This window comes from Micromys minutus, assembly GCF_963924665.1.
Source record: "Micromys minutus genome assembly, chromosome: 22".
Lineage (NCBI taxonomy): Eukaryota > Metazoa > Chordata > Mammalia > Rodentia > Muridae > Micromys > Micromys minutus.
In genome coordinates this window covers 4,535,669-4,679,847 of record NC_137957.1, presented here as the reverse complement: position 1 = coordinate 4,679,847, position 144,179 = coordinate 4,535,669, and the positions used below count along the sequence as shown (strand labels likewise).

The 144,179-nt window shown below is 37.7% G+C and overlaps 1 protein-coding gene across 1 annotated transcript; it reads left to right on the top strand.

The window, feature by feature from the left end:
• Positions 1-49,230: 49,230 nt before the first annotated feature.
• On the top strand, positions 49,231-132,533 carry TESPA1 (thymocyte expressed, positive selection associated 1; the record flags this gene model as incomplete). Its single annotated transcript, XM_080935950.1, has 13 exons — positions 49,231-49,393; positions 50,268-50,310; positions 69,846-69,901; positions 70,798-70,851; positions 71,679-71,715; positions 72,164-72,262; positions 88,517-88,725; positions 89,699-90,453; positions 128,556-128,682; positions 129,071-129,131; positions 130,267-130,420; positions 131,081-131,228; positions 132,511-132,533. The coding sequence occupies 13 exons, from the start codon at positions 49,231-49,233 to the stop codon at positions 132,531-132,533; spliced, it is 1,929 nt and encodes a 642-aa protein (XP_080792076.1).
• Positions 132,534-144,179: the final 11,646 nt, after the last annotated feature.

Below are 144,179 nucleotides of genomic sequence, written 5' to 3'. Positions count from 1 at the left end.
TCCCTTCCCATTCCTATCCTCCTCCCCCTTCATTTGCCTTCACAAAGGTGCACTCCCTCCTGACCACCCTCTCCACCCCATTGCCTTAGCATTCCCCTACATTGGGAAAGCATGCCCTTCCTGGAACAAAAGCCTCTTCTCACATTGATGCCGGACACTGCTATCTTCAGCTACATATGCAACTGGATCAATAAGTCTCTCAAAGTGTGCACAAAAGTTGGTGTTTTACTCCTTGGGAGTTTTGAAGGGTTTGGCTGGTTGATGATGTTGTTCTTCCCATGAGGTTGCAACCCCTTTCAGCTCCTTAGGTACTTTCTTTGGCACCCTCATTGGGGTCCCCAAGTTCAGAAAGAAGGTTAGCTGTAAGCATGCTCAGCTGTATCTATATGACTCTAGCATAGTCCCTGAGGGGGCATCTCTGTCTGGTTCCTGCCAGTAAGTACATTTTGGGATCAGCTATAGTGCTTGGATTTGATGACTGTGTATGTAGTGGATCCCAAGATGAGGCAGCTTCTGGGTGATATTTTCTTCAATCCCTGTTCCTCTATTTGACCTTGCATTTCCTCCCATCAGAGTTTTGTTCTCTTTTCTAAGAAAGACTAAGGCATCCCCATTTTGGTCTTCCTTCTTTTTGAGCTTTATAATGTCTGTGGATTGTTTCTTGGGTATTGGGTATTCAGAGCTTTCTGAGGCTAATATCCACCTATCAGTGAGTGCATACCATGTGATTGGGTTACCTCATTCAGGATGATAGTCTCTAATTCCAACCATTTGCCTACAAAGTTTCATAAAGTCATTGTTTCTAATAGCTGAGTAGTACTCCATTGTGTAAATGTACCACATTTTATGTATCCATTCATCTGTTGATGGACATCTGGGTTCTTTCCAGCTTCTGGCTCTTATAAATAAGGCTGCTATAAACATGGTGAAGTTTGTGTCCTTGTTATATGTTGGAGCATCTTTGGGGTATACACCCAGGAATTAAATAGCTTCATTTTTAGGTAATACTATGTCCAATTTTCTGAGGAACCACCAGACTGATTTCCAGTGTGGTTGTACCAGCTTACAACCCCACCAACAGTGGAGCACTGTTCCTCTTTCTCTTGACAGCATCTCTGTCACATGAGTTTTTTATCTTAGCCATCTTAACTGGTATGAGGTAGAATCTCAGGGTTGTTTTGATTTGCATTTTCCTGCTGATTAGAGATGTTGAGCACTTCTTTAGGTGCTTCTCAGCCATTCGATGTTCCTCAGCTGAGAATTCTTTGTTTAGCTCTGTACCCCATTTTTAATAGGATTGTTTGATTCTCTATAGTCTAGCTTCCGGAGTTCTTTGTATATATTGGATATTAGCAATCTATCGGATGTAGAATTGGTAAAAATCCTTTCTTAAGCTGTTGGCCAGTGTTTTGTCTTCTTAACAGTGTCCTTAGCCTTACAGAAGCTTTGCAGTTTCATGAGGTCCCATTTGTTGATTCTTTTTTTTTAAACAACTTTATTTTACAAAACAAAGATAAATGTACAGATTTTAAACATTTTTTTGCTGAAAATTATACATTTTTGTCAGTACTGTTTTTTCATATTTTAAAATAATTTTTACATGAAACTATATGAATATATTTTTTAGTCAGTACTTGATTTTTTTAAAGGCTTGACAGTATGCACTGAAAACCTAATAGTTACAATGAGCGTAAAGTACATGCAAAACAAAACACAACATGGAAATAGTCAAAGTCTTCTTGTTTTCTAAATATTTTTTTGTTTTGTTTTCTTTATATCTTGGACTTCATACAGATTGTGAGTTGTTTCTGGGGGAGTGCAAGCCTCTGGGATTAGCATCCCAATATCAGTGACTGCATATTATGTCTGTTCTTTTGTGACTGGGTTATCTCACTCAGGATGATATTCTCTAGATGCAGCCATTTTCTTAAGTATTTGGTTAAGTCATTGTTTCTGGTGGCTGAGTAGTATTCCATTGTGTAAATGTACCACGATATTTGTATCCATTCATCTTCTGAAAAACATCTGGGTTCTTTCCAGCTTCTGGCTATTATAAATAAAGCTGCTATGAACATTGTGGTGCATATATCTTTGTTGTGTATTAAAGTGTCTCGGGGGTATATGCCCAGAAGTGGAATAGCTGGGTCTTCAGGTAGTACTATATCCAATTTTCTGAGGTATCGCCAGACTGATTTCCAGAGTGGTTGTATTAGTTTGCAACCCCACCAACAGTGGAAAAGTGTTCCTCTTTCTCCACAGCCTCCCCAGCATCTGCTGTCATCTGAGTTTTGGATCTTGGCCAATCTGACTGGTGTGAGGTGGAATCTCAGGGTTGTTTTGATTTGCATTTCCCTGATAGCTAAGGATGTCGAGCACTTCCTCAGATGTTTCTCGGCCATTCTGTGTTCCTCAACTGAGAACGTTTTGTTTAGCTCTGTACCCCATTTTTTATAGGGTTATTTGATTCTCTGGTGTCTAGCTTTTTGAGTTCCTTGTATACATTGGATATTAGGCCTCTATCTGATGTGGTGTTGGTAAAGATCTTTTACCATTCTGTTGGTTGCCGTTTTGTTTTCTTTTTTTTTTTTAAACGACTTTATTTTACAAAACAAGATAAATGTACAGATTTTAAACATTTTTTGCTTAAAATTATACTTTTTTGTCAGTACTGTTTTTTCAGATATTAAAAAAATTTTTCACATAAAACCATGTGAATATATTTTTTTTAGTCAGTACTTGATTTTTTTCAAGGGCCGACAGTACGCATTGAAAACCCAATAGTTACAATAACCATGAAGTACATGCAAAACAAAACGCGTAATGGAAACAGTCAAAGTCTTCTTGTTTGTAAATATATGTATATTTTTATTGTTTTCTTTATTTCTTGGACTTCATACAGTCTGTGAGTTGTTTCTGGGGGAGTGCAAGCCTCTGGGGTTAGCATCCCACTATCAGTGACTGCATATTATGTCTGTTCTTTTGTGACTGGGTTATCTCACTCAGGATGATATTCTCTAGATGCAGCCATTTTCTTAAGAATTTGGCTAAGTCATTGTTTCTGGTGGCTGAGTAGTATTCCATAGTGTATATGTACCACAATTTTTGTATCTATTCATCTTCTGAAGGACATTTGGGTTCCTTCCAGCTTCTGGCTATTATAAATAGAGCCGCTATGAACATTGTGGTGGATATATATTTGTTGTGTATTAAAGTGTCTCTGGGGTATATGCCCAGAAGTGGAAGAGCTGGGTCTTCAGGTAGTACTATATCTAATTTTCTGAGGTATCGCCAGACAGATTTCCAGAGTGGTTGTATTACTTTGCAACCCCACCAACAGTGGAGAAGTGTTCCGCTTTCTCCGCAGCCTCGCCAGCATCTGCTGTCATCTGAGTTTTGGATCTTGGCCTATCTGACTGGTGTGAGGTGGAATCTCAGGGTTGTTTTGATTTGCATTTCCCTGATGGCTAAAGATGTCAAGCACTTCCTCAGATGTTTCTCGGCCATTCGGTGTTCCTCAACTGAAAACGTTTTGTTTAGCTCTGTTCCCCATTTTTTAATAGGGTTGTTTGATTCTCTGGTGTCTAGCTTTTTGAGTTCTTTGTACACCTTGGATATTAGGCCTCTATCTGATGTGCTGTTGGTAAAGAACGTTTCCCATTCTGTTGGTTGCCGTTTTGTTTTGCATGTACTCAGCCTTTCAAAAACTTTGCAATCTCATTAAGTCCCATTTGTTAATCTTTGACCTTAGAGCTTGAGTCATTGGTGTTTTGTTCAGGAAAATTTCTCCAGTACCTATGTGTTCTAAGGTTTTCCCTACTTTCTCATCTAATAGTTTCAGTGTATCTGGTTTAATGTGGAGATCTTTGATCCACTTAAACTTGAGCATTATACAAGGAGATAAGAACGGATCTATTTTCATTCTTTTGCATGCTGCGTGCCAGTTGGACCAGCACCATTTGTTGAATAGGCTGTCCTTTTTTTATTGAATGTTTACTGCTCCTTTGTCAAAAATCAGGTGACCATATACATGAGGGCTCATTTCTGGATCTTCTATTCTATTCCACTGATCCACATGCCTATTTCTGTACCAGTACCATGCAGTTTTCAGCACAATTGCCTTGTAATACAGCTTGAGGTCAGGGATAGTGATTCCCGCAGATTTTTTTTGTTGTTGAGGATGGATTTTGCTATTCTAGGTCTTTTGTTATTCCATATGAAATTGCACATTGATCTTTCCAATTTTATGAAGAACTGGGTTGGAATTTTGATGGGGATTGCGTTGAATCTGTAGATTGCTTTTTGTAGGATCGCCATTTTTAAGATGTTGATTTTTCCAATCCATGAGCATGGGAGATATTTCATTTTCTGAGATCCTCCTCAATTTCTTTCTTTAGAGGTTTGAAGTTATTGTCATACAGGTCCTTCACTTGCTTAGTTAGAGTCACACCAAGGTATTTCATAGTTTTTGTAACAATTGTGATGGGTACGTTTTCCCTAATTTCTTTCTCCACATGTTTTTCCTTTGAGTACAGGAAGGCTACTGATTTGTTTGAGTTAATTTTGTATTCAGCCACTTTGCTGAACTTGTTTATCAGCTGTAGGAGTTCTCTGGTGGAATTTTTGGGGTCACTCAAGGACACTATCATGTCATCGGCAAAGAGTGATGTTTTTATCTCTTCCTTTCCGATTTGTATCCCCTTGGTTTCCTTTTGCTGTCTAATTGCTCCAGCCAGGACTTCCAGTACTATGTTGAATAGGTAGGGGGAGAGTAGGCAGCCTTGTCGAGTCCCTGATTTTAGTGGGATTGCTTCAAGTTTCTTGCCATTAAGTTTGATGTTGGCTGTTGGTTTGCTGAATATTGCTTTTATTATGTTTAAGTATGGGCCTTGGATTCCTGTTCTTTCCAGGACTTTGAACATGAAGGGGTGTTGGATTTTGTCGAATGGTTTCTCAGCGACCAGTGAGATGACCATGTGATTTTGGTCTTTGAGTTCGTTTATATAGTGGATTACGTTGATGGATTTCCTTATGTTAAACCATCCCTGCATCCCAGGGATGAAGCCTACTTGGTCATGATGAATGACCGTTTTGATGGGTTCTTGGATTCGGTTTGCGAGGATTTTGTTGAGTATTTTTGCATCAATGTTCATAAGTGAGATTGGTCTGAAGTTCTCTTTCCTTGTAGGGTCTTTGTGTGGTTTAGGTACGAGGGTTATTGTAGCCTCAAAAAATGAGTTGGGTAATATTCCATCTGATTCTATCTTTTGGAATAGTTTGTTGAGTATTGGTGTTATATCCTCAATAAAAGTCTGATAAAATTCTGCACTGAACCCGTCTGGACCTGGGCTTTTTTTGGTTGGGAGGCTTTTGTTGAATTCTTCTATTTCTTTAGGTGTTATAGGGTTATTTAGATGGTTTACTTGGTCGTGGTTTAACTTCGGGACCTTGTATCTGTCTAGGAATTCGTCCATTTTCTCCAGATTTTCCAATTTTGTGGAGTATAAGTTTTTGTAGTAGGATCTGATGATTTCTTGAATTTCCTCAGTTTCAGTTGTTATTTCCCCACTTTCCTTTCTGATTTTGTTAATTTGGATACTCTCTCTTCGCCCTCTAGTTAGTCTGGCTAGGGGTTTATCAATCTTGTTGATTTTCTCAAAGAACCAACTCTTGGTTTTGTTGATTTTTTCAATGGTTCTTTTTGTTTCTATTTGGTCTATTTCTGCCCTAATTTCGATTATTTCTTGCCGTCTACTCTTTTTGGGTATATCTGCTTCCTTTTTTTCTAGGATTTTAGCTGTGCTGTCAGGTTGCTGATGTAAGCTCTCTCTAGTTTCTTTGTGGAAGCACTTAGGGCTATGAGTTTTCCTCTCAATACTGCATTCATTGCATCCCATAGGTTTGGGTATGTTGTGTGTTCGTTTTCGTTGAATTCTAGAAAATCCTTAATTTCTTTCTTTATTTCTTCTTTGACCCTGCTATCCTTTAACAGAGCATTGTTTAGTTTCCATGTGTATGTGGGCTTTTTGTTGTCTTTGTTGTTGTTAAAGACCACCCGTAGACCATGGTGATCTGAGAGGATGCATGGGAGTATTTCAATCTTCTTATATCGATGGAGGTTCGTTCTGTGTCCAATTATGTGGTCAATTTTCGAGAAGGTGCCATGGGGTAGTGAGAAGAAGGTGTATTCTTTTACTTTGGGATAGTATGTTCTGTATATATCTATTAATTCTAGTTGGTTCAAAGTCTCTGCTAGTTTTGCAGTGTCCTTGTTCAGTTTCTGTTTCCATGATCTGTCCATTAGTGAGAGTGGGGTATTAAAGTCTCCAACTATTATTGTGTGGGGTGAAATGTATTTTTTGAGCTTTAGTAGGGTTTCTCTTGTGAATGTGGGTAATTTTTTATTTGGAGCATATATGTTAAGGATTGAGAGTTCCTCCAGACAGATTTTCCTGGAAATGAGTAAAAAGTGTCCTTCCTTATCTTTTTTGATAACTTTTGGTTGGAAATTTACTTTATTCGATATTAGAATAGCCACTCCAGCTTGCTTCTTGGAGATGTTTGCTTGGAAGTTTTTTTCCCACCCTTTTACTCTGAGATAGTGTCTGTCTTTGTCTCTGAGATGAGTTTCCTGTATGCAGCAAAAGGCTGGATTTTGTTTATGTATCGAGTCTGATAGTCTATGTCTCTTTACTGGGGAGTTGAGACCATTTATGTTAATAGATATCAAGGAATAGTTGTTTCTGTTTCCTGCTATTATTGCTTTTTTGTGTTGAGTTGTGTCTGTGTTTTTTTTCTTCTTTTAGTTTTCTTGTTTAGAAGTTTTCTTGTTCTTACTAGGCTGTATTTTCCCTCATTGTATTGGGTTTTCCACCTATAATTCGTTTTAGTGCTGGGTTTGTGGTCAGATATTGTGTGAATTTTGATTTGTCTTGAAATATCTTCGTCTCTCCATCAATGGTGATTGATAGTTTTGCTGGGTATAGCAGCTTGGGCTGGCACTTGTGCTCTCTTAAGGAGTGCATGATGTCTGTCCAGACTCTTCTAGCTTTCATAGTCTCTGTTGAGAAATCGGGTGTGAGTCTGATTGGTCTGCCTTTATATGTTACCTGACCTTTTTCTCTTACTGCTTTTAGTATTCTTTCTTTACTTTGGGCGCTTGATGTTTTTACTATTATGTGTCGGGAGGTATTTATTTTCTGGTCCAACCTATTTGGAGTTCTGAAGGCTTCTTTTATGCTGTGGTCATCTCATTCTTGAGGGTAGGGAAGTTTTCTTCTATGATTTTGTTGAAGATATTTACTGTGCCCCTTAGTTGATACTTTTCTCTCTCTTCTATTCCTATTATCCTTAGTTTCGGTCTTCTCATTGTGTCTTGGATTTCCTGGACATTTTGGGTTAGGAGCTTTTTGTTTATTGCATCTTCTCTGGCTGTTTTGTCTATGTTTGCAATGTTGTCTTCTGCCCCCGAGATTCTCTCTTCAATCTCTTGTAATCTGTTGGAAATGCTTGCTTCTGTGACTCCTGATTTCTTTTTTTGGTGTTCTGACTCTAGGGTTATCTCTTTTAGTGTTTTCTTTATTGTGTCAATCTCTGTTTTAATTTTCCTCTTCCATTCCTTTATTTCTTTGGTTCTGTTTTCCTCTAGTTCTTTCAGTTCTTTGAGTGTTTTTCTTGTTTCTTCTTTAAAAGCTTCTGAATCTTTTTGCTTTTCCTCCCTTTCTTGTTTAATTAACTCTATCAGCGTCTTGAGGCATGATTTCAGGTCTGTGTCTTCTTTTTCTGGAGTGTTTGGAGTTCCAATGTTTGCTGTTATGGGAGAGCTGGGCTCTGGTGTTGCTAGATTGTCTTGGTTCCCTTGGGATATACTCTTTCTCTTTCCTCTTGCCATTTTGTTGTCAGTGATATGTTCTTACCTTTCCCTTGTATCTGGTCTCTGTCCCTGGTTCTCCACTGGTTGAGGTGTCAGATGGGTCGAGCCCTGTTTTATGCCTCAGAGTGTTGGGTGTGAGCAGAAGTTCCAACGTTCTGTTTCTGTTTGCTGGATCAGGCACTGCAGGGCAGGGCAAGGCAGGGGGTGTACTTTCCTGGTGTACTCCACAGAGATCTTTCTGCTCCCCTACAGCCCAGGTCTCCCACCCACCAGTTGCTCAGCCTCTACAAGCCTCCGTTCTGGGTGGCAGATGGGCCAGGCTCTGCTCTGCGTTCGGAAGTCGCCTCCGGGTGGAAACAGAAGTTCTAATTTTCTGTTCCCAATTGCTGGATCGGGCAGGGCGGGGCAGGGCAAGTTACAGTGTGCACTTTCCGTGTGCACTCCGCAGAGATCTCTCTGCTCCCCTGCAGTCTTGGTCTCCCACTCACCAGTTGCTCAGCCTCTATCGCCGTTTTGTTTTCTTGACAATGTCCTTAGTCTTACAGAAACTTTGCAATCTCATTCAGTCCCATTTGTTTTTTTGTTTGTTTGTTTGTTTTTTTGTTTTTTGTTTTTTTTTTTTTTTTGCAAAGAAAGGAATTATTTCTTCTTTATTTTCTTAATAACAGCAATAGCTTTATTTATTATAATATTAAAGTAAAGTCTGTATTTTTGGCACTAGGAATTTAATAATTTTTCTTCTAGTCTTTCTTATCATATTATATCTATTTGGTTCCATAGATCCTTTTATAGAATAATCTTTGATTCCCTTTAACATTCAATCTCCTAAGACTCTTTGGCTGCCTTTTCATACAAGGACATAGGAACAAAATCATGGCTTGCCCTCTGGAAAGCAACAGTCACTACATTTTTGCAGATATTCTTGTAGAGGTGCAGTTCAAGGGATAGGATATGAACATCTCACCCCAGATGACCATTCTGGATGCAAGAGAGGAGGCTGGTAGCAGCTAGGAATGAGAGTGACCATGGTTAAAGATCCATTCATCACAGGATCCAATATAGATCCTTTACATCCAATATAACTACTCCTCCTGTTCAATGGACAGCCCTAGCTATAAAGTCCCTACACTGAAGCAAGAACAGTGACAGGGCCTCCCATAGCTCCCCATCATTTTCCCAGTCCTGATGCAAACTGTCAATTAGAGATTGTTCCTATCAAACCATTTCCACTGGCAACATAATCAGCATACCAATCTTATCAGATGACCATAGGAGCATAACTGGAGGGTTACCTAAGGGTCAAATGTCTTTTTTTTTTTAAACAACTTTATTTTACAAAACAAAGATAGATGTACAGATTTTAAACATTTTTTGCTTAAAATTATACTTTTTGTCAGTACTTTTTTTCAGATTTTAACATAATTTTTATATAAAACTATATGAATATATTTTTAGTCAGTACTTGATTTTTTTCAAGGTTTGATTGTATGCCTTGAAAACTTAATAGTTACAATGAGCTAAAGTTCATGTAAAACAAAATGTAACATGGAAATAGTTAAAGTTTTCTTGTTTTGTAAATATTTTTTGTTTTGTTTTGTTTTCTTTATTTCTTGGACTTCATACAGTCTGTGAGTTGTTTCTGGGGGAGTGCAAGCCTCTAGGGTTAGCATCCCAATATCAGAGACCGCATATTATGTCTGTTCTTTTGTGACTGGGTTATCTCACTCAGGATGATATTCTTTAGATGCAGCCATTTTCTTAAGAATTTGGTTAAGTCATTGTTCCTGGTGGCTGAGTAGTATTCCATTGTGTAAATGTACCACAATTTTTGTATCCATTCATCTTCTGAAGGACATCTGGGTTCCTTCCAGCTTCTGGCTATTATAAATAGAGCTGCTATGAACATTGTGGTGCATATATCTTTGTTGTGTATTAAAGTGTCTCTGGGGTATATGCCCAGAAGTGGAAGAGCTGGGTCTTCAGGTAGTACTATATCCAATTTTCTGAGGTATCACCAGACAGATTTCCAGAGTGGTTGTATTAGCTTGCCGGCCAAGATTTTAGTACTATGTTGAATAGGAAGGGGGAGAGTGGGCAGCCTTGTTGAGTCCCTTATTTTAGTGCAATTGCTTCAAATTTCCACCGTTAAGTTTGATGTTGCCATTGGTTTGCTGTATATTGCTTTTATTATGTTTAGGTATGGACCTTGGATTTTTTTTTTCTAAAACTTTTAACATAAAAGGGTGTTGAATTTTGTCAAATGCTTTCTCAGCATCTAGTGAGATGACCATGTGATTTTGTTCTTTGAGTTTGTTTATATGGTGGATTACATTGATGGATTTCCTTATATTAAACCATCCCTGCATCCCAGGAATGAAGCCTACTTGGTCATGGTGAATGATCCTTTTGATGTGTTCTTAGATTCGGTTTGCAAGGATTTTGTTGAGTATTTTTGCATCAATGTCCATAAGTAAGATTTGTCTGAAGTTCTCTTTTCCTGTAGGGTCTTTGTGTGGTTTAGGCACGAGGGTTATTGTAGCCTCAAGAAATGAGTTAGATAGTATTCCATCTGATTCTATCTTGTGGAATAGTTTGAAGAGTATTGGTGTTATGTCCGCAATAAATGTCTGATAAAATTCTGCACTGAACCATTTTGGACCTGTGCTTTTTTTGGATGAGAGGCTTTTGATGACTTCTTCTATTTCTTGAGGTGTTATGGGATTATTTAGATGGTTTTTTAGTCCTGGTTTAACTTTAGGATCTTGCATCTGTCTAGGAATTCATCCATTTCCTCCAGATTTTCCAACTTTGTGGAATATAGGCTTTTGTAATAGGATCTGATGATTTCTTCAATTTCCTCAGTTTCAGTTTTTATGTCTCCACTTTCCTTTCTGATTTTGTTAATTTGTATACTCTCTCTTTGCCCTCTAGTTAGTCTGGGTAAGGGTTTATCAATCTTGTTGATTTTCTCAAAGAAGCAACTCTTGGTTTTGCTGATTCTTTCTATGGTCCTTTTTTTTTTTATTTGGTTTATTTCTGCCCTAATTTTATTTCTTGCCGTCTACTCCTCTTGGGTGTATCTGCTTTCTTTTGTTCAAGAGCTTTCAACTGTGCTGTCAGGTTGCTAGTGTATGCTTTCTCCAGTTTCTTTTTGGAAGTGCTCAGGGCTATGTGTTTTCCTGTCAGTACTGCTTTCATTGCATCCCATAGGTTTGGGTATGTTGTGTTTTCATTTTCATTGAATTTTAGAAAATCCTTAATTTCTTTCTTTATTTCTTCTTTGACCTTGCTATCGTTTAATAGAGTGTTGTTTAGTTTCCATGTGTATGTGGGCTTTTTGTTGTCTTTGTTGTTGTTAAAGCCAGCCTCAGACCATAGTGATCTGAGTGGATGAATGGGAGTATTTCAATCTTCTTCTATCAATTGAGGCTCATTCTGTGTCCAATTAAGTGGTCAATTTTTGAGAAGGTGACATAAGGTACAGATAAGAAAGTCTATTCTTTTACTTTAGGATGATATGTTCTGTAGATATCTATTCATTCCAGTTGGTTCATAGTCTTTGCTAGTTTTACAGTGTCCTTGTTCAGTTTCTGTTTCCATGATCTGTCCATTGGTGAGAGTGGGGTATTAAAGTCTCCCACTATTATTGTGTAGGGTGAAATGTATTTTTTGAGCTTTATTAGGGTTTTTTTTATGAATGTGGGTGCTTTTGTATTTGGAGCATATATGTTAAGGATTGAGAGTTCCTCCTGACAGATTTCCCTGGTAATGAGTAAAAAGTGTCCTTCCTTATCTTTTTCGATAACTATTGGTTGGAAATTTACTTTATTCGATATTAGAATAGCCACTCCAGCTTGCTTCTTGGGGCTGTTTGCTTGGAAGTTTTTTTTCCCACCCTTTAACTCTGAGATAGTGTCTGTCTTTGTCTCTGAGATGAGTTTCCTGTATGCAGCAAAATGCTGGATTTTATTTATGTATCCAGTCTGATAGCCTATGTCTCTTTATTGGGGAGTTGAGTGCATTTATGTTAGTAGATATCAAGGAATAGTGGTTTCTGTTTACTGCTATTATTGCTTTTGTAGGTTGAGTTGTGTCTGTGTCTCTTTCTCCTTTTGGTTTTCTTGCTTATGAGTTTTCTTGTTTTTACTAGGATGTAGTTCACCTCATTGTATTGGGTTTTCCACCTATAATTCGTTGTAGTGGTGGGTTTGTGGTCAGATATTGTGTAAATTTAGATTTGTCTTGAAATATCTTCATCTCTCCATCTATGGTGATTGATAGTTTTGCTGGGTATAGCAGTTTGGGCTGGCACTTGTGCTTTCTTAGGGTCTGCATGATGTCTGTCCAGGCTCTTCTAGCTTTCATAGTCTGTTTAGAATTCGGGTGTGATTCTGATTGATCTGCCTTTATATGTTACCGCACCCTTTTCCCTTACTGCTTTTAGTATTCTTTCTTTGCTTTGGGCACTTGGTGTTTTGACTATTATGCGTCGGGAGGAATTTTTTTTTCTGGTCCAACCTATTTGGAGTTTTGTAGGCTTCTTTTATGCTCGTTGTCATCTCATTCTTAATGGTAGGGAAGTTTTCTTCTACAATTTTGTTGAAGATATTTACTGTGCCTCTTAGTTGATATTCTTCTCCCTCTTCTATTCCTATTATCTTAGGTGTGGTCTCTCATTGTGTCCTGGATCTCTTGGACATTTTTTGTTAGGAGCTTTTTTGTTTTTGCATCTTCTCTGGTTTTTTGTCTATGTTTACATGTTGTCTTCAGCCCCGGAGATTTTCTCTTCCATCTCTTGTAGTCTATTGGAAATGCTTGCTTCTGTGACTCCTGATTTCTTTTTTAGGTGTTCTTCCTCTAGGGTTATCTCTTTTAGTGTTTTCTTTATTGTGTCAATTTTTGTTTTAAATTCATTCTTCCATTCCTTTATCTCTTTGTTTCTGTTTTCCTCTAGTTCTTTGAGTTCTTTGAGTGTTTTTCTTGTTTCCTCTTTAAAAGCTTCTGATTCTTTTTGCTTTTTTTCTCGTTTTTTGTTTAAGGATCTCTATCATTGTCTTGAGGTATGATTTTAGGTCTGCGTCTTCTTTTTCTGGAGTGTTTGGCATTCCAATGTTTGCTGTGATGAGAGAGCTGGGTACTGGTTTTCAGGTTGTCTTGGTTTTCTTAGGATATCCTTTTTAGCTTTCCTCTTGCCATCTTGTTGTCAGTGATATGTTCTTGCCTTTCCCTTGTATTGGTCTGTGTCCCTGGATCTCCACTGGTCCCGGTGGCGGATGGTCCGAGCCCTGTTCTGCGCCCCAAAGCCTCCAGGTGGGAATAGAGGTCCCAATGCTAGATTCCTGGTCCATGGGTTAGGCAAGGCAGGGGTGCCTTTTCCATGCACACTCAGCAGAGATCTTTCTGTCCCCTGGCTGCTTGGATCTCCTTCTCACCAGTCCTTAACCTTTGGGAACGGGTGCTCCAAAATAATTAACTCTAAATTACACTTCCTTGTAATAGTCATTATGAAGTTACCTTATACATTTTCATTGTAATGAAGCAAAAATAACCTAGTACTCCAAGGTTATAGTGCTCAAAGGAGACATGGGATGATACATCCCACCGATGGCAACTATGAGCTCTGCCTAATGCCAGAACATAACCATTAGGCATATTCACTATTTTCCATAGAATCTGTTTCAACTGAAACAAATATATTGATCCACATGTGCATGCCCACTTGTTCTTCCAGCTCATAAAAAAGAGTTGCTTGCTATTCCATGTGTCCATAATGACTGCAGTAGCTCCAGGCTCATTTTTCACATGGTCTCTGGAAGAACTAGTGTTACATTTAAAAAATGTTTATTATAAAGTACACTGTCCTTACCTTAAATATCCAAAAACATTATTTGCACATATGTACTAGATACATTGGAGTTTTAAAAAATGCACTTCCTCTTTTCTTTGTATTATGATTTGGTTTGCATAGAAATCCAACTGTAGATATGACAGATCAGTAAAATTATACTTTTGTAAATGATCTAGTTTTATGGGTAAAAATTTATATTACCTGTAAATATAATATTAGTTATTAATAATATCTTTACTAATAGATGAATATAAAACTTACAAAGCTAGTATCTGTTTTTATTATTCTGTTTTCTTTATTGAAGGTGAATTTTAGAAACAATACTTTGTTGGTGTATCTATATTTGAAGGAAGGGAGATATAAAAGAATTGTTTTAGTGGAGAGTGAAAGCGTCACAACATGAAACCAGCAGTATGTATCCTTATGGCTGTTTCCTCTTGCTTAACAATTAATGAAAACTGGCTGGGAATGGTGTGACTCCCCTGTAATACTATCAATAGGAGACTGAAGTCAGACCATTGTGAACTTAAAGGTAGCAACTTAGAGAGAGTTTCTCTTACATATTAAAGAAGAAAAATGCCTTACACATGGACCTGATTTTGTCAACTTTTAATGAACTTTAATAAAAAATAAATATCCATTTACAATAAAAATGATGGACTGTAAATGTCTGAATAAAGGCAAAAATATTATTTGTGTGAATCTAATGTCTTGGTGAATTTCACTGAAAAAATAAAAATGTAAGTGATAGACATTTTGAAATGTAAGCACTATATAGCAAGTGCTGTGGTTATTGAATTTTGGTATTTCTAGTCAGGCTTTCACTTTTTGGGGGGGAGGGAATTTAACTTCATTCAGTATAGCCCTTTTAGAGTGAACAACAACTTACTAGGATTTTTGTATTCTGGTATCTCCAGAACTAAAAGGAGGGTAGTTTTGACTAAATTTTTTGGGTTTAGTGAAAGGACTGTTACACATGTCATTGCATGGCAGAGAAGAGGGAAATGATGAGTGACATCAAAGTACTCAGACATTGTAAATTTTAATCATCTACTGGGATATCACCATAAAAAAGACACACAAAATATGTTCCAAGTGTTTTTATTCTACAAAAAAAATCTTTTAAAATATATTATTCTGATAGCTAAATTGCTACAAAAAGTATTTTAAGAGAGTAACATTGACAATTATATTGCTTTGGTAAATTTGAAAATATTTCTAGTATATTATGTTTAATCACATTGCTGGGATGCTTTTGGAAGAAAAATAACTAAGACATTTTCTTCAGTTTTGTGAGCTAACAGAAGAGAGTCAATAAGTGGGAGCTTTAACTTATATTAATAAGTAATTCAATGTATTTAAATAATAAGTAAATGCCAGTAAATTAAGGATTTATATGATTTATTAAATTAAAGTGATTAATCAGTAAAAAACCTTAGAGCATCTATACTAATTATTTTCTTCATTGTCTAAAATCTATCATATAATTTGCTATGGAGAATGAGGATATTAAGTAAGACATTGTAAAAAGTTATAAAAGTAACAGAAATGTGTTAAAGATTCTAGTCCACTTAAACCAAACATATATCATCTTTGAATAATATCTGTGTACATGCAATGTCCAAACCATTTCTGAGCTCTGATGGGCCCATCAGACAGATGGAGGGGTCAGACATGAGTTTGAAGTTGAAGAGCTAAGGCTCATCTGGGAGGTTGCCCAGACCTGGGGCACAACCAGGACAGCTGCCCAGAGAAGAAGCTGCTGCTCAGAGCCCTGCTCTGCCTAGCAGCTGGGCCCCTCTGCCCAGGCCCAGATGCATGACATCTGTTCCATTTGAAGCTGGGCTCCTGTGATATTAAAACAAAAAACAAAAAGCAAAAAACAAAACAAAACAAAACAAAACAAAAAACCCACTACTTTGTGTAGGAATCTTTTTTTTTTTTTTTTTGATTTGTTTCCTACATGTATTGAAGGACCAGATTAGGAGGAGAGCCAGATGTGAGGCTCCTGACTATAATCTTAGCACTTGGGAAGAAAATCAAAAAGGTTGCCAAGCACTACATAGTGACCAGGCCAGCCTGGGCTTTAGTGGGAAACACTGTGGGTAGAAAGGAGGAAACAGTGTCAGCTCATCAGGGGTTTCTTACAAAGAGAAATATGTCTGTCTAGGTAATGTCTTTTGCCTCTGCATTCTGGGAGTGAAAGATCTTGAGAAGTGAAACTCTCACTCTTCTAGCCTATGCCTTCTCTTTTATTCCAATGCAAAAACATTTTAATAGGTTGCTGAATGTACAGTTATTAGAATCACCTAAACATTACTTATAAAAATTGCTATATCTCATTAGATGATTCTAGAAACACAGTGAATAGTCTTGCACTCCAAGAATATCCCAGCAATAGTATAAATTACAAACACTGAAAAAAAAACTAGCGATATTTACACCAAGTAAAATAATATATTCATTCATCAAGTAAGGGGGGGCTGGGACTGCTGCCTGGATGTCACTTCGAACACAACTTTAGTACAGTTTCCCATCTTCCACCACAGATCCTACAGCCAAGTGTTTGTGTATGCCTTTTTCCTGTTTATAGGGAACAAGAAATCCTACCCTCAACAATTAAACTTTAAATCTTTTAAGTAGACACCAGCTATGCCTTCTCTTGAATCACTCTTCTTGGTGCAGGGATTTTCTCTTTCTAGAAAAATTGAAGTCCAGCAGAACTGAAGAACAGTCAGTTAGAAGATGTTCTTTAGAATTGAGAAGCCAGAAATGAACCCACACATCTATGGTCACTTGATCTTTGATAAAGAAGATAAAAACATTTTTTGGAAAAAGGACAGCCTCTTCAACAAATGGTGTTGGTTCAACTGTCAGTCAGCATGCAGAAGGATGCAAATCGATCCTTTCCTATCTCCTTGTACAAAGCTCAAGTCCAAGTGAATCACCACATAAAACCAGGTACACTGAAACTATTAGAAGAGAAAGTGAGGAAGAGCTTAGAACACATAGACACAGGGGGGAAATTCCTAAACAGAACATCAATGGCTTATGCTCTAAGATCAAGAATCAACAAATGGCCTGGCTGGAGCAATTAGACAGCAAAAGGAAATCAAGGGGATACAAATCAGAAAGGAAGAGATAAAAACATCACTCTTTTCCTATGACATGATAGTGCACTTGAGTGACCCCAAAAATTCCACCAGAGAACTCCTACAGCTGATAAACAAGTTGAGCAAAGTGGCTGGATACAAAATTAACTCAAACAAATCAGTAGCCTTCCTATACTCAAAGGACAAACATGTGGAGAAAAAAATTAGGGAAAAGATACCCTTCACAATAGTCACAAAAACTATGAAATACCTTAGTGTGACTCTAACTAAGCAAGTGAAGGACCTGTGTGACAAGAACTTCAAACCTCTAAAGAAGAAAATGGAGGAAGATCTCAGAAAATGGAAAGATCTCCCATGCTCATGGATTGGAAAGATCAACATCTTAAAAATGGCCATCCTACCAACAGCAATATATAGATTCAATGCAATCCCCATCAAAATTCCAACCCAGTTCTTCAAGGAATTGGAAAGATCAATGTGCAATTTTATATGAAATAACAAAAGACCTAGAATAACAAAATCCATCCTCAACAACAAAAAAACATCTGCGGGAATCACTATCCCTGACCTCAAGCTATATTATAAGGCAATTGTGCTGAAAACTGCATGGTACTGGTACAGAAATAGGCATGTGGATCAATGGAATAGAATAGAAGATCCAGAAATGAGCCCTCACATATATGGTCCCCTGATTTTTGACAAAGGAGCTGTAAACATTCAATGGAAAAAAGACAGCCTATTCAACAAATGGTGCTGGTCCAACTGGCACTCGGCATGAAAAAAAATGAAAATAGACCCTTTCTTATCTCCTTGTACAAAGCTCAAGTGTAAATGGATCTAAGATCTCCACATCAAACCAGATACACTGAAACTATTAGATGAAAAATTAGGGACAACCTTAGAACACATAGGCACAGGAGAAATTTTTCTGAACAAAACACCAATGGCTCAAGCTCTAAGGTCAATGATTAACAAATGGGACTTAATGAGATTGCAAAGTTTCTGTAAGGCTAAGGACATTGTCAAGAAAACAAAATGGCAGCCAACAGAATGGGAAAATATATTTACCAACTCCACATCAGATAGAGGCCTAATATCCAAGGTATACAAAGAACTGAAAAAGCTAGACACCAGAGAATCAAACAACCCTATTTAAAAATGGGGTACAGAGCTAAACAAAACGTTCTCAATTGAGGAATATTGAATGGCTGAGAAACATCTAAGGAAGTGTTCAACTTCCTTAACCATCATGGCAATGCAAATCAAAACAACCCTGAGATTCCACCTTACACCAGTCAGATTGGCCAAGCTCCAAAACTCAGATGACAGCAGATGCTGGGGAAGTTGTGGAGAAAGATGAACACTTCTCCACTGTTGGTGTGATTGTAAACTGATACAACCACTCTGGAAATCAGTCTGGCGATTCCTCAGAAAATTTGACATAGTATTACCTGACGATCCAGCTATTCCACTTCTGGTCATATACCCCAGAGACACTCCAATATACAACAGTGATCCATGTACCACAATGTTCATAGCAACTCTATTTATAATAGCCAGAAGCTGGAAAGAACCCAGATGTCCTTCAGAAGATGAATGGATACAAAAATTGTGGTACATTTACACAATGGAGTACTACTCAGTTATCAGAAACAATGACTTAACCAAATTCTTAAGAAAATTTTTGACAGATTCAGACACATAATTAATTGGACCTGGTACTAAAAGTTAAGTTGATCTTGGTATAAGGAGAAAAGAAGGTTTGTTTTCTTTTTTTTTAATAAAATAATATGTATTCTTTATTTTTTTAACGACTTTATTTTGCAAAACAAAGATAAATGTACAATTATGCGTCTGAATCTGTCAAAGCATTTTTTTCCAGCACACATACATATATTAACTCAACCTTCTCAACAGTACTTCTCATCTCTAACTGTACAAATGAAATGGCATCTTAACTAGCAATTCTGTATCAATTTTCTTCTGTTTTCCTTATTAAAACAATGTTTTATTTATTCATTGAGGATTTTATATGATCTACTTCAACATGTTCTTTATTTAAAATAAAAGACACTCCAAATTTAAAAAAAAAAAAAGAAAATTTTTGCATCTAGAGAATATCATCCTGAGTGAGATAACCCAGTCACAAAAGAACAGACATAATATGCAGTCACTGATAGTGGGATGATAACCCCAGAGGCTCGGACTGCCCCAGAAACAACTCACAGACTGTGTGAAGTTCAAAAAAAAAGAAAAAGAAAACAAAACAAAACAAACAAACAATAAAAAAGTCATGCTCAGTCCTTACACACCAAGAAAACATTGACTAATTCCAGGTTACATCCTGTTTTACATGTACTTATTGCTCGTTGTAACTAGTAAGACCTTAATGCAGAGTATCAAACCTTTAAAAAAAGGGAAAAAAAGAGTTAATTATTAATGTCTGAGGAAATTCTGTGCAAACACAATTAAATAGTTCATTTCATATTTTATATGAATTATTTTAAATCAACATAATTGCTATAGTAACAGCCTATTACAAATAATCAACTACTTCGAACAACTCATCTTAGAATATAATTCTCAAATTATAAATAAGTGAATAAAAAGAGGTGGCTATTTGAAATATTTAAAGTTTTCAAAACTAAAATTTTTATACTTGCTCAGTAATTAGACATAAATAAATCAGCTTTCAGCCAAGACCAGACGTTTTCACTTAAAGGTCATTCACATTCACATTTAAAGCCTTCATTTAAAAGCTGCTGAACTTTACCAGAGAGAAGTAATTGAGGGTATTATATCCATAGTTTCTGACCAAGGACATTAAAAAAGACATTCTGTATCTTATTTAAATGTACAAGATAAAAATGGGATGACAGTAAATTTGGCTTTTTAGATAGAATAAGGAAATATATGACATTAACAAGACATCTACTTCTAGATACATAACATTCATAAAATTAAATATAAAATATTGTGCTGTGCCATCTAAAGACATCTCTTAAATATGACATAGAAACAGATAAATAAGTACAAGGAGTGTTTCATTTGCTATATGTAGTGACCTAAATGCGTAGAAGCCTCTTTTTGGAAACAACTATTCTCTGATCATCATGTTCCAAGGACTCTTAGCTTTAAAGATAATCTTATAACTTTAGATATACAAAGATAAAAAAGAAGGGGTGGTCATAAAAAAGGGGGTAAAAGAAAAGAGAAGCAATAAGAACATGAAGAATAATAGTGTGGTCATTTGGTTATAGTGTTGTAACACCATAATAGAAACCAGACCTTTGGATGCTACTGAAATCTATCATTTATAAGCAGTATTAAGTGATATTAAAGTATTTTTAACTTTTTAAATTGGAGCATGAGACTGAGTTCTTAAGATATTTACCCTTTAATTCATTTATTTATTAAATTAGTGTGTCCATTGTCTTTGCTTGAGTTTATGTGTACCAGATACACACAGAACCTTGTGCAGGCAAGAGAGAATATTGGCTTCATGGGACAGGAGAGTCAGAAACCTGTTTCCAGGCTCTTCGAAAGAAGCATTTACTGTGAAATACTGAGCCATTTCTCCAGCCCCAATATTGATTTCTAAAAGTCTTTAATATTCTATGGTTAAAAAATCTAAAAAATTAAATATATTTATATATAAACAAAAGATAAAATATACATGCATTTATCATCTACACATTACACAATTATGTATGCATTCATTTGTATCTTAATATTCATATGAGTTTGCATTTTAAAGTATTATATTTTACAAGTCATGTATGCATGTGCAAAACTGTAAGCCAGGCCTGGTGATTCATGCCTGTAATTTCATCATTTGGGAAGCTTCAGCAAAGAATTGCCAAGAGTTTCGGGCAAGTTTGGATTATAGTATAAGATTCTGTTTTTAACACAATGTAGATAATTGTTTTCATATTTTATGTTAAATGAATGAATATTTATGTGCTGTATGAAAAAAGAATGCTATAGATTTTAAAGCCAAGAGAGTCTTAGTGAATTATTTCTCTTTGTTAGAAGAGAGCACAGATATTCAATAAAATCAAACAACAAACACATATATTGAAATCAGATGGACTTAATCCAGCTGTATGTCTTTGCCAAATTCTATAAAGAAAGTCACCTTGGAACAACAAATTGGCCATAAGATGTGACATCAAACCCTTGAAGCATATACACAGGCGATACTTTATTACCTCAGCCTCAAAGTTTTTGTTTACAATTAAAGAAAAACTAAACAAAAAGTATTTTTAAAATGCTGAAAACTAAAATGGCATCAACTTCTTAAATACCAAGTGGCTATGTTTTCAAGTACCATGATCAGTGAAGTTTGTGGTATTGAATACAGTCTGAGGATAAAGGCATGCAGTTGGGAGATGAGCATTGAGTATTTGAGACAGCAGAGGCCTAACTGAGCCAGAAGATAAGCACCGAGAAACACTATAGAAACCAGTCTTCATCTTTATGTGTCAGCAATTACTTGTAGAAAGAGAAAACATTTAAAAAAAAAAAAGGTCAAGTAGCAATTTTCTTCTTTATTAACCAATAATATTTATTAACCAATAATCTCTAAATATTTTTTTGGAAAAAGGTTTTTTAAAAAATGGGACATAGCTGAATACATGAAAGCATTTACTTTAGAAATATTAAGAAAAGCTGTGGTTATTGAGCATTTTCCTTGAGGTGGGCATAGCTGAACATTCTAGATGGCTTCATCCCCTTTTGAAACCACTCACTCCTTCAGGATTATCATCCCCATTTTGCTGATGTAAGCTCTCTCTAGTTTCTTTGTGGAAGCACTTAGGGCTATGAGTTTTCCTCTCAATACTGCATTCATTGCATCCCATAGGTTTGGGTATGTTGTGTGTTCGTTTTCGTTGAATTCTAGAAAATCCTTAATTTCTTTCTTTATTTCTTCTTTGACCCTGCTATCCTTTAACAGAGCATTGTTTAGTTTCCATGTGTATGTGGCTTTTTGTTGTCTTTGTTGTTGTTAAAGACCAGCCGTAGACCATGGTGATCTGATAGGATGCATGGGAGTATTTCAATCTTCTTATATCGATTGAGGCTCGCTCTGTGTCCAATTATGTGGTCAATTTTCAAGAAGGTGCAATGGGGTGGTGAGAAGAAGGTGTATTCTTTTACTTTAGGATAATATGTTCTGAATATATCTATTAATTCTAGTTGGTTCAAAGTCTCTGCTAATTTTGCAGTGTCCTTGTTCAGTTTCTGTTTCCATGATCTGTCCATTGGTGAGAGTGGGGTATTAAAGTCTCCCACTATTATTGTGTGGGGTGAAATGTATTTTTTAAGCTTTAGTAGGATTTCTTTTATGAACGTGGGTGCTTTTTTATTTGGAGCATATATGTTAAGGATTGAGAGTTTCTCCTGACAGATTTCCCCGGCGATTAGTAAAAAGTGTCCTTCCTTATCTTTTTTGATAACTTTTGGTTGGAAATTTACTTTATTCGATATTAGAATAGCCACTCCAGCTTGCTTCTTGGGGCTGTTTGCTTGGAAGTTTTTTTTTCCCACCCTTTAACTCTGAGATAGTGTCTGTCTTTGTCTCTGAGATGAGTTTCCTGTATGCAGCAAAAGGCTGGATTTTGGTTATGTATCCAGTCTGATAGCCTATGTCTCTTTATTGGGGGAGTTGAGTCCATTTATGTTAATAGATATCAAGGAATAGTTGTTTCTGCCATTATTGCTTTTGTGGGTTGAGGTGTGTCTGTGTCTTTTTTTTCTTTTAGTTTTCTTGTTTAGGAGTTTTCTTGTTTTTACTAGGCTGTATTTTTCCTCATTGTATTGGGTTTTCTTAATTATACAGTTTGTGGTAGTTAATATAGAGAAATAATACTGTTCAAAATGTGGAGAATAATGAACTGTGGGTGCTCAGCTATAAATGAGACATCTGTATCAACTTCCAACCTAAAACTTAAGGAACTGACTGCTGTTCCAGAGGTCCTGAGTTCAAATTCCAGCAACCACATGGTGGCTCACAACCATCTGTAATGAGATCTGATGGCCTCTTCTGGTGTGTCTGAAGACAGCTACAGTGTATATAATAAATAAGTCTTTTTTTTTAAGAAGAAGAAAATCATATTCCTATAACTTAATTTTCTGAGCAAAAACTTTATTTGAGCTTTTCCCCACCATGTTACAGCTGTATTTAAATGTATGTGGCTATTCAAGGAAGTTGTCTTATTAGGATTTGAAATGCCTTGAAAGGCATACATCATAGGTTTTTCAGGTTAGATCCATGGCTCCTGGAGCACAATGTGCCTTTCAGTTCCTGAGAGGCTGATGCACTTCCCTCAGGCAGTGAAAAATCCAGGTTTCTTTGTTTCCCTTGGAAGTTTAAGAATCAAGAAAGCTTGACACAACAATTGGCTGTAGACATTAATCTTTTGTACCCTGTATAGCTTGCAAATATTATTGTATCCTGGCAATTATCACTGTACTGATCTTAGCAATTGCCATCATATTTTGTTTCTGTTAGGGATATTAAAAGTCTGGTTGCACGAGAACCCAATGAAGGAGCTAGAGAAAGGACTGAAGGAGCTGAAAGGGTTGGCAACCCCATGGAAAAAACATTTTCAACCAATCAAACCCTCCAGAACTCCCAGGGACTAAAACACCCACTAATGAACACACAAGGAGAGACCCATGGCTCCAGTTGCATATGTAGCAAAGGATAGCGTTGTCTGGTATCAATGGGAGAAGATGTCTTTGGTCCAGTGAAGGCTCATTTTCCCAGTGTAGGGGAATACCAAGGTGCTGAGGTGGGAGAAGGTGTTTGGGAGAGGGTGGTTGGGAAAGGGAGCACCTTCATGGAAGCAAGGGAGGGGGGTTAGAAGTTGGGGGAAAGAGGGTAACATTTGAAATGTAAATACAAAGAATATCCAATAAAAATGAAAAATGAGGGTCTGGTTACTCTCAATAAAATTGTCAAGGCCTTAGTTGTGCTGTGGTAACTCCAACCTAGTATGATATAACTTTTTGAGGCCATATCAGGTGACCTTGAGCTAAAAGTAAGCTTGAGTGCCTATACAAGGGTAATATTTAATTTCAATTGTCAATTTATTGAGACTTGGAGTTATCTAGGAAATGGGCATGCCTATAAGTGATTATCTTGATAAGTTACTGAGCTTGGAAGACTTGCTCACTGTATGTAGCACCTTTCCTTGGGCTGAGAACCTGGACTGTACAAAAAGAAGAAAATGAGATGAGCATAAATATTTATGACTTCTCCTTACTGCAGATGCAATGTCACCAGCTATATCAACCTTTTTCTGTGACTTTTCCATAAGCCAAAAATCAATCTTCCTTTCTTAAATTGCTTTTATCAAGGTATTTTATCAGAGTGGCTAGAGAGGTAACTAAGGTAGTATATGATTCAAAAAGGAAAGAATAAAATCAGAAGATGTAGGAGATATATAGACTGAATAGGGAACTATCAAAGACAAAACAGAAAGCTCATAGGAGATGCTGAAGCTGTGGTAGAGGCATTTTCAGTGGTGCTAAACACTACCCAAAATGAAAGTGAAAGAAGGACAGCTCCAGAATATAGTCAACTTTAAAAGCTAACTCTTTTTTTTTTTTTAAGTAGTCAGCATGATTTTATTGAAATGTCTTAGTAAACAACCCTGGATCTCAAAATTATCTAGTCTCTAAAACCAGGGCAAGCACTGCAAGGAATATATTCCTGAATTAGTCGACACTGTATCTAACAAAGGAAAGTTAGCATATGAACATCTATCACTTGACTAATAAAATTTAGGTGGAGGCTAAACAACTTTGGTATATTCACATTTTCCTGGCTCCCCTTTTTGGCTAGATATGCCTAACATACTCTCCTTTCATAGAGTTGGACAAAGCTGACCTATTTGGTGATTCCTGTTATGTTTCTTTACCACAAGCACCAAGGAACAAGAAAGTTCTGAATTAAGCCCCCTCATGAGGCAGCCTTCATCATTTTAGCCAAACTGAAACCATAAGTACTTAAGCCATGTTTCTACCATGTAAGGCTCAGTCCAGTCTAATTAGTCCACAAATGTATTTAGAGGTACTTTAAAATACTATCCCAGGCCAACTAAAGACAGAAACCATCAGTTCTCAAATTCAAAGGACAGCCAGGAAGATTTTTCAGGCAGGGTTTTAAATCTGAAGATTATTATTTTTAGATTCACTGTACACATTCAGTGTTAAATATCTTAGACAAAATGATTAACAACTGGCTTTTCATTCCAATGTACACACACGCGCACACACACACACACACACACACACACACACACACACACAGAGAGAGAGAGAGAGAGAGAGAGAGAGAGAGAGAGAGAAAGAGAGAGAGAGAGCTATCTCCATGTGGGTGTGCACAAGGATATGTTTGGAAAGGTCATAAAACCCAAGAAATATATTCATAACACGTTTATCAAAAGTAACAGTTGCATAGTATCAAACAGGTTTTGAGAGAGGTCTAGCCAAGGCTATATGCACTGCACCATAGAGCTGAGCATCCCAGGTGATGGAGACCACTTTCTTCAGTTACAAATAAGGTATTGTCAAAATGCCTGTTTCTGTAATAACATAAATTATACTTTGTAACTTTGATTTGATTTCTGCTTTTCTGACATCTGATTTTAAGAGTACTGGTTGAGTATGCTACTCAGATGGATAGGAGTTTTCTACCATCAGAATTTAGGGCTGGGAATTTATCTATAATACTCAGCAAGGTGAGGGGAACTTTATTTTAGCATTCTTAGCTTTAGGTACACAGGCAAATCCTCTCCTTTGTGAGAAGGAAAATGATAGGTTGTCCACCTTTAATGATGTTATAGAGAACTGCAGGTCCATGGTAATGATGTGATCAGCCCCAGAAACTGATACCATATTGGCCACAAGTTTATCAGAAATTGGAGCATCACTCTTGTCCTTTTTATCTTGCCAGGCATAGGGCAAGCAGGATATCACAGCTGTTACCCTGGATGAGGATGCAGTCTTGCACGTGTTGATCATGATAAGTAGTTCCATCAGGTTGTTGTTAATTTTCCCGCAGCCGCTCTGATAATATAAACATCCTCCTCTCTCACTCTTTCACTAATCTCGACGCTGGTCTCCTGGTTGCTAAACTTCTTGGTGACCACCTTGCCCAGCTCCAGGCCCAGGCAATCGGTCACAAGCTACAACAGGTCCTGGTGAGAACTGCCGCTAAAGAGCACAATGATGGGCATGGTGACACACCAGGACTGAGGAGAAAGCGAACACAATGCAGACTGCTGCTACAGTGGCTGCTGCTGTTGCTGCTGCTGCGGTGGCTGTGACTTAAAAGTCTTACTCTTAAAAATGAATTGGAAAAGTAATTGTTTCCTAGAATAAGGAGTAATTGTTTCCTAGAGTAAGGGAACCTGAAGTGAGTTTAAGCATCACAAGCAAAGTGCTAGGAAAATCAACACAGGATCGGTGTAATGGCTCAGTGAGTAAAAGTGCCTTCTAAGAAACCTGATGATCTGAGTTCAAACCCAAGATCTACATAGTTGAAGGAGAAGATTGACTCCTTCAAACTGTCCTCTAACCTCCACATGCATGCTGTGACAGGGGCATGCACACATAAAACACACATGTGTGTACACACACGCACACACACATACACACACACACACACACACACAGAGAGAGAGAGAGAGAGAGAGAGAGAGAGAGAGAATGCACACAGAGAAATGCAAATAAACTTAATAAAAAGTTTTAAAGAAATTAATGCATAAAATTTGCTTTCACTGATAGTATTTAAGAAGATGCTTCTGGGGAATTTACCTGAATATAAAAGAGTTATGAAAAGCCCAGGTAGGGAGAAATCCCCATCTCTGGGATAAATGTGAGCAGATCTTGTATAGAGACAAATCTACATTCTAAATCATTTTCTACATTTTCTATGTACATTTGACTACAGGAGTGGATTCTAACTACTTCTAATTATATTGGAGGAAGACTTTCCCAGATCCCCGATGTTTAGTGGGCAATACCCCTAGGTATAGAAAACTAAACTCACAGCAAACAGCCATTTCAGAGGATGAGCTCTGCCTGTAAGCTTATGGGTAACAGATGCTTTATTCTTCAGTCTCCTAAGCTAGAACAGAGGATGTGGCTAGCTAGGAGGTGGAGGCAGTGCAGATGCATGTATAGATATCTGTGTATTGTCTCACATCCGCTTCCTCTTTTGAGCTGACATTTGAATGAAAACAGAGAGAAAGTCAGTCTGTGAAATGAAACTAGCTCACTGTCTTCATCTCTAGCACCACTCCTGAGAAAGGTTCAGCCCTGTTTTGAGAACTTTCTTACCCTGGTAAGTGTAGTTTTTACTTTGGTTTTAGGGTATAGCTGATATATAATTATAGATAGTTATAGAGAAAGGAATATGGGTAAGGAAAAAAAATCTGGCTTCCAAGTAAAGAGATTTTTCAGGAGAGAAATGTTCATTCCTGACCCTGATTCTACAGCCTCGTCATTGGAACTACTGAGCAGAGATGCCTCTTTCCATCCTCCTGGCTACCAGATGTTATTGTTCTAGGGTCGTGAATTATAGCCTTTTTGGTGAACTGAATTGCTATTCACAAAATTCCTTCTTTCTCATGAGAGTTCTTTTTAGCATCTTGCTGAACTCATATGTGTGATCATTTAATTCTATTTTCAATTATGAAAAGTTGTGAATGAGAGAAGTTTCCTGGTTTGATGACAGTTCCTATTTAGTGCTCTTATCTCCAAATTTGGGAATATCCAAATCTGGCCTGACTTTTCTCTCAGTTTTTCTTTAGAATCTTCAGCAAAAATGTGGAGATAAAGTGTTGTGAAGTATGTAAAAGTTACTATATAAAAAATTTACACAATTTGATAATGACAGGCCAGATTTAATAGAGGTCCATGGTCCATATTTTATGAAGACTAGAGTTTTGCCCCATATCTCATCTAAATATAGTGACCTCTCAGTGACCTACATAATATTAGGGCTGGAATCTCCAATACCCTTTGTTTCAGGGCAGCCACCCATCTGTATCCTGGGGAGGATGCATGGAAACATCATCCACACTTGAATTTTCCTACAACCCCATGAACTACCAACTATCAATGGGTAGAAGAAGCAATGTAGGAACTTAGGGCAGAGCCTCAACAAAATAAAAGTATACGTAGAAGTGGTTTAGTAAAATAATAAGCATTTAGAAACAATGCCCAAGGAAATATTTGTGACCTTGTACATCATGAATATCCTTAATTGGAGGTTTTATGCAATTCTTGAAAAATTAGATGTTGGAAGCTTGCAAACTGGGTTCCCAAGCTTCTGAGATTGAGCAAGCATTCAGCTTGAGTGGTAAGAGCCATGGATCTGCAGTCTCCTATATCATGAATTTTGGTAAAGAGATCTCAAAAAGCCAAGTTTATTGGTTGTCTTCTACAGAGAATGTTATCATAGATAACAAGATAAAGCTATAGTAGGAGGGATAAAAAAGAGACAACAAACACAGGCACTTAGGCCATTTAGAGGCCATTTATAACCAGAATAATAATGTTCTCTTAACTCCTTGGATCCTCTGAAAGTTAAGATATTTTCTAGGATGAAGCATTATGTAGTGATTTGGAGAAACAACACTGTCCTTTTAAGTTCAAGGCCTGAGATTCAGATTCTAATAGAAAGTTTAGTCTTGGCTCATGTTTTTCATCTTGACCCATGTCATGACTCAAGCTTCACTCTGAATGGCAGCAAGGGAAAAAATGCAATCATTTCTTTTTACATGTAGATGAACAGCTTGATGTTTTCCACTTGGAGGTCAAGGAAAGTGATTAACCCAAAAGCCACAGTCCTATGCTCAGCCCATACCCAGGCCAAGTAAGAATGGCCAAAACACAGATTTGGGCCAAAAAGAGAATTCTGTCAAACAAGTTGAGGGATAAGAAGAGAGTATGTATCTACTGTAAAATAAAAGGGGGAATGAGAATAGGAATGAAATAATTCTATGACCATGAAAACAAGACATTGAATTAATAATAGCAATATACAGGTATCACTCAGTGGTCAAGAAATTTCTTCACTTATCCTAAACAAGGCTGGATAAGGCCATGTGTGTGGGGTTTTCTTATTCCTGATACCTTTTAGACTGCGCAAAATTTTTTAAATGGCATTTCTCATACATAAACACAGTTTGACTTGATCCAAATATGTGACTTTAATGTCCCCCATGGCCATTTATAAACCTTCCAAAAAACTCAGTTATATCTGAATGTTCAAAGGGATTGACAGGAAAAGAACTTAGATGGTTTGTTTTCACTATTCAGTTAAACTTGTTTATGGGAAAATGGCATTAAAAAGGAAAGGCAAAGGAGTTACTGCTGAGGGCCAACTTCAATACAATTGGGTAAATGGAGAAGGGCTGAATGTAGAGTCAGTGATTGGGGACTGGTGCCGATAGCAACAGGTTCTGATAGCAACCAACAGGGGCTGCTGCTGATGGCAGCCATCAATTAGAAAAAAAGAGGGGGTGGGATCATGCACATGCATACACACACACACACACACACACACACACACACACTGAATGGTGAACCAAGACAAGCTCCAGCAACTTAACACACACATATACATACATACATACATACATACACACATTCACACTTCACACACTGGGTGGATGGAGAACTTCAACATATATATATATATATATATATATATATATATATTATATACATACATATTTAGTAGATGGAGCAAACTCTAACAAGTTGATTCCAACATCTTTATTTTTCTCTTAGCCTTTTTATACCATTTAAGTCAAAAATTTTTATGTAAGAAAAAGATTACATCATAACCACAAATAACATATTCTCTAAAAAAAATCACCACAAAAACATATTCTTTAAAATAGATTAAAATAATTACACAAAAGGAAATTACAACAGGATTATCAATTATGTATTTTTGAAACTCATACCTAACTAAATATTTTCAATCTAACTTTCTACAAGTTTATCATAATCCCAAAGTAATAATTTTGTCATGATTAAGAAGATTTAAGCAAGAATGTCTATAATAACAAGTTTTTTCCTATGCTTAGCTGACAACTTCTATTTACCAAGAAACAGATCATCATCTGTCTTACATCTTTTTTTAAAGTCCTGTTCAGATAAAATGGCTAATCATCTTATACTCAGAATTATTTACTCTTTAGTCATAACCTTGTCTTTTCCTAGTGTAGAGCAAAACATATGGCCACATCCCTAGATAACAAGATGCAGGAACTCAGACCTAGCATACAATGAATGTTTTCTTTGAAAATTTGTCCTAAGCCCAATTTTCTCTTCCAAGTACAATTATGTGCTTATTATGCATAAAAGCTCACTGTACTTCTTTTTTTAACGGTGGTAGCCTTCACCATTCTACAAGGAAGGGAACATGTCCTGCTCCTAATTCTAACTTTATTATATGATTCTGGAAAAACAATTTAAATCATCTTCTTAACCTTTCTATTAAGTACTCAAACCTCCTAATACTATTTAAATTACATCAGAAATTTAGTACAATCATTAATTCATCTAAACAATATTGTTCGATGAAAATTTATCTTCAGGTTGATCTGCAGAAAAATTGCCCAATAGAATGGGTTAACACCCAGGAAGTAATACCAGGCTACAGGGAGTAAGAGTCTCCCCACATCTAAACACACCAAGTCAAATATACAAGAACTATAGCAATAACAAACATGAGAAGACACATCAGTAGCAGGAATTAATCCTGCAATGAAACATCTGTGGTTGTGCCTATCCAAGGTATACCCATAGCAACTTTGCAAAATGGTGGGCTATCTGCAGGAAGCTCACTTGCCCATTGCAGCTCCTCTTGCATAGAGTCCACCATGTTACATTCCATAGTTTCTACTACTTACTAAATAACACTAGCTTTATATTTATTTATTTTTTATTTACTAAGTAACACCATTTTTCTACCACCTGAAACAAAGACAGAAGTGCTGTAAGACATGGAAAGATGGCTCATTGTTTAAGAGCACTGACTGCTCTTTCAGAGGTCTTAAGTTCAAATCCCAGCAACCACATGGTGGCTCACAACAATCTGTAATGAGATCTGATGCCCTCTTCTGGTGTGTCTGAATACCATGTTCTTATATATAAAAAATAAATAAATCTTAAAAAAAAAAAAAAAAAGATCTTACATGGTGTAACTTCTATTATTTACTAAATATGTCTTTTTTCCCTTTCACTGAAGCAGAGACTGAAGTGTTTTTGTACATCGTAGATGTCTAGAGTGCTCCAATATCATAAGAATAAGTTTTGATCTAATGATCTTCCTAGTGCCACACTGATAATTAGAAACCAAGAAAAAAGTTACCATTGACCTAAAAGGAGTGTAACTGCCTGTTGTAGATTTTTGATACATAAGTTTGAAGAGGGTCAACCTGGCTTGAAGTTAAATTTTCCCTGACCACAAAGAAATGCTGTCTGCTCTGGGGTTTCCCCAGACTTCTGAATTAGTAAGCGTATGCCTGGGCTATGGATGTATAAGTTCTGTTGGGCCACATCATGGAAACTCTATTTCCTTTTTCTGTTTTCTTACACTTGATCTCACTCTCAGTCCCAATTCACAGGTACTGTTTGGGGCATAAGTAACATACACAGGAGAGAGGTGCCTGTCTGGTCTGTTGGTGGAAGAAGATCCAGAGCACAGAAGAGTCGTCTAGAACCTGAGAGTGGTAGGAAAACGCTGTGTGGTAAAAGGGAGAAAGAACACATCTAAGATACAAACTTGTGAGTCCTATTTTCTATTCTTCCTTTCCTCCCTTCATCCTCCTTCCTTTTTCCTTTCCTCGTCTTTCCTTTCCCCCTTCTTATCGCTGTCTAGTTTTCTTTACTCTAAAATGAGTGTCTAGGATTAGATTTCTCTCTGGTACCTCTGGACATTATATAAGGATAGGTACTTTTGAAGTAGAGAATGATTTAATGGGTAAAACTGGATGAGGATCTGAATTTAGATCCCCTATACTCATGTAAAAGCTAGAGGTGGTAGTACAACCTGTTATTAATGCTGAAGTAGTAGAGATAAAAGAATCCCAAGAACTTGCTGTCCAGCCAACCTAGAAAATCAGTGTATCTCAAATTTAGTGAGAGACTATTTCAGACAAATAGAGGAAGATGCCAAATATAGACATTTAGCCTCTATGGGTGCACATATGGTTATATGCACATGTAAATATAACACACACACAAATAAATAGCAAATAATAAAGTAATATTTTTTTCTCATACTTAATCTCTGCTTAATGTAAGCACCTCTCTTTAACAACCTGATATGGTGCACTCTAGAGTGTTCTAATGATCATTCCCTTGTCTCCATTCTTGTTCTTTAAAATTATTGTATTTTTTGAGACTGGCTTATGTTGAGAGAAAATTAATAACAATCTTGCATATTATTTATTATATGACATGTAATTTTAATCTTCAATAACGCAAAATGTATAGCAAGTATCAGTTAATATATTGAAAACACTTAGATACAGAGCGGTTGAAGAGTTTTGCCAAAACTCACACGTGTAAGTGGACAGACTGTGATTTTATTTTATTTTTATTTTTTTAACAACTTTATTTTTTAAAAAGATAAATGAACAAATTTTAAGCATTTTTGCATAAAACTATACAAATACATTTTTAGCAGTGCTTGGCTTTTTTTTTCCAAAGGTTGGAAAGTGTGCATTAAGGTCTTACTAGTTACAATGAGGATAAAGTACACATAAAACAGGATGTAATGCAGAATTAGTCAAAGTTTTCTTGGTGTGTAAGGATTGAGCATAATGGTTTTTCCTTTTCTTATCTTTTCTTTTCTTTTTTTTTTTTTCTTTCTTGAACTTCACACAGTCTGTGGGTTGTTTCTGGGATGTTCAGAGCTTTCTGGGGTTAGTATCCCATTATCAGTGAATGCATATTATGTCTGTTTTTTTGTGACTGGGTTATCTCACTCAGGATGATATTCTCTAGATGCATCCATTTTCTTAAGAATTTCATAAAGTCATTGTTTCTGATAGCTGAGTAGTACTCCATTGTGTAAATGTACCACAATTTTTGTATCCATTCATCTACTGAAGGACATTTGGGTTCTTTCCAACTTCTGCCTTTTAGAAATAGAGCTGCTATGAACATTGTGGTACATGGGTCTTTGTTGTTTATTGGAGTGTCTCTGAGATATAAGCCCAGATGGGGAATAGCTGGACCTTCAGGTAGTACTATGTCCAATTTTCTGAGGAATCGCCAGACTGATTTCCAGAGTGTTTGTATCATTTTTCAACCCCACCAACAGTGGAGAAGTGTTCCTCTTTCTCCACAACCTTGCCAGCATCTGCTGTCATCTGAGTTTTGGATCTTGGCCAATCTGACTGGTGTGAGGTGGAATCTTAGGGTTGTTTTTATTTGCATTTCCCTGGTGGCTAAGGATGTCCAGCACTTCCTTAGATGTTCCTCAGCCATTCCATATTCCTCAATAGAGAAATTTTTGTTTAGCTCTGTACCCCATTTTTAAATAGTGTTGTTTGAGTCTCTGGGGTCTAGCTTATTTAGTTCTTTGTATACCTTGGATATTAGGCCTCTATCTGATGCGGGGTTGGTAAAGACCTTTTCCCACTCTGTTGGCTGCTGTTTTGTTTTCTTGACAATGTCCTCAGCCTTTCAGAAACTTTGCAATCTCATTAAGTCCCATTTGTCAATCTTTGATCTTAGATCACGAACCACTGATGTTCTGTTTAGAAAATTTTTTCCTGTGCCTATGTGTTCTAAGGTTTTCACTACTTTCTCATCTAATAGTTTCAGTGTACCTGGTTTAATGTGGAGATCTTTGATCCACTTACACTTGAGCTTTGTACAAAGAAATAAGAAAGGGTCTATTTTCATTCTTCTGCATGCCGAGTGCCAGTTGGACCAACACCATTTGTTGAATAGGCTGTCCTTTTTCAATTGAATGTTTACAGATCCTTTGTCAAAAATCAGGTGACCATATATGTGAGGGCTGATTTCTGGATTTTCTATTCTGTTCCATTGATCCATGTGCCTATTTCTGTACCAGTACCATGCAGTTTTTAGCACAATTGCCTTGTAATATAGCTTGAGGTCAGGGATGGTGATTCCCCCAGATGTTTTCATGTTGTTGAGGATGGATTTCACCATTCTAGGTCTTTTGTTATTCCAGATTAAGTTGCACATTGCTCTTTCCAACTCAGTGAAGAACTGAGTTGGAATTTTGATGGGGATTGCATTGAATCTGTAGATTGCTTTTGGTAAGATGGCATTTTTTAAAATGTTGATTCTTCCAATCCATGAGCATGGGAGATTTTTCCATTTTCTGAGATCTTTTTCGATTTTCTTCTTTAGAGGTTTGAAGTTCTTTTCATACAGGTCCTTCACTTGTTCAGTTAGAGTCCACCAAGGTATTTCATAGTTTTTGTGACTATTGTGAAGGGTATCTTTTCCCTTATTTCTTTCTCCACAAGTTTGTCCTTTGAATATAGGAAGGCTACTGATTTGTTTGAGTTAATTTTATATCCATCCACTTTGCTGCACTTGTTTATCAGATGTAGGAGTTCTCTGGTGGAATTTGTTGGGTAGCTTAAGTACACTATCATGTCATGTGTAAATAGTGATGTTTTTACATTTTTCCTTTCCAATTTGTATCCCTTTGATTTCCCTTTGCTGTCTAATTGGTCTGGCCAGGACTTCCAGTACTATGTTGAATAGGAAGGGGGAGAGTGAGCAGCCTTGTCGAGTCCCTGATTTTAGTGGGTTTGCCTCAAGTTTCCCACGGTTAAGTTTGATGTTGGCTTTTGGTTTGCTGTATATTGCTTTTATTATGTTTAAATATGGGCCTTGGATTCCTGCTCTTTCCAAGACTTTTAACATGAAGGGGTGTTGAATTTTGTCAAATGCTTTCTCAGCACCTAGTGAGATGACCATGTCGTTTTTCTTTTCTTTGAGTTTGTTTATACGGTCGATTACATTGCTGGATTTCCGTATATTAAACCATCCCAGCATCATAGGTATAAAGCCTACTTGATCATGGTGAGTGATCGTTTAGATGTGTTCTTGGATTCGGTTTGCAAGGATTTTGTTGAGTATTTTTGCATCAATGTTCATAAGTGAGATTGCTCTGATGTTCTCTTTCCTTGTAGGGTCTTTTTGTGGTTTAGGAATGAGGGTTATTGTAGCCTCAAAAAATGAGTTAGGTAGAGTTCCATCTGATTCTATTTTGTGAAATAGTTTAGAGAGTATTGGTATTATGTCTACAATAAATGTCTAAAAAAATTCTGTACTGAACCCATCTGGACCTAGGCTTTTTTTTTCATGGGAGGCTTTTGATGACTTCTATTTCTTTAGGTGTTATTGGATTATTAAGATGGTTTACCTAGTCCTGGTGTAAATTTAGGATCTTGTATCTGTCTAGGAATTCATCCATTTCCTCTATATTTTCCAGCTTTGTTGAGTATAGGCTTTTGTAGTAGGATCTGATGATTTCTTGAATTTCCTCAGTTTCAGTCATTATATCTCCACTTTCCTTTCTGATTTTGTTAATTTGGATACTTTCTCTTTGCCCTCTAGTTAGTTTGGCTCAGGGTTTATCAATCTTGTTAATTGTCTCAAAGAATCAGCTCTTGGTTTTGTTGATTCTTTGAATGGTTCTTTTTGTTTCTATTTGGTCTATTTCTACCCTACATTTGATAATTTCTTGCTGTCTACTCCTATTGGGTGTATCTACTTCCTTTTGTTCTAGAGCTGTCAACTGTGCTGTCAGGTTGCTAGTGTATGCTCTCTGCAGTTTCTTTTTGGAAGTACTCAGAGCTATGAGTTTTCCTCTCAATAAGGCTTTCATTGCATCCCAGGTTTAGGTATGTTTTGTTTTCATTTTCATTGAATTCCAGAAAATCCTTAATTTCTTTCTTTATTTCTTCTTTTACACTGCTATTTTTTAATAGAGTATTATTTAATTTCCATGTGTATATGGGTTTTTTCTGTCTTTGTTGTTATTAAAGACCAGCCTTAAACCATGGTGATTTGAAAGGATGCATGGGAGTATTTCAATCTTCTTATATCGATTGAGGCTCATTCTGTGTCTATGTGGTCAATTTTGAAGAAGGTGCCGTGAGGTGCTGAGAATAAGGTGTATTCTTTTGTTTTAGGATGATATGTTCTGTAGATATTTGTTGATTCCAGTTGGTTCATAGTCTCTGCTAGTTTTACAGTGTCCTTGTTCAGTTTCTGTTTCTATTATCTGTCCATTGGTGAGAGTGGGGTATTAAAGTCTCCCACTATTATTGTGTGGGGTGAAATGTATTTTTTGAGCTTTATTAGGGTTTCTTTTATGAATATGTGTGCTTTTGTTTTTGGAACATATATGTTAAGGATTGAGACCCTCCTGACATATTTCCACTGTGATGGGTAGAAAGTATCTTTCCTTATCTTTTTTGATAACTTTTGGTTGGAAATTTACTTTATTTGATATTAGAGTAGCCACTCCAGCTTGCTTCTTGGGGCCATTTGCTTGGAAGGTTTTGTTTTCCAACCTTTTACTCTGAAAAAAATGTCTATCTTTGTCTGAGATGAGTTTCCTGTATGCAGCAAAATGCTTGGTTTTGTTTATGTATCCAGTCTGAAAGCCTATATCTTTTTATTGGGGAGTTGAGTCATTTATGTTAATAGATATCAAGGAATAGTGGTTGCTGTTTCCTGCTATTATTTCTTTTGTAGGTTGAATTGTGCCTGTGTGTCTTTCTTCTTTTGGTTTTATTGTTTAGGAGTTTTCTTGTTTTTACTAGGATGTAGTTCACCTCATTGTATTGGGTTTTCCACCTTTAATTCGTTGTAGTGCTGGGTTTGTGGTCAGATATCGTGTAAATTTAGTTTTGCCTTGGAATATCTTCGTGTCTCCATCTTTGGTGATTGATAGTTTTGCTGGGTATAGCAGCTTGGGCTGGCACTTGTTCTCTCTTAGGGTCTGCATGATGTCTGTCCAGGCTCTTCTAGCTTTCATAGTCTGTTTAGAAATCGGGAGTGATTCTGATTGGTCTGCCTTTATATGTTACATGACCTTTTTCCTTTAATGCTTTTAGTATTCTTTCTTTGCTTTGGGCACTTGGTGTTTTGACTATTATGTATCTGGAGGAATGTGTTTTCTGGTCCAACCTATTTGGAGTTCTGAAGGCTTCTTTTATGCTTGTGCTCATCTCATTCTTAAGGGTAGGGAAGTTTTCTTCTACGATTTTGTTGAAGATATTTACTGTGCCTCTTAGTTGATATTCTTCGTCCTCTTCTATTCCTATTATCCTTATGTTTGGTCTTCTTATTGTATCCTGGATCTCCTGGACATTTTGGGTTAGGAGCTTTTTAGTTTTTACATATTCTCTGACTATTTTTTCTATGTTTTCAATGTTGTCTTCGGCCCGCAAGATTCTCTCTTCCATCTCTTGTAGTCTGTTGGATATGCTTGCATCTGTGACTCCTGATTTCTTTTTTTAGGATTTTTATCTCTAGGGTTGTCTCTTTTAGTGTTTTCTTTATTTTATCCATTTCTGTTTTAAATTCCTTCTTCCATCCCTTCATCTCTTTGGTTTTGTTTTCTTCTAGTTCTTTGAGTGTATTTTTTTGTCTTTGTTGTTTTGTTTCTTCTTTAAAAGCTCCTAATTCTTTATGCTTTTCCTTCTGTTCTTGTTTAAGGATCTCTATCATCATCTTTGAGGTATGATTTCAGGTCTGAGTCTTCTTTTTCTGGAGTGTTTGGCATTCAGCTGTTTGCTGGGATGGGAGAGCTGGGTTCTAGTGTTGCCATGTTGTTTTGGTTTCCCTAGAGTATGTTCTTTTGCTTTCCTCTTACCATCTTGTTGTCAGTGATTGGTTCTTGCTTTTCCCTTGTACCTGGCCTGTATCCCTGGATCTCTGCTCTTCCTGGTGGCAGATGGTCTGAGTCCCTGTCCTGCACCCAAAAGCCACAGGCTGGGAACAGAGGGTCCAATGCTGGGTTCCTGGTTCCCTGGATCAAGCAGGGCAGGGGCGCACTTTCCTCGTGCTCAGCAGAGATCTCTCTTCCCCCTGGCTAGTCGGAATACCTTCTCACCAGGCCTGTGTCCCTGGATCTCCGCTCTTCCTGGTGGGAGATGGTCCGAGCACCTGTTCTGCACCCAAAAGCCACTGGCTGGGAACAGAGGGACCAATGCTGGGTTCCTGGTTCCCTGGATCAAGCAGGGCAGGTGCGCACTTTCCGTGTGCTTGGCAGAGATCTCTCTGCCCCCTGGCTAGTCGAAACACCTTCTCACCAGGCTGTGTCTCTGGATCTCCGTTATTCCTGGTGGCAGATCCAGACTGTGATTTTAAACAGGGATAGTCTGAGTCCATGTTCCAAGCTCTGCCTACATTTTTTCCCCAGAGTTTCTAAATAAAACTGTGAAAAAAAAAATGTTACTGGGAGTTTAAAAACATCCCTACAGTGAACCATATATAAGCAGAGCTATTATTTGTCAGTTTCATAGTGATAGGTTCATTTGTTATATTTAAATACTAAGATAGGTGGAGAGAAACTGGGAGGAGTGGAGGGAGGGAAAACTGTAATCAAGATATATGAAAAAGGTCTATTTTCAATACATACAAAAAAAAGAGGAGAAGGAAGAAAAGAAGGCAAAAGGGGAACAAAGAAAAGACAGCAGCAGCCCATTTGGCACATTGTTAATATATCCTATTCCAGAGAAATGCATCAAGCACAATTTCCAGTTTTAAATAAAAATTAAACCTTTCCCTTCAGAAAAAAAGTTATATCCACAGTAAATTATAGTCGATACCATTGCTCCCTGTCCTCTGAATATAGTACAGTCTACCCCAGCTGCCCCTACTCTTTCCCCAATATTTCCCAGACTGTTCCAAAAAAAAAAATCCAGCAATTTAGTACCTAGGCCTGTGCTGAGCTTGGCCATAGGACTGTGACTATTGTTAACTTTGTTAGTTCAGTGCCATTCTACACTTGCTGCTAAATATTCTAATTCTATAATCTGAAAGGATTCAAGAATTCTCATATAATCCCAAATTGGACCTTGTTGGAAAACTGACCTGCAAGCCAGAGGGAAGGTTAGTTGGCTTCCAGATCCCCAAAATAGAGTTAAGAGAAAAATTATACTGGTACCAAAACAAAGCAGTACTTCTTTTGCTGTGATTATCACACAGCTCAGTACAAAATGTGTTAGATTTATGCTGTTTCTCTTTCATTAGATTATAAAATAGACAGCTGAATAGCATATAAATCAAAGAATTTACTAAAATAATCTTGTTATGTTTTATGAAACGCAGAGTGATGCGGCGAAGCATGATGTGGCGAGAGAGAGGTACCTCAGTGGGCCCTGCCAAGGTGTCCTTCTGAACTATAAAGCCATATGGCAGGCCTAGTAGAGAAAGAAGTTTAATGGGGGGGTTAAGGAGAAGAGACAGAAAAGTAGCCAGAGTGGATCTTCATACTTACCTGGCTCGGATATGGCAGGCAGGGACACAAGCTGTTACTAGGTTACTTCAGTGGAGTCTAAAGGAATGGCTAACAAAATTGTATTATCTGCAGATACTTGGATGACAATATTTTATTACTCCAGTATTTGTATAAGGACTGTATAACAAGAAGTCAAGCCAATGCAAACCCTCTTAATACTCAAATGCACATCCTTGAATAGACATTCTCTCTGAGCTTCAGATGCTAATGATTAGCTCTAAGGTGTTGGTCAGGATTAAGTGAGGTATTTGTGGATAAACACTAGGTGCTCTACACAAATCAATTATTACTAATCCCTGCTTCTTTGATTCACCTTGTCAGTGTATTGTGAAACTGCTACTGAATCTACTAGAACATGGACTAGTAATGTAGTAGAAATTAGACGATGTTCTCAATTCAGCAATAATGATACTTCCTCAACAGTTTCTTCACTACTATTACATGTATTGCATTTTATAATAATTTATTAGAAGATAGTCACTGTTCTTAAACAATTCTGTGATCTTAAGCCACAGATTTGACTTCATCCCTATCCTATAGACTCTTTTTTGTTCTTCTATAGAATAAAGAACATCCTTTCTTATTCTATTTGGTTGTAGTTGATTCCAGATCTGGTAAATTATAAAAAATAATTCAAGAAAAAAATTCTAGAGAAATATCCAGCCTTTGGGGAAAGTCAGACAAGAAGTAAGTAAATTCTATGTAGCACTTTTCCTAAATTATTGGGGGGGAAAGCAGAATAAAAACATATACAGGTTGCCACCTTCTCTCTCTACATTGGGCTCAGATTAGCCAATGTTATAATAAATTAGCATCAAGAAAGGTAACAGTCAAAGTTCAGAGAAATATTTTGAGTACGAAGTAAAAATTTAGAGTGGAAAAAATGATTTTCTAAAGATAGCATAATTTTCTATTTTGAACTTTAAAATTTAATAGACTTGAGTTACCCTTATGGTGTACTAACTAAAGCACAGAAAGATGGTCTCATATAGTGGCCATTCACTACAAGGTAGTTAATATACACATGGAAGATTTGAAGCCGTGGAGAAAGGCAGGTAGTTCTGTACTTCTTCTATGACATATACTAGCTGAGGGAAATTTCCCAGCACAAATATGGATCTTGCTTTTCAGAAGGTACAATATTTGCTAAATTATCTCCATTAAAAAGCATTACACCATGCTTGGGGGAGTGGTCCAATTAACACATAAATGCTATATACGTTTTGAATATGAAAGAAGCATACATGCTGGTTGCTAGAAATTGATCATAGAAATTATGTGAATATGAATGGTAATTCACATTTTTTAGCTTTTACTTAGTAGTAGTACTTTCATTATTTTTTGTGTACATGTGTATGGTGTGGGGGGGGGCAGTCAGAGGCAACTTTCAAGAGTCAGTTTTCTCCTTCCACCTTAGATTCCAGGGATTGAACTCAGGTTGTTAGACTTGTATAGCAGGCATTATGATCATGTTACATCATATTGTGGAAATAAAGTTTTGTCTGATGACTACTGTTGTTATTGAAACATTTGGAGAAAATAATTCCATCCCCATTTCTCTATAAGCCTCCCTCCAAAACTTCCAAAGCTGTATCTTGCCATCTCTGTACCCATCTGTCATTTCTCTGTAACATATACTGCTAGTGTGTTTATATGATATCATTTGCCACTTCCTTCAGATTTCCAGACACAGAACTTAGTTTCTTATCACCCAGCAGTATATTTTCATCCTGTTACTATGAACCAAACCCTCTATTTATTTGTTTCCCAATATTGCTACCAATTTTTACAATATTTCCACTTAATGTTTTGTGAACAGTTCATGATGACCCAAACATGACAAAGATTAAGAAAATTTTCTTTCTATTTTAATTTCTACACCAACAGACACATTTGAGAATATTAGTTCCTTTGCATCTTCTTTCTTGAGATTATTGGGGGTGGGGGTGCAGGAGTGTGTTTTACAGGCACGCATGTGCGCATGTACATGGAAGTCAGAGATCAAGGACAGGTATACTCTATCAGTCTCCATCAGAAATCCTGACATGGGACCTTACATTTATGCTGGAATTTTCTATACTGTTTGAGCAGTGAGACCCAGGAATCATCTTAAGTCCACTCCCACTGTTGGGATTACAAGCATATGGTAAAGCTTTCAGCTTTTTCATATTAGTTCTGAGGATATAGCTCAGGTCCTTGTGCTTACATGGCATACACCTTCCAAGGCCCTACCATAGTTTCCTTTTAAAGTGAGTAAATGAATTCATTTTCATCTAAACTGCCAGAAATGACTGTTCTCTGCAAAGTATGTTAGAGCTCTTAGTTTGTGTCTTTCTGCTGCATGTAATTACTGCCACTTTTGTGGGCCTTTCTTTGAAACTTTTAAAACATTAAGCATTCTGTTTCCATATACGCTTTGCTTTAGGTAGTTGCAATAAGGAAAAGGTCTTTATAAGGATATACAGATAAGAAAAGAGCATTGTCAGGGACAGGTAAATATTGTTCTTAATTGTAGGAACTCTCAGAGCATAACCATGGTTTAGAACTATCATCTCTCTTTTTCCCAGCTTTCTTTCCCTAGCTCATAAATAAAGCTTGAGTGTGTCTGTGGTAACTTGTTAAGGCACTAGGCTCTCATGGGGTATTTGTTTAGCCAACAATATGTTTGATTCCAGTTTAGACATTAGAAACACACAGTGGACAATTCAGACAAACACATCTGACCCTGGAGCATAAGTTACAATTAGAAGAGTAAATATAACATAAGATAAATTGGTAAAAGTGTAATATGTTGACAATAATAACCAAAAAGAAAAGAAAAGTCAAGCAGGGGAAGTCTCGCAGAGACAGGGTTAACGCCAACTACGGAAGCAACAGTTGCCTTCCTGGAGGAAATGGGTTGAGAACAAATTGAGTGCTTTGTGGATATAGTGCAGCAAATATTTAGGAGAGGGAAAGAGAGAGGGAGAGAGAGAGAAAGAGAGACAGAGAGAGAGAGAGAGAGAGAGAGAGAGAGAGAGAGAGAGAGAGAGAGAGAGAGAAACCAGAGATGAAAAGAAGTGGAGAAGACATTTGCTTATTTGAATGAGAGCTTCAAAGATCTGAGGAACATAAAATAGCCATATCAAAGATAGTGCTGATCAAGTGTAAGTGGATCAAAGATCTCCACATTAAACCAGATACACTGAAACTATTAGATGAGAAAGTAAGAAAAACCTTAGAACACATAGGCACAGGAGAAAATTTTCTGAACAAAACACCAGTAGCTCAAGCTCTAAGGTCAATGATTAACAAATGGGACTTAATGAGACTGCAAAGTTTCTGTAAGGCTAAGGACATTGTCAAGAAAACAAAACAGCAGCCAACAGAATGGGAAAAGATCTTTACCAACTCCACATCAGATAGAGGCCTAATATCCAAGGTATACAAAGAACTCAAAAAGCTAGACACCAGAGAATCAAACAACCCTATTTAAAAATGGGGTACAGAGCTAAACAAAACGTTCTCAATTGAGGAATATGGAATGGCTGAGAAACATCTAAGGAAGTGCTCAACATCCTTTGTCATCAGGGAAATGCAAATCAAAACAACCCTAAGATTACACCTAACACCAGTCAGATTGGCCAAGCTTCAAAACTCAGATGACAGCAGATGCTGGCAAGATTGTGGAGAAAGAGGAACACTTCTCCACTGTTGGTGGGGTTGAAAAATGATACACTCTGAAAATCATTCTGGCGATTTCTCAGAAAATTGGACATAGTACTACATGAAGATCCAGCTATTCCCCTTCTGGGCTTATACCCCAGAGACACTCCAATAAACAACAAAGACCCATGCACCACAATGTTCATAGCAGCTCTATTTATAATAAGCAAAAGCTGGAAAGAACCCAAATGTCCTTCAGTAGATGAATGGATACAAAAATTGTGGTACATTTACACAATGGAGTACTACTCAGCTATCAGAAACAATGACTTTATGAAATTCTTAAGAAAATGGATGCATCTAGAGAATATCATCCTGAGTGAGATAACCCAGTCACAAAAGAACAGACATAATATGCAGTCACTGATAATGAGATACTAACCCCAGAAAGCTCTGAACATCCCAGAAACAACTCACAGACTGTGTGAAGTTCAAGGAAGAAAAAAAAAAGAAAGAAAAGAAAAGAAAAGGAAAAACCATTATGCTCAATCCTTACACACCAAGAAAACTTTGACTAATTCCGGGTTACATCCTGTTTTACATGTACTTTTTGCTCATTGTAACTAGTAAGGCCTTAATGCAGAGTATCAAACCTTAAAAAAAAGAAAAAGAAGCCAAGCACTGACAAAAATGTATTTGTATACATTTATGCAAAACTGTTTAAATTTTTTTCTTTTATCTTTGTTTTTTAAAATAATGTTAAAAAAAAAAGATAGTGCTGAAAATCTTTACCTGCCATCCCAGGTAGGGAAAACAAGTTATTTCCAGTCGTTTTAATACAGATAATAGGGCATCAGAGCCCAATGTGGCAGTCCTATGTTTCTTTCTACTTGTGTTTCTCTTCTCTTCTGACCTTTCCTTTTCTCTCCTTTCCACCTCTTTCCTTCTCTTCTCTATTTCCCTCCCTCATTTCCTTTCCCCATTCCCTCCCTCTCTCCTTCATTAGTCTCTCTACATCACCTCTCCCTCTTTTTGTCTCTCCCTCCCTGTTCTTCCTTTTCCCCATGTTTTTCTTCTCTTGCTGCCATCCTTTTAAGTTTTTATAACCACCAAAAATGTCCTTGTGCACCAAGGATTCCCTATGATTTGTATGAAAAAAAATTAAAGAAATGAGCAAGTCGGTTTTGGTATTTTCTTTTCCAGACTATCTAGAAATAGCCTATTAAATATTTTGGAAGGCAGGACTAGGAAAACACATTGTAATTTCAGGCTCTCCAGAGACTTTTCCTAGATTCTTTCTGGAGGCAGCCTCATCCTGAATCACCCAATGCTAGCAAGTCTCCTCTGCTGACCCTCTTAGTAGCTTTTCTTTGTCCTGAGCTTAGCTAAGTGGTAGACTAATGCCTAAAAGGCAAAGAAGGAGTGCAAAAACATCTCACCATGATTAAGCTGCTTTTCCTAGAAGACAAATCCTTGACTGAACCCAAAGGGAAGGAGCCTAGACTGGACAACAATAATTACAGATTCAGATTGCCTTTTCTCAGTATACAGCAAGACAAAACAACTGAATCAATTGTATTGCACTAGAAGAATATTTTGTGTCCAGGATGTTCATATATATATATATGCTTTAGTACCTTTGAATCTTAAATGAAGTCTCTTGAAATTCCTAAATTTTTCGCTTCTATTTTCTCTAACTTCAACAGTTTGAAATATAATTTTGAGAATAAATCTGTGCATGGCAGTTCCAGAGGATGGAAACACAAGATCTGAAAGTCTTGTTGCAAATCTACTAACTCACTGTGGATGGATGTGAGTGTGGACAACTGCACATTAGCTCCTGGCTTTCAAGCTCTATCTGGACAGCTAAATAATTCTTCCCTTTATTCTTCTCAAATTCTGTGCCTGGAAGCATTATATGTTTTGGAAAAGACTGCAAAGGTGTCAAATTAACTATCAGTTTGTGGTGTGACAATTGCATTGACAGGCTGATTAAGTCACTGTGAAAATTGACAAATTAGAAAGTGACCATGTAGAAGGTGTAGTCTGCTGCATACTTAAGGCAGTAAGTTCAGGGTCTTCTTGTTTTTATTATAGTTTTTTTTTTCCTTTCCATTTCCTGGGGAAATTTTCATGTGTTTCCTAGAAAACCAAACAAATACAGAGAAAAAGAAAGATGAGCTAGAAGCTCTAAAGGTGTGATCACATCTCTTTGTGGATATTTGGCCTTCTTAAACTTTGCCAATTCTAAACTTTTAAAAAAACTATCTCCACCAGTGTAAATTTAAATATTTTTGTTTACTTTCCTTTTATTAATTGAAGGGGAAGCAGAGAACAATGGCAATGTCCTCCTGAATCTCTCTTCACCATATTTTTTGATGTAGGGTTTCTCACTGAACCTGAAGCTAACTAAATTTATTAGGTTGTCTAACCAATGAGCAAACTCCAGAAATTGATCCTGCCAGCTCTGCCTCTACAGCTAAAATTAGAGACCTATCCCTGTACTTGGATTATATATGGGTGCTAGAGATCTGAACTCAGTATACTTGTGTGCCAAGCACTTAACTGACTGAGGCATCTCCCCAGTTCCTCAAATATTTTAGTTTTAGTGATAGATTCTGAGATGCAGAATTACAAAGAGTAAAGAAAACAATTCTTTTAAATATGGTCTCTATTGAAATGGGGCGTAGATTGTTCTGCCTGGTCCTTCTGAGTACTAGAGCTACAGGTATGTGCTAATGTTTCTAAGAGCATGTCAGCTACCACAGGAAGTAGAGATACTTTAAGTAAAAAAATTTCTTCAGTGGCCCCTGATGCCTCTGATGTTTAAAACTTTTAGACTTACTGACTTGAAAGACTTGACCTGGTGCTTAGATTTTTTTTTCAGGCAATCCCTTTTTTGGTGGCAGTAGTGTTGTGCCAGAAAACTTTGTGAACCCCAAAAGACCACCAAGGAGCCAATTGCGATGCAATCACATTAGGGTCTTTTTATTCAAACTCGAGCTTGGACCACATGCAAGAGACGGGAGGGGGAAGCCCTAAGTTTAGTTTCAGGCAAGCATCTATAGAGAAAAGGGGTAGCTATCCTGGCACACATCTGACTTGGGGGGGGGCACATTGTGGTCTTTAACATAATTGGCTGATGTTGGAAGCCAAACCATAAACTTAACTTCTTTGGTTTTCCTGAATAGTGGTTGTTAGGAAGTGAAGTGCCAGGGACAGGCTTGTAACCTAGGGGTGCAGATTTCTTGGGGAATAATGTAGAAACTGGTGCTAGACAGAGGTCTTGTTGGGGAGGGGTAACCTGGAAACTGATACTAGGTGCTGGCCTGTTAGTTAATTCAAGTTGAACCTTAGGTCAGATTCTCTAAGATGGAGTCTGAACCCAAAGATCTGGTCTCTCAGTAGTGGATGGGTTGAAGCAGTAAATGGCTAAGCATCATTTTTTTCTTGATTAAGCAGTGAACAGGCTCTTTGTACAGACAAAAGATTAGACAGGCATCTTTAGCGGAGTTGATATAAAAAGAGGGTAAAATCTGGTTGTGGGCTTTTTTTGGCTGGGGGACTTTTAATGGTAGCTTCAATTTCTTTAGAGGTTATGGGATTGTTTAGATGTTTTATCTGATCTTGATTTAACTTTGGTACCTTGTATCTGGTTAACCAATTGTCCATTTCATCCAGATTTTCCAGTTTTGTTGAATATATGCATATGTAGTAGGATTTGAAAAACTTTGAATTTTCTTAGTTTCTGTTGTTCTGTCTCCCTATTCATTTCTAATTTTGTTAAATTGGATTTTGTCCCTGTGCCCTGTAGTTAGTCTAGATAAGGGTTAATCTGTTGTGCTGATTTTCTCAAAGAACCATCTTCTGGTACTATTGATTTTTTGTATAGTTCTCTTTGCTCCTACTTGGTTGAGTTTAGCTCAAGTTTGATTAATTTCTGCTGTCTACTCCACATGGCTGTATTTGATTCTGTATTTGATTTTTGGCATAGAGCTTCAAGATGTGCTATCAATCTATTAGTGTATGCTCTCTTCAGTTTCTTTTTGGAGGCTGTCAGAGCTTTCTGATTTCTTGTTAGTACTGCTATAACTATATTCCATAATTTTAGTTACCTTGTGTCTTCATTTTAATTAGTTTTTAATAAGTATTTTATTTATTTTTATTTATTTCTTCTTTAAATCTTTATTGACTAAGTTATCATTTATTAGAGGGTTGTTCAGCTTTTGTGTGTATTTGTTGTTTTTGACATTCTGTTGTTTTTGACATTCTGCTGTTTGAATACCAGCCTTAGTCTATGGTGGTCTGAAAGGATGCATGGGATTATTTCATTCTTTTTTTATGTGTTGGGGCCTGCTATGTAATTAATTGTATGGTCAATCTTGGAGAAGGTGCCATGAAGTGCTGAGAAGAATGTACATTCTTTTGTTTTAGAATGAAATATTCTATTGATATCTGTTAAATCCATTTGACTCATAACTTCTAGTAGTTTCACTGTGTCTCTCTTTGAATTCTGTTTGCATGATCTTCCCATTGATAAGAGTGGAGTATTGAAGTCTCCTACTATTTTTTTGTGTGAGGTTCAGTGTTTTCTTTGAGCTTAATAATGTTTCCTTTATGAATGAGGGTCCCCTTGCATTTGAAGCATAGGTGTTCAGAATTGAAAGTTTATGTTAGTGAAGTTTTCCTTTGATATTTATCAAGTGTCCTTCTTTATCTTTTGTGATAACTTTTGTTTGAAAGTCAATTTTATTTGATATTAGAATGGCTACTCACACTTGTTTCTTGGAACCATTTGCATAGAAAAATTTCCCAGCCTTTTACTTTGAGGTGGTGTATATCTTTGTCACTTAGGTGTTTTTTCTGAATGAAGCAAAAATGCTGGTACCTGTTTATATATCCAGTCTGTTAGTCTATATCTTTTTATTGGGGAACAGAGGTGATTGATGTTAAGAGATATTTAGGAAATATGATTTTTGCTTTCTGCAGTTTGTGTTGTTATTATGCTATTATGTTTGTGTGGCTTGTTTCTCCTGTGGAACTGTGAGCCTGTGATCTTAGGTGTGTCAGCACTCCTGGTAGACCAACATTCTCTGGGCAGAATTGTGGATTCCCACATTTCTAATAATATTATCTTTAGGAAGAGGGATATATGAGTACTAGCTTTACTTCAGAGAACACAAGCCATCAGAAGCCAAAATTTTAAATGGCAAAATACAAAATTTGAAAAACAAAATACAAACAACTCCCTTGTACACCTGCAAATTGAAATAAATCATCTGAAATTTAATTTTCTCATTATGTTTTGTCAGCTAGAAATGAAATATTGTTTATGAGGATGAAAGTGTTTAATAAATTGTTCAAAACCACATGTACACATTTACTTTTACTCTATATGACTCATAGTTTGTAGAGTATAAGAAATATCTTAGACTCAGACATGTAGATTCTGGAAAATGGCTAATTAATTTCTGTTTATTATGTTTTCTTTCATTACACTGACTGTAGCAAATATATTTTGTATTCATATCATTTTTGTGATATTCAAATTATTATACATACTTGTTTTTGGAAGTAGAAGTAAATAGAGAACTTTTCACTGGCCATAGTTAATATTATTCTTAATAGTACTAATCAGAGGTAACCACAGTTAATAAGTAGTCCCTATTTTGATAATGACAATATTTTCAGTCTTTAATTGAGGTATCCTTCTTTTCTTTTTATTTTATTCTTTCCCACAATTATAATTTGCTAAGTAAGTATGTATTATTGAATGATGAATGATGTAACTTCTTATTGGTGACCTAGATATTTCATACTCTAATTATATTGATTTTTTTATTGTGCCCTAGTCATTTTAATCAGCCAATCTTTCAAGAGTGATGTTGCCTGATTACAATTATAGGGTTTCAGTTGGTAGGATAAGTAATCAGTGAACAAATTAAAAAAATAATTGATATCTTTCAAATATTTTTTAACATACAGAAAAATTAAAAAAATTGTTGAAGCATTTTATGACTACAATTTAAGTAACAGCTAGAATAGTAATGGGTTGTTCAATTAAAGGACTTTTTCCTCCAAAATAAAATAAAATAAAATAAAAAGAGGGTAAAAGGTTTTTTTCCCCATGTTTTAACTTTCAGGAGAACATCAGTGTGGTAGGAAGGCCTGAAAGTAGACTTGAAAAATGGAGACATCAGTGCTGAGCCCCACATCCTGGGAGAAACGAAGAGCTTGGCTACGACAGAGTCGTAACTGGCAAATCCAGGTCCTAGAAGAGGAAGCAGCAGCTGCCCTGCAGGATGCACTGGATCCAGAGCCTTGCAGCCTGGATGATGTTTTCCATGAAGGTAAGAAAATTCTGAATATTACACAGATGTTCACTGTATCTTGCACAAGTCTGCACAGGATGGATATAGCCTCTTTTTAGAGTAGAACCTCGCAAAATCTCATTATGACCCTTTTTAATGATTGTAAGGGAGAGAGGCATAGTATAATATGATACATGAATTATGTGAGGAGGCAACAGGCATATTTGGTTGGAAAACAGAAAGGGACACCTTTATATAATCCTTAGAAACTTCTATATGAGTCAAGGAACAAAACAGGATTTGTCTGTGAATTAAGTTTGTATAACAAGACTACCTATAGTTTGTGCCCAGATTCAGGCTACAACTTTGACAAGAGTGACCTTTGAGAAGTCTTTCTGAATATTTTTCTTACCCAGTGAAGCAGTTGTCCTTTTTCTAAAAGTCCATGTTATCTGATGTTCAAAGAGAAATACCAGAGTTGTAGTCTGAAATAAAAGCTTTTAGAAAAGTAAAACCATCCTTGATTATTTGTTAGAAAATAAAAGAACAGGGCCATCCCTCTTCTGACTTATTTTCTTTCTTTCTTTTCATTGTTTATTTTTGGGAAAGGAACCATCCTTTTTTTTCCCCAAAGTTTGGGGAATCATGGTAGTCTAGACATTGATAACTTTCTGACGTCTACTGGAAAGAGGAGACATGCCCAACATCTTTACATATAAGTATATTTCTTTCACACACAAGTACACACACACACACACACACACACACACACACACACACACACACAAACACACCATGGGTAAAAAGAGTCATGCTGTGGCTTATGTAAGTACAATTTGGAGGATGCCTGAGTTACATAGGGAGATGTGGTTTTCTTCAGTCCCCACAATTACCCAATTTCTGCTTTTTCTAGGGAATCCAATCAATAAGATTGAGGACTGGCTGCAGGGCTGTGGGTAAGTGCTCAAAAGCAAAGGTGTGGCTGGCAGATGGCTGTGATGATGGACATGGCCCTTACAAACTCAGAGACAAGGAAGGGTGAAGACTGGTTTGGTGTGCAGGCATGATGAAGAGATTTGGGACTTGGGTCAGTTGGTAGTCTAAGCTGTTTGACAAATACAACTAGAGGCTGAGATGAAGTTCAGTAGAAAGGTTGAGAATCCAGGAAAGATCTGGGATAGAGCTAAGAGTAGATGGAACTCTATATCTACTTAGAATCACAGGAGTGAGTACATTGGCTTTCCCCATTCTGACTACAGTTTTACATGATGTGTCAAAAAAGGGAAGAGATGGAAGTAGATCATTCCTCCTCAGGAGCAGAACACAGAAGGGATGATGAAAAGTATATTGCCTGTTTTCTCTAACGTACTTTAAAATATAAGGCTTTCCTGAGACTTCTCCAGCCTGTACCATTTTAGATTCAATCTCCTTGGACACAGGGAAGTTTCTGTGACCTAATTAGATCTGACTTTTCTTATAAGAGTGACTTCTAGGATATATAACTTCTGCCTGCTCCTCATTTTCTATCCAGGCATGTCTTCAGTTTTTATAACCTTTAATTTAAAGGTCATCAATTAACAAACATAAATAAACCAACCCTGGCATATTTGGCAGGACATAAACAGTACTCAATAATCTAAGGCTGTTTATTTTAGTCTGCCCTGAAAGGCAATTCCAAGAAGTATTTATTTTGTGCTTTGTCCAGTTGTTTACAAAAGGTACTATACTTCTTACCCTAATCTTAGATACAATTCATTAAATGTAAAAGGCAACTGTCCAGTGGTGGAAAGTGATGATGGCAAGAATAGAGATGTTTTGCAGGTTTTGATGAGAAGCCATGATGAAAAGTCCTAACCCTAACACACATGGGAGGAAGGGTTGGCAACCCTAATGTCTTTATCTCCTTGTCTAATCTATTCAATTTCTGTTGAATGATTATTTAATTATACATTTTTAGATATATGTCTTATGGTTACACTTGCTGTTATGAAACACCAAGACTAAATCAACTTGAGGAGGAAGGGGTTTTTGGTTGGTTTGTTGGTTGTGTATTGTTTGTTTGTTCAATTGATTTGGTTTGGTTTGGTTTAGTTTTTGGTTTATGCTTTTATATCACAGTTCATCATCAGGACAGGAACTCAAACAGGGAATGAGCCTGAAAGCAGGAGCTGATGAAGAGGCCATTCAAGAGTACTGTTACTGGCTTGTTCTTTATGGCTTGTTCAACCTGGTTTCTTATAAAGCCCAGAATCACTAGCTAAAGGGTAGCACCACCTGTAGTTAACAGGACTTTCCCATTAATCACTAATTAAGAAAATGCTCTATAGGTTTGCCCTCAGCCTAATTTTATGGAGGCATTTTTTTTAATTGAAGCTCACTCCTGTCTGATGAATCTAGTTTATGTCAAGTTGACATAAAACTAGCCAGTACAATATCCAGTTTTCTGAATGACCTAAAGTGATCCAAAATAATATTTAATGTGATTCTTTTTTTATTTCACATATGATGAAATACGGCTGAAATGAGTGAGCTTCCAGAAACTCAGAACTGTAAGCTCTACAAATTACTATGTTTAAAAAAAAAAAAAAAAAAAAAAAAAAAAAAAAAAAAAAACGGAATCAAAGCTAGGATGCAAATGTGACATAGTAAGTGTAAGGCTCCATTGACCTTTATTATTATGCTACTACTTAAGTAAAGTCTTTTCATCTTAAACCCCATAGTTGAAAGTCGCAGGCCAACATACTTGTTGATAGTTCCGTGATGTGACAAGTATGTAAATTCTTTCTTTGGCTTTACAACGGCATGTAAGTGATGGTGAGATAATGTGAACCTGTGCTGTCAACTACTTGGGAGTCTGGGGGAGGATCATTTGAGTCTAGGACTTCAAGGCCAGTCTTGGGTACATATCATTTATTTATTTCTGCTATAAATGTTAAGATATTGTCATGCATAAAAATTGGCTAACAGATACCAATGTTTGTCATAGTCTTTTCCTATATGTTTTTTAATAATTTATTTAATTACATTTTATCCAGATTTAAGCCCCCCCTTTTTTCTTCCCAGTCCCACACTTATAAATCCCTCACACTATTACACCATCTGATCTCATTACAGATGGTTGTGAGCTATCATATGGTTGCTGAGATTTGAACTCAGGACCTCTTAAAGAACAGTCAGTGTTCTTAACCGCTGAGCCATCTCTCCAGCACACACTATTACCTTCTCCCTTTTTCCTCAAAGAAGTGGAAGCCCCCCCCCCATTGAGTACCACCCAACCCTGAGACATTAGGTCAAAGCTGGACTAAGTACATCCTCTCCCACTGAGCCCAACCAGGTAGTCAAGTTAGAGGATGAAGATCCAATGGCAGGCAACAGTCAGAGACAGACCCTCCCCTGCTCCAATTGTTAGGTAGCCCACATGAAGACCAAACTGCATGTCTGCTTCAAATATGTAGAGGGTCAAGGTCCAGCGCTTGCATGCTCTTTGGTTGGTGCTTCAGTCTCTGTGAGTCCCCATGGACCTAGGTTAGTTGACTGTGTAGGTCTTCTTGTGGTGTCCTTGATCCCTCCAGCTCACATATTTCTATCCTCCACTCTATCACAAGACTCCCAAGCTCAGGATGATGTTTGGCTGTGGGTCTCTGCATCTGTTTCCATTCACTGATAGATAGTGCCTCACTAGAGGCAGAACCTAGAGACAGTTTCTGCTAGGTTCGTGTCTACAAGCATAGCAAAGTATTATTAATAATGTCAGGAGGATGGCTCTCTCACATGGGTTGGGTCTCAACTTGGGGTAGTTATTGGCTGGCAGTTCTTTCAATCTCTGCTCTATCTTTATCCCTATTCATCTGTTAGGCAGGACATATTTTGTGTTTAAGGTTTTGTGGATGGGTTAATGTCCCTCTTCCTCCACTGGAAGTCTACTTATCTACAGGTGGTGGCCACTTCAGTCTCCATATCCCCTACTGGTAGGAATCTCAGCTAGGGTTACCCCCATTGACTCTCTGGATCCTCCCCCATACCATGACTCCCACTAGTCCTGGAGATGCCCCACACTGATTTTCATTCTCACTCCCAGCACTGTCCCACCCCCTTATCCTCAACTGATATCCATCCCCACACACTTTCTTACCCCTCTCCCAACCAGTTTCCTCTCTCCATTCACCTCTGATAACTAATTTGTGGTTTGTTTTGTTTTTTGTTTTTGTTTTTCAGAGTGAGATTCACATCCCTTCCCTTGGGCCCTGCTTATTACTAAGTTTCTTTGAGTTTAACAATTGTAGCTTGTTTAGCCTGTGCTTTATGGCTAGTGTTCACTTATAAGTGAGTACATACCATACATGTTTTTCTAGGTCTGCATTACCTCACTCAAGATAAAATTCTCAAGTTCCATTCATTTGTCTGAAGATTTCATAATATCTTGCTCCTCCTCCTTGCCAGCATGTGCTATCCCTTGAGTTTTTATTCTTCACCATTCTGACAAGTGTAATATGTAATCTCAGAGTCATTTTGATTTGCATTTCCATGATGACTAAGGGTGTTGAACATTTCTTTAAGTGCTACTGGACCATTAGAAATTCTTCTGTTTTGAATTCTTTGTTTAGCTCTGTGCACCATTTTTTAATTGGCTTATTTGGTTTGTTGGTGTCTAATTTCTTGAGGCCTTTATATATTTTGGCCATCAGTCTTTTGTTGGATGTAGGGTTGGTGAAGATCATTTCCCATCCTGTAGGCTGTTGTTCTGTCCTTTTTTTGTGTGTGTATTTGTGTGTGTGTGTGTGCATGTGTGTTTCTTTTTGGTGTGTGTTATGTCCTATTTATAGTGTCCTTAGCCTTACAAAAGCCTTTCAGTTTCATGAAGTACTATTTATTAATTGTTGGTCCTAGTGCCTATGCTATTAGTGTTCTATTCAGGAATTTGTCTCCTGTGCCAATGTGTTCAAGGCAGTTTACCACTTTCTCTTCTATTAGCTATTCTATATCTGTTTTTATGTTGAGGTCTTTGATCTACCTTGGCTTGAGTTTTGTCCAGGGTGATATATATCATTCTCTTTGCATTCTTCTACATGGAGACATCCAATTAGACCAGCACCATTTGTTGAAGATGCTTTCTTTTTTTTTTTTTTTTTCTGTTGTATGGTTTTGGCTTCTTTGTCAAATATCAAGATGTGTGGGTCTTTCTGGGTCTTCAGCTCAATTCCATTGATCAACCTGCCTGATTTTATGCCAATACTACATGATTTTTGTTACTATTGCTCTGTAGTATAGCTTGAAATGGGGGATGGTAATATCTCCAGAAGTTCTCTTATTGGACAAAATTGTTTTAGTTCTCCAGGGTTTTTGTTTTTAAGCTGAGAATTGCTCTTTCAAGGTCTGTAAATAATTATGTTGAAATTTTCATGGAAATTGCACTAAATTTGCAGATTGCTTTTGGAAAGATGGTCATTTTTACTATGTTAATCCTACTGATCCATGATCATGGGAAATCTTTCCATTTTCTGATGTCTTCTTTAATTTCTTTCTTCAGCAACTTGAAGTTCCTGATGTAGCAGGCCTACGGTGGGCAGCCTTGGGCTGGGCAATGAAACTCAGGGGGCAGTACATGTCTCAGAGCAGCTGGGCATGCCCCAGGGGACATGGCCAGCAGGAGATTGGGAATAGCAGGAAGGGTCTGATGTGAATGTCCCTAGTGTAGCAGGCCTGATGAAGGCAGGCAGAGCAGTGGCCAGGACAACGGAGATGGGGAGGGAAGCACACAGCTCTCTTTTTCTATGTTTTAAAAGAATTTTAGTATTTAACATTTCTAATATATCATAAAGAAGCCTGCAAACTTTCTTACCTCTGCTTTGAAGGGCAATTGTTATGCATTGAAAGATTTTCCAAATTTCTTTTTTATTATCCTTTATATCTTTGCACTATATTCATGCATGTTTCAGTTAACAACAAGCTGCACATGGTCCTCTAAGGTTAATCATCAGGTAGGGTGTAAGTAGAGCTCCCATACTCACTATAAAGTCCAGTATTCAGAGGCTCAATCCAAGTTGATTCTCAAAACTAAACAGTAAATACCTTTCAGGGTACAATCTGATAACTATAGAATGAGTATATTATATTTAGGTAGTAGCAATGAAGGTTGTTTTGCAGAAATTAGGAATTTTCCAATGTCATTTTAATGTAAATTTTATTCAGCAGCATTTTATTTTTATTTTTATGTATATTAAGTATAATATTCTTACTGAAAAATAAATATGAATTAATACTGTTGAATGAATTTTCACAATACATTACCAGCATTTTTAAAGCCCCTTTTTTGCTCATTTTCTATTCATTCTTCTGCCTTGCAAGATAATAAATATCTTGACATAACATTATATATGAGTTATGGTATTTTCTGAACTGTTTTCTTCAGCTTTATATTTCTACAATTTTCACATATGCATTTTTTGTGAAACCATCAACTCCTTTTTATTATTGTACAGTATTAACTTACATACTTATAATAACATTTTTTTACTTTCCAAAAATTAAAGGTTCTTTGTTTGCTGAATATATACAGACATTTCTACTGAGTATAGAAGTAAAATAATATTGTTTTAATTAGGCTGAATAAAGTGCACCTCTAATCCAAAGCCTTCCAAAATATGGAATTTTTTAATGCTAGGATGACATTATATGTGGAAAATTCTACACCTAACTTCATGTGTGTAGTGGTAGATATTTAATGTGTTCTATGTTCCCAGAGGGTGTGCATGCCTCCTCTACACCCACCCAAGTGTTTTGGATCCATGAATAAAAGACATGCACATGTAGTCTTATTTTAAATATGCCCTGGGCAGCTCAATGACTGGGCCACTTTCTACTCATTGTGGCTAACACAAATTCTTCTCCGATATTCCTGCATTAATATTTACTAAATCTACATTTCATCTTTGCTGCCCTGGACCCTGCTGGGCAGCCTTCCTGGGGCCACTTTCGCCTAGTACCTACATACATTTCAGCTGTCTCTCCCTTCTGTACTTTCTGCATGCCCTTCTCCTATGTCCTCGTCATTGCAAAATACTCTCTTCCTCCTTCCTCAGTATTTTTCCGGACATCCTAAAAGTCCCACCTCTGTCTCCTTATTCAGGCATTGACTGCCAGTAACTTTATTAACAAGTCAAAAACAAGCTGGGTACGGGTTTTCTTTAGTCCTGTAAACATGTTTTAGGGTAACATAATCAACATGAAAACACAAGCTGCAACACATGTAATAGGTCATTGTATAGAATATTATATATTTGCATATGTAAATATGCATGTGTAAATATGCATATACAAATATCCAAGTATGAAATAATATCTCCAATCTATTTTATCTCAAACATTTTGAGCAAAGGATACTCAGCTTGTATGGTGGATTTATGACACAAGTATTAGTTGTAATTGTTGTAACTACTCTGGTTATCAATGGTAAATAGTCTTTAAAAATGATTTAGATTGGGACCACCATTCCCACCCGGTGGCTTTGGGGCTCAGAACACGGCTTGGCCCATCTCCCACCTGGACCAGCAGTTCGTAAACATTAAGGCCTGGTGAGTAGGAGATCCGAGCAGCCAGGAGGCAGAGAGATCTCTGCCAAGAGCACACAGAAAGCAAGCTCCTGCCCTGCCTGATCCAGGGACCAGGAACCCAGCATTAGGACCTCTGTTCCAAACCGGCGGCTTTGGGGTGCAGAACAGGGCTCGGACCATCCAAGAAATGGACCAGTGAAGATCCAAAGACACAGACCAGGTACAAGGGAAAGGCAAGAACATATCACTGACAACAAGATGGCAAGAGGAAAGTGAAAGAGCATAATGTCCCAAGGAAACCAAGACAACCTGGCAACACCAGTACCCAGCTCTCCCATCACAGCAAACATTGGAATGCCAAACACTCCAGAAAAAGAAGATGCAGACCTAAAATCATACCTCAAGACAATGATAGAGATCCTTAAACAAGAACTTGAGGAAAAGCAAAAAGAATCAGAAGCTTTTAAAGAGGAAACAAGAAAATCACTCAAAGACCTCAAAGAACTAGAGGAGAACGGAACCAAAGGGATGAAGGAATGAAAGAAGGAATTTAAAATGGAAATTAACACAATAAAGAAAACACTAAAAGAGATAACCCTAGAGGTAGAACACCTAAAAAAGAAATCAGGAGTCACAGAAGCAAGCATTTCCAATAGACTACAAGAGATGGAAGAGAGAATCTCGGGGGCCAAAGACAACATTGTAAACATAGACAAAACAGCCAGAAAAGATAAAAAACCAAAAACCTCCTAACGCAAAATGTCCAGAAGATCAAGGACACAATGAGAAGACCAAACCTAAGGATAATAGGAATAGAAGAGGGCGAAGAATATCAACTAAGAGGCACAGTAAATATCTTCAACAAAATTATAGAAGAAAACTTCCCTAACCTTAAAAATGAGATGACCACGAGCATAAAAGAAGCCTTCAGAACTCCAAATAGGTTGGACCAGAAAAGAAATTCCTCCTGACACATAATAGTCAAAACACCAAGTGCCCAAAGCAAAGAAAGAATACTGAAAGCAGTAAGGGAAAAAGGTCAGGTAACATATAAAGGCAAACCAATCAGAATCACACCCGATTTCTCAACAGAGACTATGAAATCTAGAAGAGCCTGGACAGACAACAGACCCTAAGAGAGCACAAGTACAAGCACAAGCTGCTATACAATTCAAAACTATCAATCACCATAGATGGAGAGATGAAGAATTTTAAACACAAATCTAAATTTACACAATATATAACCACAAACCCAGGACTACAACGAATTTGAAGTGGAAAACCCAATACAAAGAAGGGAACTACATCCTAGTAAAAACAAGAAAACTCATAAGCAAGAAAACCAAAACAAGAAAGAGACAGAGACACAGCTCAACCTACAAAAGCAATAATAGCAGGAAATGGCAACCACTATTCTTTGATATCTATTAACATAAATGGACTCAAGTCCCCAATAAAGAGACATAGGCTATCAGACAGGATACATAAACAAAATCCAACATTTTGATGCATATAGGAAACTCATCTCAAAGAAAAAGACAGACACTATCTCAGAGTAAAAGGGTGGGAAAAAAACTTCCAAGCAAACAGCCCCAAGAAGCAAGCTGGAGTGGCTATTCTAATATTAAATAAAGTAAATTTCCAATCTAAAGTTATCAAAAAAGATAAGGAAGGACACTTTTTACACATTAGAGGGGAAATCTGTCAAGAAGAACTCCCAATCCTTAGCATATATGCTCCAAATACAAAAGCACCCACATTCATAAAAGAAACCCTAATAAAGCTCAAAAAATACATTTCACCCCACACAATAATCGTGAGAGACTTTAATAACCCACTCTCACCAATGGACATATCATGGAAACAGCAACTAAACAAGAACACTGTAAAACTAAAAAAGACTATGAACCAACTGGAATGAATAGATAACTACAGAACATATCATCCTAAAGAAAAGAATACACATTCTTCTCAACACCCCATGGCACCTTCTCATGAATTGATGACATAATTGGACACAGAACAAGACTGAATCAATATAAGAAGATTGAAATACTCCCATGCATCCAATCAGATCACCACAGTCTAAGGCTGGTCTTTAACAACAACAAAGACAACAAAAAGCCCACATACACATGGAAACTAAACAACGCTCTATTAAACAATAGCAAGGTCAAAGAAGAAATAAAGAAAGAAATAAAGGATTTTCTAAAATTCAATTAAAAAGAAAACACAACATACCCAAACTTATGGGATGCAATGAAAGCAGTACTGACAGGAAAACTCATAGCCCTGAGCGCTTCCAGAAAGAAACAGGAGAGAGCATACACTAGCAACCTGACAGTAAAGTTGAAAGATCTAAAACAAAAAAAAAGCAGATGTACCCAAGAGGAGTATACCACAAGAAATAATCAAAATTAGGGCAGAGAAAGACCAAATAGAAACAAAAAGAACCATTGAAAAAAGCAACAAAACCAAGAGCTGCTTCTTTGAGAAAATCAACAAGATTAATAAACCCCTATCCAGACTAACTAGAGGGCAAAGAGAGAGTATACAAAGTAACAAAATCAGAAAGGAAAGTGAAGACATAACAGGTGAAACTGAGGAAATTCAAGAAATCATCAGATCCTACTACAAAAGTGTATAGTCCACAAAGTTGAAACATCTGGAGGAAATGGATGAATTCCTAGACAGATACAAGATCCTAAAGTTAAACCAGGACCAGGTAAACCATCTAAATAATCCCATAACACCTCAAGAAATAGAAGAAGTCATCAAAAGCCTCCCAACCAAAAAAAAACCCAGGTCCAGAAGGGTTCAGTGCAGAATTTTATCAGACATTTATTGCGGACATAACACCAATACTCTCCAAACTATTCCACAAGATAGAATCAGATGGAATACTACCTAACTCATTTCTTGAGGCTACAATAACCCTTGTGCCTAAACCACACAAAGACCTTACAAGGAAAGAGAACTTCAGACCAATCTCACTTATGAACACTGATGCAAAAATACTCAACAAAATCCTCGCAAACTGAATTCAGGAACATATCAAAACGATCATTCCACATGACCAAGTAGGATTCATCCCTGGGATGCAGGGATGGTTTAATATAAGGAAATCCATCAATGTAATCCACCATCTAAACAAACTCAAAGAACAAAACCACATGGTCATCTCAGTAGATGCTGAGAAAGCATTTGACAAAATTCAACAACACTTCATGTTAAAAGATTTGGAAAGAACAGGAATCCAAGGTCCATACCTAAAAATAATAAAAGCAATATAGAGCAAACCAACAGCCAACATAAAATTGAACAGTGGGAAACTTGAAGCAATCCCACTAAAATAAGGGACTCGACAAGGCTGCCCACTCTACCCCTATCTATTCAACATAGTACTGGAAGTCCTGGCTGGAGCAATTAGACAGCAAAAGAAAATCAAGGGGTTGCAAATCGTAAAGGAAGAGATAAAAACATCATCACTCTTTGCCAATGACATGATAGTGTACTTAAGTGACCTTTAAAATTCTACCAGAGAACTCCTACAGCTGAAAAACAAGTTCAGCAAAGTGGCTGGATACAAAATTAACTCAAACAAATCAGTAGCCTTCCTATATTCAAAGAAAAAACATTTAAAGAAAGAAATTAGGGAAAAGATACCCTTCAAAATAGTCACAAAAACTATGAAATACCTTAGTGTGACTCTAACTAAGCAAGTGAAGGACCTGTATGACAAGAACTTCAAACCTCTAAAGAAGGAAATTGAGGAAGATCTCAGAAAATGGAAAGATCTCCCATGCTCATGGATTGGAAGGATCAACATTTTAAAAATGGCCATCCTACCAAAAGCAATCTACAGATTCAATGCAATACCCATCAATATTACAAACCAGTTCTTCATAGAGTTGGAAAGAGCAATGTGCAATTTCATCTGGAATAACAAAAGACCTAGAATAGCAAAATCCATCCTCAAAAACAAGAAAACATCTGCGGGAATCACTATCCCTGACCTCAAACTACATTACAAGGCAATTGTGCTGAAAACTGCATGGTACTGGTACCAAAATAGGCATGTGGATCTATGGAATAGAATAGAAGATCCAGAAATGAGCCCTCACATATATGGTCACCTGATTTTTGACAAAGGAGCAGTAAACATTCAATGGAAAAAGGACAGCCTATTCAACAAATGGTGCTGCTCCAACTGGCACTCAGCATGCAAAAGAATGAAAATAGACCCTTTCTTATCTCCTTGTACAAAGCTCAAGTGTAAGTGGATCAACGATCTCCACATTAAACAAGAAACACTGAAACTATTAGATGAGAAAATAGGGAAAACCTTAGAACACATAGGCACAGGAGAAATTTTCTGAACAAAATACCAATAGCTCAAGCTCTAAGGTCAATGATTAACAAATGGGACTTAATGAGATTGCAAAGTTTCTGTAAGGCTAAGGACATTGTCATGAAAACAAAACGGCAGCCAACAGAATGCGAAAAGATCTTTACCAACTCCACATCAGATAGAGGCCTAATATCCAAGGTATACAAAGAACTCAAAAAGCTAGACACCAGAAAATCAAACAACCCTATTTAAAAATGGGGTACAGATCTAAACAAAAAATTCTCAATTGAGGAATATGGAATGGCTGAGAAACATCTAAGGAAGTGCTCAACATCCTTTGTCATCAGGGAAATGAAAATCAAAACAACCCTAAGATTACACCTAACACCAGTCAGATTGGCCAAGATCCAAAACTCAGATGACAGCAGATGCTTTCGAGGAGTGGGGAGAAAGAGGAACACTTCTCCAATGTTGGTTGTGTTGTAAAGGATACAACCACTTTGGAAATCAGTTTGTCGATTCCTCAGAAAATTGGACATAGTACTTCCTGAAGATCCATCTATTCTTCTTCTGGGCATATAACCCAGAGACACTCCAATATACAACAAAGATACACGCACCACAATGTTCATAGCAGCTCTATTTATAATAGTCAGAAGCTGGAAAGAACCTAGATGTTCTTCAGTAGACGAATGGATACAAAAATTGTGGTACATTAACACAATGGAGTACTACTCAGCCATCAGAAACAATGACTTAACCAAATTCTTAAAAAAAAATGGTTGCATCTAGAGATGTCATCCTGATTGAGATAACCCAGTCACAAAAGAACAGATATAATATGTAGTCACTGATATTGGGATGCCAACCCCAGAGGCTCGGGCTGCCCCAGAAACAACTCACAGACTGTGTGAAGTTCAAAAAAAAAAACAAAACAAAACAAAACAAAACAAAAAAACATTATGCTCAATTTTTACACACCTAGAAAATGTTGACTAATTCCGGGTTACATCCTGTTTTACATGTAATTTTTGCTCATTGTAACCAGTAAAACCTTAATGCAGAGTATCAAACCTTAAAAAAAAAAAAAGAAAAAAAAAACCAAGCACTGACACAATTGTATTTGTGTATATTTATGCAAAAATGTTTAAAATTTTTTTCTTTTATCTTTGTTTTTTAAAATAAAGTTTTAAAAATATATTAATATAATTTATATTAGCTTGTAAATAAATATTTATGTAGTATAATATGCAAAATATTTCTATGCAATTATATATTTAAAAAATTAATATTTATTAGTATGTTTAGTTGGATTATAAATTATACATTCTTAATTAGATTGATACAATTTCATACCTTATGTTTCTTTATACACAGTTTTATTTTAACAAAATAATTCAAAATCAATAAATCTAGTTGATTTTTTTACAATTAATATAAAGGTATTAGTTGAAAATATATGTGATTAATTTGGTAAACTTTACAGATCCCCAGTTATGAATCCATTTCCATTGTTAAATATATAAGATACTTCAAGTGACTTCAGGTTAAGTACACTGCTGGACACAGAATAAAGGGAACCCTGACTTAGTACTAACCCCATCTGATACACTTCAGCCTTTTTCTTTACTAACTAACTTTACCAGCTCTTCTTTATGACTTTGCCTGAGGCTACATTCAAAGTATCACTTTGGGCTCCAAAACTCTCTAGTCTAAAGAATGTTGAAAAAGCAAATACTGAAAAACTCAAAACACATCAGTGCTTCAAATAGGTTTAAAGATGATAAAAAATCAAGAGACATTTGGGATTCTTATTTTAAAAAGAATTTAGAAATAGACTCAGATATGCTGGAGAGATGGCTCAGTGGTTAAGAGCACTAACTGCTCTTCCAGATGTCCTGAGTTCAAATCCCAGAAACTGCATAATGGCTCAGGACCCTCTGCAATGAGATCTGATGCCCTCTTCTGGTGTATCTGAAGACAGCTACAGTGTATTTATATACAGTAAATAATTTTTTTAAAAAAGAAATAAACTCAAAAAGAAGCTTAAGGCCTATTTTATTAGAGTTTGAGGTAAAAGAAAGAGGACAGGTAAGCTAAATATAATATATTTAATTCTCTGGTGTCTAGCTTTTTGAGTTCTTTGTATACCTTGGATATTAGGCCTCTATCTGATGTGGAGTTGGTAAAGATCTTTTTCCATTCTGTTGGCTGCCATTTTGTTTCTTTGACAATGTCCTTAGCCTGACAGAAACTTTGCAATATCATTAAGTCCCATTTGTTAATCTTTGACCTTAGAGCTTGAGCCAAAGGTGTTTTGTTCAGAAAAATTTTTCCTGTGCCTATGTGTTCTAAGGTTGTCCCTAATTTCTCATCTAATAGTTTCAGTGTATCTGGTTTAATGTGGAGATCTTTGATCCACTTACACTTGAGCTTTGTACAAAGAGATAAGAAAGGGTCTATTTACATTCTTTTGCATGCTGAGTGCCAGTTGGACCAGCACCACTTGTTGAATAGGCTGTCCTTTTTCCATTGAATATTTATGGCTCCTTTGTCAAAAATCAGGTGACCATATGTGAGGGCTCATTTCTGGATCTTCTATTCTACTCCATAGATCCACATGCCTATTTCAGTACCAGTACCATGCAGTTTTCAGAACAATTACCTTGTAATATAGTTTGAGGTCAAGGATAGTGATTCCCGCAGATGTTTTTTTGTTGTTGAGGATGGATTTCGCTATTCTAGGTCTTTTGTTATTCCATATGAAATTGCACATTGATCTTTCCAACTAAATGAAGAACTGGGTTGGAATTTTGAAGGGGATTGCATTGAATCTGTAGATTGCTTTTGGTAGGATGGCCATTTTTAAAATATTGATCCTTCCAATCCATGAGCATGGGAAATCTTTCCATTTTCTGAGATCTTACTCCATTTCCTTCTTTAGAGGTTTGAAGTTCTTGTCATACAGGTCCTTCACTTGCTTAGTTAGAGTCACATCAAGGTATTGATAGTTTTTGTGACTATTGTGAAGGGTATCTTTTCCCTACTTTCTTTCTCCACATGTTTGTTCTTTGAATATAGGAAGGCTACTGATTTGTTTGAGTTAATTTTGTATCCAGCCACTTTGCTCAACTTGTTTATCAGCTGTAAAAGTTCTCTGATAGACGTTTTGGAGTTACTTAAGTACACTATCATGTCAACTGCAAAGAGTGATGTTTTTACATCTTTCTTTCTGATTTGTATCCCCTTGATCTCCATTTGCTGTCTAATTGCTCCAGCCAGAACTTCCAGTACTATGTTGAATAGGTAGGGGGAGAGTGGGCACCCTTGTCAAGTCCCTTATTTTAGTGGGATTGTTTCAAGTCTCTCACAGTTAAGTTTGATGTTGGTTGTTGGTATGCTGTATATTGATTTTATTAAGTTTAGGTTTGGACCTGGGATTCCTGTTCTTTCCAAATCTTTTAACATGAAGTGTTGTTGAATTTTGTCAAATGCTTTCTCAGTATCTACTGAGATGACCATGTGGTTTTGTTCTTTGAGTTTGTTTAGATGGTGGATTACATTGATGGATTTCCTTATATTAAACCATCCCTGCATCCCAGGGATGAATCCTACTTGGTCATGTGGAATGATCGTTTTGATATGTTCCTGAATTCAGTTTGCGAGGATTTTGTTGAGTATTTTTGCATCAATGTTCATAAGTGAGATTGGTCTGAAGTTCTCTTTCCTTGTAGGGTCTTTGTGTGGTTTAGGCACAAGGGTTATTGTAGCCTCAAGAAATGAGTTAGGAAGTATTCCATCTGATTCTATCTTGTGGAATAGTTTGGAGAGTATTGGTGTTATGTCCGCAATAAATGTCTGATAAAATTCTGCACTGAACCCTTCTGGAACTGGGCTTTTTTTGGTTGGGAGGCTTTTGATGACTTCTTCTATTTCTTGAGGTGTTATGGGATTATTTAGATGGTTTACCTGGTCCTGGTTTAACTTTAGGATCTTGTATCTGTCTAGGAATTCATCCATTTCCTCCAGATGTTCCAACTTTGTGGAATATACACTTTTGTAGTAGGATCTGATGATTTCTTGAATTTCCTCAGTTTCAGTTGTTATGTCTTCACTTTCCTTTCTGATTTTGTTAATTTGTATACTCTCTCTTTGCCCTCTAGTTAGTCTGGCTAGGGGTTTATTAATCTTGTTGATTTTCTCAAAGAAGCAGCACTTGGTTTTGTTGATTCTTTCAATGGTTCTTTTTGTTTCTATTTGGTCCATTTCTGCCCTAATTTTAATAATTTCATGATTCTACTCTTCTTGGGTGTATCTGCTTCCTTTTGTTCTAGAGCTTTTAGCTGTGCTGTCAAGTTGCTAATGTATGCTCTCTCCAGTTTCTTTTTGGAAGGGCTTAGAGCTATGTTTTTTCCTGTCAGTACTGCTTTCATTGCATCCCATAGGTTTGGGTATGTTGTGTTTTTGTTTTCATTGAATTCTAGAAAGTCCTTAATTTCTTTCTTTATTTCTTCTTTGACCCTGCTATCGTTTAACAGAGCATTGTTTAGTTTCCATGTGTATGTGGGTTTTTTATTGTCTTTGTTGTTGTTAAAGACCACCCTTAGACCATGATGATCTGAGAGGATGCATGGGAGTATTTCAATCTTCTTATATCAATTGAGGCTCGTTCTGTGTCCAATTATGTGGTCAATTTTCGAGAAAGTGCCATGTGGTGCTGAGAAGAAGGTGTATTCTTTTACTTTAGGATGATATGTTCTGTAGATATCTATTAATTCCAGTTGGTTCATAGTCTCTATTAGTTTTACAGTGTTCTTGTACAGTTTCTGTTTCCATGATCTGTCCATTGGTGAGAGTGGGGTATTAAAGTCTCCCACTATTATTGTGTGGGGTGAAATGTATTTTTTGAGCTTTATTAGGGTTTTTTTTTATGAATGTGGGTGCTTTTGTATTTGGATCATATAAGTTAAGGATTGAGAGTCCCTCCTGACAGATTTCCCTGGTAATGAGTAAAAAGTGTCCTTCCTTATCTTTTTCGATAACTATTGGTTGGAAAATTACTTTATTCGATATTAGAATAGCCACTCCTGCTTGCTTCTTGGGGCTGTTTGCTTGGAAGTTTTTTTCCCACCTTTTTACTCTTCGATAGTGTCTGTCTTTGTCTTTGAGATGAGATTCCTGTATGCAGCAAAATCCTGGATTTTGTTTATGTATCCAGTCTGATAGCCTATGTCTCTTTATTGGGGAGTTGAGTCCATTTATGTTAATAGATATCAAGGAATACTGGTTTCTGTTTCTTGCTATTATTGCTTTTGTAGGTTGAGTTGTGTCTGTGTCTCTTTCTTCTTTAGGTTTTCTTGCTTATGAGTTTTCTTGTTTTTACTAGGATGTAGTTCCCCTCATTGTATTGGGTTTTCAACCTATAATTCGTTGTAGTTCTGGGTTTGTGGTAAGATATTGTATAAATTTAGATTTGTCTTTAAAATTCTTCATCTCTCCATCTATGGTGATTGATAGTTTTGAATTGTATAGCAGCTTGTGCTTGTACTTGTGCTCTCTTAGGGTCTGTTGTCTGTCCAGGCTCTTCTAGATTTCATAGTCTCTGTTGAGAAATTGGGTTTGATTCTGATTGGTCTGCCTTTATATGTTACCTGACCTTTTTCCCTTACTGCTTTCAGTATTCTTTCTTTGCTTGGGCACTTGGTGTTTTGACTATTATGTGTCAGGAGGAATTTCTTTTCTGGTCCAACCTATTTGGAGTTCTGAAGGCTTCTTTTATGCTCATGGTCATCTCATTTTTAAGGTTAGGGAAGTTTTCTTCTACAATTTTGTTGAAGATATTTACTGTGCCTCTTAGTTGATATTCTTCGCCCTCTTCTATTCCTATTATCCTTAGGTTTGGTCTTCTCATTGTGTCCTAGATCTTCTGGACATTTTGCATTAGGAGGTTTTTGGTTTTTGTATCTTTTCTGGCTGTTTTGCCTATGTTTACAATGTTGTCTTTGGCCCCCGAGATTCTCTCTTCCATCTCTTGTAGTCTATTGGAAATGCTTGCTTCTGTGACTCCTGATTTCTTTTTTAGGTGTTCTACCTCTAGGGTTATCTCTTTTAGTGTTTTCTTTATTGTGTTAATTTCCATTTTAAATTCCTTCTTTCATTCTTTCATCCCTTTGGTTCCGTTCTCCTCTAGTTCTTTGAGGTCTTTGAGTGATTTTCTTGTTTCCTCTTTAAAAGCTTCTGATTCTTTTTGCTTTTCCTCAAGTTCTTGTTTAAGGATCTCTATCATTGTCTTGAGGTATGATTTTAGGTCTGCATCTTCTTTTTCTGGAGTGTTTGGCATTCCAATGTTTGCTGTGATGGGAGAGCTGGGTACTGGTGTTGCCAGGTTGTCTTGGTTTCCTTGGGACATTATGCTCTTTCACTTTCCTCTTGCCATCTTGTTGTCAGTGATATGTTCTTGCCTTTCCCTTGTACCTGGTCTGTGTCTTTGGATCTTCACTGGTCCATTTCTTGGATGGTCCGAGCCCTGTTCTGCACCCCAAAGCCGCCGGTTTGGAACAGAGGTCCTAATGCTGGGTTCCTGGTCCCTGGATCAGGCAGGGCAGGAGCTTGCTTTCTGTGTGCTCTTGGCAGAGATCTCTCTGCCTCTTGGCTGCTCAGATCTCCTACTCACCAGGCCTTAATGTTTACGAACTGCTGGCCCAGGTGGGAGATGGGCCAAGCCCTTTTCTGCGCCCCAAAGTCGCCTGGTGGGAATAGAGGTCCCAAAGCTGGGTTCCTGTTCCTTGGATCAGGCAGGGCAGGGGTGCGCTTTCCGTGTGCACTCGGCAGAGATCTCTGTGCTCCCTGGCTGCCCAGATCCCCTCCTTACCAGTCTGTAAACCTTTGGGAACTGCTGGTCCAGGTGGCAGATGGGCCGAGCCCTGTTCTGTGCTAAATACTTTTTACATATACCTATACGTATTATAATTTTTAATATTTTAGGCAGATAGTTAATATTGAATATTTTATGTATGATTCCTTATTATTTTTCAGACACCCTTACTGTCATTTTACCTTCTTCCTTCCTTCTCTATTTGTCTGTATCCTCCCTTCCTAATTAGAGCCCTTCCCTTTTTTCCCATTTTCCCCATCATATCACCTGTACTCTGCTCTTCCCCCCTAACCCCCCCCCATACACACCTACCACAGAAATGGTTCAGTTTTACTTTCCTGATTTCTACAATTCTTAAAGACTCCAACCTGTGTTATTTCTTCTAGGAAGGTATTATTAAAGTTAGGCATTTTGGGCCTAGAGAGTTAGCTTAAAGGTTAAGAATACTGCCTGTATTTCCAGAGGTCTTGAGATAAATTCCCAGCAATCATCTGTAATAGGATCCAATGTCCTCTTCTGGTATGTCTGATGATAGCTACAGTGTACTCATACAAATAAAATAAATAATAATTTAAAAGGCATTTTCCCCATTGACTAGTTTTGTAATTGGAATTAGACTTGACAAGTCACTGAATACATGTTACATTGTTGATTACAAAAGTTGCATTGATACTTAGAAAAAGTGATTTCTTAAAAAGAAAGTCTGTTATGAAATAAGAGATTTTGTAACCTGAAATTTTTTACATTGTTCTTTTTAAAAACTGTATCTAATAATTATATGATTTTGTAATAATATACAAATTCTGAGAATCCAAAACTAAATCCCAGGTGCTTTGATCCCAGCTCAAAGCTCTTTTATAGATTACTGTGTTCATCTATTTCAATCAAAGGGAATTTGTTTTGTTTGTAAACTGCTGCTACTTTTCACTATCTGTTATACTGACTTCCCACTGTTCTGCTGGTCAAGATGGTAATGGTAATAAAGTACCATTACAATTTTTCAAAATATATATTCAGGATGCAGTTTCTTGAAAGATGTGATAGTCAAACAAGAACATGAATATTGGAAAAGTAAAGAGATGTGGGTAGATATGGTGAACTGACAGAAGCCTGAAAATAACTGACACTTGTATATGTTATACGGAAATTATGACATCAGAAAATGTCAAACTCTAGCTACTGGATCACTAGGAAGTGATGGAAATTATAGTATCAACAAACTCTGTCCAGGTTGGAGACATGGCTCAGTGATTAAGAGCACTGATTGCTCTTCCAGAGGTCCTGAGTTCAATCCCCAGCAACCACACGGTGGCTCACAACCATTGTTAATGGGATCTGATGCTCTCTTCTGATGTGTCTGAAGACAGCTACAGTGTACTCACATAAATAAATAAATTTTTTAAAACTGTCTTATTATAAAATTTTCCCCCAGTTTTGCTTCTATATTTCTTTTCTATTTTGATAAAGATTGATGAACCATTGCAAAACCAACTTCAGGCAATATGGCCATAGCGATAGTAGCACATTTAGAAATAAAACACATTTCAGTCTCAGATCCTCACAACTACTTCTATTAACCTGTCAATCAATTAATCACAGCATAATTGTCTCCAATATAAAAGCAAATTCAGTAGTTCTGTCTCTCATTGGAAAAATTATGTGAACATGTGGGAGATAATTGAAGAAAGACAGTTGAAAATGTAATTATATTTTTAGTTGTAGAGACACTGAAGAGGTAATTTCTGAAGAAACACTGCAATCTAACTATAATGGTGAGCTGCTCTATTTTCTTTTCTATTTGGATGCTGTGTAATGAGCTCTCATGCTTTCTCTCTATCTCTCTCTGACTCTGTCTCTGGGTCTTTCTGTGTGTGGGGTGAGGGGCACCTCTGTGGATGTGTTTATATATATCTACATTCATGTTTGTGCTTGAAAATGAGCATCTTTAGGTTCTAAAAAAATACCATTTATTTGTTATAGAACAGTCTAGAAAGTACAAATGGAAGTACTACCTCAAAGCAAATATTCCCTAACTCAGAATTTACCTGTTAGTGGTTGCTAATAGCTGCTATTAAAGAATAACCTGGGCTAGAGAGATGGCTCAGCGGTTAAGAGCGCTGACTGCTCTTCCAGAGTTCCTGAGTAATTCCCAACAACCACATGGTGGCTCACAACCATCTGTAATGGAATCTGATGCCCTCTTCTGGTATGTCTGAATGAAGACAGTGATAGTGTACCTATATATAATAAATCTTTAAAAAAAAAAAAAGGAGAACCTCAAAAGTTGTGTACACTTATCCCTAATTGTACTCACACATCCTTGTTTGGTAAGTACTTAGTAGAAGATTGGGCACATGATTATAGGTAACAAAGCACACAGATAAGTTATAAATGAATGTATGTAATTTTGAATCAAACCATGACAGTGGTTGCTAATGTAAAGCTTGGAGGAAGCTTTGTGAATATGTAAATATCTAGCACATTTGTGTAGTTATTTGAGTATAATGACATGATTAGATGTTCAAGTGTGCAGTTTGTGTGTGTGTGTGTGTGTGTGTGTGTGTGTGAGAGAGAGAGAGAGTGTGTGTGTGAGTGTGTGTGTGTGCGTGTGTTATATTCTGTCCTGGCCTTGTTTTCTACAATTTTTGTGTGATTTTTCTTTTGATAGGGTACTCTACCCATGGGACAAGCTTTGAAGATGACTTGAATCTTGGAGCAGAGGGTGAGTAGCTTAGCTATGTGATGTTGGGATCGCTACAAAGAGGGTCACATGGGATGATGTAAAGATAGGGTGGAAGGAAAACTTAAAAAAGAATCAGTCTCTCTGTGGTTCTATCTAGATGGAAAGAATAGCATGATTTTCTAATTTGTTTTGATATATGATAAACACAGAAAGTACTCCAGATTTAGAAATATTTCTTCACCTTCTTATTATGATTTCTGACAGTTTTTTATGGTGCTTTGAGACAATATGAAAGCACCATATTTGCTATGTACTTACCTTTGTGACTTCTTTTCCCTATTAGAAGCCCAAAGAACCAACAAAGTTTGAGAGCTTTTTCCTCCTCTTTCTCCTACTTCATCTTTATATTGGGTATTAGACCCACCCAGTGCCCCATCCTGCTAGGCAAAGTTCTATCACTGAGCTACATCCTGAGAAGTGGTTTTCAGAGGCATGTTTTGATGCAAGAGGGTAAGGACTTAAATAAAAGCTAGAAGGACTGTCTCTTCCCAATGTCTCCAGATACCTTGAAGATGGGCAGTCATGTGATGGATAAGTCTTGTGATGGGCAGGAAAAAGATCCTAAAGATCAGGGTGACGCCAACCATCAGGTTAGAGAGGCTCTTGACTAGACCTCAAGTTCACATTGCTGGCAAGGTGTTCTCTGACATGTCTGTTGTACTTCTTAGGCTATGTTTTATGATATTGAGATTCCAAACTCTGAACCACTGAGGAAAACCGAGGAACTATTTTATTAATAGAGAAACGGCATGTGTGCTTTCAGTTTTCCTTTCTAACTTGTTTTTGCCTTTCTGTTTCTATCCAAGCCACATTACTATCCACCAATGGAAACCTCTTCTCTAGGTAAGTATGAAGTTTACACAGTTTGAATTATATCATCAAGGAGACAATGAACTAGACAAAGTTACAGAGTCAGAAATTTTAAAGCCAAAAATACACAGTATAAAGGAAGGCTTTTGTTTTTTAATAATTTATTTTATTCACTTTACATCCTGATCTTAGCCTCCCTCTCTTCTCTCCTCCCAGTCCTGCCCTTACAAACCTCTCTCCTATTATCTCCTCCCTTTCTCCTTGAAGAAGAGAAACCCCCATCTTGGGTACCACCCCCACCCTGAAACATCTAGTCCTAGCAAGACTAAGCACATCAAGAGAAAGGCTTTCTAACTGGGGGAGGGGTGGAGGCATAGTTGGGTTTCCTCAGCACAGAAAAAATAAATTAAGTAGGGGGAACTTGAGGTTAGGGTGTAGATTAGAAAATGGAATTGAATAACATTACCTTTCATGTCTTTAGGAATTTCCTCCAAACACCCAGACCTTGCCAGTTACTTGATCTTGGCTCTAGTTTGGCTTCCAGCAGCATGACTGGTGGGACCAACAAAACAAGTTCAAGGTAAGTAGTAAGTTTTTGGGAGAAACCTTCTTGGAAATGGATGCTATGTACAAAACACAGGCACCTCCTTTCACTGAATGTATACTCCAGGAGACATAGTAAAAGTACTATAATAGAACCTAGTCCTATAATAGCTGTTCAATAAACAGTGTGTATTTTTTAATTAATAACTTTGTTGGTAGAAGCAATACAAAGTTTTGTTCAGTCCAAGCATTAACTGTATGGAACTTGAAAAGGTGATGCAAGGTTTGTTTTACAATCTCAACTATTCCATAAAATGGACAATATTCCCATGCAAATAAATCTAAAACAAGATGGATAAGTGGACTACAATAAGAGTCTCAAAAATTTAAAGACAAAATTTCAATTTGAGACATGGTACTAAGACTTCACATTTTTTCCATGTGACTAACCCTACCTACATAGAATTCAATTAAATGGAGATGTACACATGTGGAAATCTAATGCTAGTATATTGTTACTTCTACATATGTTTTCAGGGCTGACCATTTGATATTGGCTAACCAACTAGTGTTTTCATCCCTATGGAAAACTGTTTCTTCTCTTAGCATCCATTAGTTGCCTATGGTTCTTTATGTAGGACTGAGACTTCATGGGTTTTCTCTTATCTACTTTGGTGTCGCTATTGCTGTTGTTCTTGTTTGGTTTATGTTTAAGTCATATTGGTGAGACTTTTTATGTGTAGCTTAGGACATTCCTAGGGAATGGAATATCACAGAAAAATTCCTTTTTTCTCTGGCTCTTAGAATTTTTTTGTTCCACCGTGAGCCTTTGGTATAAGAATTGTGTTGGAACTGGGCTTTAAAATGGGTGTAATTGTGTGTAATAGCCTCCTTTTGTGGCAAAGAGAAATTTTTTGATGAGGCATCAAAACTAAACTTATTTGTGGGTATAAAGATAAATATTGGTGCATGGACCAAATGCTCAGGTCCTTTGTCACCTGGAACAGCAGAGATCCAGGAACACAGGCCTGGTAATACTGCACTGTGAGTAACCAAACCCAAGAGAGGGCTAGACAGAACATGCAGAAAGCATGCCCTTGCAGCCCACAATAGGGCTGGACCTCTGGCAGAGGGACTCAGGATCTACCCAGATAGCCTGGGTTCACAGACTAAACACACAGGCCCACAGTGAGGCACAGGCCCTTGTCAGTGGGAACCAGGTTCTGCCTGGGAAAAACAGTGCTTGAAGTTCAATTCTACAGGCCCTCTTAAACCTGGACCAGAGGGTAGCCTGGCACATAGGCCCAGAAAGAGCACACTGGGAGTTCTCAGAGAGCAGAAAGTACTGTGCTATCTGAGCTTGTGGCTTAGAGAAAGAGCCATGTCCCTGCCAGTAGTACTCAGGACCTGTTGGCACAGGGCTGAGCTACCAGAACAGTCTCACAAGAGCTCCCACACGTGAGCCCACAAAGAGCCGAATCACTGCTACCAGAACTCACTGCTTGCCCACTAAAAGCCGAACACTCAGAAGCAATTTTCTTCCTGAGCCCATGTTCCCCTAGGTCCACAGGAAAGACAGGTGCCAGTCACAAACAACAAGACCACATATAATCACAGACAACAAGATGGCAAGAGGAAAACAAAAGAACTTAAGCAATGGAAACCAAGACACCCTGGCAACATCAGAACCCAGCTCTCCCACCAGAGCAAGTAGTGGATTGTCAACCACTCCAGAAAAAGAAGACTCAGACCTGAAATCATACCTCAAGATGATGATGGAGATCTTTGAAAAGAGCATGAATAACTCCCTTAAACAAGTACGGGAGGACAACCATAAACAAATAGGATCTTTTAAAGAAGAAACACAAAAATCACTCAAAGAACTACAGGAAAACACAACCAAAGAGATGAAGGAATTGAAAATGAAAATAGAAACAATAAAGAAAAAACAAAAACAGAATAAACTGGAGATGGAAAACCTAAAAAAAAAATGAGGAGTCATACATGCAAGCATAAACAACAGACTAAAAAAGATGGAAGGGAGAATCACAGGGGCTGAAGACAACATTGAAAACATAGAAAAAACATTCAGAGAAGATACAAAAAACACAAAGCTCCTAACACAAAATGTCCAAGAGATCCAGGACACAATGAGAAGACCAAGCCTAAGATTAATATGGATAGAAGAGGGAAAAGATATCAACGAAGAGGCACAGTAAATATCTTCAACAAAATTGTAGAAGAAAACTTCCCTACCCTTAAGAATGAGATGACCATGAGAATAAAAGAAGCCTACAGAACTCCAAACAGATTGGGCCATAAAAGAAATTCTTCCTGACAAATAATAGTCAAAACACCAAGTGTTCAAAGAAGGAATACTAAAAGCAGTAGGGGAGAAAGGTCATGTAACATATAAAAGCAGACTAATCAGAATTACACTCAGCTTCTCAACAGAGACTATGAAAGCTAGAACATTCAGAACACACATCATACAGACTCTAAGAGAACACAAGTGTCAACCTAGGTTACTATACCCAGCAAAACTCTCAATCACCACAGATGAAGAGACAAAGATATTCCAGGAAAAAACTAAATTTACACAATATCTGACCACAAATCCAGGCCTACAAAGAATAATAAATGAAAAACCTGACACAAGGAAGAAAACTACATCCTAGAAAAAGCAAGAAAATAACTGAGCAAGAAAACCAAAAGAAAAGGGAGACGACTTCAGGAAACAGAGCGGAGCCTGGCCCAACTGCCAGCCGGAAAGGCGGCTCGTACAGGCTGAGCAACTGGTGAGTGGGAGACCTAGGCTGCTGGAGAGCAGAGGGATCTCTGCAGAGTGCACACGGAAAGGGCACCCCCTGCCCTGACCTGCCCTGTCCTCCCCGATCCAGTGACCGGGAACAGATCTTAGGAACTTCTGTTCCCACCCGGAGATGACTTCAGGACGCAGAGCGGAGCCTGGCCTAGCTTCCAGCCAGAAAGGTGGCTCGGAGAGGCTGAGCATCTGTGACCAGGAACAGATCTTAGGAACGTCTGTTCCCACCTGGAGGCGACTTCAGGACGCAGAGCAGAGCCTGTCCCAGCTGCCACCTGGAACCTGGGCTGCCGGGGAGTAGAGAGATCTCTGAGGAGTGCACACGGAAAGTGTACCAGGGACACAGACCAGATACAAGGGAAAGGCAAGAACATATCACTGACAACAAAATGGCAAGAGGAAAGAGAAAGAGTATATCCCAAGGAAACCAAGACAATCTAGCAACACCAGAACCCAGCTCTCCAATAGTAGCAAACATCGGAATGCCAAACACTCCAGAGAAAGAAGACATAGACCTGAAATCATGACTCAAGACGCTGATAGAGTTACTTAAACAAGAAAGGGAGGAAAAGCAAAAAGATTCAGAAGCTTTTAAAGAAGAAACAAGAAAAACACTCAAAGAACTCAAAGAACGAGACGAAAACAGAACCAAAGAAATAAAGGAATGGAAGAGGGAAATTAAAACAGAAATTGGCACAATAAAGAAATCGCTAAAAGAGATAACACTAGAGTCAGAACACCAACAAAAGAAATTAGGAGTCACAGAAGCAAGCATTTCCAACAGATTACAAGAGATCGAGGAGAGAATCTCGGGGGCAGAAGACAACATTGCAAATATAGACAAAACAGCCAGAGAAGATGCAAAAAACAAAAAGCTCCTAACCCAAAATGTCCAGGAAATACAAGACACAATGAGAAGACAGAACCTAAGGATAATAGGAATAGAAGAGGGGAAGAGTATCAACTAAGAGGCACAGTAAATATCTTCAACAAAATCATAGAAGAAAACTTCCCTACCCTCAAGAATGAGATGACCACGAGCATAAAAGAAGCCTTCAGAACTCCAAATAGGTTGGACCAGAAAAGAAATACCTCCCGACACATAATAGTAAAAACATCAAGTGCCCAAAGTAAAGAAAGAATACTAAAAGCAGTAAGGGAAAAAGGTCAGGTAACATATCAAGGCAGACCAATCAGACTCACACCCGATTTCTCAACAGAGACTATGAAAGCTAGAAGAGCCTGGACAGACATCATGCACTCCTTAAGAGAGCACAAGTGCCAGCCCAAGCTGCTATACCCAGCAAAACTATCAATCACCATCGATGGAGAGACAAAGATATTTCAAGACAAATCAAAATTCACACAATATCTGACCACAAACCCAGCACTACAACGAATTATAGGTGGAAAACCCAATACAAGGAGGGAAAATACAGCCTAGTAAAAACAAGAAAACTCCTAAACAAGAAAACTAAAAGAAGAAAAAAACACAGACACAACTCAACCCAAAAAAGCAAAAATGGCAGGAAACAGAAACAATTATTCCTTGATATCTATTAACATAAATAGTCTCAACTCCCCAATAAAGAGACATAGACTATCAGACTGGATACATAAACAAAATCCAGCCTTTTGCTGCATACAGGAAACTCATCTCAGAGACAGAGACAGACACTATCTCAGAGTAAAAGGGTGGGAAAAAAAACTTCCAAGCAAACAGCTCCAAGAAGCAAGCTGGAGTGGCTATTCTAATATCGAATAAAGTAAATTTCCAACCAAAAGTTATCAAAAAAGATAAAGAAGGACACTTTTTACTCATTACCGGGGAAATCTGTCAGAAGGAACTCTCAATCCTTAACATATATGCTCCAAATAAAAAATCACCCACATTCATAAAAGAAACTCTACTAAAGCTCAAAAAATACATTTCACCCCACACAATAATAGTGGGAGACTTTAATACCCCACTCTCACCAATGGACAGATCAGGGAAACAGAAACTGAACAAGGACACTGCAAAACTAGCAGAGACTTTGAACCAACTAAAATTAATAGATATATACAGAACATACTATCCTAAAGTAAAAGAATACACTTTCTTCTCACCACCCCATGGCACCTTCACGAAAATTGACCACATAAATGGACACAGAACGAGCCTTCATCGATTTAAGAAGATTGAAATACTCCCATGCATCCTCTCAGATCACCATGGTCTAAGGCTGGTCTTTAACAACAACAAAGACAACAAAATGCCCACATACACATGAAAACTAAACAACGCTCTGTTAAAGGATAGCAAGGTCAAAGAAGAAATAAAGAAAGAAATTAAGGACTTTCTAGAATTCAATGAAAATGATAACACAACATACCCAAACCTATGGGATACAATGAAAGCAGTATTGAGAGGAAAACTCATAGCCCTAAGTGCTTCCAAAAAGAAACTGGAGAAAGCTCACATCAGCAACATGACAGCACAACTAAAAGCCCTAGAACAAAAGGAAGCAGATATACCCAAAAAGAGTAGACGGCAAGAAATAATCAAAATTAGGGCAGAAATAGACCAAATAGAAAAAAAAAGAACCATTGAAAAAATCAACAAAACAAAGAGTAGGTTCTTTGAGAAAATCAACAAGATTGATAAACCCCTAGCCAGACTAACTAAAGGGCAAAGAGAGAGTATCCAAATTAACAAAATCAGAAAGGAAAGTGGTGACATAACAACTGAAACTAAGGAAATTCAAGAAATCATCAGATCCTACTACAAAAACTTATACTCCACTAAATTGAAAAATCTGGAGGAAATGGACGAATTCCTAGACAGATACAAGGTCCCAAAGTTTAACCAGGACCAAGTAAACCATCTAAATAACCCTATAACACCTAAAGAAATAGAAGAAGTCATCAAAAGCCTCTCAACCAAAAAAGCCCAGGTCCAGACATGTTCAGTGCAGAATTTTATCAGACATTTATTGGGGTTATAACACCAATATTCACCAAACTATTCCAAAAGATAGAATCAGATGGAATATTACCCAACTCATTTTTTGAGGCTACAATAACCCTCGTACCTAAGCCACACAAAGACCCTACAAGGGAAAAGAACTTCAGATCAATCTCACTTATGAACATTGATGCAAAAATACTCAACAAAATCCTTGCAAACCGAATCAAAGAACTCATCAAAATCATCATTCATCATGACCAAGTAGGCTTCATCCCTGGGATGCAGGGATGGTTTAACATAAGGAAATCCATCAATGTAATCCACCATATAAACAAACTTAAAGACCAAAATCACATGGTCATCTCACTAGATGCTGAGAAAGCATTCGACAAAATCCAACACCCCTTCATGTTAAAAGTCCTGGAAAGAACAGGAATCCAAGGCCCATATTTAAACATAATAAAAGCAATATACAGCAAACCAACAGCCAACATCAAACTTAATGGCGAGAAACTTGAAGCAATCCCACTAAAATCAGGGACTCGACAAGGCTGCCCACTCTCTCCCTACCTATTCAACATATTACTGGAAGTCCTGGCTGGAGCAATGAGACAGCAAAAGGAGATCAAGGGGATACAAATCAAAAAGGAAGAGATAAAAATATCACTCTTTGCTGATGAAATGATAGTGTACTTGAGTGACCCCAAAAATTCCACCAGAGAACTCCTACAGCTGATAAACAAGTTCAGCAAAGTGGCCGGATACAAAATTAACTCAAACAAATCAGTAGCCTTCCTATACTCAAAGGACAAACATGTGGAGAAAGAAATTAGGGAAAAGGTACCCTTCACAATCGTTACAAAAACTATGAAATACCTTGGTGTGACTCTAACTAAGGAGGTGAAGGACCTGTATGACAAGAACTTCAAACCTCTAAAGAAAGAAATTGAGGAGGATCTCAGAAAATGGAAAGATCTCCCATGCTCATGGATTGGAAAGATCAACATCTTAAAAATGGCCATCCTACCAAAAGCAATCTACAGATTCAATGCAATCCCCATCAAAATTCCAACCCAGTTCTTCATGGAATTGGAAAGATCAATGTGCAATTTCATATGGAATAACAAAAGACCTAGAATAGCGAAATCCATCCTCAACAACAAAAAAACATCTGCGGGAATCACTATCCCTGACCTCAAGCTATATTACAAGGCAATTGTGCTGAAAACTGCATGATACTTGTACAAAATAGGCATGTGGATCAGTGGAATAGAATAGAAGATCCAGAAATGAGCCCTCATGTATATGGTCACCTGATTTTTGACAAAGGAGCAGTAAACATTCAATGGAAAAAGGACAGCCTATTCAACAAATGGTGCTGGTCCAACTGGCACTCAACATGCAAAAGAATGAAAATAGACCCGTTCTTATCTCCTTGTACAAAGCTCAAGTGTAAGTGGATTAAAGATCTCCACATTAAACCAGATACACTGAAACTATTAGATGAGAAAGTAGGGAAAACCTTAGAACACATAGGCACAGGAGAAAATTTCCTGAACAAAACACCAATGGCTCAAGCTCTAAGGTCAAAGATTAACAAATGGGACTTAATGAGATTGCAAAGTTTCTGTAAGGCTAAGGACATCGTCAAGAAAACAAAACGGCAACCAACAGAATGGGAAAAGATCTTTACCAACACCACATCAGATAGAGGCCTAATATCCAAGGTGTACAAGGAACTCAAAAAGCTAGACACCAGAGAATCAAATAACCCTATTAAAAAATGGGGTACAGACCTAAACAAATCATTTTCCGTTGAGCAACACCGAATGGCCGAGAAACATCTGAGGAAGTGCTTTACATCCTTAGCCATCAGGGAAATGCAAATCAAAACAACCCTAAGATTCCACCTCACACCAGTCAGATTGGCCAAGATCCAAAACTCAGATGACAGCAGATGCTGGCGAGGCTGCGGAGAAAGAGGAACACTTCTCCACTGTTGGTGGGGTTGCAAGCTAATACAACCACTCTGTAAATCTGTCTGGCGATACCTCAGAAAATTGGATATAGTACTACCTGAAGACCCAGCCATTCCACTTCTGGGCATATACCCCAGAGACACTTTAATACACAACAAAGATATATGCACCACAATGTTCATAGCGGCTCTATTTATAATAGCCAGAAGCTGGAAGGAACCCAGATGTCCTTCAGAAGACGAATGGATACAAAAATTGTGGTACATATACACAATGGAATACTACTCAGCCTCCAGAAACAATGACTTAACCAAATTCTTAAGAAAATGGCTGCATCTAGAGAAGATCATCCTGAGTGAGATAACCCACTCACAAAAGAACAGACATAATATGCAGTCACTGATAGTGGGATGCTAACCCCAGAGGCTTGCACTCCCCAGAAACAACTCACAGACTGTATGAAGTCCAAGAAATAAAGAAAACAAAAAATATACATATATTCACAAAACAAAAAGACTTTGACTATTTCCATGTTGCGTTTTGTTTTGCATGTACTTTACGCTTATTGCAACTAGTAGGTTTTCAATGCATACTGTCAAGCCCTTGAAAAAAATCAAGTACTGACTAAAAAACATATTCACATGGTTTTATGTAAAATTTATTTTAATATCTGAAAAAACAGTACTGACAAAAATGTATAATTTTAAGCAAAAAATATTTAAAATCTGTACATTTATCTTTGTTTTGCAAAATAAAGTCGTTTAAAAAAAAAAAACCAAAAGAAGAAAGACACACAGACATAATTCTACCTCAAAAAGCAAAAATAGCAGGAAACAGCAACCACTATTCCTTAATATTTGTTGACATATATGGACTCAATTCCCCAATAAAGAGATGTAGACTATCAGACTGGATATATAAACAGAATCCAGCATTTTGCTGCATACAGGAAACTCGTCTCAGAGACAAAGACAGATACTATCTCAGAGTAAAAGGCTGGGGAAAAAAACCTTCCAAGTAAATGGCCACAAGAAACAAGCTGGAGTAGTCATTCTAATATCAAATAAAGTATATTTTCAACTAAAAGTTATCAAAAAAGATAAGAAAGGACACTTATTACTCATCACAGGGAAAATTTATCAGGATGAATTCTCAATCCTTAACATATATGCTCCAAATACAAGAGCATCCATATTCATAAAAGGAACCCTACTAAAGCTCAAAACATACATCTCACCACACAAAATAATAGTGGGAGACTTAAAAACCCTACTGTCATCAATGGACAGATCATGGAAGCAGAAACTGAACAAGGACACAGTGAAACTAACAGAGGTTATGAACCAATTGGGATTAATAGACATCTACAGAACATTTCACCCTAAAACAAAAGAATATGCCTTCTTCTCAGCACCTCACAGCACCTTCTCAAAATTGACCATATAATCAGTCACAAAACAAGTTTCAATAGATATAAGAAGATTGAAATACTTCCATTCATTCTATCAGATTACCATGGTCTAAAGGCTAGTCTTTAATAACAACAAAGACAACAAAAAGCTCACATACACATGGAAGCTGAAAAATGCTCTTCTCAATAATAGCATGGTCAAAGAAGAAATAAAGAAACAAATTAAGGATTTTTTAGAATTTAATGAAAATGAAAGCACAACATACCCAAACCTATAGGATGCATGAAATCAGTACTAAAAGGAAAACTCATATCTCTGAGAGCCTCTAAAAAGAAACTGGAGAGAGCATACACTAGCAACTTGATAGCACAGCTGAAAGCTCTAGAACAAAAGGAAGCAGATACATTCAAGAGAAGTAGATGGCAAGATAAAATCAAACTCAGAGCACAAATGAACCAAATAGAAACAAAAAGAACCATTCAATGAATCAAAAAAACCAAGAGCTGGTTCTTTGAGAAAATTAACAAGATTGATAATCTCATAGCCACACTACCTAGGGCAAAGAGAGAGTATCCAAATTAACAAAATCAGAAATGAAAGTGGAAACATAACGAAAGAAACAGGAAATTGAAGAAATCATCAGATCCTACTACAAAAGCCTATACTCAAAAAAACTGGAAAATCTGGAGGAAACTGATGAATTCCTAGACAGATACCAGGTACCAAAGTTAAACCATCAAAATAATCCCATAACACCTAAAGAAATAGAAGCAGTCGTCAAAAGCCTCCCAACCAAAAAAAAGCCCAAGACTAGATGGGTTCAGTGCAGAATTCTATCAGACATTTATTGAATACCTTATACCAATACTCTACAAACTATTCTACAAAGTAGAGTCAGATGGAACACTACCCAACTCATTCTTGGAAGCCACAATAACCCTCATTCCTAAACCACACAAAGACCCTACAAGGAAAGAGAACTCCAGACCAATCTCACTTATGAACACTGATGCAAAAATACTCAACAAAATTCTTGCAAACTGAATCCAAGAACACATCAAAATGATCATTCACCATGATCAAGTGGGCTTCATCCCTGGGATACAGGGATGGTTTAATATAAGGAAATCCATCGATGTAATCCACCATATAAACAAACTCAAAGAAAAAAACCACATGCTCATCTTACTAGATGCTGAGAAAACATTTGACAAATTTCAATACTCCTTCATGTTAAAAGTCTTGGAAAGTACAGGAATCCAAGGCCCATACCTAAACATAATAAAAGGAATATACAGCAAACTAATAGCCAACATCAAACTTCATGGTAAGAAACCTGAAGGAATCCCACTAAAATCAGGGACTAGACAAGACTGCCCATTTTACCCCTATCTATCCAACAAAGTATTAGAAGTCCTGGCCAGAGCAATTCGAAAGCAAAAGGAAATCAAAGGGATACAAACTGGAAAGGAAGAAGTAAAAATATCACTATTTTCAGGTAACATGATAATATACTTAAGTCGCCCCAAAAATTCCGCTAGAGAACTTTTACAGCTTATAAACAACTTCAGAAAAGTGGCTGGATATAAAATTAACTCAAACAAATCAGTAGCCTTCCACTACTCAAAGGACAAACATGCTAAGAAAGAAATTAGGAAAAAGATACTCTTCACAATAGTCACAAAAACGATGAAATACCTTGGTGTGACTCTAACTAAGCAAGTGAAGGACCTGTATGACAAGAACTTCAAATCTCTAAAGAAGGAAATCGAGGAAGATCTCAGAAAATGGAAAGATCTCCCATGCTCATGGATTGGAAGGATTAACATTGAAAAAATGGCCTTTTTACCAAAAGCAATCTACAGATTCAATTTATTTCCCATCAAAATTCCAACCCAATTCTTCATAGAGTTGGAAAGAGCAATGTGCAATTTCATCTGGAATAACAAAAGACCTAGAATAGCAAAATTCATCCTCAACAATAGGAAAACATCTGCGGGAATCACCATCCCTGACCTCAAGCTACATTACAAGGCAATTTTGCTAAAAACTGCATGGCACTGGTACAGAGATAGGCACGTGGATCAATGGAATAGAATAGAAGATTCAGAAATGAGCCCTCACATATATGGTCACTTGATTTTTGACAAAGGAGCTGAAAACATTCAATGGAAAAAGGACAGCCTATTCAACAAATGGTGTTGGTCCAACTGGTACTCAGCATGCAGAAGAATGAAAATAGACCCTTTCTTATCTCCTTGTACAAAGCTCAAGTGCAAGTGGATCAAAGATCTCCACATTAAACGAGGTACACTAAAATTATTAGAAGAGAAAGTAAGGAAAACCTTAAAACACATAGGCACAGGAGAAAATTTCCTGAACAGAACACCTTAGATCTTAGAGCTTGTGCTCTAAGATCAATAATCAATAAATGGGACTTAATGAGATTGCAAAGTTTATGTGAGGCTAAGTACACTGTCAAGAAAACAAAACGGCAGCCAAAAGATTGGAAAAAGATCTTTACCAACCTCACATCTGATAGAGGTCTAATATATACAAATAACTCAAGAAGTTAGACACCATTGAATCAAACAATCCTATTAAAAAATGGGGTACAGAGCTAAACAAAAAATTCTCAATTGAGGAATATGTAATGGTTGAGAAGAATCTAAGAAAGTGCTCGATGTCCCTAGTCTTCAGGGAAATGCAATTCAAAACAATCCTGAGGTTCCACCTCACATCAGTCAGAATAGCTAAGATAAAAAACTCAGATGACAGCAGATGCTGGCAAGGATGTGGAGGAAGAGAAACACTCCTCCACTGTTTGTGGGGTTGTAAGCTGGTACAACCACTCTGGAAATCAGCGTGGCAGTTCCTCAGAAAATTGAACATAGTACTACCTGAAGACCCAGTTATTCCACTTTTGGGCATATACCCCAGAGATGCTCCAACATACAATAAGGACATATGCACTACAATGCTCATAGCAGCCCTATTTATAATAGCCAGAAGCTGGAAAGAACCCAGATATCCTTCAGTAGATGAATGGATACAAAAATTGTGGTATATTTACACATATGAGTACTACTCACTTATTAGAAACAATAACTTTATGAAATTCCTAGAAAAATGGATGCATCTAGAGAATATCTTCTTGAGTGAGGTAACCCAGTCACAAAAGAACAGACATAATATGCAGTCACTGATAATTGGATACTAGCCCCAGAAAGCTCTGAATACTCACAGGGCATATGAAGCTCAAGAAAAACAAAGGCCAAAAACTGAAAGCCTCAGTCCTTCTTAGAAAAAAAAAAAAGTGTATAGCACCCCCTCAGAGTGTGGTACACCTGTATCTTAAATCATTAATGATTCAAGAGCTAAGAATATAACCTTGTGGCAATTTTTGGTATTCAAAAATCATTATGTTTAATCTATACACACCAAGAAAACTATTACTGTTTCCATGTTACCTTCTGTTCTACACGTACTTTATGCTTATGGTAACTAGTAAGATTTCAATGCATACTATCAAACCTCTAAAAGAATTAAGTACTGACAAAAATAAATTCATATAGTGTTATTCCAAAATGCCTTTAAAAATCTGCACATGTATATGTTTTTTAAATAATGTTCTAAGAAAAAAGAAAATATTTAGAATTTAGTTAGGGATTATGATACTTTAGCAAGATGATTCTAACACTCAGCCATGGTTGTAATTGATGGAGAAAATCTTATGTTAGCAACTCACAGATAAGGGAACTTACAATGATGGAGATAAAAGGAGAATGGAGCTGACAACACAAGAATAAGTTCAGAAACTTCACTGTTCAGCTACTAATTAACATGATGGTCCTGATTTTATCTATAATATTCTAGCATCCTTTCTGAAAACAATGATAATGATAGCCCAAGCCTTAAATAACCCACACACCTTGTTTAAACAGTTATTGAACATAGGTATCAAGCTATTCAGAATAAGAGAATGGATGGCAGGAGGAGGGGTATTATTACTTGATCTTCTGTGAAATAGTACTCTTCCAGATGAACAAAGTGCTAGAAAGCATGACACCTCTCTAAACCAGGTATTGAGTGTACCTGAGGCCTTTCACACCATTTGTTCAGCTATCTAACACAATTTCTAAGGCAAGTACAGCAACAGACAAACTCCGAATCACCTGGCAAAAGCCAGATTTTTAACAGTGTGCATCTGGGAACTGACAATACAGGCATATTTCTTGGCTCCGTATTGCTGTCCACATACAAAGAATTTTCATATTTATTTAAATTTATTTTCAGCTATAGAAACAGTTCAAAGCTCTGTGCTAATGTTTTTTCTTGTGTTTTTAATTAAAGTATCTGTTTTGTAATCCTGGCTTAGTAATAACTCTTTTTTTTTACCTTAAAAGTAAAGTATTTATTAAACCCTAGTTATTTCTTGCTTAAACAACCCAAACCACACACACAAAAAAGATAGACCTTAAGGAGTTGGGGGTGGGGCTGCCAATTCTAAATAGGATGCTAGGATGCTTTGAGTAGAGGCCATCAATTGGCAACACTTGTAGCAAACACCTGTCTTCCACAGGGAGCCTGGCAGTGATCCCGGGGTAATTTGTACTATAGTCTAGTCAGAGGGAAGGGGAGTGCTGAAGCCCAGAGCTGTGTACCTAGCTGTGATAAGCAAGAAGTGACCAGGAGACATGGATGCTGGTGCCCAGAAGGTAAGGCAAATCAGTCGCGCAACCCTTAGATGCGATCACAGTTACCTCTGGAACCCAAAGAACTCTACATACCAGGCATCTGTTCCTGCTGGGTTGCTTTAAGCCTCATCCCTATTTCCAGAAACTTGGGGCGCTTCCCCAAGCTCTCTTGTAGGAGTCTAAGATGAGCAATCCAAACATTCCACAGTTGTCCCCATCTCTGCCTTCTCTGATCCGTAAGTAGAAAAGCTGGGGACACCTTCTTAGGGCTTTCTCACTTCATGGGACCAAGTCTCAACGTTTAACTCCTACCCTTTTTTTTCTTGATATTTATTTAGTTTGTGTTTCCTCGAGTGTGCATAGAGCTCAGAAGACAACTTTAAAAATTGGTTCTTGCCTTCCACCATGTGGATCTCCCACATTGAACTCAGGTCCTTAGGTTCGGCGTCGAGGGCCTGCTAGATGATGGGTCGTCTCTCCTGTTCTCAGGTTGTTTTTTGGTTTTTTGGTTTTTTTTTTTAAAGAAATTTCTCGCTTCAGGAAAACCATTTACACCTAAATCTAAGGTCAGGCCCGGTACAATTTAGCAGGCCACTTGAAGCCAACAGTTAGCCTTTTTTTTTTTTTTTTTTTTTTTTTTTTTGGTACCGTTTTCTTATTATTCCTCTTCTTTCCTTTTTCTTTTTTGTTGTTTTGTTTGTAGGACCTCGCTCTGTAATCATATTGGCCTGAAAATAACTAAGTCAGATTATCCTCGAACTTGCTACGATCCTCCTGCCTCCGCCATCCATAGGACTGCAGCCATGAGCCAACAGGTCGGGCTTCCAGGTTTCTCCTTTATATCATGCCAGCCCCTATTTCTGCGTGTACACCAACATTCCAGAATAATATCCCTTGAAAAGCTGGTTTTTCAGGGAGGAAGGATCTCCAATGGTTGGGAGCTCCATCCTTCCAATCAGAGCTCCAAAAGTTCCCCGGAGTAATAACTCTTATACTCTTATATCACAAGCTTGTCTTTAAATAAACTCACAGCACACTTAAGACAGACTTAACCTATACATAGTCTCAGTTCCTAAATGCCATGACATTATTTCATACAAACAGTAAAACAGAAAGCATCCATATTTTTCTTGTAGTCATCATTAGAGTTAAAAATTAAGTAATACATTGGATTTCCATAAAATTTCACTTTTAAGATAGGAAACAAATGCTACAATAATTCTGTAATTTCCTTTACCTAATTAAAATATAGATACTACTGAAAACTTAACTTTTAAATATGTGGAGAAAATCAATACTTTAAGACAGCTCAAAGGTAAAATACCTGCCTAGCATATACAAGGCCTTGAGTTCAATCCCCAGTCCTGAAGAAAGAAGGAAAGAGAAAGAAAGAAAGAAAGAAAGAAAGAAAGAAAGAAAGAAAGAAAGAAAGAAAGAAAGAAAGAAAGGAGGGAGGGAGGGAGGGAGGGAGGAAAAGAGGAAGGAAGGAAGAAAAGAAGGAAGTAAAAAAGGGAGGGAGGGAAAGGAAAACAAATGTTTTACATTCATTCCTCATAGAAGACTGCAGAACGCAGTAGCTGCTTATAAAATCATATTGCTAAGTATTGCCTTAAAATCCTGCTTATATAATTTTATATGTCTATTTCATTATGCAGATACATAAACCCAAAACATCCTCTGGTTATGTTAAGAGTGGGAGATTGAGTAGCTTTGAAGATCCAGTCTCCTGTCATTAATACAAAGTGAGGCTTTTAAAAGTAATTTGGTGATCTGAATCTTTGAGAAACATATATGATAAAATCTTCAGGAGACCAATGGGCTCAGGTAGAAAATGCTGGGGACCAAAATGCTTGCAGTTAATGTAGTGTTCCATTAGTACATCTTTGGGAAACAGGATGCAACCAGAATCACTTGTTATTTGTCACTGGAAATATGCAGATAAACAGATCTGGAATATACTTCCCATGCCCCCAGACACAGAAATATTGAGAGCACTTTTCAAAGCTGCAATACTATTACTAAATATCCTAGTCACTGTTCTATAGCTGTGAAGGAACACCATGACCAAAGCAACTCTTTAAAAAAAAATTAATTGTGAGTTTGCTCACAGTTTCAGAGGTGTAGTCCATTATCCTTATGTTGGAGAACATGGCAACATGCATGGTGCTAGAGTAGTTGCCTAGAGCTAAATCCTGATCCACTGGCTGAAAGAAAGAGCCTAAGCCTAGCATGGGCTTTTGAAAACTCAAAGCCCCACCTCTAGTGGCATGCTTCCTTCAACAAGGCCACACATATCATTCTAATCCTTTCAAATAGTAATACTTCCTAGTGATTAAACCTGTGAAGGTTATTCTTACTCAAAACATCACATATATTATGAATTTGCATGTCTCCAAGTTGACCTATATACCAAAATGTCCTCTCTCCAGCATCTCGGAGATTTTGGACCAGGTACAAGAAGATGCAGAAGATATTCTTTTCAGCCTCGGCTTCAGCCATGAGGACCACAAAGACACTTCTCGTATTCCTGCAAGATTTTTCAGCAATCCTTCTCAGGCCAAGGGCATTGACTTTCAGCTGTTCCTGAAGTCTCAGGTGCAAAGAATGGAGATGGAAGATCCCTGCCTGATGCTGGCCAGTGAGTGTTACTTCAGATCCATGCATGTTCTTCTCCTTTATCTTTCTCTCATCTGCAACAGCGAATCCATACTCTATTTTTTCTTGGTTAACTTTCTCCTTGACTTGTTCCATTCTCAGGTATATTTTTCTAAAAACGGAGCACTAGGTGTCTGCTTTTTTTTTTCTCTTGGAAAAAGAAATCTTAAGGAAGCCTAGTGCCATTACCATTTTTGACTACTTTATTGAGTTCTTTTCTTCCCCACTCTTCTCCACCCAAATCCTTTCCACCACCACCTGTCCCCCAACAAAAGGTAGAAGAGAAAAGTTTAGAGGGTAAAGGGGGCATGGATCTTATTTAAATGACTTACTATTGATCAGGGACATCAAGTTCCTTGAGGCAAGTTTCATCTTCGCCTTCAGATTCCCATTTTTTCCTTATTTCTTTGCTCACAACCACTTGGCAAATGACAATGACAGCAATTAGCACCAAGAGGAGGAGCAGCAGCCTCAGGACTGTGTCATTAATATAAAGTGTTCCCAGAATTCCAAACATAAATTTTCTTCAGCTGGTAGAATCACACCCCTGCCAGAGCACAAGACAAATCATAGCTCACTGCTGTGAAAAATCTAAAGCAGCCCCATATCCCACACATTGGATTAAAAATAAGAACATATTCATATAACATAACTTGTTTTTTTAAGAAACCAAAATTCTCACTACACTTAGGCCTATTGCTCTTTAGCTGAATCAAATCAGCACAAAATTCTTACATCTTATTCCATTTTAAAATCTCTTTGTTGGGTTATTTATTGGAGATAGAAAGTCTGGAAGACAAGAAAGGGGCCACTGAGTACCTGAACTCTAAATGGGAGGATCACCAATGAATAAATTGGCAACTCTCTCTGAAATTAGAACTTTGGGGAGCTTTTGAGTGGATATGGTAAAAATGTAATTTGTCAATGAGCTCACCATCTTTATTTCTTATATTTAGGCCGATTTAAGCAGGTGCAGACGCTGGCTGTCACTGCTGATGCTTTCTTCTGTCTCTACTCCTATGTGTCTAAGACACCTGTCCAAAAGTTCACACCACCCAACATGTTCTGGAATTTTGACCCAACTGATGTGCCATCCATCAGGATTCTGGCTCCAGAGCCTGATCCCTACTCACCCAGAGAGCGTCTCCGGAAAGCAATCTCTAAAATGTGCCTGTATACAGGTTCCCGAGATCGGCAGTCATCATCTTGCAACAACCCCAAAAAGAACAGTTTGGACCAAATTGTGTGGGAAGTGATGGACAGAGTGAAGGGAGAGAAGATAGGTCTCCAGCAAGACCCTGGGCATAGGCAAGCCCCTCGGGAAGAGTCTGTGCCCCCAGTACAAAATACAAATCCATCTACTTCTTCCTTTCCATGTATTTTCTGCCCTAAAGAAGAAACACGGGGAGACATGTGCCATGCTCATGCTCTTAGAGCAGGTCCACAGTACCACATGGACTCTACACAGGTAAGGAGACAGCTGTGGGTTCTACAGAACATTAATGAGAAGCCCCATTCAGCTGAGAATGAGAGTTCATGGGAAAGAAAAAGCAAAGCAAGAAAGAACCTATTTCAAAGGATTCCCTTGGACAAGAATATTAAGTCATTGAACTTGCCCATCATCCAGGAGAAACAAAACCAAAGACAAGCCAAACATGAGCTGCATCAATCTTTAACTCAGCAGCTTCAGGATGCTTCTGATTTGGAGCAGGTGAGAATTCAGTTTCTCATGAAACATAGATGCACTGATGTTTTTAATGTTTTTCATATAAATGAAATTGGAAAAAAACTACAAATTATTTAATTAAATATGTTTTTTGCCAAGGACTAGCCTCAACATGGAGAGGGGTTTGGAGAGAAGAGGTGACTGGAAACGGTGAAGACAAACCACTTGAAATCAAATTGTGGATCCAAGCAAATGGTGTCCTGCTTAATACAGACTTTCCAGTTTGCTTCTCTCTATGTTCTGCTTTCCCTCTGGAGATTTCTCTGCCTATATTCTGCTTGCTTGCTATTCTAAGATATCTCTCTGTCCATGTCCTGCTTATGTCTGTGTGTCTGTCTATACAAATACAGTGGGATAGGAAGGTTTTGGGTGTCCTTTTCTTTCATTAATCAATTTATTCACTTTATACCTTAATTGTAGCCCCCCATCTTCCCAAGTCCTACTCTCACAAACCCCTTCCCATATTACCCCCTCCTTCTCCTCAGAGGAGAGGAAGCCCCTTTTGTGTACCATCCACCCTGGTAAGCTGCAACAGGACTAGGTACTCTCCAACTGAGGCCCACCAAGGCAATCCAGCTAGGGGAGGGGATCTAATGACAGGAGGCAGAGTCAAAGACAGCTTCCACTCCAATTGTAGGGGACCCACATGAAGCTGCTTATTTGCTACAAATGTGTAGGGGGGCTAGGTTCAGCCCCTCCATGCTCTTTGGTTGGTGGTTCAGTCTCTGTGAGCCCCCATGGGCACAGGTTAATTTACTGTGTAGGTATTCTTGTGGTGTCCTAGATGCCTCTGGTTCCCTCAATCCTATTACTTTGGGTTTCTTTTTGTTGTTATTGTTGTTTATTTATTTTATGAGTACACTGTAGCTGTCTGCAGACACACCAGAGGAGGGCATCAGATCCTAGTAGAGATAATTGTGAGCCACCATGTGGTTGCTGGGCCTCTAAAAAAGCAGACAGTGTCCTTAACCACTGAGCCATCTCTCCAGCCCTGGGTATATTTTTAAACAATACATCACAGACAGTTTTGTTTAAAAAAAAAAAGCTTTATCAAATTCCTTTATTCTTCATATCTTTTTTTCTTAAGATGTATTTATATATATATATGAGTACCCCATAACTGTCTTCAGACACACTAGAAAGGGGCATCAGATCTCATTATGGATGTTTGTGAGCCACCATGTGGCTTCTGGGAATTGAACTCAGGACCTCTGGAAGAGCAGACTATGCTCTTAACTCTCCACTGAGCCATCTCTCCAGCCCTGTTCTTCACATCTCAAAGATTTGCCAAGAGTAAATTTTCATCCAAAAACTATTCCAACCCACAAAATATCATACAGAAATTTGAAAGGAAGTTAACTCCTAGATTAATTAAAATAAAACAGAAAGCATGTGAAGTATATTTCAGATCCTTATGTATACTGTGTATATATGTAAGTATATTCCAGTTGCCTTAAAGAGCATCTGCTTCTGTATTATGTTTCCACTAGATGTCAGCCTCACACAAGAAAATGTCAAGCTGTCCCATGAACACCAATTCTTACAAACCTGAAGCCATTATAAATTTCAGAATTGTCTGGCAAAGAAATATGTATAAATAGATTATATTTTCTGTCACCATAGCAGGAGAGATAATGGTTAGACATTCTTTATTATATTCTGCATCCTTCACATGTGTTTTTCAAAACTATAACATTTCTATAATTAGGATGCATCTTATAATTTATATCATTAGCCAAACTTTCCTTTTATTTAATATGTGTTCACATGCAATATCAAATAGTTGTTAATCTTATAAGAGATAACCAAATGCAATAATATGCAGTAACGTTAGGGGAATGTGCTTACAATCTCAAAAAAATAAAGACAAACTATTTTAAATATTTCTCTCTTATGATTACCTAGGAGAATCAAAAATATCTTCTAGGATAGTCTTTGTTTCAGCCTTGGTGTTTCCAAAGTCTTTCCCATATCTTTTTTTCTTTCTTTTATTGAAAATTATCATTTTTAAAATACATCATATCTCAATTATGTTTTTCCCTCCTCTGTTCCCCCCAGTTCTTCACCTCTCTTCCCATCCTAGATCCACATCCTTTCTATCAGAATATAAACAGGTATGTAGTGGGCAAAACAAACAGGAGGAAAAAAGCCCAAGAAACACCATAAAACCAGATATAGTTGCAGAAACCTGTTTTTGATCACACTCAGGAATCCCTTAAAAACACAAAATCAGAAACTGTTGTTTTGGTTTTCTGTTTTGGTTTGGTTTGGTTTTTGTTTTTGTTTTCTGTTAGCCATGTACTGCTGGGCATGTAGCCTATACTTAAGTGTAGTTTGTTTTCCTAGTGAGATGTTTTCAAAAGAAACATAAATTACTGTTCTCGACCTGTGTCTGTTATTCTTTAAGAAATCACAAGGTGAAAAAACTGCTCAGTGCAGCCAAGGTTGAGAATTATATGCTAAGTGTGGAGGGGAAATAGACTGAGTTATACTGAGTAAACCTCCCTATCTCTTTAAGGGCATAAGAATAGTTAAGATATACTAGTAATACTCAACCAGTCACTCTGTTCAGATGAAGAATCTTTGTTGTCCAGAGACATCTAACCTCCAAGGGTAACAGGGCTTAGAACCCACCCTCCATACCAACCTTCCCTACAAAAACTCTAGGGACTTCTTCATTTTATTTTTTAAGGTTAAAATGCTCTCTGTCTGTCTCTGTCTGTGTGTGTGTTTCTCATTTTCTTTTAGAAATAATTCATCTGTATAAGGCAGATATTTATTTGAAATTAGCATATGTACATCTTTCCTGATAAAAGAGGACCTGCTCCTTCCTTGCTATTACTGGCAGAAGGGTTTTTTGGGTTTTATTGTTTTTTGTTTTTCTTCCCACTTTCTCTTTTAATCTATGCCAAGGAAGTTCATGGGCATTAATGGCCCCTGTCACTCTCCATAATTTACACTGTGTTTACTGTACATTTCAAATCTACCACCATTTCCATTCATGCCATTCCACTGAAATGTAAAGTACTCACATTAGTAAAATTTTAAATTTCTCACATTAGTAAAAGGCAGAGCCAAGGAAGAGGGTCAATGTGTGATGTGCTGATGTCCCAGGTAACATCCTGTACCTTTGCTAGAGGGAATGAGAGGAAGTACAAGAATGATTATGTCCTCAAATCATAGATACTTCAAAGTATGTTTTTGTGTTTGGCGGGACTTAAATGAACTGGAAAACTATAGTGTTTATTTTTATTTACTATTTTGTCATGTGATAATATAACAATGCTAAACACATGCAGTGATTATTCTATGTCATACTAAACCTAACCCCCTAACCTTAACCCTAATCCCCTAACCTTAACTCTAACCCTCACCTAATATTTGGGTACGGGTGTCCTTATATGGTCCCATCAGCTGACAGAGAAAGCCTCTCTGATGATGACTGGGCTAGGTACCCATCTATAAGTATAGCAAAATATCATTAGGAATCATTTTATTGATTTTTTTAGGTTAGTTGTGTTTGGTTCTTTGATCCCTCCAGGCAGTGTCCAGAATTGACTCCTCATGGTTTACGCCTCAAGTTAGATCAGTTCTTGACTGGCCACACACTCTATATGCTTTGTGGAAGCATTAAAAACGAAGAAAAGCAATGGCAGGAAATAGGAGGTAGAACATCCAGCAGAGAGAGAGAGAAGATTTTAGGAGAGAGGCACAGAAGATTTGACTTGGACTCTATAAAAGATAGTCACATAAACCTAAGGAGAGGTAACTAACCATGTGGAAGAAATAGAATAGTGCCGATGGGTTATATAAGTAAGACAGCTCAGAAGCAATGTCTGTGGTGTGCAAAGCTGGCAATCTGACATTGATTATCATATAAAATTGGCCAAAGTAGACCCCACAAAATTGTTTTTTAGTCCCCATATATACGTCATGGCCTAAAACCTTTTCATCACATTACATACACACACACCAGAAATTATTTTTTTTTTAAGAAATCTCATTGCTGTTACAATATGAAGCATCTCTAGATAATTCCCTTAGAAGGCATACTTCAAGATGAAGTGACAAATGGTAACTAAGAGGAACATGAAGAAGCATGGAACACCAAGTAATATATACATATCTTTACCAGTCACGCCATGTTATGAGATATATAGTTGATTGATGATGCTACTTGGATATACATATAAGGTATTTAAAGTTTTTTACATGTTTTTTCTATTAACATTAACATTGTTAAAATGTGTTGACAAAACAAGACACATTTGGGGCTACATTTTCTATATTTGGACTTGTACTCAGGAGCTGGCACATGAGAACCAAGAGTTAAAATATAGACTTGGGAAAAAGGCGGCTCGTACAGGCTGAGCAACTGTGACCGGGAACAGATCTTAGGAACTTCTGTTCCCACCCGGAGAGGACTTCAGGACACAGAGCAGAGCCTGGCCCAACCACCAGCCGGAAAGACGGCTTGTACAGGCTGAGCAACTGGTGAGTGGAAGACCTAGGCTGCGGGGGAGCAGAGGGATCTCTGCGGAGTGCACACAGAAAGGGCACCCCCTGCCCTGACCTGCCCTGTCCTCCCCGATCCAGTGACCGGGAACAGATCTTAGGAACTTCTGTTCCCACCCGGAGACGACTTCAGGACGCAGAGCAGAGCCTGGCCCAACCACCAGCTGGAAAGGCGGCTCGTACAGGCTGAGCTACTGTGACTGGGAACAGATCTTAGGAACTTCTGTTCCCACCCGGAGAGGACTTCAGGACGCAGAGCAGAGCCTGGCCCAACCACCAGCCAGAAAGGGGGCTCGTACAGGCTGAGCAACTGGTGAGTGGGAGACCTAGGCTGCGGGGGAGCAGAGGGATCTCTGTGGAGTGCACATGGAAAGGGCACCCCCTGCCCTGACCTGCCCTGTCCTCCCCGATCCAGTGACCGGGAACAGATCTTAGGAACTTCTGTTCCCACCCGGAGACGACTTCAGGACACAGAGCAGGGCCTGGCCCAACAGCCAGCCGGAAAGGTGGCTCAGAGAGGCTGAGCATCTGTGACCAGGAACAGATCTTAGGAACGTCTGTTCCCACCCGGAGGCGACTTCAGGACGCAGAGCAGAGCCTGTCCCAGCTGCCACCCTGAACCTGGGCTGCTGGGGAGTAGAGAGATCTCTGAGGAGTGCACACGGAAAGTGTACCAGGGACACAGACCAGATACAAGGGAAAGGCAAGAACATATCACTGACAACAAAATGGCAAGAGGAAAGAGAAAGAGTATATCCCAAGGAAACCAAGACAATCTAGCAACACCAGAACCCAGCTCTCCAATAGTAGCAAACATAGGAATTCCAAACACTCCAGAGAAAGAAGACACAGACCTGAAAACATGCCTCAAGACGCTGATAGAGTTACTTAAACAAGAAAGGGAGGAAAAGCAAAAAGATTCAGAAGCTTTTAAAGAAGAAACAAGAAAAACACTCAAAGAACTCAAAGAACGAGACGAAAACAGAACCAAAGAAATAAAGGAATGGAAGAGGGAAATTAAAACAGAAATTGACACAATAAAGAAAGCGCTAAAAGAGATAACCCTAGAGTCAGAACACCAGAAAAAGAAATCAGGAGTCACAGAAGCAAGCATTTCCAACAGATTACAAGAGATCGAGGAGAGAATCTCGGGGGCAGAAGACAACATTGCAAACATAGACAAAACAGCCAGAGAAGATGCAAAAAACAAAAAGCTCCTAACCCAAAATGTCCAGGAAATACAAGACACAATGAGAAGACCGAACCTAAAGATAATAGGAATAGAAGAGGGAGAAGAGTATCAACTAAGAGGCACAGTAAATATCTTCAACAAAATCATAGAAGAAAACTTCCCTACCCTCAAGAATGAGATGACCACGAGCATAAAAGAAGCCTTCAGAACTCCAAATAGGTTGGACCAGAAAAGAAATACCTCCCGACACATAATAGTAAAAACATCAAGTGCCCAAAGTAAAGAAAGAATACTAAAAGCAGTAAGGGGAAAAGGTCAGGTAACATATAAAGGCAGACCAATCAGACTCACACCCGATTTCTCAACAGAGACTAGGAAAGCTAGAAGAGCCTGGACAGACATCATGCACTCCTTAAGAGAGCACAAGTGCCAGCCCAAGCTGCTATACCCAGCAACACTATCAAACACCATCGATGGAGAAACAAAGATATTTCAAGACAAATCAAAATTCACACAATATCTGACCACAAACCCAGCACTACAACGAATTATAGGTGGAAAACCCAATACAAGGAGGGAAAATACAGCCTAGTAAAAACAAGAAAACTCCTAAACAAGAAAACTAAAGAAAAAAACACAGACACAACTCAACCCAAAAAAGCAAAAATGGCAGGAAACAGAAACAATTATTCCTTGATATCGATTAACATAAATGGTCTTAACTCCCCAATAAAGAGACATAGACTATCAGACTGGATACATAAATAAATCCAGCCTTTTGCTGCATACAGGAAACTCATCTCAGAGACAGAGACAGACACTATCTCAGAGTAAAAGGGTGGGAAAAAAACTTCCAAGCAAACAGCTCCAAGAAGCAAGCTGGAGTGGCTATTCTAATATCGAATAAAGTAAATTTCCAACCAAAAGTTATCAAAAAAGATAAAGAAGGACACTTTTTACTCATTACCAGGGAAATCTGTCAGGAGGAACTCTCAATCCTTAACATATATGCTCCAAATAAAAAATCACCCACATTCATAAAAGAAACTCTACTAAAGCTCAAAAAATACATTTCACCCCACACAATAATAGTGGGAGACTTTAATACCCCACTCTCACCAATGGACAGATCAGGGAAACAGAAACTGAACAAGGACACTGCAAAACTAGCAGAGACTTTGAACCAACTAGAATTAATAGATATATACAGAACATACTATCCTAAAGTAAAAGAATACACCTTCTTCTCACCACCCCATGGCACCTTCTCGAAAATTGACCACATAATTGGACACAGAACGAGCCTTCATCGATATAAGAAGATTGAAATACTCCCATGCATCCTCTCAGATCACCATGGTCTACGGCTGGTCTTTAACAACAACAAAGACAACAAAATGCCCACATACACATGGAAACTAAACAACACTCTGTTAAAGGATAGCAGGGTCAAAGAAGAAATAAAGAAAGAAATTAAGGATTTTCTAGAATTCAACGAAAACGAAAACACAGCATACCCAAACCTATGGGATGCAATGAAAGCAGTATTGAGAGGAAAACTCATTGCCCTAAGTGCTTCCAAGAAGAAACTGGAGAGAGCTCACATCAGCAACCTGACAGCACAGCTAAAAGCACTAGAACAAAAGGAAGCAGATATACCCAAAAAGAGTAGACGGCAAGAAATAATCAAAATTAGGGCAGAAATAGACCAAATAGAAACAAAAAAAACCATTGAAAAAATCAACCAAACAAAGAGTTGGTTCTTTGAGAAAATCAACAAGATTGATAAACCCCTAGCCAGACTAACTAAAGGGCAAAGAGAGAGTATCCAAATTAACAAAATCAGAAAGGAAAGTGGTGACATAACAACTGAAACTAAGGAAATTCAAGAAATCATCAGATCCTACTACAAAAACTTATACTCCACAAAATTGGAAAATCTGGAGGAAATGGACGAATTCCTAGACAGATACAAGGTCCCAAAGTTGAACCAGGACCAAGTAAACCATCTAAATAACCCTATAACACCTAAAGAAATAGAAGAAGTCATCAAACCTCCCAACCAAAAAAAGCCCAGGTCCAGACGGGTTCAGTGCAGAATTTTATCAGACATTTATTGGGGATATAACACCAATATTCGCCAAGCTATTCCAAAAGATAGAATCAGATGGAATATTACCCAACTCATTTTTTGAGGTTACAATAACCCTCGTACCTAAGCCACACAAAGACCCTACAAGGAAAGAGAACTTCAGACCAATTTCACTTATGAACATTGATGCAAAAATACTCAACAAAATCCTTGCAAACCGAATCCAAGAACACATCAAAACCATCATTCATCATGACCAAGTAGGCTTCATCCCTGGGATGCAGGGATGGTTTAACATAAGGAAATCCATCAATGTAATCCACCATATAAACAAACTTAAAGACCAAAATCACATGGTCATCTCACTAGATGCTGAGAAAGCATTCGACAAAATCCAACACCCCTTCATGTTAAAAGTCCTGGAAAGAACAGGAATCCAAGGCCCATATTTAAACATAATAAAAGCAATATACAGCAAACCAACAGCCAACATCAAACTTAATGGCGAGAAACTTGAAGCAATCCCACTAAAATCAGGGACTCGACAAGGCTGCCCACTCTCTCCCTACCTATTCAACATAGTACTGGAAGTCCTGGCTGGAGAAATTAGACAGCAAAAGGAGATCAAGGGGATACAAATCGGAAAGGAAGAGATAAAAACATCACTCTTTGCCGATGACATGATAGTGTACTTGAGTGACCCCAAAAATTCCACCAGAGAACTCCTACAGCTGATAAACAAGTTCAGCAAAGTGGCCGGATACAAAATTAACTCAAACAAATCAGTAGCCTTCCTATACTCAAAGGACAAACATGTGGAGAAAGAAATTAGGGAAAAGGTACCCTTCACAATAGTTACAAAAACTATGAAATACCTTGGTGTGACTCTAACTAAGGAAGTAAAGGACCTGTATGACAAGAACTTCAAACCTCTAAAGAAAGAAATTGAGGAGGATCTCAGAAAATGGAAAGATCTCCCATGCTCATGGATTGGAAAGATCAACATCTTAAAAATGGCCATCCTACCAAAAGCAATCTACAGATTCAATGCAATCCCCATCAAAATTCCAACCCAGTTCTTCATGGAATTGGAAAGATCAATGTGCAATTTCATATGGAATAACAAAAAACCTAGAATAGCGAAATCCATCCTCAACAACAAAAAAACATCTGCGGGAATCACTATCCCTGACCTCAAGCTATATTACAAGGCAATTGTGCTGAAAACTGCATGGTACTGGTACAGAAATAGGCAAGTGGATCAATGGAATAGAATAGAAGATCCAGAAATGAGCCCTCATGTATACGGTCACCTGATTTTTGACAATGGAGCAGTAAACATTCAATGGAAAAAGGACAGCCTATTCAACAAATGGTGCTGGTCCAACTGGCATTCAACATGCAAAAGAATGAAAATAGACCCGTTCTTATCTCCTTGTACAAAGCTCAAGTGTAAGTGGATTAAAGATCTCCACATTAAACCAGATACACTGAAACTATTAGATGAGAAAGTAGGGAAAACCTTAGAACACATAGGCACAGAAGAAAATTTCCTGAACAAAACACCAATGGCTCAAGCTCTAAGGTCAAAGATTAACAAATGGGACTTAATGAGATTGCAAAGTTTCTGTAAGGCTAAGGACATCGTCAAGAAAACAAAACGGCAACCAACAGAATGGGAAAAGATCTTTACCAACACCACATCAGATAGAGGCCTAATATCTAAGGTGTACTAGGAACTCAAAAAGCTAGACACCAGAGAATCAAATAACCCTATTAAAAAATGGGATACAGAGCTAAACAAATCTTTTTCAGTTGAGGAACACCGAATGGCCGAAAAACATCTGAGGAAGTGCTCGACATCCTTAGCCATCAGGGAAATGCAAATCAAAACAACCCTAAGATTCCACCTCACACCAGTCAGATTGGCCAAGATCCAAAACTCAGATGACAGCAGATGCTGGCGAGGCTGCGGAGAAAGAGGAACACTTCTCCACTGTTGGTGGGGTTGCAAGCTAATACAACCACTCTGGAAATCTGTCTGGCGATACCTCAGAAAATTGGATATACTACTACCTGAAGACCCAGCTATTCCACTTCTGGGCATATACCCCAGAGACACTTTAATACACAACAAAGATATATGCACCACAATGTTCATAGCGGCTCTATTTATAATAGCCAGAAGCTGGAAGGAACCCAGATGTCCTTCAGAAGACGAATGGATACAAAAATTGTGGTACATATACACAATGCAATACTACTCAGCCTCCAGAAACAATGACTTAACCAAATTCTTAAGAAAATGGCTGCATCTAGAGAAGATCATCCTGAGTGAGATAACCCAGTCACAAAAGAACAGACATAATATGCAGTCACTGATAGTGGGATGCTAACCCCAGAGGCTTGCACTCCCCCAGAAACAACTCACAGACTGTATGAAGTCCAAGAAATAAAGAAAACAAAAACTATACATATATTCACAAAACAAGAAGACTTTGACTATTTCCATGTTGCGTTTTGTTTTGCATGTACTTTACGCTTATTGCAACTAGTAGGTTTTCAATGCATACTGTCAAGCCCTTGAAAAAAATCAAGTACTGACTAAAAAACATATTCACATGGTTTTATGTAAAATTTATTTTAATGTCTGAAAAAACAGTACTGACAAAAATGTATAATTTTAAGCAAAAAAATGTTTAAAATCTTTAAAAAAAATAATAAGCTGTTAGTCTTTTGTGTAGATGGAAATATCTCAAGAAACACTTCTTGTTATCATTAATAATTTGAGTCTTATTTGTTACAGATAAGAGACCAATGTATTTTCCATGTATTTTCATGTTAAAAAAAAATAAATCTTGTTTTGAAGACAAAAAAAAAAAATATATAGAGACTTGGCTAATGACTGACATCCAATCCAGGCTAGATAAAAATCAACAACATCTGAAAGAAATGTGTGAAAATATGAAAAACAAAACCAGAAATCACACATTACCCTTTCACAGTCACTCTTACTTGAAAAGTATGACCATACACTGCCTTATATTTAAATAAACAATGGGCCACTTAGGTAATAGGCATCCCATTCTATACACTGCAGTAGAAAACTACCTATCACATAGTGAAAGTACAATATAAGATAAACAGAAGCCACAGAAGAAATATAAGAATGGCCTAATAAACTTCTTTAAATAAATATGCCACACACACAGCAAATTCCAATTAACTACTCCAAATGTTTCAAAATACAAAATACAACCAAAATTGGTGATCTACTCTATTACACTTAAGTGAACATGGTAAATAATTACTTCCTTCAAGGCTATGATGAAAAAGAGATGAAATGAGATTATTTTCCCCTTGAAACTGAAGACAACTATGATGTTTGAAGTCTTTAGCAAAGTATTTACACAAATATGAGTTCTCTCCTACTTCCTGACATCAAGATGATATATAAAGGCTTAAAAATATTTAGAGGATAAGAGATGTGGCTGGGTAGTTAAGACAGTTCATTCCCAGGATCAAGGTCAAATTTGTTTGGGTTTTGTTTTGTTTGGTTTGGTTTTTACAACTTCCTGTAATTCTTGCTACAAGAAGATCTAAGGATCTAATTGTCTTGGGAACAAGTATGCATGTGCACATACACACACACAGGACACACTGACATCACATAATTAAAATAAAAACAAATTGTTAAACAAACACATTTTTACTCATGAATATGTTTCTTGTGTGAGCATTCATTTTTATACTCACACAAGTATAATAAACTTGTGTTTATTATATAACCCAGATATTGGGGCACCTAAAGACTTACCTACAGAGTTTTTTTTTTTTTTTTTTTTTTTTCATCATGAGCTGGTTCATGTAACAGAAAGCCAATATGTAGGCTTGACGTCATAAAAATAAACCCTTCTCAGTTGGTAGTATCATTTGGGAAGATTTAGAAAATGCTGGCCTGCTGGAGGAAATATGTCACTTGGAGTGGGCTCAAGAATATGCATCCATATACCATTTTCAGTTCCCACTCTCTGCTTCATGCTATTTAGCTTCTGAGTATGATTTTTTGGCCCTAATCAATCAGTCGCAGCTTGATACAGTAAATTCTTGTCATTTGTATTGACCTTTGTTTGAGGTGTGTTTGATCTCACCAGATGCTATAACTCAAAGGATTTACCACATTGCTACCTTTATAGAATTTCTCTCCAGTATAAATTCTTTCATGATGATGTAGACTATATAAATGTGCAAAGGCTTCACCATATTAAAAGCACTCACAGGGTTCTTTCCAGTATGATTTCTTTTCATGCCTTTGAAGATGTCTGTAACATGCAAAGGCTTTACCACATTGCTTACATTCATAGGATTTCTCTCCAGTATGTGTTCTTTCATGCCATTGAGAATTATTCTGAAATTCAAAGGCTTTACCACATTGAGTATGTTCAGAGGGTTTCTCTCCAGTATTTCTTTCATGCCTGTTAAGATAATTGGCACATGTGAAAACTTTACCACATTCATTACACTGATGAGTCTTTTTACATGTTTAAATTAATTTTATAATTTGGTCTAATGGTAAAAAGGTATCAGATCTTAAAGTTTTATGACTTTGTATTCATGGTGTTCTCCTTCACTGTTAGTTGTTTTGCATCTTTGAAGAAACATGTAATGGTAAGAGCATTTATTACATGTTTCACAATTGTAACATTCTTTTTCTATATAAAGCTTTTCACATGTTTGAAGAAAACTGGAAGAACTCAGAACTTTACCTCATTGATTGCATTCATAATTTTTCCTATGAGTTGTACCACATTTGCAAAGTGAATCAGGACAAACAGAAGAATTTCCACATTCCTAGTATTCATGGGAATTTTCTGCAATGTGAGTTTGTGAATGTTCCCCAAAAAGTTTGAAAACTGTTGTGGGCCAGGAGTCACATGACAAACCATACAAATACCAGTCTCAGTCACACAGGGATAGTTTATTGAGTATATATCCCAGGACTGATCAATCAGGGCTACAATTCAGACTAGGGAGCTGAACTGTGTCCTTGAGTTAAGAGCTATAAAAACCTGAGATCTACAAACATTTTTATAAAGTTATTCTACTAATCAAGATTTAGGGATAAAAGGTTTCCTTATGAGATGTCTTTGTTATACATTGGTCATTCTGTTCCCATTGGTTAGGGTATTCAACTTGCCTTATATAAATTTCATGTCTTAACTCATTAATCAGGATGTCAGTTATTCATGTACATGTATCTTTCTGCTAACTAAGATGTCAGTTCCTAGGAAGGTCTTGGGAACCTAAAATTTACTCAATGCCTACTCAAAATAGAAGTCTTATTCTAAATAGAGGCAGATGTTTCGCTTATGTTGGGTTCCATCATAAAGGCAAATACCATAAAAACTTACATGCAGGTGCAGGAATTGCTGCTGTGTGGCTGCTTCAGGTCAAAACTTACTGTGCCTAACTATACAAAGCACTTCTAACTGACTTCTGTTGTGATTGGTTTCCAAGAGCACAGACTATAATAGAATATGCAAGTAACTTGGGCAGGAGAAAGTTTCCTTGTAACAGCAGAAACAACATATGAGAAAGTTTCCTTAGCAACAGTACAAATGGCAGGCTAGCTAGGTAACAATTACCTAGACCTTAACATTTCATCTAGGCCTAATATTTTATCTAGAACTTAACAAAAATCAACTAGTTGAAAACTTGAATCACATTCAGAAAGTCTACTTTAAGTGGATACTACTACATATCTTCTCATTTTTCTGGTGAAAGTGGTTCATTGCTTCATATCCCTATGCTCACACGGCTTGTATCCATTGTGACATGTAATAATCCTATTAACAACAAATGAAAGGGTTCCTCATTGCATTTACACAGTTTGACTTTTTGTTCCTCATAAACATGTGGTATGGGATTAAGTTTTCTATACAGCAACATTCTTGACTCTCATACACTGCCCCTCTCACCAAACTTAGCAACATTACTACAAGTATCTGAGTAACTCCAGCCTTACTATGAACTACTTGCTTATTAGAAGGTTTTGAAATATACTTATTACCTATTCAACATATATAGCTTTTGCAATATTTAAATGGTATGAGACTAAATAGATCGGCAGTACTACAGCATAGCTCTAATGGGGTTATGATCAAATGGTAATATCTGTTAAGGCATCGTTTCCCTGTTTTCTTTCTTGTAGGAATGCCTTGCAAACACACTAGATACCTGACATTGAGGCACATGGTTTTGTGAGAACTTAATAAACATTGCTACACTTAAGGCAGTGTTTTTTTACTTTAAAAACTTAAATAAAGCTTTTTTTCTGTGCTTTTCTTTAAAACTTCCAGGCAGGACACATTAAAATTTCTTCAGAATCATATTTGTATCAGCTTACACACAAAAATGACTCCCATGTCTTCTAGAACTTTGACAATGTTCTTCAATATTATGGTCTCCCTGAGATATAAAAATCAAAGTTTTTAGGGGCTCTGAGACTTTTCCAAAACACTCATTTTTGAGAAAGTAGACAAGGACAGAATTTACTGACTGACAGCCACAAGGTCTCATAGAAAAGTTCTAATATATGTCATCATCAGCCTAAACCCCTCAAAGTTTTTGAGAATGTATAAACAAAGTTTTAGTGGACAGGTCAAGCTATACTGACCAAGCTGAGTTAAGATAAAACAAAAATGACTGCTTTAGGAACAGCTCCCCTAGCCCTTCCTGTACTGAATTCCAAGGAGAAGTGCAAATTGTCAACAACCCCACTGCCAAAGTTTCTCCCCCTTTTCCTCCCCTCTTCCTCTCCTCTTTCTGAAAATTATACTGCTGACCAATGGTAAAATAGTAGTTCACCCACTCACAAAAAAGTATAAAAGATGTATTTTTAAGTTTGGGGTTGACTCTCTCTGTGAGGATGAGCAACGCCATATGTATGGAAGTAAACCTCTTGTTATTACAGCCGTCTAATTGTGTTCTGTGGGTTGCACTCCTGAGCTAAGATTCCTTGGGGTCTCACAACATTCCCAATTATAGCCTAAAATATAGTACCAGAAAATGTATGATATATTATTGGAAATTAGGCAAAATTTAAGTTACTATCTTTAGTGAACCTTAGAACTATGACCAATTTATTCACCTCATTCTTCTGCATTCTCAATTAAAATTACAGAAATGTATCAGTAACAAAGATAAATATAATTGAAAAAAAAACAGAAAAAAAAGCACATAGGTATACTAACTTTGAAAAAGAACAGTCTTCCCTGGTAAAGGGAATGGCATTAATAAGATCATTAATAAGATATAATTTGACCTTGCAACTATGTGAAATGTTACCTGCTGAGATCTGTAACCTGACACACACAGCTACAGCCAATGGCATGTGTTTTAAATCTCTGAACTAACTTAACTGTGTCAACAAGGATTACACATATCTACATCAGACAGCCCCTTAATTGGAAATTCAATATTCCCTGGCTCAAGCTACCCTACCCAAATTGTACACCCACCAGTCTGCTTTTATTCATTTCCATGAATTAATACATGCTGGGAAATTACAAAATTACTTACTCAGCCTAAATCAGGTTCTTCTTCATAATGGTGAATCCTGCAACTGACTCCCTTAAACTTTAGTCTGTGATCTGGCTATTGGGTAGTGTGCCTTTTCCAGTATTGCCTTGGTAGAGGTGGATTGACATGGTTCTGCCTCTGGAAATGGGCCACTGGGTATGGGCCTCCACAAATGTTGATGGCTGGCATGACAATAAGGTTGTTTGCATACTAATATACATATTTTCACATTCCTCAGATGAACATTCTCTCTGTCAATGACTGCATGATAATTAGAAACAGCAGTCCAGGAGTTGAGGGTGTATTTATGTCTTTAGCAAAATGGTAAACACTGGGACCTTCTTGAAAGCCCTTAAGGCTGTGGAAAAGAACTCTAAAAATATGAGTTTGAAAAGAAATAATTTCTGAACTGTGCAAAAGTATAAGGATGCAATATGAATAGTATAAGGAGTTTCACAGATATAAAGGAACAGAGGCAGCTACACTTTGAGCCAGCTTGTCAGAAAGATACTAAGACAGGAAGATACAAATGCAGGCAGAGCTGAGAACCTGACTTCAAGGGCAGCCTAGGGCAGAACAAATTTAGGTCCAGGTATGGCTGGAATGATAATTATTGGGTGGAGTCCCACCCAGCTATCTTTTTGTCTGTGTTTATGCTTGCAGTCTCTTCCTAATAGTCTAGGGGCTAAGGTCATGGAATGCTGATTCCATGTGTGGTCAAGCTGGAATAAATAACTGAATTAATATGTAAATGAAAAACTGGGCTTCAGAAAGTGAAAGCAGTTTGGGGTTTTTTTGTTTGTTTGTTTTTGTTTATTTAGAATTTTTCACTAATGAGAGCTGAACTATCTGCATATCTCTGGAGAACAGAGCTGTGTTTTTTCATATCAGGATTTCTGATTTTGTTTGGAAAGTCCATGTAGAATGAACACAGCTCTTTTAGAATTTTTCATAGTTCTTTTAGAATTTTTTTTCTTTCTGATTTTGATTGGAAAACACAAGAATTACTTTTAGAATTTTTCATAGCAGCTTTTCTAACTTTGGTCAAAAACACACAAGCTATTCAGAGAGCTTTTTCAATTTTTACTAGTAGAGAGCTGTCTCAGCCAGAGAGAGCTGTCTAGATCAGAAAACTAGCTATCTCAACCAGAGACACTCTTTCTCTCAGGAACTTGGACTTAGGCAAGGCTGGTCCTTGAAACCTACCTTGCAGTGTACACAGTAAACTGTTCTTCCTGTTTGGGTCTAAAGGTAGTAAACGTGTTCCACATATAAATCCTTTTCCTGTTACTGAAATGGACGATTCATTACATAACTGAAACAAGTAATTTTAAAAACATTCTTTTGTAACAATGCTTCAACTAAAGAATTTAGGAATTATAATCAAAAGGAAAGCAAGGTATCCTGTCACTCTTAAGTATCTTTTAGGTTTAGGTCTCAGGATAGGTTCGTAATAATTAAACTATGTACTAGAGCATGCAAGTATAGCAACTTAAACAGAAGGAAGATTTACACAGCAAAGATAGTCCCAGGATTACTTCTTAAGTACACCAGTACCCTCAGACAGCTGGTCATTCTCAGTTAGTGTCCTGACTTCGTGGTATCAGAAGATGAGAAAATAAAAAAAAGCAGAAGTGTAAAGTATAAAAGGTGTGATGGTTTTTAAAAAAACAAAAAATAAATAAACAAACAAATAAACAAAAAAAGCTGTAGTGGGGAGATTTTGCACAAGCTATGTGTTATGCCAAGTAAGCTTCTGAAGAAGAACATATTATGTACTACTTACAGAGGAAAAATGAAAAGAAATGGGAGACTTCTATGAAGTCAGCAGAAACTATCTACAATAGAATAACTCAGGAGAAGTCTAATAAAACAATGCTGCACAAAGAGAATATACAATATCTCAAAAATATTACTGACCAAGTCTACAGTGGCCATGGGACTGATAACCTCAACCCCACATGGTAAAAAAAAGATCTGGTTTCAGAATCTGAAGTAACCCCTCCCCAAATACCCAGACCATTACCAGCTCTCCTAAGCATATTCCTGGCATTAGAAAATTAGCTTAATTTTATTCTCAGAATACTGGGCCCTTAGGAAAAGCTCCCAAGGCCTAGGCCCAGACTGTTACTGACTCTGTCAAGCAGAGTTTAAGAAGGAGCTAAATAATTTTTCTATGCATGAGGGCTTCATAGAAAGTCTTGCTTGATCAGGCCAACCTTTAATACAATAGAATTTTTCCTTTTCAAAGAGTTCTCACCCTGTGTAGTCTTGCCTAAGTGACTGAAGTATGCTTTGCTCAAGAAGAAAACTGGACCTTTATGGAGCACCAGGCCTTAATGTTGATTGTGGCCCTGCAATGTCCCACTGAGCAGCTTATTAAAGTCCTGCTCTTTGATATGGGATGGGCCTAGTGGCTGGTTGTAAATCAGGGTTGTTTCCCTTGTTATGGCTTGGAGCCACGTCTATGGACAATCCTGGTAAACAAACATGTGCATCCTAGCATTCTAATCTCTAACAGGCCTGGTTAGCATAGTACTTATCTGTGGGGTGTTTTAGAGGCAGTCCTCTTTCAGCTAAGTTCTACTTGGTGTCAGTTACTATTTCCTAAACACTGTTAAATCGTTTACATCATGAATTCTACTCAGATGAGATTTACTTTTACAACCTTCACAAAATTAACTCCAAATGGATCTTACACCTAAATATTAAATGCTAAGGGCAGCACTTGTAGGAGACACTAGAGAAACTAGGGCTCTCCAAGTCTGGAGTCCTACCAAGTATGTTTCAACACAAAAACTCCTGCTCAGAATGCTTTGTGTAGATGCAGTCATCATAGTAAAGTTATTCAGAGGCTGTGGGACTGTGAAAAGCACTCTGGTTCCCGGTTGAGTCAAGGCTAGAAACCCTGGTGACCCTAAGGGATGGTAGGCATTTTGCCTGACTCCCAGGTAACCAGGCCTGTCACTAGCCACCACACTCTATAGATTTGTGGCCATCAGTCACATAAGAGCCATGCCTCAAGCCTCTACAGAGCTGGAGCTCCCTTCTTCCTTCTCCCTACCTCACACCCCCGCTGCACACACAAGCCTTGAACTAGATCCAGCTCCTGGGCCCCCACTCCATTCTCAGCTCTTTCACAGCATCCAGTGTTAAGAGCCTGAGAGCCAGACGACCCTGACCTCATTCAGGCCTGGGGTTCCCAGAGCTAGCTCTAACTGTCTGTCTGTCCCTGTGCCTCAAATTGCACTTCCCCACCCCTAGAGTGGTGTCCCATGGCTTCTGTGTACAGCTGGACCTGCCTAGTGATGGAGTGGGATAAGTGCAGTCAACTTCCCTTGCCCTGCCTTCCGAGCAGCCATGCCCTGTGGAGGAGCAGACAAGAGGCCACTGCCAGGTCCAGGGAGAGACCAGGACAACAAGAGATGTCATGGGTGGCTGTATCTTCCTGCTGCTTACCACCTAGCCCCATGAATAATCCACCACACCATGGTGGTAATAGTATTTGCATAGCCCATCACGCAACTTGCAGTATAGTTACCAATCTGTTCCACATGTGGAATGGTGCCCAGAATATTAATATTAAGGAAGGATTTTTAGAAAACAAGATTTGTGGCTTCATGCTGTGTTCAGGTAAATTGCAATTACTTTTCACCTGTTAGGTATAAGACAACCCTCAAAGAAAAGCAGAAAACAGATGTCAAACTCTTTGGGGCACTATTGTTAATAAGCATATCTTTCTCAGTGGGAAGGTGGGGGGGGAGCCATATTAGCAAAGCTCTAGATGAACAGACCTGATAGAATGAATTGCTATGTATATATAGAAAACAGCTTTACTAGAATGTATCACAAGCTGTGGTGCAACTAGGCCAACAACCAGGCTGTGTACCAACAGAAAGCTGAAGAATCAAGTTATGGTCCGGTTCATGTGACTGGATGTTTCAACTGGTCTTCAGTATATACCAGAATTCTGAATAAATAGGCTCTAGTGCTGTACTGGTTTTGTATGTCAACTTGACACAGACTAGAGTTAGTCACAGAGAAGGGAGCCTCAGTTGAGGAAATGGCTTTATGAGATTCAGCTGTAAGGCACATTCTCAACTAGTGATCAAGGGGGAAGGACCCAGTCCATTATGGGTGGTGCCCTCCCTGAGCTTGTAGACCTGGGTTCTATAAGAAAAAAAGCTGAGCAAGCCAGGGGAAGCAAGCCAGTAATCGACATCCCTCCATTGCCTCTGCATCAGCTCCTGCTTCCTGACCTGCTTGAATTCCACTCCTGACTTCTATTGGTGATAAACAGCATGTGGAAATGTAAGCTGAATAAACCCTTTCCTCCCCAACTTGCTTTTTGGTCATGATGTTTGTGCAGGAATAGAAACCCCAACTAAGACAAATGCCAATAAAAAATGAACTTGCTAGCCAGAGATAGGGCAAACAAAGAGAAAGAGCTATCATCCTCAATGACATATATAGGCTGCCACAAAAAGCTATGATCCAGATTTAACCTGGATCTTATCAACTCAAAAGATTCACATTAAAGAAGGGCTTTCTCATTTCAAAAGCTATAAATAAAAAATAAAATCTCCCACAGCACCCAACTCTTTGAATTTTAATGTCAGATGTAGACAATTTGACTACCAAGAATAGCTATCACAAAAACCAAGACAGAAGAGCTGAGAACGATTTTTTTTCCTGTAGCAGGCAAGAAGAACATGTGAGTCATTTCCAGAACAATGATTTTCTTCAACAAAGGAAGCATTGAGGCACTCCATTTCCCTGGCCATAGCTTCACCTGCATCTCTGGAGGCCTGGTGCTTCCAGGGCCAACCAGTAAGTTCCCCAAGCCCCAAATTTCTGCCTAGTGGGAAGCCCAGAAGGTGTGAGGTCTGCTCTGACTCCTTTGCATCCAATATTCTGGTTCCACATCTCTAACCACAACCCTAGGCACCCACAGCCATAGTGACCACTAGGTGAGAGCTCAACCTCCAATCCCCTGCCTGATGGCTCCTCTCAGTGGCAAGCTCTGCCCAGACTCTTCTGTCCTCGATTTCTGAGGCTACAACTCCATATACATCCCTACAGGCCTGCTGCTTCCCAGGGCAAAGGCCTTCAACCATCAGGAACCACATGCTCTACCTGCATTTCTATAGGCCTGCCCACACCTGGGACATCTAGCAGTCTAAAACTATCAGAATCTACCAGCTCTGCTTGCATTTCTGCTATCCGCAGTGACAACCAGCTCTACCTGCAATCCCAGAGGACTTCCATAAGGGACTACCAGGCCTGCCAACATTAGAGACAACCAGATGGCTAAAGGCCAGTATAAGAACACAAACAACAAAAACCAGGGCAATATGTGACCACGAGAACCAAGATATCCTATTATAGCAAGCCTGTAATATCCTAATACATCTGAATCACAAGAAAAAGACCTTAAATCTGATCTTATGAAGATAATGGAGACCTTTAAAGGGGAAATGAATAAATAAATCCCTTAATAAAAAACAGAAAAATACAATCAAATAGGTGGAAAAAATAAAGGCCTGAAAATGGAAATAGAAGCAATAAAGAAAACACAATCTGAGGCAATCCTGGAGATTAAAAACCTAGAAAGAGAACAGAAACTACAGGAAAAAAGCATCAACAGAATAAAAGAGAAGGAAGAATCTCGGGAGTAGAAGATACCATAGAAGAAATTGATACATTGGAAAATGCTAAAGATAAAAGTTTCTAAAACAAAACATTCATGAAATTTGAGACACTATGAAAAAACCAAACCTAAGAATAATAGGAATAGAAGAAGGTGAAGAGCCCCAACTCAAAGGCCCATATAAATCTTCAGCAAAATCATAGAAAAAAATTTCCCTAACCTAAAGAAAGAAATGCCTATAAATGGACAAGAGGCTTACAGAACACCAAATAGAGTGGACCAAAAAATAAAATCTTCCCACCATATAATAATTAAAACACTAAATGTACAGAAAAAAATAATATTAAAAGTCTCAAGGAATAAAGACCATATACCATATAAAGGTAGATCTATTAGAATTACATCAGACTTTTTAATAGAAAATTTTAAAGCCATAAGGACCTGGGAAGATGTCTTATAGTATCTAAAAGATTACAGATGCCACCCCAGACTTCTACACCCAGCAAAACTTACAATTACCATGGATAGAGAAAACAAGATATTCCATGACAAAATAAAACTTAATATTTTTCCACTAATTCAGTCCTAGAGAAGATACCAGAAGGAAAACTTCAACACAAGGAGGGTAACTACACCCAAGAAAACACAAGAAATGGATAATTCTATACCAACAAATTTAATGAAAGAAACTCTCTCTCTCTCTCTCTCTCTCTCTCTCTCTCTCTCTCTCTCTCTCTCTCTCTCACACACACACACACACACACACACACACACACACACACACACACACACACACACACATACACACACACACACACACACACAAACAGGAGAGAGAGAGAGAGAGAGAGAGAGAGAGAGAGAGAGAGAGAGAGAACCACCACCAACATTAAAATAACAGGAACTAACAATCATTGGTCCTTAATAGCTCTCAACATTAATGAACTCAATTCCCCAATTAAAAAAAATACAAAATCCATCATTTTGCTGCATATAAGAAACACACATCAGCTACAAAGATAGACATTACCTCAGAGAAAAAGGTTTTACAAGCAAACAAACCCCAGAAACAAGCTGGAGTTGCCATTCTAACATCTAATAAAATAGACTTTCAACAAAATTAATCAAAAGAGATAAAGGAGGGTGCTTCATATTCATCAAAAAAAAAAAAAAAATCCACCAAGATGAGGCCTCAATTTTGAACATCTATGCCACAAATGCAAAGACACCCACACTCATAAAAAAAAATTACTAAAGCTTAAATCACACAATGAACTCCACACATTAACACTAGATGATTTCAACATCCCACTCTCACCAATTGGCAGGTCATTGAGACAGAACCTAAACAGAGAAATAATGAAATTAACAGAGGTTATGAATCAAATAGACCTAACATATGTCTACAGAACATTTCACCCAAAACCAAAAGATTTTATCTTCTAACCACCACTTCATGTAACCTTCTCCAAAACTGATCATATCCTTGATAACTAAGCAAATTTCAACAGATATAAGAAAACTGAAATAACCCCTTGTAGCCTACCAGACCACCATGGATTACAGCTGGATTTCAACAACAACAGAAAGCCTACATACTTATGAAAACTGAACAATTTTCTACTTAATGATCACTGGGTCAGGGAATAAAGAAAAAAAGAAATCAAAGACTGTCTAGAACTCAATGAAAATGAAAACACAAGATACCCAAACTTATGAAATACAATGAAATCAATGATAAAAGGAAAGTTTCTAGGACTAAATGCTCTCATAAAGAAGTTGGAGAGTTCTTATACTAACAATTTAAAAGTTTACCTGAAAGCTCTAGGGGAAAAAAAAGAAGCAAACACACCCAACAGGAGTCAGTGGCAGAAAATAATCAAAATTGGGGCTATAATCAACTGATTAGAAACAAAGAGGACAGTACAAAGAATCAATGAAACCAAGAGCTGGTTCTTTGAGAAAATCAACATGACAGACAAACCCCTAACCAAACTGACAAAAAGGCAGAGAGACAGCACCAAAATTAGGAAAACCAGAAATGAAAAGGGAGACATAACAATGGACACTGAGGAAATGCAAAGAATCATTAAATCTTCTACAAAAGCTTGTATTTCATAAAATTGGAAAATCTGAATGAAATGAATGATTTTCTATACAGATACCCATTACCAAAGCTAAATCAAGACCAGGTAAACTATATGAATAGTTCTATAACCCCTCAGAAAATAGAAGCAGTCATTAAAAGTCTCCCAACCTAAGTAAATAAATGAATAAATAAATCCCAGAACCAGATGATTTTAGCACAGAATTCTACCAGACTTTCAATGAGGAGATAACAGCAATACTCTTCAAACTATTCCATGCAATAGAAAGAGAAGGAACATGGCCAAACTTATTCTGTGAGGCCACAGTCACCCTGATATCTAAACCATACAGACTCAACAGAGAAAGAGAATTTCAGGTTAATCTCCTTTATAAACATTGATGAAGAAATACTCAATAAATACTTGAAAACCGAACCCAAAAATTTACCAAAAACATCACCCACCATGATTAAGTAGGCTTCATCACAAGGATGTAAAGGTGGTTCAATATATGAAAATCCATCAACATAATCTACCATATAAACAAACTGAAAAAAAAGCCACATAATCCTATCATTTAATGATGAAAAGGCCTTTGACAAAATCCAACGCCTTCTCATGTTAAATCTCAGAGAGATCAGGGATACAAGGCATATAGCTAAACACAATAGAGGCAATATACAGCTATCCAAAAGCCAACATAAATTAAATGGAGAGAAACTTAAAGCAATTCCACTAAAATCAGAGACAAGGCTTGAAGTTCTAACCAGAATAGTAAAATAACTAAAGATGATCAAGGGAATACAAATTGGAAAAGAATTTGAAAAGTCAAAGAATTACTGCTTGCAAATGATATAATAGCATATGTAAGTGACATTAAAAATTCTACCAGAGAACTCCTACAGCTGATAAACACCTTCAGCAAAGTGGCTGAAAACAACATTAACTAAAAAAAGAAAAGAAAAAAAAGAAAAGAAAAGAAAAAGAAAAAAGAGTAGTCCTCCTTTATACAAACAACAAATAGCAGAGAAGAAATCAGGAAAACAACACCCTTCACAATACACAATAGCCACAATTAACATAAAATACCTAGGTGTAACTCTAACCACGCAACTGAAAGATCTTTAGGACAAGAACTTCAAGTCTCTGAAGAAAAAAATTTGAAGAAGATATCAAAAATGGAAAGATCTCATGGATTGCTTGGATTAACAGTAAAAATGGCCATTTTACCAAATGCAATCTACAGATTCAATGTAATTCCCATCAAAATTACAACACAATTCTTTACAGACCTTGAAAGAGCAATTCTCAACTTCATATGGAAAATTAAAAAACCTAGAATAGCTAAAACAAACATGTACGATAAAAGAACTTCTGGAGGCATCACCATCCCTGACCTCAAGCTGTACTACAGAACAATAGTAATAAAAACTGCATGGTATTGGTATAAAGATAGACGATGAAATTTAACCAATGGAATTGAATCAAAGACCCTGGATAAACCCATACACCTACAGACCCTTGAATTTTTACAAAGAAGCCAAAACCACACAATGGGAAAAAAGCATCTTTGACAAATGTTGCTGGTCTAATTGGATGTCTGCTTGTTGAAGAATTAAAAACATCCATATTTATGACCCTGCACAAAACTCAGGTCCGAGTGGATCAAAGAACTCAACATAAAACCAGATACACTAAATCTAATAGAAGAAAGTGTAAGGAATAGCCTTGAATTTATTGGTGCAAAAAACAACTTCCTGAACTGAGCATCAATGGCTCAGGCACTTGTATATTTTATTATCCCAATTCTCCAGTTCTCTCCTTTTTAACCTACATTATTTAATTTTGTTCTTCTTTTCGTGTGTGTGTGTGTGTGTGTGTGTGTGTGTGTGTGTGTGTGCTTTGACTACATAGCACAGGCTTTCCTCAAACTAACAGTGATTTGCATGCCTCTGTGCTTTGATTGCTAAGATTTAAGAAGTACACTACTATGCCCAGCTTGAACAACTCCCCCCAACTCCCTCGCCCCGCCCCACACACGCAAATGCACACAAAGAATTTTAGTCACTCTTTTATGTGTTTGAGTATTTTGCCTGTATGTGTGTTTTTGTATCCCATTCATGTCTGTTGACCATGATAGCCCACCCCTGGAACTTACTGATAGTGGTGAGCTGCCTTATGTACTGGGACTGAAACCTGGATGGTCTGAAAGGAATTTCGATGCTCTCTGCTTCTGAGGTATTTTTCCCTCAACCCCTCCCCCCCAATTAATTTTTTTCAGTTTTTCACTTTACATCCTGATCTTAGCCCCCTCTCCTCCCAGTCTCCCCTCCCCACCCCTTCTCAGAGGTAAAGGGGAGAAATACACGCACGCAAGCACGCACGCACCGGGACCAACTCAGAACTAGGTACAACCTCTCCTAGCAGACAAGGTAGCCAAGTTAGGGCCAGGAACCACTGTGCTATGCACTTTCAGCACACTGTAAGCCTAAGGGAGGTGCACAAGTCATTCAGGACTATAGGCCAATCAGAGTCTTCAGACGGATCTGCCAGTCAGAAGAGAAGGCGGGCTCTTCCGGGTGCCATGCAGCTGGTTCTGCTTAGTAGCTAAGCGAGCTTGAATGATTAAGTAGGTGTCCTGTGATATGAGCCTTGCTGCTAAGTGCTCTGAGGCAACTCCTGCAAGCTCCGAAGTTGCGACATGGTGAGCAGAGGGTCGCTTTCACCAACGGGAAGGAACAGGGGGCTAACCAGCGGAAGCTGGTGTAGTGTGTCTTTTCCGGGGCTGGGTGGAAACTGGCAGCCACCTGTGAGGTCCCCTGAGGTCTTTGCCACTCGCCAAACACAGCAGTAGCATCTGAATAATTACACTATGGGGGCTTAATCTGCGCAGAGCATTTGGAACAGTGGCTTTAGTGTAGAAACCTCCTTCTCAGGATGAGAAACTAGTTTGTGTAAGTTCTGTCCTTAGTATGTAACTTTAAGGTGTGCAATCCATCTGGAGTTAATTTTGTGGAGGTTGTAAAAGGCATCTCATGTGTTGAATAGCAATCCAATATTAAGCTGTAATGTAAAAGTAGAATTGATGATGTAAAGAATTTATCTGTAGGAGATAGTGAGACCAAGTAGAACTTAGCTGAGAGAGGACTGCCTCTAAAACACCCCACAGATAAGTAGTATGCTAACCAGGCCTGTTAGAGATTAGAATGCTAGTATGCACATGTTTGTTCACCAGGATTGTCCAGAAATATGGCTCCAAGCCATAACAAAGGAAACAACCCTGATTTACAACCAGGCACCAGGCCCATCCCTATATCAAAGAGCAAGCTTCTAACAAGCTGCTTAACAGGGCATTACAGGATCATAATCAACATAGGGCCTGGTGCTCCATAAAGGTTCAGTAATCTTCTTGAGAAAAACATAGTTCTGCTACATGGGCAAGATGACACCTGGTGACAACCATTTGAAAGATTAAAAAACACTGTTGTGTTGAGTGCTGGTCTGATCAAGCAAGGTTTTCTTTCCCTGAGAAAAGAATGTACAGAGAATGACATAGCTCCTTCTGAAACCCAGGAACATATTTGGCAGAGCCAGTAACAACCTGAGGCCTAGACCTTAGGAGATTCCCCTAAGGCCCCAAGGTATAGATAAAACAGAGCTCCTTCTCTAATTCCAGGAATATGATTGGGAGAGCTGGTAAAGGTCTGGGGCCATGGCCTTCAGGAGGGGTTGCTTCAGATTTTGAGAGCACAACTCTTCCCACCGTAGGGGGTTTTGGTTATCTGTCCCAAGGCCACACTATAGGCTTGGTTAATAATGTTCTTGAGATACCCTGAGTTCCCCTTATGTAGCACTGTTTGATTAGACTTCTCCTGAGAGTGTCCTATTGAATGTTTCTGCTGACTTCATAGAAGTCTCCCATTTCTCCCATGTAAGTAGTATACAAGATGGTACTCTTCTTAAGAAATTTACTTAGCATAAGAAATAACTATGCAAGAAGACCTCCCCATCACAGCTTTTATACTTTCTTCTACTTTTCCTATGCTTTTCATCATCTGGGACCTTCCAATTAGGGCATTGTAGTTTCTTTTATTCCTACCCTTTATCCTGGCCCCTAAACCCAGTTTCACCCCTAAAAAGGAGAGAAAGGATAGAGGAGAAAGAGATCTTTGAATCTAATTTCTTTTCTTTTTTCTTTAACTGAAGTTACAAACAAACCAAAACAAATCTCCCTAAAAGATCAATAACCCCCATCCTACCTCTTGGGGTCCTCACATTTATACCCTCCAAAATGTTTTTGCAATTCCAAATGTCACACAGTCACAGAAATCTATAGCTGGCAAAACCATGCTTCTGCTAGAGCACAAGGCAAATCATGATCAGGGTCTGCAGACAGTCAGAAGTAGTCTTATATTCCTACAAGTGGGATTAAACTGAAAACACATTCTTCTAATATTTCTGTGTTTTCTAGAGAAACCAAAATTCCAGAATTCTTAAAAATGTCACTATAAACCACAGTTGGATGCAAACTATTATTAGAAAGATTTTTAATTAATCTTTTCATAATATGTTTTTAAGTTTATTTATTTTGTGTATGTGAGTACACTGTTGCTGTCTTCAGAGACACTGGATAAGGGCATCAGATGCCCTTACAGATGGTTGTGAACCACCATGTGGTCACTGAGAATTGGAGCTCAGGACCTCTGGAGGAAGAGTCAGTGCTCTTAACCTCTGAGCCATCTCTCCTGTCCCTTAAATTAATATTTTAATTGTATGTATAGTAATCCCCCCCCCCGAATGCATATTCTAGAACAGCTGCATCTTCAGCCTTTCCAAAAAAAAAAAAATGTTTCTGAAACAAGCTGTGTTGACTCAGGTCACCTTGATCCTAGTTTCTTGCTCCCCAGGGCAATGACCTTGCTTTCCTCTTGATTAAACTTACTAAATCCTTAAGGGGCTATATCACAACAGAGTTTTAAAATTACTTATTTGAGTCACATAATTAAATTGTCTATTGCAGAACAGGAAAAAGATTTGCATGTGGAACATGGTTTCTGCCTTCAGACCAGAATAGGAAGAACAGTTAATGCATTGCAGGGAGAAACGGTAGGCAGTAGCTACATCACAGACTAAAGAGTCAACTGCAGGGGTCACCATTAGGAAGAAGGACCTGATTCAAGCAAGGTGGTGATTTTGTAATTTCACAGCATATATTAGTTTACGGATATGAATGAAAACAGGCCAGATTAGTGGTTGTACAATTTTGGGAGGTTGTGTTGACCCCATGAATACTGAATGTCCAATTAGAGGACTATCCTGTAGAGTTATGTGCCCCAATGGTCAACCCTGGATCACCTAGAAGGGAATGAGGAGGGTAGGGCGGACTCAATGACAGCAAGACAGGAGATCTGAGCAAGCTGCCAACTTTAATCTTTTTTTTATGCTAGTATTATAGGGGGTGAGTAGGAAATAGGGAGGGGTAGCTTGGGGAAACTTTGGTTTGCAGGTGCAAGATGTTGGCCCTGAGAAGAGGTCAGGCCTCAGGCAGGGGTTGCTAGATTACTTGTCCCCTAGAAGGGTCTCAGTACATCCTGTTTTAACTTGTGGTTTGTCTAGCTTTGCTGCTGTGTAGGCTATCTTAGAAACTGTAATTTTTCATCTCTGCCGAAGCAGCTTGTGTAACGTGGCCTATGGAGAGGATAGTTCCCAACAGTTATGTACAGTCTTTGTTGACATGGTTAAATCAGTTTAGAGGGTTGAGTCACAGGCCATTAGCTGTAGCTGTGTGTGTCAGGTTACAGGTCTCAGCAACTAACATTGCACATGGGGTCAAAGTCAAGTGGTATCTTATTAATACCATTTCATCTATCAGGGAATGATCGGTCTGTTATTTTTTTAAAGTCTGTATAGCTATACCTTTTTCTTTTCAATTATATTTATCTTTTTAAGAAGTCAATTTTTGATATTATCTTTTAAATTCCATTTTCTTAATGCATCACTGCTCTAATCTCTCAGTTATTTCCGTTCTTCAGTTACTCCAAATCATTAAGAATTGTATTCCTTTTCTTAAGTGCTTTGATTATTTGTTTCTGCTTAGAACAATATCTTCTGTAGCTCACACTTGCATCATACTATTTAGTTAAGACTTGCTTTAAACAGTTAATCCTGCCTCTGCTGTCCAGTGCCTGGAAAACAGTCTTGCAGCTCCTTCCAGGAAGGAGCTACTCTCCACCATACCTAGGAGCAGCCATGTCCTGCCCTGATTGGTCACTGAGAAGGAAGAGAGACCAGTGAAGGATTGTCCTCCTATCTCCCTGACTTTTTTAGGGGAATTAAAAATAAAGAGGGAATTGTATAAGAATTGAGTTCACTGACCATCTTTGAAGCTGGTATAGTCACAGTACAGGAAGGAATATAGGGAGGAAGGAAAGTAAGAACATTCCTGCTTTGACAGTAGTTGGCATTAGCAGTGGGTAATAAGGTAATCAATTTTAGAGGATCAATAGGAGTCTAAAGTGGCCAATTTTGTAAGTTCACAGACCAGGGGAATCAAGAATCTAAATGAGGATAGTTTCACTAGTTCAAGTAACACAGACAGTTTGGACAAACTGGTGTGGCTATACCTAACAGGAATCCTGTTTTTCCTGTCTGAAAGTACAGCATAAGGTAAAAGGTGTGAGTAGTACTTGGTGTGTTCCAGTACATATGTTTAGTCCCAGGAGAATATTGGACCATAAATCCTGTTTTAAGTTTTTAAAATAATTTTTGAGATTATAATTAAATCATTTAAACCTTCTCATTTCTCTCTACTGTTAATTCTGAAATGCAGGGACAAATAGCTTAGGTGCCTATTTAGCAAATCAGAGTGGACCTGGCTGTCAAGTTCTCCTAGCATTCCAGTCCTCACCTGTCACACGGTATAGCTGGTATAACCCTCTAGTTTAGGGATTGAGGTGCTCTTCCTTATGTAACCCAACCATTTTGGGTACCTGGTCTTTTAATCTATCATTTACCCTGCTGGCCTCTTAGTCAGGCTCTCCCCCTCTCCCTTCCACCCTTTCCTGACATGGCTCAGGATCATGTCTACTCTGGACTCTCCCAGATGCCCCTGCCCTGTCTGTGCCCTCCCTTTGCTCTATAATAAACCTTCTACTCCACCATACCTAGGAGCAGCCATGTCCTTTCCTTTTTTATTTCATTTTTTCATTTACCTCCCATTCACTATTTCTTGATTTCAAATTTTCCTTCAGTTGTTGTCAGTTGTTACTGTTTGATTTTGACTGGAGTTTGGCTTCCCAGATGTGAAACAAAGGGATGGCTGCACTGGATGATGTTGAGTGTGTAATGGAGTGAACACACAAAAGACCTTGGAAGATGGACAGGTGCCCTAGAAGAGCTGTGTTACTTACAATATCAGAGCTCAGTGTGCACAAACAAGCAAATTTTACAAATAGTTTAGAAACTGGTAGAAAGGACAGCCATTGCAGTACATTGAGCTCCATAGAGACAGAGCCAGGGCAAGCGAGAGCTGGACGGGCACTGGGCGACTCTGTGCCTCGAGGAGGAAAATTAACTAAACATGGGCAAAGGAGATCCTAAGAAGCCAAGTGGCAAAATGTCCTCATATGCATTCTTTGTGCAAACCTGCCGGGAGGAGCACAAGAAGAAGCACCCGGATGCTTCTGTCAACTTCTCAGAGTTCTCCAAGAAGTGCTCAGAAAGGTGGAAGACCATGTCTGCTAAAAAAAAGGGGGGGGGATTTGAAGATATGGCAAAGGCTGACAAGGCTTGTTATGAAAGAGAAATGAAAACCTACATCCCCCCCCCAAAAGGGGAGACCAAAAAGAAGTTCAAGGACCCCAATGCACCCAAGAGGCCTCCTTTGGTCTTCTTCATGTTCTGTTTTGAGTACCGCCCAAAACTCAAAGGTGAGCATCCTGGCTTATCCATTGATGATGTTGCAAAGAAACTAGGGGAAATATGGAACAACACTGCTGTGGATGCCAAGCTGAAGGAAAAGTACAAAAAGGATATTGCTGCCTACAGAGCTAAAGGAAAACCTGATGCAGTGAAAAAAGGGGTGGTCAAGGTTGAAAAGAGCAAGAAAAAGAAGGATGAGGAAGATGATGAGGATGAAGAGGAAGAGGAGGAAGATGAAGAAGATGATGATGATGAATAAGTTGGTTCTAGCGCATTTTTTCTTGTCTATATTTTCTTGTCTATAAAGCATTTAACCCCCCCCCCCTTACACAACTCACTCCTTTTAAAGAAAAAAATTGAAGTGTCTTTTTTTGTATAGTTAACACACTACCGAATGTGTCTTTAGATAGCCCTGTCCTGGTGGTGTTTTCAATAGCCACTAACCTTGCCTGGTACAGTCTGGGGGTTGTAAATTGGCATGGAAATTTAAAGCAGGTTCTTGTTGGTGCACAGCACAAATTAGTTATATATGGGGACAGTAGTTTGTTTGTTTTTTTTTTTTTTCCTTTCTGTTTTTTGTTTTGTTTTGTTTTTCTTTTGGTTTTATTTTGGGTTTTTTTTTTTTTTTTTTTTCATCTTCGGTTGTCTCTGATGCAGCTTATAAGAAGATAAGTGTTGTTCTGTTAACTGAATACCACTCTGTAACTGCAAAAAAAAAAAAAAAAAAAAAAAAAAAAAAAAAAAAAATTGCGGCTGTTTTGTTGACATTCTGAATGCTTCTAAGTAAATACAATTTTTTTTATTTAAAAAAAAAAAAACTGGTAGAAAGGAGGTGATGATCATCTTTCAGCAATTTTTTATTGAAATCCTTTTACCGTTCCACTACCACCAGCCACAGTGGCATGATTCAGGGAAATTCAATTCCAGGGTACAAAAGGAGTTTCTGAGATACAGAGGGTTCTCAGGTGTATAAGTGGGTAGGGCAGATTACACATCTTGTGCCATAATCCACATGGCAGGATGCAGACATTAAATTATTCTTCCACCTTTGTTTGTTTGTGGGCTCAGTGGGGCTTGGTTTGTGTGAGATTACAAGGAGGCAGGGGGACTGCTGAGCCATAGCCCACCTTTCTGATCATCTCCATACAGAGAAAGCTCTAGAATATGGGCCTCTCTGTTTGGAACTGAGTTCAGTAGTGGCAGGAGGGTCAGAAATACAACAGTCTAGGGGTTATTTTGAGTCACTTTTGTGGTAGTTGTGAAGTCTGTGTTTATTTCATTTGTATACACATGGAATCATAGGTAATATTGGTAAGTTTACAATTTTCCTGGCTGAGTTTTCTTAGGTCTTTTGATTAAAACTTAACTATAATTTGGGGCTTATGTTCTTGGATTTTTCTGTGCATCCCCTTATTCTTTCACAAATGTTGTAAACCTTCTGATTGTTGTAGCTTCCTGGGAAGTACAGAAGTCACATTGTGCCAGAATTTGTACTATTGCTTCATAATTTTTTTACAATTCTGAGTTTTTTCACATGACACATAACTTTGGAATCAGCTTTCCTGTCATAAATTGTTAGAAATTTTTCTTTGGATCATTTGAATTTGTGCTGCAAATTGAATATACCCAACATCCTTTTTTCTTTCTTTCTTTCTTTCTTTCTTTTGAAACACATCACTGTATAAATGGGTAAGAGATATTCAACATAATTATTCATTTAGCAAACTATAGTAAGTATGTGTGAAATAATGTACAAAGCCATAGAAAGGGGACTTTAGTTTAAACTTTAGTGACACAGAATATATTGTTAGGGTCACATAAATGACATCTCATTAAGTATGACTTAATTGTGAAAACAAAAAAAAATAAAAACATAGTCCAGAATTGAACAATGAATCTGGATTTAACACAGGGTTGTGTATTAGCAACAAACTGATAGCAGTAGTTGGAATTTTCCACAGATATTAATTAAAATTAGTTAAAACCATGTTGTGTTGTTATATTTAATATAAATGTTGATATAGTTGATGTAATATTTAATATATGTATTCCAATACATTTGGACATAATACTTACCCCCAAGCAACCCCATGCTCTCGAGTTTTTATAGAAATGACAGATTTGCCAGAGAAACCAGTAATCTTCTCAGTATAGTTTCTAGGCATTTGAAATTTGTGTTTAAGAAGTATCAGAATTCTCATGTTCATTGCAGTTGTATTCCAGCTAGCCTAATTATGAGAATCACTTCAGTTCTCATTAGTTGGGGACAAAGTGGGTACCTCAGGAGGACACTGTGCTAAAGGAATGAAGGCAATAGCAATGGTTAAAGGATTATGCACTTGTAAAGACTCTCACAGTCAGTGCTGTATTGGTCATAAAACAGCATGTAATTACAGCTTAACCAGTGTCAGCCCATTTCTTTCTCCCATCTGATTTCAATCCTTAGTGCACTTTTTGTCAGATGGATGTGAGAGCTGCAGCCATCTTGTATACATTACAGGTAGCAATAGAAAACTCAGGGCAGAAAGCACAGAATCTAGCTGAAGCAATCACCTTCAAAGGATTTTTCTCTCTCTTTTTTTTCTTCTCAGCTGGCTTTATTCTCCACTGAATCTCAAATATAAGATTATAGTTTTTTACTTACAGGAAACTGTCACTGTTCTGTTTTCCAATAACCCTCAAAACAAAATGGAAAATGCTTATGCAAAATGACACAAGCGTTCTCCATTCTCGGCGGGCTTTTTAATGTCAATACGTTTTAGTACAACAGCGTACACAATTTTTCAGATTCACCATGAAAGCTGCTTTTCTTTTCTGCACTGTAATCACACTGAGCTGCTGGGATGCGGAAGCAGCTCTGTTATGCCTGACTTAGACGCCTTTGAAGTCTGTTGGCTTTTTTTTTTTTTTTTTTTTTTTTTTTTTTGTAAAAACACCAAGTTGTTCCTTTATTGTACTCATTACTTATCAACTTTTTTTTTCTCAGATGCATTTATTTTTTTCTTTATTGGTTATTTTCTTTTTTTTAACAACTTTATTTTACAAAACAAAGAGAAATGTACAGATTTTAAGCATTTTTTGCATAAAATTATAGAATACATTTTGTAAGTACTTTTTTTCAGATTTTAAAATAATTTTTACATGAAACTATATGAATATATTTTTTAGTCAGTACTTGATTTTTTAAAGGTTTGATAGTATGCATTGAAAACTTAATAGTTACAATGAGCATAAAGTACATGTAAAACAAAATGTAACATGGAAATAGTCAAAGTTTTCTTGTTGTGTAAAGATTTTTTTTTGTTTTGTTTTGTTTTCTTCATTTCTTGGACTTCATACAGTCTGAGTTGTTTCTGGGGCAGTGCGAGCCTCTGGGGTTAGCATCCCACTATCAGTGACTGGATATTATGTCCTTTTGTGACTGGGTTATCTCACTCAGGATGATATTCTCTAGATGCAGCCATTTTCTTAAGAATTTGATTAAGTCATTGCTTCTGATGGCTGAGTAGTATTCCATTGTGAAAATGTACCACAATTTTTGTATCCATTCATCTTCTGAAGGACATCTGGGTTCTTTCCAGCTTCTGGCTATTATAAATAGAGCTGTTATGAACATTGTGGTGCATATATCTTTGTTGTGTACTAAGGTGTCTCTGGGGTATATGCCCAGAAGTGGAATAGCTGGGTCTTCAGGTAGTACTATGTCCAATTTTCTGAGGTATCGCCAGACTGATTTCCAGAGTGGTTGTATTAGTTTGCAACCCCACCAACAGTGGAGAAGTGTTCCTCTTTCTCCGCAACCTCGCCAGCATCTATTGTCATCTGAGTTTTGGATCTTGGCCAATCTGACTGGTGTGAGGTGGAATCTCAGGGTTGTTTTGATTTGCATTTCCCTGATGGCTATGAATGTCTAGCACTTCCTCAAATATTTCTCAGCCATTCGATATTTCTAAACTGAGAACATTTTGTTTAGCTCTGTTCCCCATTTTTTAATAGGGTTATTTGATTCTCTGGTGTCTAGCTTTTTGAGTTCCTTGTATACCTTAGATATTAGGCCTCTATCTGATGTGGAGTTGGTAAAGATCTTTTCCCATTCTGTTATCTGCCATTTTGTTTTCTTGACAATGTCCTTAGCCTTACAGAAACTTTGCAATCTCATTAAGTCCCATTTGTTAATCTTTGACCTTAGAGCTTGAGCCATATGTGTTTTGTTCAGGAAATTTTCTCCTGTGCCTATGTGTTCTAAGGTTTTCCCTACTTTCTCATCTAATAGTTTCAGTGTATCTGGTTTAATGTGGAGATCTTTAATCCACTTACACTTGAGCTTTGTACAAGGAGATAAGAAAGGGTCTATTTTCATTCTTTTGCATGCTGAGTGCCAGTTGGACCAGCACCATTTGTTGAATAGGCTGTTCTTTTTCCATTGAATGTTTACAGCTCCTTTGTCAAAAATCAGGTGACCATATATGTGAGGGCTCATTTCTGGATCTTCTACTCTATTCCATTGTTCCACATGCCAATTTCTGTACCAGTACCATGCAGTTTTCAGCACAATTGCCTTGTAATATAGCTTGAGGTCAGGGATAGTGATTCCCACAGATGTTTTCTTGTTGTTGAGGATGGATTTCGCTATTCTAGGTCTTTTGTTGTTCTATATGAAATTGCACATTGATCTTTCCAATTCCATGAAGAACTGCGTTGGAATTTTGATGGGGATTGCGTTGAATCTGTAGATTGCTTTTGGTAGGATGGCCATTTTTAAAATGTTGATCTTTCCAATCCATGAGCATGGGAGATCTTTCCATTTTCTGGGATCCTCCTCAATTTCCTTCTTTAGAGTTTTGAAGTTCTTGTCATACAGGTCCTTCACTTGCTTAGTTAGAGTCACACCAAGATATTTCATAGTTTTTGTGATGATTGTGAAGGGTACCTTTTCTCTAATTTCTTTCTCCACATGTTTGTCCTTTGAGTATAGGAAGGCTACTGATTTGTTTGAGTTAATTTTGTATCCAGCCACTTTGCTCAACTTGTTTATCAGCTGTAGGAGTTTTCTGGTGGAATTTTTGGGGTCACTTAAGTACACTATCATGTCATCGGCAAAGAGTGATGTTTTTATCTCTTCCTTTCCGATTTGTATCCCCTTGATCTCCTTTTGCTGTCTAATTGCTCCAGCCAGGACTTCCAGTACTATGTTGAATAGGAAGGGGGATTGTGGGCAGCCTTGTCGAGTCCCTGATTTTAGTGGGATTGCTTCAAGTTTCCCACCATTAAGTTTGATGTTGGCTGTTGGTTTGCTGTATATTGCTTTTATTATGTTTAAGTATGGACCTTGGATTCCTGTTCTTTCCAGGACTTTTAACATGAAGGTGTGTTGGATTTTGTCAAATGCTTTCTCAGCATCTAGTGAGATGACCATGTGATTTTGTTCTTTGAGTTTGTTTATATGGTGGATTACGTTGATGGATTTCCTTATATTAAACCATCCCTGCATACCAGGGGTGAAGCCTACTTGGTCATAATGAATGATCGTTTTGATGTGTTCTTGGATTCGGTTTGCAAGGATTTTGTTGAGTATTTTTGCATCAATGTTCATAAGTGAGATTGGTCTGAAGTTCTTCTTCCTTGTAGGGTCTTTGTGTGGTGTTGGCTTTTTTTTTTTTTTTTTTTTTTTTTTTTTTTTTTTTTTGATGTTCCAGAATTAACTTCTCATTCTCACCTGCTACCTTTTCATTTGCCATTTCCAGCTGAGAAGGTAGCTCCTGGGTATGAAGCTTCTGTCGGCTCAGCTCACTCTCATCTTGCACCCAATTGCTTCTCTCAAAGGGTTTTTCTCCTGTTCTTTTAGAACATTATTTAGAGAAGAGTGTAGGAAGCCGTTGGTGCCAATAGATGGCGCCAGCTTCCCGCCGAGGACTCAGCAAACAGAGCTGTTGCACAGCCAAGAGACTTAGGGCGAAAAACCACATATGTCATAGCCCATTCTCGGGGCACACTAATGAGCTACTGGAGGATGCACCAATCAGGTAGCAACACAAGTCTCTTAGGCATACATAAGCAGTGCATTTCTCTCCCACGGTAGAGATCGCCTGTTCAAGAAAAGGCCCCTGCTAGAGGGAAGTCCCACATAGAGGGAGATCCCACCAGGCAAACACCAGGAGAGATCGCCTGCTCAGGGAGTCCCCTGCTCAGAGAGAAGTTCCCTGCTCAGGGAGTCCCCTGCTCAGAGTGTGTACAATAAAGGTTGTTCACAGAAGGATCCTGTGGTCGCACGCCTTTTCCTGCCGGCGGGACGTGGGGCGGGTGACAGAAGAGAAAGGAAATAGCAAGTTTTTGTACCAGGAGTTGTAGATATGAGAAGCAAATGAGCTCTTATACTGTAAAAGTGGCTTTATTTGGATGGCATGAGAGCTTTCTGCCAGTGAGTCATACTGCATGAAAAAGTAAGATTTCATTACTGTTACAGTTTAAACTGGGGCAGAACCTTAAAAGGTTCTGTAAGATAAATACAGAACTGGAGTATAATTCTTTGTAGGAACTTGAGTAAAAATCTATGAGTTAATTCTATCTTTCTTCTTTCTTTGATTGATTATTATAGGGGAGACAGGGTCTTGATATGTACTTCTGGCTGTCCTGGATAGACCAGGCTGGCATCCAACTCAATGAGATACACCTGCCTTGCCTCCTGCATACTGGGATTAAAGGTATGAGTCAGTATACTCAGCTTGCCCATCATTTCTTGTAGTTAGTAATTGTTCATACAATTTCTCTGATGTGTACTCAGTACTGTTTGACTGTTGCTCTCTTTCTTTATGTCTGTTGATTGGCATTTCTCTTTCAAGGCTGTATCCTATTCAAAGGGCAAAAGAATGACAAAGGTAAACCTCATTATTCAGTTTTCTTCTAAAATGACTTGGTGATTGTATTAGAACTTCTGTGTCCAGAAAACACTGGAGAAGCACCAGAATTACATGAGTATATTGCCAATGAAGCATATATTTACAGTGATGTCTGTATTATGCTTTCGTTGTACACATGTATGGAATATTTTAGAATGCAGTGACTTATGATGATGTACATGTGAACTTCACTCGGGAAGAGTGGGATTTGCTGGATCTTTCACAGAAGAGGCTCTACAAAGATGTGATGTTGGAGATCTACAAGAACCTCACTGCTGTAGGTAAGACAGTGAATTATCCTTCACTTTAAAAATTTATTTATTTATTTATTTATTTATTTATTTATATAAGTATACAGTTGGTATCTTCAGACACACCAGAAGAGTGCATTACAGTTGGTTGTGAGCTACCATGTGGTTGCTGGAAATTGAACTCAGGACCTCTGGAAGAGCAGTTAGTATTCTTAACTGCTGAGCCATCTTTCCAGACCTTATTCTTCACTTTTTAAAATCAGCAGACAGATGTTTCTTTGTTATTGATGTTTTTCTGTAACTTCAATTGAGAATGAGGAAGCATGAGGTGAATAAATCAGGTTCACTGAAGATAGTAACTTAAAATTTCGCTTAATTTCCAATAATACATCATACATTTTCTGGTACTATATTTTAGACTACAATTGGGAAGACCATATTACTGAAGAACAGTGTCAAAGTTCTAGAAGACATGGAAGGTAATTTTCATGTGTAAGTTGGTGTGACTATGCCTCTGAAGAAATGTTAATGCGTCTTAAACTTTTTTTTTTTTTTAAGCAACAGTGTAAAAAAGGTATTTTGGTGATTATTAAATTCTTCCAAATTTATGTACCTCAATGTTAGGTATCCAATGTGTGTCAGGTGTCAGATGTGTTTGCAAGGCCTTCCTCTAAGAAATAAGATAGAAAAAAATTCCTTAACAGATATTACCATTTTGAATCATAGCCACATTACAGCTACTCTGTAGAACTACCAATTCAATCTCATACCACTCACATATTACAAAAGATATACTCATTGAATAAGTGATAAGTATATCTTCAAAACCTTCTAATAAGCAGAAGTTCCATGATAAAGCTGATGTTACTTGTATACTTGTAGTAACATTGCTAAGTTTAGTGAGAGGGCAATTAATGAGAGTCAAGAATGTTATTGGGAAGATCCCTATACCACAGGTCTATGATGAACAAAAAGTCGAACTTTGTGAATACAATGTGGAACCCTTTCATTTTTTAGTCTTCTTTTCCTATGTGACAATGGATACAACACATGTGAGCATAGGGATATTGGAAAAGCAATGTACCTCTCTCCCATAATAATTAGAGGATATGTATTTCCAATTTGAGTAGACTTTCTCATTGTGATCATGTTCATAAATACTTTGTTTACCAACTTCATTGGAAATACATCCACAAACTCACACTGCAGGATATTTCTATGAGTACTAGGAATGTGGAAATTATTTTCTGTTTGTCCTGATTCACTTTGCCAATGTAGTATATTTCACACTATAGGAAAATTTATGAATGTACTTAATGTGGTAAAGCTCTGAGCTCTTCCACTTCTTTTCAATATGTAAAAAACTTCATAGAGAAAAAGGATGCTATAAATGTGAGCATGAAATAAACACTCTTAAAATTTATAGGTATCTGCAAAGACTCAAAACCACCCTTAATGAAGGGGAAACTATGAATGTAAACAAAGTGTTAAAACCTTAAAATCTGATTTCTCTTTACAAGGAGACCAAATTGTAAAATTAATTTCTACAGATAAAATGATTCATTGGTGTAATAATGGTCGTAAAACTTTCATATGTGCCAATTATCTTTGCAGGTATGAAAGAAATCACACTGAAGAGAAACCCTTTGATTATACTCAATGTGGTAAAGCCTTTGCATATCACAGTTATCCTCACAGGCATGAAAGAGAGAACCCCTATGACGGTATTCAATATGATGAAGCTTTTGTACATCGCAGTAGTCTCCAAGTACATAAAAGAACACATACTGGAGAGAAACCCTATGAATGTAATCAGTGTGGTAAAGCCTTTGCATGTAGCAGTAGTCTTCGAGTACATGAAAGAATACATACTGGAGAGAAGCCCTATGAATGTAATCAGTGTGATAAAGCCTATTCACAGCACAGTCATCTACGAATACATAAAAGAATACATACAGGAGAGAAACCTTATGAATGTAAGCAATGTGGCAAAGCCTTTGCATACCATGGTCAACTCCAAAGGCATGAAATAATTCATGCTGAAGAGAAACCTTGCAAATGTAATCAATGTGGTAAGGCCTTTGCATGTCAAAGTAATCTCAAAAGACATAAAAGAACACATACTGGAGAGAAACCCTATGAATGTAATCAGTGTAATAAAGCTTTTACATGTCACAGTAGTCTTCAAAAACATAAAAGAATACATACAGGAGAGAAACCCTACAAATGTAATCAATGTGGTAAAACCTTTGCATATCATGATTATCTTCATATACATAAAAGAATACATACTGGAGAAAAACCTTATGAATGTAGCCAGTGTGGTAATGCCTTTGCATATCATCGTGAACTTCAAAGGCATGAAAGAATTCATACTGGAGAGAAACCTTACAAATGTAATGAATGTGATAAATCCTTTACACAACAGCTTAGTCTCCGAATACACAAAGCAACACATTCTGGAGTAAAACCTTATGAATGTAAGCAGTGTGGTAAATCATTTGCTTCTCATGGTCAACTTCAAAGGCATGAAATAATTCATGCTGAAGAGAAACCTTTCAAATATAGTAAATGTGGTAAGGCCTTTGCATGTCAAAGTAATCTCCAAAGACATAAAAGAACACATACTGGAGAGAAGCCCTATGAATGTCATTACTGAGATAAAGCCTTTTCTCAACCAAGTAGTTTGTAAATACATAAAAGAACACATACTGGAAGAAACAGTATGAATGTAACCAATGTGGTAAACCCCTTAGAAGTCACAGTGATCTTCAAAAGAATGGTTTAAATATGCTTGGCCCAATCAAAACCCTTTAGTCACCATGGGGGTGGGTTTTGAAATCCTATGCTTAAACTCCACCCAGGGCTGAAAAGAGTCTTCTCCTGGTAGAACTCTTGGCACCTCAAGCATATATGTCTGCCTGGACACTGTTGTGCTTCTCACCTTGATGCTAATGAACTGAACTTCTGAATATGTAAACCATCTCCAATTAAATGGACTTTATAAGAGTTGCTTTAGTCATGGTGTCTGTTCACAGCAATAAAACACAATTAAGACAAAAAGCATGAAATAAACCAACTAGAGGGAAACTATGCAAATATTGAATATGATGAAGGGTTATAAATATAGTTGGGGATAAGATTAGGGTTAGAGGAAATTGGGTAGATGGGATGGGTTAGGATTAGGAGTTAGAGTTGGGTGGGGCTAGGGGTTAGACCACCACTGTCGAAACTCAGGATTAGGGTCAAGGGTTAGAGGGTTAGTATTAGGGGTTAGGGTGTGTGGGTACAGGAGTTAGGGATGACAGTGAGAGTCAGGGTTAGGGTTCGTGCCAGGCACATGTGTAGCAGAGGACTGCCTTGTATAGCCTCAGTGGGAGATGAGCTTAATCCTGTGGAAACTTGATGTCCCAGGAAAGAGGGATGCTGGTGGGAGTGAAAGGATGAGTAGGTAGTTGGGGGAGCGCCTTCTCAAAGGAGAGGTTTGGGGGAGTATGGTATGAAGAACTCAGGGAGGGGACTGGGAATGGGGGAACTTAGAATGCAAATAATTTTTTTGTAAAGGAACAAGTGTTTCTATTAAGACTAGTTCTCTAAACATTTTCTACCACTAGCTCCACGGGTTCATTAAAATTTTAAAACAACACTTTTTATGTGGTTTTGTCAAGAGTTAAATCATCTGCCTAGTGTCACATTAGTATTAAAGTTTGTATAGATAAATCCAGTATTTTATCTTCTGTCCTTGTACCTACAATAAATTGTTTATTCCCAGTTGGCCTTTAATTATCAGATAATTGTTTTACAACCAGCCTAAAAGGATTGTATTCCCTGATGGTAAATGTCTGCTTTCTACCTTAGTGCAATTAGCCCATGACACCTGAAGATTTGAAGAAACCTAATTATAGCCCTTTTTTATAAAGGGCTCAATAGTTACTAGTATAAATGTAGGAATTCTAAAATATTATTGTTGGGAATTACAAAATCACCTATTTGTCTATATAACATCACTACAAGATAGAACATCTTTATTGATCTGCCAAATAGGGTGGGTTAATGCACAGGAATTGTTAGACTCTATAATAGTGAAAGGAGAGGCAGGCATATCAATAACAAGAAACAATCCTGGGATGAAGTCTCATGGGGCCTTGCCTTCCAGAGTTGATCCATCTAAGCTTATCCAAAAACAAGTGGAACATCTCAGGAAAGTCATCCACTAGTCTCAGCCTCTCCTAGATGGCTTCTGACAATGGGTGTATCGCAGAGAAGCAGAGTCCCAGGGGCTTGTGTCCAGATTGCTTCTTGATGCTGCTGTGCCTTTTCTTGTTTTGTCATTGCAATATTCATTGTATTTAGTATGGTATGATTGGGTGAAGAGTCTCTCACTGCCTGTATATACTCTGGTATGATTGCTTCCTGGGAGACAGCCCACTCTATTGTACAATTTTCCTGCAGATCAATATGAAGATGAAGTTTCATAAAACAATATTGTTTGAATGAATTAATGATTGTCTTAGGCTATCTATTCCTGCACAAACATCATGACCAAGAAGCAAGTTGGGGAGGAAAGGGTTTAATCAGCTTACACTTCCACATTGTTGTTCATTGTCAAAGGAAGTCAGGACTGGAACCCAAGCAGGTCAGGAAGCAGGAGCTGATGCAGAAGCCATGGAGGGATGTTACTGGATTGCTTCCCCTATCTTGCTCAACTTGCTTTATTATAATGCCCAGGTCTACCAGCCCAAGGAAGGCACCACCCACAAGGAGAGAGGCTGGGCCCTCTCTCCTTGATTACTAGTTGAGAAAATGCCTCACAGCTGGATCTCATAGAGGCATTTCCTTTCTCTGTGATAACTCCAGCTTGTGTCAAGTTGAAACAAAACCAGACAGTAAAATGATTTTACAGAATCCCTGATTTGTTTCAAGTAGTTACTTATAGGAGGTTAGAATAGTTGATAAAAAGTTTAAGGAGATGATTCAAGTTGTTTTGCCGGAAGATATAATGAAGTTAGAATCAAGAGTAGAATATGCCCCCTCATAGAATAGTGAGGCCTTTATTGGTAAGAAAGGGAGTACATTGAGCTTTTTCATACGTTAAAAGTATGGAATCATACTAGAAAGAAAACAGAATGGGGACAAGTTAATGATCAAAGAAAACATTTATTCTAGCTTGAGTCTGAATTCCTAGACCTGTGATCTAGGGATATGGTCATAGGTTTTGGTGTGCTCCATGAAAAGACAGGGTTATAAAAAAAAAGAGTAAATAATGTTATTGTAAATATAAGAATAGAGAATAGATGATTAGCCAGTTTGGCTGAAAAAGACTTCAAAAATAATATGTAAGATAGACAATCTGTTTCTTAGTAAATAAAAATGTTAAGCATAGGGGAAAACTTGTTAGTATAGACTTGGTTAGTATTAGAATTTGTTAATCAATGACAAAAGAATTGTTACTTTGGGGTTATGATAAATGTGTGGACAGAAAAAAAATAGATGGAAAATGTTTAGTTAGGTGTTTCAAAAGAATATATAATTAATAATCCTGTTGTAATTTTCTTTTTTTATTTTAACTGAACAACTTTATTTTAGAAAAAGAGATAAATGTACAGATTTTAAGCATTTTTACATAAAAGTACATGAATACATTTTTGTCAGTACTTGGTTTTATTAAAGGTTTGATAGTGTGCATTAAGATCTTACTAGTTACAATGAGCATAAAGTACATGTAAAACAAGATGTAACCTATAATTAGTCAAAGTTTTCTTGGTGTATAAAGATTAAGCATAATGGTTTTCATCTTCTTTTTTTTTCCTTGAACTTCATATAGTCTATGAGTTGTTTCTGGGGTGTTCAGGGCTTTCTGAGGTTATTATTCAAATATCAGTGACTGTATATTGTGTCTGTTCTTTTTTGACTGGGTTATCTCACTCAGGATGATATTCTCTAGATGCATCCATTTTCTTAAGAATTTTATAAAGTCATTGTTTCTGATACCTGAGTAGTACTCCACATTGTATAAATATACCACAATTTTTGTATCCTTTCATCTACTGAAGGACATCTGGGTTCTTTCCAGCTTCTGGCTATTATAAATAGGGCTGCTATGAACATTGTGGTTCATGTATCTTTGTTGTGTGTTGGAACTTCTCTGGGGTATATGCCCAGAAGTGGAATAACCGGGTCTTCAGGTAGTACTATGTACAATTTTTTGAGGAATCGCCAGACTGATTTCCAGAGTGGTTGTATCAGTTTACAACTCCACCAACAGTGGAGAAGTGTTCCTCTTTCTCCACATCCTCACCAGCATCTCTTGTCATCTGAAATTTTGATCTTAGCCATTCTGGTTGGTATGAGGTAGAATCTCAGGGTTGTTTTGATTTGCATTCCCCTGATGGCTAATGATGTTAAGCACTTCCTCAGTCATTGAGAACTTTTTGTTTAGCTCTGTTCCCCATTTTTATAGGCTTGTTTGATTCTCTGGTGTCTAGCTTCTTGAGTTCTTTGCATACCTTGGATATTAGGCATCTATCAGATGTGGGGTTAGTAAAGATCTTTTCCCACTCTGTTGGCTACTGTTTTGTTTTCTTGACAGTGTCCTTAGCCTTACAGAAACTTCCAATCTCATTAAGTCTCGTTTGTCAATATTTGACTTTAGAGCATGAGCCATTGGTTTTCTGTTCAGGACATTTTCTCCTGTGCCTATGTGTTCTAAGGTTTTCCCTAATTTCTCTTCTCATAATTTCAGTGTACCTGGTTTAATGTGGAGATCTTTGATCCACTTGCACTTGAGCTTTGTACAAGGAGATAAGAAAGGGTCTATTTTCATTCTTCTGCATGCTGAGTGCCAGTTGGACCAACACCATTTGTTGAATAGGCTGTCCTTTTTCCATTGAATGTTTACAGCTCCTTTGTCAAAAATCAAGTGATCATATATGTGAGGGCTCATTTCTGGATCTTCTGTTCTATTCCATTGATGCATGTGCCTATCTCTGTACCAGTACCATGCAGTTTTTAGCACAATTGCCTTGTAATATACCTTGAGGTCAGGGATAGTGATTCTCGCAGATGTTTTCTTGTTGTTGAGGATGGATTTCTCTATTCTAGGTCTTTTGTTATTCCTGATGAAACTGCACATTGCTCTTTCCAACTCTATGAAGAATTGGGTTGGAATTTTGATGGGGATTGCATTGAATCTGTAGATTGTTTTTGGTAAGATGGCCATTTTTACAATGTTAATCCTTCCAATCCATGAGCATGGGAGATCTTTCCATTTTCTGAGATCTTCCTCAATTTCCTTCTTTAGAGGTTTGAATTTCTTGTCATACAGGTCCTTCACTTGCTTAGTTAGTCACACCAAGGTATTTCTTATTGTTTGTGACTATTGTGAAGGTTATCCTTTCCCTAATTTCTTTCTCCACATGTTTGTCCTTTGAGTAGAGGAAGGCTACTGATTTGTTTGAGTTCATTTTATATCCAGCCACTTTGCTGAACTTGTTTATCAGCTGTAGAAGTTCTTTGGTGGAAATTTTTGGGGTCACTTATATACACTATCATGTCATCTGAAAACAGTGATGTTTTTACTTCTTCCTTTCCAATTTGTATCCCTTTGATTTCCTTTTGCTGTCTAATTGCTCCAGCCAGGACTTCCAGTACTATGTTGAATAGGTAGGGGGAGGGTGAGCAGCCTTGTGTAGTCCCTGATTTTAGTGGGATTTCTTCAAGTTTCCCACCGTTACATTTAATGTTGGCTATTGGTTTTTGCATATTACCTTTATTATGTTTAGGTATGGGACTTGGATTTCTGTTGTCTTCAGCCCCCGAGATTCTCTCTTCCATCTCTTGTAGTCTGTTGGAGATGCTTGCATCTGTGACTCCTGATTTCTTTTTTTAGGTCTTCTACCTACAGGGTTGTCTCTTTTAGTGTTTTCTTTATTGTTTCCATTTCCATTTTAAGTTCCTTCTTCCATTCCTTCATCTCTTTGGTTCTGTTTTCTTCTAGTTCTTTGAGTTCTTTGAGTGTTTTTTCTTGTTTCCTCTTTAAAAGCTTCTATTTCTTTATGCTTTTCCTCCGGTTCTTGTTTAAGGATCTCTATCATCATCTTGAGGTATGATTTCGGGTCTGAGTCTTCTTTTTCTGAAGTGTTTGGCATTCTGCTGTTTGCTGTGATGAGAGAGCTGGGTTCTGGTATTGCCAGGTTGTCTTGGTTTCCCTGGGGTACATTCTTTCGCTTTCACCTTGCCATCTTGTTGTCTGTGATTATAAGTGATCTTGTTGTCAGTGATTGGTTTTCGTCTCTTCCTTGTACCTGGCCTGTGTCCCTGGATCTCCGCTGTTCCTGGTGGCAGATGGCCTGAGCACCTGTTCTGCTAGCATGGGTCACTGGCTGGAAGCAGACACCCTAAGGCAGGGTTCCTGCTCTCCTGAACCAATGGGGGTTGCGTGCTTTCTGAGTGCTCAGCACAGACCTCTCTGCTCCCTGGCTACTCGGAGCACTCTCTCACCAGGCCTGTGTCCCTGAATCTCAGCTGTTCCTGGTGGCAGACGGTCTGAGTGCCTGTTCTGCATGCAAGGCCCGCTGGCTGGAAACAGAAACCCTAAGGTAGGGTTCCTGCTCCCCTGAACCAATGGGGAGGGGGAGGGGGCAATTTCTGAGCACTAGGCACAGACCTCTCTGCTCCCGGCTACTCCCGTCTCACCAGGCCTGTGTACCTGGATCTCTGCTGTTCTTGTTCTAATTTTCTTTTGTGTAATGTTTTTCATCTGTTTTTAAAGAATATTTTCATGCTTTTTTTTGGGGGGATGGTTTTTTTTTCTTTTAGAAAATATGTAACTGTGGCTTTAGGTAAATTAATTCTCACATAGAGAACTTTGTCTTAGGTGATATAAAAAGGCTAAGAAAAAACAAAATTGGAGCTTGCTAGTTGGAGGTTTCTCCATCCATAAAAATATGTGTATGTGTGTGTGTGTGTGTGTGTGTGTGTGTGTGTGTGTGTGTGTGTGTGTGTGTGTATCTTAGTTAGGTTTTACTGCTGTGAACAGACACTGTGACCAAGGCAACTTTTACAAGGATGACATTTAATTGGTACTAGCTTACAGGTTCAGAGGTTCAGTTGATTATTATCAAGGCAGAACATGGCATTATCCAGGCAGCCATGGCACAGGAAGAGCTGAGAGTTCTACATCTTCATCTGAAGGCCACTAGGGAAGCCTGACTTCCAGGGAGCTAGGATGAGGGTCTTAAAGCCCATGCCCACAATGACACTCTTCCTCCAACAAGGTCACATGTACTCCAAAAATGCCACACCTCCTAATAGTGCTACCAGATGGCCCAAGTATATTCAAACTTTCATATTGTATATAGTAAAAAGGTTGGAGTTTGCTTGTTGGGAGTTTGCTCCATTTCAAATGTGTATGTAGTTATGTATGTATGTGTGTATATAGTGTATGATATTATTGGTGCTTGTCTTCCTTTATCTACTAAGTAAGTGTGGTGTGTGTGTGTGTGTGTGTGTGTGTGTGTGTGTGTGTGTGTGTGTATTGGACTCTTTTCCCCTTTTTCTTTTTTTCCTTCTCACTGGCTCCCGAAGAGTTCAAAGAGTTCCTTACTGTTCACAAGGAGTACATACCCCAGTGAATTAAGTTTTATTCCCTCTTGACTCCTCATAACAGTCCAACAGGATGTTTAGGGTTAGCGTTAAGCATATCTACAAAGGTTTCTTTTTTATTTTTTTAAATTTTATTCTATTTTCTGAGTGTGTTTTTTTAACCTTTGAGATTGTAATTTAATTACATTTTTTCACTTCTTTTTCTTACTCCAAACCATCCCATATAGACTTTCCCACTCTACTTCAATTCATAGTTTCTTTTTTCACTAATTATTACTGGATGCATTTTTATATGCATGTATATTCCTAAATGTAACCTGTTTAGTCCATATAATGTTACTTATATGTATGTTTCCAGGGCTGATAGTTTGGCAGTGGACAACCAGTTGGTGTTCTCTTCTCTGGGTAAGACCATTTTCTTAAGGAATACCCAACAGGAAAACAGTAGAATTCAATTTAGAATTCAACTTGCCAAATCTACTCATAAAGTGCTTTCATTGTATTTCCTGGGCACACCCATGCCTTCAGCTTCTTGATTTTGTATTAATGAATAATTTGCAGGTAACATAGAAATTATATAGAAGTAAAGCAATTCTCCAAAGTAGAAGGCAACCCAGCCAACTCTATGGTCTAACTAGCATGTGTTCATACAAACATTTTTAATAGCCAAGCCCTAATATAGACCCAACTTCAGATCCATAATAGTTAAAGTTTAGCAATAAGAATCCATACCATAATCCAAAGAATCTGAACCACATGGGTCCTTTGGCAGCCATGGGGAGAAGAAAGAACCATGGGTTTTCAGTCTCTTTAGACAAATATAATCTTATCAAGAGGTGGGAGCAACAACAAGAAGAAAGAAAGGGAAGAAAGAAGGGAGGAAGGAGGGGGGAGGGAAGGAAACACGATAAAACCAAGAGTTCTGTGTTCTTTGTTTAGTATGCCAATTCCCTTTTAAGAGGTGATTCTGGTTTGTGACACCAAAACTAACCAGGACAAAGTGGGAATCCCATAAGTAGAACTGGCTCTAGCGGTAACCCATTTTACCAATTTATAGTCCTGTCTGTAACCCTCAGTATAAAATAACTTTTAAAATTATGCTTGTTTAGCAACTGTACCCAAGTTGCATCTGTGTTTTAATTTTGGCTAATACTGTAGGACACTCTTATGATTAGCAATTAATATCAGAGGACCCAGTTTTCTGGTCCTAAGTGCTATAAGAAAGCAGGCTGAGCAAGTGAAGGGAGGAAACAAGTAGGGACCACTTCTTCATGACCTCTGCATCAGGTCATGATTACCTTGCTTTGGTTCCTGACCTAACTTCCTTCAATGATAGACTGTGATGTGAAACTTTAAGCGAATTAAATCTTTCCTCCCACAGTTGCTTTTGGTCAGTATTTTTATCAAAGCAACAGAAACTCTAAACAAAGAAAACCACAGTTACTTAAATGATGAATCACAAGAAAATATGGATTGGATGAATGAAAAAGATGGGGGTGATAATAATTGGGACAGTAATAAAATTTTAATATACAACAAAAATTCAAAAATTTGCCTTTATGCTATAATAATTTGTATTTTTAAATTTTTCTATGATGTCTCCTCATATGCTAAAACACAGCTGAATCTTTTGTTGGCTAGAATTAGAGTTAGGGATAGGGATAGGATTACATTTAGGATATAGAACTAGGGTTAGAGTTAGGGTTATGATGTTTCCTTATATACAGAATGGGAAGGGTTAGCAGTTAGGGGTTAAGGGGTTAGGGATTAAGGTTAGGATAATTCAAGGTTAAGGTTAGGATTTAGGTTAGGTTCCATTTACAGGTGGGCCAAGCACACCAAAAAGAAAGGAAACATTAAACTTCATGGTGATGTTGTAAGTAACCTGTTCCTTAGGTCCATATAACCTGTAGGAGGCTCATAGCCCCCATTTCTATTCTTCTGCCTTAGTGTTCACCCATGGATGAACTAACATTTTCATCAAGTCTAATCTGAAATCTATAAGGGATTTTCCCACTTTGATGTAATACACTTATGTCATGCTTCTACTAATATATTTTAAGTGGTTTTATTCATAACTTTCTTTGTTCTTTTTGTTGTAGGTAAAAACAATTATGATACTGTTATTATACAAGAAAATGAACTTTGTACTAATCTAATATGGTTTACTATGTCATGGCACTGAAATTTGGCTACTGAATTAACTTTTATGGTTTGAATGTGAAATATCCTCCAAGTTCATGTGTTTGAACACTGGATCCCAAGCTGGTGATGCTGTTATGGAGTTGTGGAACCTTTAGGAAATGGAGCGTACTTTGAAGAATGGAGTGTTGTCAAGAGCTTAAGGTTTAAATCTGTTGTAAGTTTCTATTTGATCTCTGATTCCTGACTTCAGACCAATTATGAAGCCAGATTCCCAATACTGTCTCCAAATATTTCCTTCCATAATGGGATATTTCTCTAGAATTATCAGCCAGATTATACCTTTCATTCCTTACATCACATGTTATCACTTACTATCAGAGGACAGCAACTCAAACAACTTTCGCATGTTGTCTTGTAGGACAGAAGTACATTTTTACGTCATTTATGTAATCACCCAAGTCAGTGCTAGGTACCAGCTTATACCCAACTATTTAGAAATGTGGTTTCTATGTAACTAAGGTTACAGACTATTGTGAGCTGCCATGCAAGTACTAGAAATGAAACTGGTTCTAACAGAGCTCTTCATAAGGGAATGATCTCTGGCCCCTCCAACCTACTTTTAACAAAATAAAATAGAATGCCATACACAAGATATTTGGAATTCTAAGACTAGCTCTGAGGAAAGCTGCAGGCAGGTAGTGGGGTTAACCTAAAAGAAGTTATGTGTGCTGCAGCTGACAGAGCTGTAAGAGTGTACAAACCTAAGTCCTTTGGAGTCCAGGCAATTTCATCATAACCTCAAGTAAATGAACAAAGATCTACAAGATCTGATGTTTTCCCTGATGGATTTTGGGTTTGCTTTAGTCAGTTCATTCTTTGCTATTCTCTGATTCTTTGTGGAATAGAATTGTTTATTCTGTGACATTGTGTCTTGAAAACATAACTGACCCTTTTAAAGATATAGTAGAGTGTGGTAGTATTTTTCACTAAGAGTTGAAAAAATGTGATGGTTAAATGAGAATGGCTCCTATAGAGTCATATGTTTGAATACTTATTTTCAGTTGGTGGAACTGTTTGGGAAGGAACACAAATATGGCCATTTTGAAAGAGGAGTGTCATATGGTGTTGGGAGCAAAAACCCCCAACCCTACACCCACCCCAGGGGTTAGCTGAACCAACTGCCTGCTTGTTTGCCAAGACTTTGGGAGGACAATACACCCTGCTTTGAGTTTTAAATTGGCCTAGTCACAAGCCTATGACTCATCCTGCTTACAATGTCGGAGCTCATAGGTTTGACCCAGAGGGGTAGCTGGGGAATTCCCATACTGCCTTTGTACCTGATATCTTGAGCTGGATTATGAAAGTAAATGGCTTTCTCTTAACACGGATGACCCAAGTTATGTCTTTCTTTCAAATCCTCAGGCCTTCACCCAATTTAGAATAGCGGTTGGCAGTGCAGGCACCCTCAGTATGGCTTTAAAATCATCTGTGCATGCCCATTGTGCTTGTTACCTTTTATATGAGGTTAAAATGTGAACTTTAAGCTAATCCTGCTGCTATGTGTTTATACTGCCATCATTGACTCTTTGGAACTGTAAGCTCAATTTGATGCTTTCAGTTATAATTTGTCTGGGCCATGGTTTATTTTATGACAGCAATAAAAAGATAATTATACAGAAGTGTTCTGTTAAAGATCAGAACACAGAAAATCTCCCCTTCCAACTATAGGAACCAGGGAGGGAATTTTTTTCTAATTTTAGCTGTAGAACAGTTAACATCAGTCCCATGTCTTTGAGTTTAGAAGTGATCCCAAGACTGATAGGTTTAAACTTCAATGAAGAAACAACTCTTTTAAGGACATTCTCCTTTATTTCTAACCAAACCAATATCAAATAACTTCTCAGATCCCTCTTCTCTAGAATAGAAGACTGTCCTGCTAGGAATGGTGGTTCGAAGGCACGGGATTAAATAAATGCTGCTATTTATTACACATTCAATGTTTATAATGTACTTAGTGAATCAAGGTCAAGTGGGGTTTTAAATGAGACCCTGCCTCAAACAATATTATTTGTTAAGGGCCAGCTGACTCCATTTTTTTCTTTCCTTCTCCTAATTTAACCTAATGTTAAAATTTGATTAATTTCTGTATTGTTCTCCATGGAGTTTTCTCTAGTAATGTTCCAAGTTAAAGGTCAGCTTGTAGTTTTGACTTGTTTTCCTCTATAATCTTAAGATGGACACATAGTAAATTGTTACCATTGTTCATAGTATGTTCTGAGAACTGGCTGGAAGTTAACTAAACCAGTAACTGCAAAAAAATTGCACTTTTGTAATCATTTGGTATGTACTTTGAGCTTGAATATCAAAAGGCTCTCCTGCTTTTATTTTTAAAATGTATTTATTTATTTACTTTACATTCCAATATCAGCCTATCCTCTTCTCCCAGTACCCCTTCATACAGATCCTCCCCCATGCCTCCCTTCTCCTTTGAGAAGTGGGAGTCCTCCTTTGAATATCACCTCACCACTATCCCCATTACCGCTCCTACCCCCCCCCCCCCACACACACACATCAAGTTTCTGAAGGACTAGGAACATCCTCTCCCACTGAGGCCAGACAAGGCTGCTTCACCTTTTTTTTTTTTTTTTCTTTAAATTTTTAGGTCTATTTGAAATGGGTTATACTGTGAAAGTGACCATGTAGACCAGTTTGACCTCAAACTCGTAGATATGAATTTGTTTCCAAAGTGCTAGAATGAATAGCATGTGATACCATGCTTGTCCATATTTATTTTTGAAAATGATTATATGGACACTGGTGCAAACACCTGATATGACTTTACGAAGTATTGTCCCAGTTCTCCAATGTTCCTTTTTATCTATGTTATTTATTTTTATTTTTATTTTCCAGTATGTGTGTGTTGATTATGTAGCACAGGCTTTCCTCAAACTCAGTGATCTTCCTGCCTCTGTGTTCTGAGTCTTGTGATTGAATGTTTTATGGTGCAAGCTCTCTCTCTCTCTCTCTCTCTCTCTCTCTCTCTCTCTCTCTCTCTCTCTCTCTCTTTCTCTCTCTCTCTCTCTCTCACACACACACACACACACACACACAATTTACAATTTTAGTCATTTTATATGTATTAATGTTTTGCCTGTTTGTCTTTCACCCCATTCATGCCTGTTGGCCAGGCAGACCATGATATGGTATTAGGACCCCTGCAAATTGTGTTACAGATAGTAGTGAACTGCTTTGTGTGCTGAAAATGAAACCTAGGAGCTCTGGAAGAAATTTCAGTGCTCTTAGCTTCTGAGGTTTTTTCATCTTTCAAGTTTTCTATTCCTGATGTTTCCTGTCCAAGGCATTCTAGGTAACTTGGTGGTCAGACTTGTGCTGAGGGGGTCCCTGCAGGGACAGGGAAGTAAACCACACTAACAGATGAGAATAAAAGCCCTGTGCAGATTAACTTGATGAATCAGACTGGGGGATTCTAATAGTAGGCAATTCATTGCCAACATGCACTACAATTTAGGAAAAGATTTTCAGGCAACAATCAGTCCAATCAGTCCAGTTCCGAGTACACAATAAAGTTTAAGGTGTGACTACATAGAAACTCTTTTACAAAGTACATATGACCGTGAGGGTGGGTGCTATAGCTAAAAGACCTAGAATTCAGTGTGGTCTCTGACTAATGACATAGAGGTCAGCTGGCCATAAAGGGCATGTGACATCTCCCCAAAAGATGGGTGACAGTCTAGGGAAGGAAGAGTCTGGATTAATCA